The 113,836-nt window shown below is 41.2% G+C and overlaps 3 protein-coding genes across 11 annotated transcripts; 1 reads left to right on the forward strand and 2 right to left on the reverse strand.

Moving 5' to 3' along the window:
* Window positions 1-1,297: 1,297 nt before the first annotated feature.
* Window positions 1,298-97,845, forward strand: NCOA6 (nuclear receptor coactivator 6). 8 transcript variants are annotated; one of them, XM_032604787.1, is made up of 16 exons: window positions 1,298-1,476; window positions 19,471-19,548; window positions 38,767-38,872; window positions 44,909-45,190; window positions 49,039-49,194; window positions 54,838-54,960; window positions 62,522-62,650; window positions 63,181-64,026; window positions 66,071-66,217; window positions 68,733-69,849; window positions 72,385-72,506; window positions 75,652-78,597; window positions 81,560-81,628; window positions 84,505-84,541; window positions 88,864-89,012; window positions 97,281-97,845. In XM_032604787.1, the coding sequence occupies exons 4-16, from the start codon at window positions 44,956-44,958 to the stop codon at window positions 97,322-97,324; spliced, it is 6,120 nt and encodes a 2,039-aa protein (XP_032460678.1). In that variant the 5' UTR covers window positions 1,298-1,476; window positions 19,471-19,548; window positions 38,767-38,872; window positions 44,909-44,955; the 3' UTR covers window positions 97,325-97,845. The 8 variants fall into 8 exon arrangements, with proteins under 8 accessions (XP_032460678.1, XP_032460679.1, XP_032460677.1 ...); XM_032604788.1 differs by lacking the exon at window positions 19,471-19,548 and adding an exon at window positions 39,042-39,227; XM_032604786.1 differs by lacking the exon at window positions 19,471-19,548.
* LOC116739906 (NADH dehydrogenase [ubiquinone] 1 beta subcomplex subunit 11, mitochondrial-like) lies at window positions 31,749-32,313 on the reverse strand. Its single transcript, XM_032604794.1, has one exon. It carries the CDS (start codon window positions 32,311-32,313, stop codon window positions 31,849-31,851), a length of 465 nt encoding a protein of 154 aa, XP_032460685.1. The 3' UTR covers window positions 31,749-31,848.
* Window positions 97,846-98,994: 1,149 nt separating the features above from the next.
* Window positions 98,995-108,057, reverse strand: TP53INP2 (tumor protein p53 inducible nuclear protein 2). 2 transcript variants are annotated; one of them, XM_032606451.1, is made up of 4 exons: window positions 107,822-108,057; window positions 103,559-103,733; window positions 102,831-103,119; window positions 98,995-102,379 (listed from the first exon to the last, which is right to left on the reverse strand). In XM_032606451.1, exons 2-4 carry the CDS (start codon window positions 103,680-103,682, stop codon window positions 102,130-102,132), a joined length of 663 nt encoding a protein of 220 aa, XP_032462342.1. In that variant the 5' UTR covers window positions 103,683-103,733; window positions 107,822-108,057; the 3' UTR covers window positions 98,995-102,129. The 2 variants fall into 2 exon arrangements, with proteins under 2 accessions (XP_032462342.1, XP_032462343.1); XM_032606452.1 differs by having other exon boundaries at window positions 102,831-102,999; window positions 107,822-108,041.
* Between the last annotated feature and the right edge of the window lie 5,779 nt (window positions 108,058-113,836).

Genomic DNA, 113,836 nt, shown 5'->3' on the forward strand with positions numbered 1-113,836 from the left:
GTGAAGACAGGCAATAACCTAGTGAGTCCTATTGAGGACAAGTAAGAACCTGCCTGGGGAGTCCTCAGGGAAGATGTCCTTGGGGTAGTGATATTTGAGCTGGGATCTGAAGGCTGATAAATTATCTAAGGTGGTGGTGGGGGAAGCATTTCAGGAGGAAGGATCAGCATGTGCAAGGGCCCTGAGAAGGATGGAAGTACAATGTGTGAAGATCAATGTAGTTACAGTCCAGAGAGCAGGGAAGAGGGCCCTGAGATAAGTCTGGAGATGTGGGAAGGGCAACAGTGAGACATCTATTTGGCCTTTAACTTAAGAGCAATGTGAGTCATCAAACAGTTTTAAGTAGGGGAGAGACATGATCAGATTTCTGACTTAGAAACATTATTCTGATAGCAGGGTGGAGAACAGATTGGAGGGGAGCCAGGGAGAATGTGGAAAGGCCTTAGATGGCTACTGCACCAGTCGAAGCACATAGTCTGTACTCAATAAATATTTGTGGAATGAAAGGACTCCTAACTCTTTTTCTTAGATGAGACCAATATGTCTGAGTTGTGTAATCAGCTAACAATCCACCTGCTCATCTAACATGATGCTTGTAATATACCCTTAACTGCCATTTTACAGATGAGAAAGCTGAGGTTGAGGCAAAGAAAATCGCACAACCATCAAGAGTGAAAGCCAAATCTGAATCCAGGCCTGTATGACAGACATCAAGCCCAGTGCTGGGGAGGCCTCTTGATATTTGGGGAAAGGGGAGGGGGGCCACACTCCCCTGTACCCACGAGCTTTCTAAGGTGACAGTGACGGGAAAAAGTAGAGAGGGACTTATAAGCAAATAATAAAGACTAAAGGTTATCTTTATCACCATTAAGGTCGTTAAATACTATGTATCAGGCACTCTGCCAACTGCTTTCCATGCTTTCCCTCATTTCCTCTTTGCAAAGACTATTATTACCTCCATATCTCAGGTGCATAAACCGAGGCTTGGAGAGTTGACTTGCCCAAGGACACTCAGCTAGAGAGCTCCTATAGGACTGTGCAGCGACTCCAAAGTGGGGGCAGCAGCCACTGGCGATATTACAGCTCCAGGAGACAGACAAACCCATTGAATCCCGCCTGCGAGCTCTGCACCCATGCGAACTGGCGCACGATCCGGCCCGCGCGGCCCCGCGCGGCCCCGCGTTCCCGGAGACGTTTGGTCACGTGACCACGGCCCCGCCCCTGTCGGCCCCGCCCTCTCCCGCGCTCCCTCCCTCTCTCCCTCCCTCCCCCTCCCTCCCCGGCCCGGTCCGGCCCATCCCCCTCCCCGCCGGCTCCCTGAGGCCCAGCCGGGTCGGGCTGCGGGCGGCCGGGTGCCGACGGCCGCACAGACGGGCGCACGCGAGGACGGACGGACGGACACACGGAGGGCCGCGGGCACGCACGGCCCGGGCCGGTGCTCCGAGGCCCGCCCGGGAGGGCTGGGGCCGCGCTCAGGTGAGGTGACGGCGACGCGGGCCCGTAAGGGGTGGGCCCGCTGGGCGTCTGCGGTGCCGGCCCGGCTGGCTCAGCGGGAAGGAGGCGCCGCCCGGGCCCGGCGCGGGAAAATGGCGCCGGCGGACCGTGGAGCACGGCCCCTGTTGCGGGCCCGGCCCGGAGCCGCCCCGCCCGCCGCGCTCGTGTCCCCGTCGCCATGTTGGGGAGCGGGCCCGGGGCCTGCGAGCGCGGGCGCTGGGGAGAGCTGTGGGTCCGGCAGGGTTAGGGAGGGTGCGGGACACGGTGTCTGGGTCGCTGAGGGAGTGCTGAGCCAGTCGAGGTCTGCACAGGGTGGCGCTCCAGGTCCGAAGAACTGGCGGGAGCCGGACGTGTGGTCGTGGCCGGGGTCGCGGAGAAGGAGCGTTGGGTCCAAAAGGAACCGGGGTCAGGATCCGTGGGGTTAGGGGTGCAGGACCTGGAGCTGGGTTAGGCCGTGGGACCCCAGGCTGGCAGGGTGCGGAGGGGCGTGGGATTTGAGTTAAGGCTGTAAGGGCTGGGACAGTTTTTTGCGGGGGGTGGTGAAAGGGTTGACTAGAATTGGGGGCCCTTTCGGTACCGAGGCAGGTATCAGATTGGGGTAGTCCGCAGAGTCGCAGGGCAAGTCCGTGTAACTTCCAAGGGACTGAGGACATATATGTCCCCAGGATCCTCCACTCCTTATTGGCGAAAGCAAAAGAAAAAAGTAAGGCTTTGATGAAGAAGAGAAGGGGGATTGAGGTTTGGGTGCAGGAGCTGGCCAGCAAAAGGGATGCAGAGTGGAACTGGTGTGCAAGATGAGAGAGAGCCTCCATCAACTTAGGGAGTTTGTGTCTTTAAAAGGAGGGACCGGGCTATTTGTGGGCGGTGACCCAAGGTGTCTTCCCAGGAAGGGGACAGCCCACTGTTTTTTAAGAGCAGTGTCACCTGGGGAGGTCATCAGAAAGGCATTATCGAAGCTGGTGAGAATGGTAAAGGAGTGAATGTGTAAAAACTACAAAGTCCTTGGATCATGTAACGATTGATTTCAGATCATGTAAGTGATTTTCGCTGAGACACAAAAAGGTAAAGTTGACTTCTCAAGATCTTACCAGTAAATGGCAGAAGTAGTACTGGAATTCAGGCCTGTTGCCTCCTCATTCACCACCACGCCTTAGAGGAATTTGCCAGGTGGCAGAAAAGTGTTAAGAAGTCAAGTATGGCAGCGTATAGCAAAGAAGTATTAAGTAATTTATTTTATTTTTATGGTGAGTTTGTCAGTACAGAAACTGAGGGGGATACAGGAAAACTATAGGTAACCATCTGTTTGATCATTTCTAGTTCACTTCTATTGGTGCAAAGAAGTTATCTTCAGGATCCTTTTGACTTATAACTTTGTAGAGTTTTAAGAGATACTCCTTCTCTTCTAGGTGTTTGCTGTACAGCAAAGGGACACAAAAAGCCTTAAAAAATAACAGTGAATAAGGGTAAAGACCCACGATCTCTGTCATGACCAAACTTTTTTTTTTAATTTATTTATTTATTTATTTTTGGCTGCATTGGGTCTTCGTAGTGCGGGCTTTCTCTAGTTGCAGGGAGTGGGGGCTACTCTTCCTTGCAGTGCGTGGGCTTCTCACTGCGGTGGCTTCTTTTGTTGCAGAGCACTGGCTCTAGGTGCGCGGGCTCAGTAGTTGTGGCTCGTGGGCTCTAGAGCGCAGGCTCAGTAGTTGTAGCACATGGGTTTAGTTGCTCCATGGCATGTGGAATCTTCCCGGACCAGGGCTCAAACCTGTGTCCCCTGCATTGGCAGGCGGATTCTTAACCACTGCACCACCAGAGAAGTCCCTATCATGATCAAACTTTAATTGAAGTTTGATCATGATAGTGAAGAGTTCAAAGTCCCCATGGCTATGAGAGAGTTCTCAGTCATGATATAGTAGTCCCAGGGCTCCCATATAATCAAAAAAGACTTTGAACAAAAAGGTTATGAGGATGTTCATAGCAATAAGATTTTCAATATATGTTCAATACCCTTATACAGCAACACAATTCATTTGTTTTGGGTCTTTCTAATGCAGGAAGGCCTAATCTTGTCTGTACCATGGGCCCCTTTAGCATCTAGCGAAGCTCATGAATCCCTCTCAGAATAATATTTTTAATTGCATAAAACAAAAGACATTGGGTTATAGAGAAACCAATTATGTTGAAATGCAGTTAACACAATATACAAATTGTGATATAGTAATATAGATATACTTCTTTTTTGCGGTTTGTGAGCCTCTCACTGTTGTGGCCTCTCCCGTTGCGGAGCACAGGCTCCGGACGCGCAGGCTCAACGGCCATGGCTCACGGGCCTAGCCGCTCCGTGGCATGTGGGATCTTCCCGGACCGGGGCACGAACCCACGTCCCCTGCATCGGCAGGCGGACTCTCAACCACTGCGCCGCCAGGGAAACCCTAGATATACTTCTTTATCAGCAAATTAAGAAATCAGATCTAGTGGTGGGTCTGATAATTATATCAGATGAACATAAATAATTCTTTAAGACATCTGCAACAACTGTAATATGATATAAAGATACCTGTGATTACTGTGGCTCTAGAGCGCAGGCTCAGTAGTTGTGGCGCACGGGCTTAGTTGCTCCACGGCATGTGGGATCTTCCCGGACCAGGGCTCGAACCCATGTGCCCTGCATTGGCAGGTGGATTCTTAACCACTGTGCTACCAGGGAAGCCCCCCACCAAGTATTTTATATTGGTCAGTGATGCCAAGGTTTACTGTTTTGGGGTCTACTGTGGCAACTGTGGTTAGTGCCAGGTTTTTACAGTTTAGACCTTGCTGGGGCTTGTTTTGTCATTTTTCTATTGGGTTGTCTTTTTCAAAAGATTTCTTTATATTTTCTGATTATTAATCCTTCCTTGGTTATACATATTACAGATACCATTTCCCAATTTGTTGCTAATCTTTTTAAATCTCTAAGCTGTCTTTTGTTAAGAAGAAGTAGAGACACAGATGTAGAGAACAAATGTACGGACACCAAGGAGGGAAAGTGGTGGTGGGATGAATTGGGAGATTGGGATTGACATGTGTACACTAATATGTATAAAATGGATAACTAATAAGAACTTGCTGTATAAGAAAAATAAATAAAATTCAAAAATAAATAAAATGGGGGGAAAAAAACGTTCTGAATTTTAATAAAGTCAAATTTATCTATCTTTTCTGCCCCCAAGATTTTGAAGTTATTCTTTATATTATCTTTTTGAATCTCTACTGTTTTGCCTTTTATGTTAGCTCTCTATCTGGAATTGACTCCTGTGTGTGGTGTGAGGTAGGGTCAGTTCATTTTTTCCTAAGTACAATTAATTTTCCCAGCACCATTTATTGAATGGCACTTATTTTCAAATTGTGAGCTCTTTTTTGGTGAAGTCTATCTAAGGTCCTGTTTCCAGCTCCACTGCTTGCTCATTGTGTACCTTGGACAAGTTGTATAACCTCTTTGTGCCTCAGTTTCCTTATCTTTAAAATAAGAATAATAAGAGTTTTTGTCAGGAGTAAGTTAATTCATGTAATGTGTAGAACAGTGTGGCATCTAGAAAATGTTCAATAATGTTAGCTGTTGTTTAGCATTATTGTTCATTTCAGATTCCTAGGCACAGAGTGGAAGCTCAATATGCTCAACACAGTTGTAGAATTAATTTGGTTTTCAGGTCAAAACAGAATGGCTGACAGATAAGTGTTGCAGGAGATGCTTCCAAGTTGCTGTTTAATTTTAGCTGCTGCCTTAGCCTATCTGCTGGAATGGAACTCCTCCCTGTAGTTCTTTGCAGTCCTCACTACTCTCTTGCTTTGTTCATTTACTTTATCATCCTATAGGCATTTGATTTTCTGGTTCTAACTTTACCAAAGTTTTAAATATTACCTCTCCTAAACCAATAAATGACATACTGAGATATTGTCAGGATGGCCAGAAATTAACAAATGAGTTTGTGAGCAGGTAAAAACTAAAATCTGTTTCTAAGGCTGAATCATTCTTGGTCATAATGAATAAATTGATAATTGAAATTAAAAGATGAGATGAAATCCAAATCATTGAATATTTAGGCATCTACTATGTGCTGGGTACTGTATTAGAAATTACCACATTGGTAATAGAAAAGAAAACTAGTTGACCAGCTTTATGAAATACTACAGAAGAGATCTTTTTACTTGTGATATGGAGCTATTTTCCAAGAGAGCATTTGGATGACAGAGAGGAAATATAGGCATTTATTCACTTGTCAAACATTTATTGAACCCTACCACGTACATTGGGCTAGAACTTTGCAGAATACAAGGATTAATCTACCCAGGATTTCATGTGGGGTGTATATATAATGTGTTATGGAGCTGGGGTATCAGAGGATGGTACCTCAGAGGTGGCCTCTAAGCAGGACTGCCAAAAACGGTTAGGATCTTCATACTTAGAGATGAGACAGTATTTTTCCAGGCTGAATGAAAGCATGAGTGTAGAGATGGGTGTTTAGGAGATAGTAAAGAGTCTAGTTTGGTTGTTGATCAGGACTGTCACAGGGCTGTTGTTGAAGTTGAGGCTGGAAATGGAGATTGAACAACAGCAATAATAATAGCGGTAGCTCTCATTTTTTACATGTGTATTACTTGCCAGATAATGTGCCAGGAATTTCATAAGTGGCATTTCATTTAATCCTCACAACAACCCTGTGAGATAGGCACCAATTTTTATCCCCTTTTTATAGACAAAGAAACTGAGAAATAGAACTAACAATTGACAGAGAATGAATTTGGGTCTAGGCAGTCTAATTCCAAAGCCTGTATTCTTAGTCTCTGCATGCTATATACATGGAAGGCTTTGAATCCTTTTCAGTTCCAGGCTGAGAAGTTTGGAATTGTTTGACTAGGTAATGGGAAGTCATCTAAAGTTCTTGGCCATACGGTGACATAATGAAATCTGTACATTAGGAAAGTAAGCCTGGTCGTGGAGTGTAGGAGCAGCATGGAGAGAAAGGAGAGATGTGGAGCTAGTTTATTCGATCTCCCTCCTCACTAGATTGTTTGTTCCTACGAGCTGGGGCTATATCTCTCTGTCCCTCTCTCCCTTCCTTCAGCTCTGGTGTCTACTTATTGTATTGTCTGACACATTTATTTATTTTTAAAAATTTAATCTTTTTCTACCTTACCGTGTTCTAAAAAGGACTTAAGGTCGCTGCCCAGGAGCTCAGTAAACATTTGCTGAGTTAATTAATAAATGACTAGAAGTATATATAGATGTGTACATAAAGGGAGTACTAAGGCTTTGTTGAAGGTAGTAAATGCAGCCTTATAATTTGGTGATAAGCTATGTTTTATATATAGGCCCTATAAAAGCAAAAGGCCAGAACCACATCTTTTTTAACTTGTGAAGAATTGTATATTCTGTGTCAGAATATTAACAATCAGTTAATATTAACTATGTTAGTTAGAAACCCAAAAACTCAGAAACAGAGAGTAGTATAGAATGGTGGTTGTCAGAGGCTGGGAGATGGGGGAAATGGGGAGATGTTTGTCAAAGGGTATAAACTTTCAGTTATAATATGAGTAAGTTTTGGGGATGTAACGTACAGCATGGTGACTATAGTTAGCAGTACTGTATTATATACTTGAAAGTTGCTAAAAGAATAGATCTTAAATGTTTTCACCATACACCTAAAAATGGTAATTATGTGATGTGATGGATATGTTAACTAACCTTATCGTGATAATCATTTCTCTATATATGTGTATCCATCTCATTGTACACCTTAAACCTACACAATATTGTATGTCAGTTGTATCACAATAAAGCTGGGAGAAAAACCATGTCAGTTTTAATAATATTAATGATCACCAAATTCAAAGGTTATTCATACTTTAAATAGATATTTAGCTTTGTGTTCAGCATTAATCAGCTGCAAATCCCTTCATACGCAAAGAGGCAACAAAAGTTACCAGTAACCAGCTGCTTTACTGACACTGAACCTGTTGAATATTAGTTCCATAGTACCATTTATGTACATTTTCTAAAGATCAGTCAGCAGCAGTCTCTCACAGGAAGAAATACTCGTTGCAAATTTGTGAATCAGATTCCTGTTTTGGATTTTACTTCGGGAAATTATTCATAAGATTAAGTCCCTTGCCATAATTTTAAATGTTATTTGGAAGTAATTCTGTGTCCCTTCTGTAAAATACAGACTTTAAAAATTCAAACATTTGGAGAAATTCAAAGACAGTGGTTAACTACCAAATACCAGTAAAGGTAGGAAGATGTTAGGTAAACCAGCATTTGAGTAAACTTAATAAGACAAGTCAATGGACCTTAAATAGTGGATTTATTAAGTAAACATTCTTTTCCATTGTGGATATTAGCTGTCGGTAGTATGTACATATACATGCATGCACATATCGATGTGAAATATATTGATATAATTAATATAAGTACATTTGAATTTAGAGATGCTTCCTAAAGAAAATGAACCTTCATCTGAGTTCTTTTAGGTTATGTTTAACTCTTCAGTGTATGTGGAGATAACTCATTCAGAAGCATTGCAATCAGAATGAATAACTGTAGAAAAAGTCAGTATATGTTGACTGCCTACCACTGTGGAGGGCTGTATACAGTTGATTAGTTTCTACCTTCCAAGAATCAAATTAATTTGGGGAAGTGAAGTGAACATAAAAAGAGGGGAAAGCGTGTTTTAAATGAAGTAGTACGTGCTGTGGGAGTCCAGGAGAGATCACTTCTACTTGGAGAATCAGGGAAGACGTCTAGAAAAGGTGGTGTATTAGTTTCCTAGGGCTGCCATAACAAACTACCACAAACTGGGTGACTTAAAACAACAAAAATTTATTCTCTCACAGTTCTTGAGGCTGGAACCTGAATTCGAGGTGTCAGCAGGGCCACGTTCCCTCTGAGACTTCCATCAATTCTTTTTAAATTTATTTATTTATTTTTGACTGTGTTGGGTCTTTGTTGCTGTGCGCAGGCTTTCTCTAGTTGCAGGGAGCGGGAGCTACTCTTCGTTGTGGTGTGCGGGCTTCTCTTGTTGCAGAGCACGGGGTCTAGGCGCACAGGCTCAGTAGTTGTGGCTCACGGGCTTAGTTGCTCCGTGGCATGTGGGATCTTCCTGGACCAGGGCTCTAAACCATGTCCCCTGCGTTGGCAGACGGATCCTTACCACTGTACCACCAGGGAAATCACGAGACTTCCATCAATTCTTGACAATTCTTGGTTTGCGACTACATCACTCTAGTCTCTATCTGTGTTGTCACAGGCATTCTACCTGTGTCTCTGTCTCTGTGTGCAAATTTCTCTCTTATAAGGGCACCAGTCACATTGGATTGGGGGTCTACCTCATCTTAACTAATTGCATCTGTACTGATTCTATTTCCAAATCAGGTCACATTCTGTGGTACTGGGAGTTAGTACTTTAAATATCTTTTGGGGAGACAGTTCAACTTAAAACAGGTGACATGATACAGAAGTATTAAATTTAAATTTACTTATTAAATGGAAGAGTAAAATTGCAACGAAATGAGTTAGGGAAAAAAGAACCAGAGGAATAATGGACACAGGAAGACATAAGGAATATTTAGGAAATGAGATAGAGAAGTCTGGTTTGCTGGTATATTGAGGAGTTGTGAGGAGATGAAGCCAGAGTATTGTATTGGGTCCTAGACACCAGATCTAGGATATTTGAATGCTGCTGAGTGGATAGTGTGTGGCAGCAGTATAGCCCTGCAGAATTTTGAAATGGTGGATAACTAATTCAGACTTCGGATAATTAATGCAAGCTTTAGGAAGATTCTATGATCAGATAAACATGGATGAGTAGACACCCTGAAGAAAAACAGATGGTCAGTGATTTAACACACCCGACCTCCCTCATTTGCCTATGCCAGTAACTTTTCACCAAGACGGTCAAGATATTCCTCATATGTAAAAAACAAAAACACCACGACAACAAATGAGAGTTTTACTAGCCTCTTGGTCAGTCATCTGTGGGCATTGAGATACATCTGCTTTTTATGATCTCTATTCTATTCAAAAGCCTCTCTATGGATTTAAACATTGATAATCATGTTGTTCTTCATTTTCTTTCAAACCTTTCTTCAAAATCACCTATTTTCCATCGTATTTTTTACCTCTTGATTTTTCTCTGAACGCTTTTCAGTTTTTCCATCTCTTTTTAAAACATCTGACTAATGGAAAGAATTGAGGAAGATTATGTACTATCCAAGCCAATGATACCTTCTTTTTCTGTGTCCTTTAAATGATAGTTACGTTGACTTTTGTCCACAATAGGACTGTATTCAAATTGTCAATATTCATTCAAATTGTGGTCAGCAGTGCTCAGGTGCTTTTCCTTATTTGTGCCCAGGCATTTCTTCCTGATTCTATATTTGCATTGCTTATATTTTCTCTAAGAGCATGTGTTTTCATGAAATTTCTAAAATTATGTTTAAATATTACAAACACATAACGTCCTAGTCATCATATGCATACAGTCTTTTTATATAGTTTTTTTTTTTTTTTTTTTGCGGTACGCGGGCCTCTCACTGTTGTGGCCTCTCCCATTGCAGAGCACAGGCTCCGGACACGCAGGCCCAGCGGCCATGGCTCATGGGCCCAGCCGCTCCGCAGCACGTGGGATCTTCCCGGACCGGGGCACGAACCCGTGTCCCGTGCATCGGCAGGCGGACTCTCAACCACTGCGCCACCAGGGAAGCCCTCATATAGTTTTTTATAGTCTTCTTTCATTTGGCCTTATATTGATATACTTTTCCACATGTCTATATAGTTAACATTTTTAATAGATAATAAAGTTCAAATACTCTCTGGTTATTTGGCATTTGGATGATTTCCAGTATGTTTTTATTTTTGATTTGCAATTCTAAATTATACTGCTGTAACCTTTTTATAACCGCCCCCCCCCGCAATTTTTTTCTTAGAGTATGTTCCCTAAAATAATTCAGTTAGGTCTAAGGATATCACTTTTTTTTTTTTTTTTTTTTTTTTGTGGTACGTGGGCCTCTCACTGTTGTGGCCTCTCCCGTTGCGGAGCACAGGCTCCGGACGCGCAGGCTCAGCGGCCATGGCTCACGGGCCCAGCCGCTCTGCGGCATGTGGGATCTTCCCGGACCGGGGCACGAACCCGTGTCCCCTGCATCGGCAGGCGGACTCTCAACCACTGCGCCACCAGGGAAGCCCCAGGATATCACTTTTTAGCCATATTGTTATTCTGTAGAACAACTACCAGTTGTTAATATTAGATTTTATAATTTTTTTCTTCTAGTATAATAGTGGTGTGTCACAGTTTTGTGAGAATTTTGATATTTTAAATGTTTTATTATGAAAAATTCCAAACATACCAAAAACACACTACCAGAAATAGTACAATGAACACCCTTATTCAGCATGTTGCCATATGCTTACTTATATACTTATTATGTTAAACCTTTTAAAAATAAAGACATTGGACTTCCCTGGCAGTTCAGTGGTTAGGACTTGGTGCTTCCAACGCCAGGGGTGTGGGTTCGATCCCTGGGTCAGGGAGCTAGGATCCTGCATGGCGTGTGGTGCGGCCTCCAAAAAATTTTTTTAAAAATTAAAAAAAATAAAAATACATAAAATTGGCATCATAGCATTATGCCTTTAAATACTGTAGCATGTATCTCTTACAAATAAGAACATTTTCCTACATTATCACAACACCATTATCATACTGAACAAAATTATCATTAATTCCTTAATGTTTCTAACATTAAGTCTATATTTGTTTCGCCAGTTGTCTCCATAATGACATAACTGCCTGGTTCAAAGTGGAATCAAATTAAGAACTATGCATTGTATCTGTATGTTGCTGTTTTTGTAGTCTTTTTTTTTAAACCTAGAACAATTCTCATTTCTTGTCTGCTTCCTCACCTTTTTTCCCCCCATGGCACTGATTTGTTGAGATCCGAGCAGTTTTCTTGTTGTATGTCCCACATCCTGGATATATCTGATTGTTTTCTTTTTTAAAACTTTATTTATTTATGGCCGTGTTAGGTCTTCGTTGCGGCACGTGGGATCTTTGTTTACATGCGGGCTCTTTTTTTTTTTAATAATTCCAATTTTTTTCTTAATTTTTATTTTATTTATCTTATTTTTGGCTGTGTTGGGTCTTCATTGCTGCATGTGGGCTTTTCTCTAGTTGCAGCGAGGGGGGCCTACTCTTCTTTGTGGTGCGTGGGCTTCTATTGTGGTGGCTTCTCTTGTTGCAGAGCACGGGCTCTAGGCGCATGGGCTTCAGTAGTTGTGGCACGCAGGCTCCATTGTTGTGGCTCACGGGCTCTAGAGCTCAGGCTCAGTAGATGTGGCGCACGGGCTTAGTTGCTCCGCGGCATGTGGGATCTTCCCGGACAAGGGCTCGAACCCATGTCCCCTGCATTGACAGGCGGATTCTTAACCACTGTGCCACCAGGGAAGCCCTACATACGGGCTCTTAATTGAGGCATGCATGTGGGATCTACTTCCCTGACCAGGGATCAAACCCAGGCCCCCTGCATTGGGAGCACGGAGTCTTGACCACTGGACCACCAGGGAAGTCCCTTAACTTGTTCTTTTGTTGTTGTATTTCCCTAAACTGGAAGGTTTAAGACTTGATTAGATTCTAGCTAAACATTTCGGCAAAAATATTTAATAAATACTCTTTACATTGCATCATATCATGAGGTGCATAAATGTCTGGTTGTCCTACTATTGATGATAACTTTGATCATAGGGTTAAGGTTGTGACTGCCAGATCTCTCCATTGTGAAGTTGCATTTTTTTCTTTTGTGACTGTCAATTTTTTAAAAAATTTTTGTCAATGATGAGTATTTTTCAATCTTGTTTGAACCAGTTTTTCATATCATTTGACCCTTTGTTCAGTGTAGATTTGATATTTTCAAGTTTGTACTATATTAAAATTTTATACAGTGTAATAAAGAATGGTGTGTTGTTATAAAAGATAAATTTCAAGTTTCAAAATATAACTAAAATCAAATGTAATTTAACCAAAAAAAATAAACCTTACATATTGCAAATATGTAATAGAGGGCATTTCTTTGACAGAATTTTGTGATGAGTCATGTTTGCTATTTTAAAAATCATTCTAGGGACTTCCCTGGTGGCACAGTGGTTAAGAATCCTCGTGCCAGTGCGGGGGACATGGGTTCGATCCCTGGTCTGGGAAGATCCCACATTGCCACGGAGCAACTAAGCCCATGCGCCACAACTGCTGAGCCTGTGCTCTAGAGCCCGAGAGCCACAACTGCTGAGCCCATGTGCCACAGCTACTGACACCTGCATGCCTAGAGCCCATGCTCCACAACAAGAGAAGCCACCACAATGAGAAGCCCACATGCCTCAACAAAGAGTAGACCCCCCTCGCCACAGCTAGAGAAAGCCCATGTGCAGCAATGAAGACACAATGCATCTAAAAATAAATAAATTACTTACTTAATTCTTTTAAAAAAAAGCATTCTAAGCAGGCAAAAATTGAGAAACATAAAGCTCTTGAATAAAAAATTTCTCTTATTTTTCTTTTTGAAATGGAGATAAATCCTGAATTCATAAGTTGTTTTACAAACCCACCCCAGAAGCACTCAGAATTTATTTTTGTTTCTTGTCCTCTTGAGTGTTTCATTTGGCTGTCTTTTGTATACCAATTTTTTATCAATTTTAAATAGCTATTTTTTTCTGTCATTCCTATTATAGATTTTTTTTTATTCCATTTTCTGCTGCAAATAATGCTCAAATAGGATTTTCCTTTCAAACCACAAAGGCAGTATAGGCTTATTGAAAAAGTTGGGTATCATCTGAGATACACAAAGAGAACGCCAACCATCCCCTCCTCTCCAGTTCATATCCTCCAACATATCCAACTAGCCTAATGTGATTCTTCCATGTTTTTCTCTATGCTCTTAGAAACACAAATATACATACTGATTCATATTCTGTCTTATTTTGTAAGATTTTCATGATGCCATATGCATTATACTACAACTTCTATTTTTTACTTTATAGGGTATCATACGTTTTCTTCCATATCATTAAACAGATATCTAATTCATTTTTTGTGCTGCATAATACTCCATTTATGTAGATTTATCTCAGTGGGCATTCAGGTTGTTTCCAATTTTTTTTCCCATCACAAACAGTAGACATTTTTATACATATATCTTTAAGAAGTGAAGCTTTTACTTCTGTAGGATAAATTCCCAAGTATGGGTTATTTCAATATTATGAACTGCCAGGTTATTTTCCATAAAGGTGGTGGCAGTTCTTATTCCCGCTGGCCCTGGATAACAGGTATCTTTTTAGTTTTTGCCTATCAGCTGGGTGAAAAGTGTTTTCTTATTTTAATGTTCGTTTCCCTGACCATTAATAAATTGCATACATTCATTGTCCAATTTGCATTCCCTATTCTGCAAATCATCATTGCCAGTCCTTTAACTTATTTTTCTCTTGGGTTGTTAATTTTTTACTTTTTAATCAGTTTGGGGATACTTTTGTGTATTTCGGGTATTAACCCCTTTTTTGTCACATTGTGCAAGTATATTATCCCAGCCTTTCGTTTGGCTTTTGACGTTGTGGTTTCTTTGACATATAGACTATTTTAAATATCTAATCATGTCTGTCAGTCTTTTTCTTTATGATTTCTAGGTTCCTGTCTTGCTCACCACCATTCCACTGAAGTTAATAATTCTTCTAAATTTTTTTCTATATTTTTGTTTTGTTTTGTTTTGTTTTGTTTTGTTTTGCGGTACGCGGGCCTCTCACTGTTGCGGCCCCTCCCGTTGCAGAGCACAGGCTCCGGACGCGCAGGGTCAGCGGCCATGGCTCACGGGCCCAGCCGCTCCGCGGCATGGGGGATCTTCCTAGACCCGGGACACGAACCCGTGTCCCCTGCATCGGCAGGTGGACTCTCAAGCACTGTGCCACCAGGGAAGCCCTGTTTTGTTAATTTTTAACCTTAATTTTGTTTTTCTTGTTTTTGCAACTGGGGCAGAAATTTATTTCTTTGTTTTTTAATATAAATGAACCTGTTTATTATGCCATTGAATTTCTTCTCCTGATCAAAAAATTATCTCTTCTTCATTATTTATGTATAAGATTATTTTAAGAAATCTCTCTTGAATTTTGAAAAATGTTTTTCTGGTTGTTCCAAGTCAGTTTGGATGCTCTACCTATGTTTGAAAATAATAGTGTATTCATCTAATAACAGTTCTGTCTGCAGGTTTGCCAAGTGTATTCTGGGTCATCAATAATGATGAAATGGTAGCTACAGGCTAGCTGTAGCTGAAAGCTGATCTAAGGACTCCAGTGTTTGATTTTAAAAGAAAGTGACAATTGTAAGAGCATAAAGCAAAAATAAAAAAAGGCCTGACAAAACTGTGAATGCACCTGACCCTCTGTATCCATGGGTTCCTCATCTGCATATTTAACCAACCAGGGATTGAAAACATTCCCCCCCGAAAATTCCAGAAAGTTCCAAAGAGCAAAACTTGAATTTGTCAAGTTTTTGGAAACTATTTACATTGTATTTACAACTATTTACATATCATTTACATTGTGTTAGGTATTATAGGTAATCTAGAGATGACTTACAGTACATGGGTAGGATGTGCTGTTATATGCAAATACTACAGCATTTTATATAAGGGACTTGAACATCTGCAGATTTTAGTTTTGCAGGGCGGTCCTGGAATCAATACCCCATGGATACCGAGGGATGACTATATTAAAACAGTGGACAAGAAACACTGGCAGACTCTTAGAATGATGGCCTAAGGACTTTTGTAATTTAGAGCCCAGATTTCATGATGTAAGTTTCTTGTTAGAAACTTAATAGAGAAAAAAAAGCCATTGTTCTCTCAAGTTGTCTTCAACACTTTCTTCAGGCAAGGCAACATTCATTATCATTATATAACCTGCTTTTCTAGTGCTTTTAAAATGAAGTATTTCTTTTGTAAAGAAGTGTCATACATAAAATGAAAGACTTCCCTACAACTAAGAAGCTTTGGACAAATTGTTTACTCGGGCCTTAATTTTTTTGTCTGTTCCATGCGGGTATTGAACTGGATGATTACCAAGGGACCTCTAATGGTGCTCAGTCTCATCAAGTTATATTTAGGGAATTTTAAAAAAATTACTTCCTAGATTGTAGCATTTGGTCAGCTTTTCAATGTCATTTGTATATTACAGCATGGGTTAAAAGACTGGAATTCCCTTTTTTTTTTTTTTTTTTTTGCCACTCTGTGCAGCATGCAGGATCTTAGTTCCCCAACCAGGGATCAAACCTGTGACACCTGCATTGGGAGTGCGGAGTCTTAGCCATTGGACTACCAGGGAAGTCCCCCTGCATTGTTTTTTGACTGAAGCTTTATTATGAATGAAAGAACGTGGTGGTTCACAATTAGAACATGACATATAAAGTAGTTTTTCTTTACATTTTACTTTATCCATTTACTGTGGTATCTAACAAGATGGGAAAACTCTCATTGAACCTCTGACTTAATCTGTTAGTTTATATTGTACTCAATTAAAGTTACTAACTACAGTTGACCCTTGAACAACATGGTCTGACTGTGCCAATTCACTTATACGCAGATTTTTTTTTCCCAATAAATACATAGTACAGTACATCCACAGTTGGTTGAATCCATGGATATAAAACCACAGATATGGAGGGCTGGCTGTAAACTTACACTCAAATTTTTGAATGCTCCTGGGGTCAGAGCCCCTAACTCCTACGTTGTTCAAAGCTCAACTGTAGGGCTTCCCTGGTGGCACAGTGGTTGAGAGTCCACCTGCTGATGCAGGGGACACGCGTTCGTGTCCCGGTCTGGGAAGATCCCACATGCAGTGGAGCGGCTGGGCCCTTGAGCCATGGCCACTGGGCCTGCACATCCGGAGCCTGTGCTCCGCATCGGGAGAGGCCACAACAATGAAAGGCCCGCATACCGCAAAAAAAAAAAAAAAGGTCAACTGTATATATCTGTGTTAGCATGAGTAGTTTTAGGGATTTCAAATTTTGCATTTCACAAATTTATTTTTTGTTTCTTATACTAAAATGTCAGGATTGAAATGAAGATTTAATGTTAATATTCCCTAATCTCTTAAATTGTCTATTATCCCTACCAAGAGCAAACCAGGGTTGTTACAGTAGTGAAATGCCAGTCTCCTTGACAGGAATTTTGTTGATCTTTTCAGGGCACTAAATTTCTATGATTTGGCTGGAGGTTTGCATAAATTTTCCGTTGGGAACCCTGGACTTGGGAACAGGAAGCATGTAAGAGTTTTATAAGAATCTTATAAGAGGGTGTAGGGAGGATGGAATTGGATCTTAAATTAAGTTGTGCCATAGCAAATTGTCTTTCACAGTTCACATTTAACTATTTATTAATATACTTTTTAAAATGCCTTATCCTGAAACATTTAAGGTTATGTGGTTAAAAGGCCAACTGAATTTTTTTTTTTTTTTTTTTTTGTGGTATGCGTGCCTCTCATTGTTGTGGCCTCTTCCGTTGCGGAGCACAGGCTCCGGACACGCAGGCTCAGCGGCCATGGCCCACGGGCCCAGCCACTCCGCGGCATGTGGGATCCTCCCGGACTGGGGCACGAACCCGTGTCCCTGCATTGGCAGGTGGACTCTCTACCACTGTGCCACCAGGGAAGCCCCAGCTTAATTTTTAAAATACTATAAGTGTAATATCCAGACCTAGGCATTCATGAAAATATTATTTAAATTATCCTTTCCACAATTTTTTTGTTTCTTACATAGTAACTTCAGGAGCAGGAAACTGTTTAGCAGAGTGCCTGGTACATAGTAGGTGGTTGGTAAACGGAGGTTGAACAAATGCATCCATTGAAAGTATTCAAATTATAGTAGATTAGAAATTAAGAAAAAAGAAATTATGAGGGACTTTTTTTTTAAGGAATTTTATTGATTGATGGATGGATTGATTGATTTTATTTGGTTGTGCCAGGTCTATTTGGTTGTGCCAGGTCTTAGTTGCAGCAGGTGGCCTCCTTAGTTGTGGCATGCGAACTCTTAGTTGCGGCATGCATGTGAGATCTAGTTCCCTGACCAAGGATCGAACCTGGGCCGCCTGCATTGGAGCACACAGTCTTAACCACTGCGCCACCAGGGAAGTCCCTGTGAGGGACTTCTTTTTTTTTTTTATAAATTTATTTATTTTATTTTATTTATTTTTGGCTGCGTTGGGTCTTTGTTGCTATGCGCAGGCTTTCTCTAGTTGTGGTGAGCGGAGGCTACTATTCGTTGCGGTGCACGGGCTTCTCATTGCAGTGGTTTCTCTTGTTGCAGAGCACGGGCTCTAGGCACGCAGGCTTCAGTAGTTGTGGTCCGCGGGCTCAGTAGTAGTGGTGCACGGGCTTAGTTGCTCCGTGGCATGTGGGATCTTCCTGGACCAGGGCTTGAACCCGTGTCCCCTCCATTGGCAGGCGGATTCTTAACCACTGTGCCACCAGGGAAGCCCCCTGTGAGGGACTTCTTTGCACATATATTTTCTATTTAAAAAATAGCTTGTGCTCTGTAAGTCTGAAGTGATTTCAAAATATAAAGTTAAACTCATGCAAAAAAGTCTTATGGTGGTGGTGGTAAAGTATCAAGGGTATTGTTATTAGCCATATTTGAGAGGGAGACATCTTGCACCTAGACAGCAAATCTAGGAGATTTGTATTTGACACAAGCTGAAGAATATGCTTGTGTTTATGAATCAGATGCCAGAGGAATTCTAGGATTCTTATTTTACAAAGCTACTTAAAACATTTGAGTAGAGATATTATTTGTTAATGTGAAAGCATATAGAAAATAATTAAATTCCCTGATAAACAGTCTTTGAGTTTTCTTAAATCTAGAAGGAACCTGTGATTCTCTTTAGCTCTAGTTTAGTGATCCATCCTCTCATTTTATAATTTAGGTGTCTTAGGCGCAGAGAGATTGTGCCCTGCTCCAAATCATACAACTTTATGAGAAGGTCACAACTAGAACTTGGGGCACACTCATCCTGCCATGCTCAGCCTGGCTCTTTTTCCTTTCTGTCAACCTGTGTTTCATTATTATAAATAATGCTAGTCTGTTCTCAAGATTTATTCAGTTAATTTTACTACTAATCATTTGACATTTGTATTGAAGCATAAAAAATGGATACTGCAGTTAGGAAATCATTGGATGAGCATTAGACTTTATTTAATTTCCTTATATGGGTGGTGCAACAGCTGCGATGGTGCACAGTTGTGAACCCAGGACATCTGTGTTTTCCATTTATTTGTTTACTTGTTTGTTTTTTGCAGTAGTCACATGTAATAAAATTTTTTTTCAGAGAATAAGGAGAGTAAATGTTAAATTTAAAAGTTTAATATTATTAGCATATCTACAGTTTTACAACAGAAAGAGTAGGAAAATGACAAGAAGGACTAAGTCTGTAGCTAACGACATATGTGACCTAGGGCAAATCATGTAACTAGGGCAAATCATGTAAAAGAGGTTTACTAACCTCTGTGGGACTGTTTTCTGCTACCTTCTTAATTAGAATTCTTCAGGGGTTCTGCCCAGGACAAATGTATCTGGTTTTTGATGTTTGTTACTTGAAGTATAACACACATAATGCACAGTGCACAAATCATAAGGATAATGAATTATAAAAAGAACATACTTGTATGACCACTGCTGTTGTATTTTGAAAAAGCTTCCTTGGTGATTATGATAAGCTTTCCTTTAAGAGAAATCAGTGGACTTGAGGCTGTAGGTAATCTCATGTCTTTCACAACTCTTTCTAGAGTGAAATTAACAGAAACAGTGATAGAAGGAATTTGGCCAGTCACAAAAATTTGCTTTGAATAGGTTTATTGGGATTATATATTAAGTCTTCTGATGTTTTTCTTCTTCCTCTTTGCCCTTTTTCCTTTCTGTCTAGGTCCTGGATGGAATGGAGAGGGGTCCTACTCAACTTCTGACTATCTTTTCTGAGAGTGGTCAGAGAGTTCTTAAACAGGTCTCTTGATTCTGTAGTACACAAATGCAAGTTCGAGTTACAAAAGACTTGGATTCAGCCTAAACAAAGAATTGAATTAGGAAGTAGACTTTTTTTTAAAAAAGAAGCCATTTTGACCTCAGTGTCTACAGGGTATTTTACTTTGGCAAGCTGCATTTGGCATGTGGATTGGACCCAAAGTGACTGAATTAAATAAGATCTGCTTAATATAAAAGCAGTTGTTATATCTTTATCAGTTATGTTGAATATATATGATATGGCAGAATTCTTTATTGGTTCCATGGAAAGTACCAGGAAAAGATGAAAAGGTGAATATCTCAGTTGTCTATGATTCTGGTGGGTGATGGAGGCATGGATAAATCCAAGCAGGAAAATAATTATATGGCCCTCTTTCTGATGTTCTCAGAATTCATAACATTGGGGTAAAACAAAGCTACCTTCACCTTGCATATCTCTGGTTAAGGGAAGGGCAAGTATATATGGGTTTTGTTTGTTTGTTTTCTTTTGTTTTATCTGTGTCTGCATCACCATGAATGAACTTTATCATTATTCAGACCGATAAAAACTCAAGCTTAGTGATTTCCCAAACTTGTCTTTACATTGGAATCACCTTTGGAGCTTTGCAAAGTACTGATGTCTTTGTTCCCCCTCCCTACCACCACCCCCCACCCTAGATTGTGGGGGTATGGCCTGGGAATTTTTAAAAGATCCCAAGGTGATTCTAAAGTGCCGCCAAGTTTGGGAATCACCGTTTTAGCTAGTTAAAGCAGATCTGGCCACTACGCACCTTGTGAATTTTTTTGCATAAATATTTGGATAAATATATAAATAAGGGATAAATATTTTGTTTTAGAATTCTGTACTTTAAACCTAAATTCTTACTAGAATGAAAGCTCTGTAAAAGCAGGTACCATGTCTATATTTTTTTCACCATTATATCTTTAGCATTTAGAACAATAACTGACATGTGCTATATGCTTAAATATTTGTTGAATGAGTGGATGAACCTATTAGTCTCTAGTGAGCTGAGAGTATGCTTTTACCTAATACTCGAGTGGTCTGAGGTATACAGTGGGGTGGTGGTGGTAGTGAAGAGCCCAGCCTCTATGACTAATTGACTGGGCTCCAGTCACAGCTCTGTCACTTACTAGCTGTAAAACCTTAAACAAGTTACTTCTCTAATACCTCAGTGTCCTCATTTGTACAATGGGGGTAATAGAATCTATTACATGGGGTTTTGGGGGGAACTAATTGAGTTAATAATACAAAGTGCTTAGAACAGGGCCTTGCACATAATAGTGTTCTGTAACTTTTAGCTACTGTAGAATTCAAGACACTCCAGATTCTCAGTAGTTTGAATAATTTAAATATAGAGTGTTGTATGGGGGCTAAGGTAGAACAATGGAATCAGCTGCATTAGACGTAGTTAAAGAAGACTTGACAAAGAAGGTTATTATTATTATTATTATTTTTGGTCAACTTAATCAGGTATAATTTACATACAGTAAACTGCACCATTTAAAAGTGAAACATGTTTCAGTGAATTTTGACAGATGTTCTTATTAGTTTACAGTATTTATTATGAAACACCTGTCACAACCAAGATACAGAAAATTTCCATCTTCCTAAGAAGTTCCTTATATTCCCTGCAGTCTGTCCCTCCTAGCCCCTCCACCTATATATTGCTTTGCATTTTCCAGAACTTTATGTAAATGCATTGATACATTATGTTCTGTTATGAGTCTAGCTTCTTTCACTCAGCAGAATGATTTTTTTTAAATGAAAATGACTAACATTTATTGAGCATTTAATACATGCCAGATATGGCTCTAAATTTCTTTTTTCTTTTTTTTATTATAGCTGGTGTTTATTGAGCTTTTATAGTGGGCCAACATTAGTCTAAATATTTTATTTTATTTTTCAACAGAATGATTTTGATATTTATCCATGTTGTTGCATGTGTCAGTGGTTCATTCCTTTTGAATGAATAGTGTTTTGTTGTATGGGTATACCATGCTTGTTTATCTGTTCACCTGTGATAGACAGTTGAGTTGTTTCCAGTATTTGATGATTGTGAATAAAGCTACTGTAAGCATTTTTGTGCAAATCATTGTATAGATATATTTTCACTTATTCTGGAGTAAATCCCTAACAGTTGTACTGCTAGGTTGTATGGTATATCTAACTTGTTAAGAAACTGCCAAATAATTTAAAAAGAGGTGAATGTTCAGCAGGATTTCCAGGGAGGGTGCATTAGTTATCTATTGTTGCATAACAAATTACCACAGATTTAGCAGCTTAAAACAACACACATTTATTAGGGCACAGTTTCCATGGGTCAGGAATCTGGCTTAGGTGGGCCCTCTGTTTCAGGGTCTCTTACAGGCAGCAGTCAAGGTGTCAGCCAGGACTGGAGTCTCATCTCAGTGATTGACTGAAGACGGATTTCCTCTAAGCTTACTTGGTTGTTGGCAGAATTAACTTTCTCAAGGGATGTTGGATTTAAGTCCTTGGTTTCTCACTGGCTACTGGTTGTCAGTTTCTTGCCTTGTAGCCTCTCCAACATGGCAAGCTGAGAAGGCAGTAGAGTCTCCTAGGGAGATGGAAGTCTCATTCTTTTATAACCTAATCATGGACGTGCTGTCCCATCACTTTTGCTGTATTTTTTTGGTTAGAAGTAAGTCGCTAGGCCATCCCTCAGGGGGAAGAGGGGGCAGGGGAGATTACATGAGGGCATGAATACCAGGAGGCTGGGATAATTGGTGGCCATATTAGAAGTCTGTCTACCACAGAAGACATGGCTTAGTGCCAGGCTGGGACTAAATGGGACATTAAAAAGAGTGGTGGTGGTGAGGGGTAGTTTGTGAAATTTTCTTTACCTTCCCTGTATCAAACTATATCTCTTTCTTCCTTCTGTCTTTCACATCAGCTTCTTTCCCCTTCAAGAGCAGATACATAACACAAAGATCATTCTCACAATGAGATTTTAATCTTGAGTGGGTTTTGTGTGTGTGTGTGTGTGCGTGCCTGTGTGTGTTTAAAGATTCAATTAAGGCCTCTCCCTGTATCATTTAGTGTTTATATACATGTGTATTTTTTAAAAAAACATTTTGTCGTGGAAATTGAGACAGATATGAAAGGAGAATACTATCATGAACCCCCATGTACCTTTCACCCAGCTTCCACAATTTATTTTTTACTAATCTTATATCTAAAATTTACATACAGTAAGATGCACTAATTTTATGTGTACAGTTTTCATTGGAACAGATGTATATATCCCTACAATCAAGATATAGACCATTTTCACTCCAAAGGTACCTCATCCCTGTGCAATCAGTCCCCACCCCAGTCTCAGGCAAGTACCCATCTGATGTCTGTTACTGTAGGTTGGTTTTGCCTGTTCTAGAATATCATAGAAATATTCTTTTGATCACCATGAAGTTTTTGAGATTCATTCATGTTGTTGCATGTATCAGCAGTTCAGAGTTCTTCAGACTTGGCACTGTGGACATTTTGGACAGGATAATTCTTTGTCTTGGAGATTGTCCTGTGCATTGTGGGTTATTTAGCAGTATTCCTGACCATTGTCCACTAGAAGCCATTAGCACTCCCCTCCCCATTTCTAAGAATCAGAAATGTCTCCAGACGTTGCCAAATGTCCAATAGGGGACAAAATCCCCTCCCTACACTGGTTGAGAATCCTTTCAGTAGTTGATCCTGTTTATTATTTGGCAGTATTCTATTGTAGGGATATACTTCAGTTTATCCATTTGCTAACTGATAGACATTTGATTTGTTTCGTTTACTTTCAGTTGAGGCTATTGTAGATAAAGTTGCTATTAATTTTTATAGGCAAGTCTGTGTAGACATGTTTTCATTTATTTGGGGTAAATACCTAAGAGTGAGATTGCTGGGTCTTCTGATAAGAAACTTTATAACTTTAAACTGCCAAATTGTTTGTACCTTTTTACATTCCCACCATATGAGAGTTTCAGTTGCTCTGCATCTTTGTCAACATTTGATATTATCATTCTTTTTAATTTCAGCCATTATAGCAGGTGTAGCTTTAATTTGCATTCTCCTGATGATCAATGATGTTGAACATCTTTTCGTGTGCTTATTGTAATGTATCTGTTCAAATCTTCTGCCCATTTTTTATTGGGTTGTCTTATTATTGAGTTTCCTTTGTCTTTTTCCCAACATGTGTACCAACATTAAGAAAATTGAAATAATGAATCAGTTTTATATACTTCTTATATTTAAAATGTGAACATTTCCCATGATGTTAAGTATTCCTGAAAACATGAATATTAATGGAGAAGCAGTATTTGAGTACATTTAAATTGATTAACCACTTCTGCTGTAGAGCCTTGAGCTAGCTTCCAGTTTTTCACTATTATTAATATTTTGATAAACACCTTCAAATATAAATCTTTAACCACATCTCTCATTATTTATTGAGTTAGATTCCTAGAGGTTAGGATTAGTTATGATGTTAAGGAGAATGAACATGTATAAGCAAAATATGAATGTTAATCTATTTCATTGTAGCTTTGCCACATTTGAGTATTTCATTTTAAAAATATTTGCCATTTGATGTTGGAAGAAAGGCATATTTCATCTGCTTTTATTTGATTACATATGAAATGAAAAAACTTTTCATATATTTATTGATGATTTTTATTTCTAATTTTATAAATTTTCCATTTGGGGGGCCAATTTTTCTGTTGGGATGTTAATGTTTTCCTTAATTTTTAAGAGTACTTTAATGTTAAGTTTATTAACCTTTTGTTATTTACAAATATAATTCCCAACTTGTATTTTGCCTTTTTACTCTTGTGTACTTTGTCCTGCAAAATTTTAAAAATAATAAATTACATGACAAAATCTATATTTTGCTTTAGCTCTTCAGTCAGTCCGTGAAATGATAAATATACTATATATGAATATATAACCAGCCTGTGATTGTAGTTTTATGATTTTATTTTTTATATTTAACTTAAGCTTTTTTTTTTTTTTTTTTGGCCGCACCACGTGGCATGTGGGATCATAGTTCCCGGACCAGGGATCAAATCCACGTCCCCTGCAGTGGAAGCACAGAGTCTTAAGCAGTGGCCTGCCAGAGAAGTCCCTGCATTTAACTTTTTAGTCAGAATTTTTTAGTATACATTGTTGATAAGGTCTGAATGTTTGTGTTCCCCCCAAATTCATATTTCAAAATCATAATGCCCAATATGATGGTATTAGAAGGTGGGCCTCTTGGGAGGTGCTTAGGTCATGAGGGTGGAGCCCTCATGCAGTCATGAATGGGATTAGCGCTCTTATAAGAGAGATCACACAGAGCTCCCTAGCCCCTTCCACCACGTGAGGACACTGCAAGAAGTTGACAGATTGTAACCCAACCACGCTGGCACAGTGATCTTGGACCTCTCAGCTTCCAGAACTATGAGAAGTAAATTTCTGTTGTTTATAAGCCATCCAGTTTATGGAATTTTGTTATAGCAGCTTGGACAGACTAGGACAATTATGAAGTGAGAATTCTTTTTTTTTTTTTTTTTGGTTGCATCGTGGCGGCATGCGGAACTTCCCCAGCCAGGGATCGAACCTGTGCCCCCTGCAGTGGAAGCACGGAGTGTTAACCACTGGATCACCAGGGAAGTCCTGAAGTGAGAACTTATAAAATTTTTTCCAAATACTCAACCAGTTTGTCCCAACTACAAAACAAAGTCATCTCCTGTAAAGAAATATGACACAGCATCCATTAATGAACAATCAGAAGAGAACTAAATAAAAGTCACCTACAGCAACCCACAAAACGGAAGACAATATTAATAAATCATATATCTGAAAAGGAATTTATATCTAAAATTTATCAAGAACTCTTACAATTCAGTAATAAAAAGACAAACATCCTAATTTAAAAATTGGCAAAGGATTTGAATAGATATTTCCCCAAAGAAATTATGCCAGTGGCCAGTAAACATGAAAATATGCTCAACACCTTTAGCCATCAGGGAAATGCAAATCAAAACCACAGTGAGATACAATTTCACACCCACTAGGATGGCAATAATCAGAAGGATAACAAATGTTGGTGAGGATGAGGAGAAATTGGAACCCTTGTATACTGCTGATGGGAATGGAAAATGGTATAACTCTTTGGAAAACAGTCTGGCAATTCCTCTAAAGGTTAAGTATAGAGATAACATATAACCCAGCAATTTCACTTCTAGGTATATATATACACCCAAGAGAAATGAAAACATATCTCCACACCAAAACTTGTACACAAATATTCATAGCAGCATTATTCATAATAGTGAATGGTGGAAACAACCCAAATGTCTATTAACTGATGAATGAATGAATATGGTATTTCCATACAAAGGGATATTATTTGGTAATTTAAAAAATGAAGTACTGTTACTTGCTACAACACCTTGGAGAAATGAAGCTAAGTGAAAGAAGCCAGTCACAAAAGGCCACTTATTTTATGGTTCTTATTGTATGAGGTATCTAGAATAGACCAGTGTTCCTTGACCTAGTCTAAAACTCTATCGTTTAATGGGGAGGGGAGGGGTAACCCATTAAATTAATGACAGAGCATTTTAGCAAAATTGTTCATAGTACTCAAATGAAGATGATGGTGACTGATAATAGTTCATCTTTATTTTGTACCTTACCTTCCTTTTGAATAATCATTTTTTAAAAATAACATTTGGTGCTAATCATTTGTAACAGTTATTTAGACTTAGCCCTATGTTTAACTGATTTCATTTCTTGCTTCCTATTCTCAAGGTCTTTGTTTTTGGTTAATTATTATTAAGATAATATTTTTGTGAAAAATACATGATTGATATACATCTGAAAGTATCATTATATTGATTTCACACTGAATGACAACTTGGTGGGGGAGGGAGCAGGATTATTAGGTCACATTATTTTTTCCACTATTAATTCTTTAATATTTTGCCATTATCTTGTGGTCTTGCAAAGCAAAAATCTGTGGCCAGACCGAATTTTGGTCCTCTATGTATGACTTGTTTTTTCCTTCTTGAGTGATTTGGGGCATTTTCTTTATCCTTGAAATCTGAAAATTTCACTAGAACAAATCCAGTTGTCACTGTCTTTTTAGTAATTTTGCCTGGTCTTTTGTAAGCTCTTTAGAGCTGGAGATGCAGAAGATTCTCTGACTCAGGAAAGCTTACATTTCCTTTTTTAAAAATCCTCAATTATTATTTCTGTCCATTTGTTTCAGGGATAACAAATTATTTGAAGTTTATTTCTCTCTTCTCTCCTTGTCAATCCTCTCATACTTTTCATTACTTTGTCCTTTCCTTCTCCATTCTGGAAGAATTTCTCAAATTTGTTGTCTCCACATTTCTAATTAAGTATTCTGCTCTTTACTTTTTCTAGTTAAGATTTGAATTCTGTTACAGAATATTTGTAGTTTTTACCTTTCTTTTCCCCCTGTCTTATTTCTGCCTGCATCTCAACTAGTTCTTTTCATTTCTGCCTGTGAACTTTGAACTCTTACTTCAGTGTGTTTTATCAAATTTGTTGAGAGTAGTGTAGTTGATTTCTAAAATTTAACCTGTTGCTCCTTATATATTTATTTTCTGAATTACAGATGCAGAGTTTCTCTTCTTTTATGTTACAGAATGTTTTTCTATCTCTACCCTCAATTATTCTTCCTTGAATAAGGAGAGGGGTATACAGGTCTAGTATGTGCCAGATAGGGTAGACAGTTTCCTTCATTGGCTATTTGGTAGCTGTAGGAATTCTCCTATCAGATGTTAAACTAAAGGACTAACTGATGCACATAGTTTCTGAATACTTTCTAGTGTCCAGCAGTCATTTATGTGTTTCCTGCTGGATTGAGTAGGGGAAAGCCCGTCCTCTGACATGGTAATTTGACTTTGGAAAAGAGGGTTTGTTTTTTGATCATTTGAAGCCTAGGCTGCAAATAACTGTGATTTCCAGAATGTAATGCTCCCAGGGCTTTTGCTGTCTCAGCCCTTCCTGCAATTGCTTTCAAATCTCAGGGTGTATATACTACTTTGTATGTTATAGAATCTGAAGTAGAGAAGGAAGGCTGTGGGCATGTAATAGCCCTGACCATACTAAGTGAGTCTCTCACAGTAGGGTGATGTGACTTACCACTGCCATTGCTGCCTCTGGAGAAAGCTGTTTTGGAGCAGGTAGTTGGAGGAGGTTAGTTAAAAATCTGTTACCTTCCTGCTGGCTCTACTCTATCTAAAGCCCCATTCCTGCCTGCTGTTTGGCAGAAAAGTCATCTATGAGTCCAACAGTTCTTTGAGCAGCAGTCTTAGTTTCCAGTGCTGTTGATAACTTTGACTCTTAGTGTTTCCTTAAGTATATCAATGAAAAATTAGGGTGGAGGTGATGATAGAGATGAACCAGGCATTGTTAGGTAGCCTCCATTTTAGCTCCCAGCTTGATATTAACTTTTTGAAAGAAGGAAGATGAGAGAAGAGCGTGGAGAATAGCTACTAATGGAAGAAGGAAGAGTTAAAGATGTTATACCAGTTGAGTTCCAGTTTCTCAGGGAAATATGGTAACATTGAAATCAAAGAGCCAAGGTTTAAAATAGTCTTGGTTAGTCTTTGTTTTAAAGTCTATTTTGTTTGATACAAGTATTGCTACCCCAGCTTTCTTTTTGTTTCCATTTGCAAGGAATACCTTATTTCGTCCCCTCATGTTCAGTCTGTGTGTGTCTTTAGATTGTGAGTCTCGTGTAGGTAGTATGTATACGGGTGTTGTTTTTGTATCTATTCAACCACTCTGTATTTTGAGCATTTAGTCCATTTACATTTAATCATTAATAGTTTGTACTTACCGCCATTTTGTTAATTGTTTTCTGGTTGTTTCTATAGTTCTTTTTAGTTCCTTCTTTATTTTGCTCTCTTCCCTTGTGATTTGATGGCTATCTTTAGTGTTATGTTTGGATTCCTTTCTATTTTGTATGTGTATATTATAGATTTTTGTTTTATGGTTACCATGAGGTTCATACACAGCTATATATGTGCGTGTGCATTATTTTAAGTTTAAACACATTCTAATAACCCTGCACTTTTACTCCCCCCACAACCACGTTTAATGTTTTGGCATCATATTTTACCTCTTTTTGTTTTGTGTATCCCTTAACTACTTATTGTGGATAGAGATGATTTTACTACTATTACCTTTTAACCTTCATACTAGCTTTATAAGTGGTTGATCTATCTTTACTGTTGTTTTCCTTTATAAATGAGGGGGTTTTGTTGTTGTTGTTTTGTTTTTTTGCCACGCCAGGCAGCTTGTGGGATCTTATTAGTTTGCTGACCAGGGATCGAACCCGTGCATTCTGCAGTGGAGGCGTGGAGTCCTAACCACTGGATCGTCAGGGAATTCCCCATAATTTTGATATTTCTAGTTGTGGTCTTTTCTTTTCCTTTTAGAGAAGTCCTTTTAACATTTCTTGTAAAGCCAGTTTACTGGTGCTAAACTTTTAGCCTTTGCTTATCTGCAAAGCTGTTTCTCTCTCCTTCAAATCTGAATGATAGCCTTGCTGGGTAGACTATTCTTGATTGTAGGGTTTTTTTCCTTTCATCACTTTGATTATATTGTGCCACTTGCTTCTGTCCTGTATAGTTTCTGCTGAAAAGTCAGCTCATGGTCCTATGAGGGTTCCTTTGTATGTAACTAGTTGATTTTTCTCTTGCTGCTTTTTTTTCTTTTTTTGGCCATGCAATGTGGCTTGTGAAATCTCAGTTCCCCAACCAGGAACTGAACCCTGGCCACGGCAGTGAAAGAGCCAAATCCTAACCACTAGACGACCAGGGAACTCCCGACTCTTGCTGCTTTTAAGATTCTCTCTTTATCTTTAATTTTTGATGTTTTAATTATAATTTGTCTTGGTGTGGAGCTCTTTGGGTTCATCTTGTTTGGGACTCTCTGTACTTCCTAGATGTGGATGTCTGTGTCCTTTCCCAGGTTAGGGAAGTTTTCAACTATAATTTTTCAAATAAATTCTCTACCCCTTTCTGTCTTCTCCTTCTTGGGCCTCTAAACTGCAAATGTTAATATGCTTTAAGTTTTCCCAGAGGTCTCTCAAGCTAACCTCATTTTTCTAAATTCTTTTTTCTGTTCAGCTTGTATAATTTCCACTACTCTGACTTCCAGTTTGCTCATCCATTCCTCTGTATCATCTAATCTGCTGTTGATTACGACTGGTGTATTTTTTCAGTTATTGTGTCCTTCAGCTCTGTTTGGTTCTTCTTTATATTTTCTGACTCTGTTAAATTTCTCACTTTGTTAATTCATTCTCCCATGTTTGTTGAGTATCTTATGATAATTACCTTGCACTCTTTGTCAGGTAGATTGCATATCTCCACTTGGTTTAGTTCTTCTTCTTTGGTTTTGTCTTGTTCCTTTGTTTGGAACATATTCGTCTATCTCCTTGTTTTGCCTAAACTTCCGTTTATTTCTATGTATTAGGTAGGTCAGTTACATTTCCCAATTTTGGAGACATGGCCTTATGTAGGAGATGTCCTTTGGGGCCCAGCAGCATACTACCCTCTGGTCACTAGAGCTATATACTCTTGGGGTGCCCACTGTGTGGGCTGTGTGGGTCATTCTTTTGTGGTGGGGCCAAGTACTGTGGACATGCTGGTAGGCAGGGCTGGCTCCCAGCCTAGTTGGCTGCCAGGTCCTGCCTCATGGGGTAGCTGCCAACCCACTGGTGGTGGGGCTGGGTCCTGGTGCAACTGGCTACAGGGCCCTAGGGGTCTCTGGGCTGGTGTTGGCCCGCTGGTGGGTGGGGAAGCCCCTGGCACTAATAGGCTAGAGGGAGTACTTCAAAATGGCTCTTGCCAGCACCAGTGTCCTCATGGTAAAACAAGCTCCCCCATATGGCTGCTGCCAATGTCTGTGTCCCCAGGTGGTGCCCCAGTTGATGCCTACTTCTCCAGGAGGCTGTCCAAGATTAGCAAGTGGTTCTGACTCAGGCTTCTTTCAAGTTACTGCCTCTGTGCTTGGAGAGCATGTGAGATTTGGCATGCACCCTTTAAGACCAGAGTCTCTGTTTCCTATAGCTTTCCAGTTCTTCTGTACATAAGCCCTGCTGGCCTTCAAAGCCAGGTATTCTGGGGGCTCATCTTCCCGGTGCAGAATCCCTGGGCTGGGGATCCTGATGTGGTTCTTTAACCCCTCGCTCCTGGGGGAGAACCTATGCAGTTGTGATTATCTTGTCCTTTGTGGGTTGCCTACCTGGGGGTATGGGTTGTTTTTTTGTTGTTGTTTTTTTAATAGCTCTTTATTTATTTATAATTGCTTTATTTATAATTTTATTTATTTATAATTGCTTCACAATACTGTGTTAGTTTCTGTTGTACAACAAAGTGAATCAGCCATATGCATACACATGTCCCCATATCCCCTCCCACTTGAGCCTCCCTCCCATCCTCCCTATCCCACCCCTCTAGGTCATCACAAAGCACCAAACCGATCTCCCTGTGCTATGCTTCTGCTTCCCACCAGCCAACTATTTTACATTTGGTAGTGTATATATGCTGATGCTACTCTCACTTCGCCCCAGCTTTGCCCTCCCACCCCATGTCATCAAGTCCATTCTCTATGTCTATCTCTTTATTCCTGCCCTGCAAGTAGGTTCATCAGTACCATTTTTTTTTAGATTCCATATATATGCGTTAGCATACAATATTTGTTTTTCTGACTTACTTGACTGTATGACAGACTCTAGATCCATCCACATCACTACAAACAACTCAATTTCGTTTCTTTTTATGGCTGAGTAATACTCCATTGTATATATGTGCTACATCTTCTTTATCCATTCATCTGTCAGTGGACATTTAGGTTGCTTCCATGTCCTGTCTATTGTAAATAGTGCTGCAGTGAACATTGGGGTGCATGTCTCTTTTTGAATTATGGTTTTCTCAGGGTATATACCCAGTAGTGGGATTGCAGGGTCATATGGTAGTTCTATTTTTAGTTTTTTAAGGCACCTCCATACTGTTCTCCACAGTGGCTCTATCAATTTACATTCCCACCAACAGTGCAGGAGGGTTCCCTTTTCACCACATCCTTTCCAGCATTTATTCTTTATAGCTTTTTTGATAATGGCCATTCTGTATGGCATGAGGTGAAACCTCATTGTAGTTTTTTTTTTTTTTCACAGTTTCAGTCCCTTTAATTAGGTGCTCTGAAGAGAAGGCAGAATGGCAGACAAGGGGTGGAGAAGGTGGTGCTTCTTAAGCCCCCTTCAGTAACCGGTCAGTCCTCATCCTCTGGCAGCTGGATCTTGCTGGGGTCGAAGCAGTTGGAGTCCATGATGGGGAGGCCATTGGCCTCTCGGTATTTTACAAGCCTCTCAGCTTCCCGGCAGGCCCACTCCTGCATCCTGTAGTCAGGCAGATAAGCCACAAAGGTGCTGCCAAGGACCAAGATGATGGAGAAGCCAAAGAAGAAGACAACCCGCATGTTCCAGAGGTCCACAGCAGGGTCCTTGTCATAACCGTGGGAGTCTGGGTTCTTCTCGTAGAGGTTTTCGTCCTCGGGATCTGGGTCCTCCTGCCAGTGTAAAGTTGGTTCCAGCAGCCGCTTTCCCGCCACAGCGGACGGGGCGATCACAGCCCTGGAGGAGCTGGATTCCCAGCGAACACGGGCAGCCGGGAGCCCTTGCCTCGCCGCCACTGCCAAAAGGCGGCGGCTGCACAAACCTAACATCCCGACCACCATGACAGATCGTTCTGCAGTTTATCGGGGGCAGGGACGGAAATGTGACTGAGCAGCTGCAGCTGGTTCGAGCATGAGAATTGTCGCTCCGCCCCTGCCGCAATAGGTCCCGAGTCGAGATTTTGTTTTCAAAATGGCGAGGCGTCCTCTTTCCCTCCCTCTGTCATGGCCTCACGGAAGACATCTTCTTATCCTCTCGATCAGGCTATGGCCTCATTGTAGTTTTGATTTGCATTTCTTTAATAATTGGTGCTGTTGAGCATCTTTTCTTGTGCCTCTTGGCCATCTGTATGTCTTCCTTGGTGAAATGTCTGTTTAGGTCTTTCGCCCATTTTTTAACTGGATTGTTTGTTTTTTTGATATTGAGCTCCATGAGCTGTTTGTATATTTTGGAGATTAATCCTTTGTTGCTTCATTTGCAAATATTTTCTCCCATTCGGAGGCTTGTCTTTTTGGCTTGTTTATGGTTTCCTTTGCTGTGCAAAAACTTATAAGTTTAATTAGGTCCATTTGTTTATTTTTGTTTTTATTTCCGTTATTCTAGGAGGTAGGTCAAAAAAGATCTTGCTGTGGTTTATGTCAGAGTGTTTTTCCTATGTTTTCCTCTAAAAGTTTTGCAGTGTCTGGTCTTACATTTAAGTCTTTAATCCATTTGGAGTTTATTTTTGTGTATGGTGTTAGGGAGTGTTCTAATTTCATTCTTTCACATGTAGCTGTCCAGTTTTCCCAGCACCACTTATTGAAGAGGCTGTCTTTTCTCCATTGTATATTCTTGCCTTCTTTGTCATAAATTAGGTTCCCATATGTGCGTGGGTTTATCTGTGGGCATTCTATCATGTACTGTTGATCTATATTTCTGTTTTTGTGACAGTACCATACTGTCTTGATTACTGTAGCTTTGTGGTGTAGTTTGAAGTCGGGGAGCCTGATTCCTTCAACTCCGTTTTTCTTTCCCAAGACTGCTTTGGCTATTCGGAGTCTTTTGTGTTTCCATACGAATTGCAATATTTTTTGTTCTAATCCTGTGAAGAATGCCATTGGTAGTTTGATAGGGATTGCATTGAATCTGTAGATTGCTTTGGGTAATATAGTCATTTTCACAATATTGATTCTTCTGATCCAAGAATATGGTATATTTCTCCATCTGTTTATGTCATCTTTGATTTCTTTCATCAGTGTTTTATAGTTTTCTGAGTATAAATTTTTCTCCCCCTTAGGCAGGTTTATTTCTAGGCATTTTATTATTTTGTTGCAGTGGTAAATGGGAATGTTTCCTTAATTTCTCTTTCTGATTTTTTGTTGTTGGTGTATAGAAATGCCAGAGATTTCTGTGTATTAATTTTGTATCCTGCAACCTTACCAGATTCATTGATTAGTTCTAGTAGTTTTCTGGTGGCATCTTTAGGGTTTTCTATGTATAGCATCATGTCATCGGCAAACAGTGACAGCTTTACTTCTTCTTTTCCAACTTGTATTCCTTTTATTTCTTTTTCTTCTCTGACTGCCATGGCTAGGACTTCCAAAACTATGTTGAATAAGAGTGGCGAGAGTGGACATCCTTGTCTTGTTCCTGATCCTAGTGGAAATGCTTTCAGTTTTTCAACATTGAGTATGATGCTTGCTGTGGATTTGTCATATATGGCCTTTATTATGTTGAGGTAGGTTCCCTCTATGCCCCTTTTCTGGAGAGTTTTTATCATAAATGGGTGTTGAATTTTGTCAAAAGCTTTTTCTGCATCTATTGAGATGATCATATGGTTTTATTCCTTAATTTGTTAATGTGGTGTATCACATTGATTGTTTTGCATATATTGAATCCTTGCATCCCTGGGATAAATCCCACTTGATCATGGTGTATGATCCTTTTGATGTGCTATTGAATTCTGTTTGCTAGTATTTTGTTCAATTTTTGCATCTGTGTTCATCAGTGATATTGGTCTATAATTTTCTTTGTGATATTTTTTTCTGGTTTTGGTATCAGGGTGATGGTGGCTTCGTAGAATGAATTTGGGAGTGTTTCTCCCTCTGCAATTTTTTGGAAGAGTTTGCGATGGATGGGTGTTAGCTCTTCTCTAAATGTTTGACAGAATTCACCTGTGAAGCCATCTGGTCCTGGACTTTTGTTTGTTGGAAGATTTTTAATTATGGTTGCAATTTAATTACTTGTGATAGGTCTGTTTATTTTATTTTAAATTTATAATTTTGGTGCATTGTCACCAGAGTTTTTGGCTGTTCTATTGTTACATTTTGATTTATTGAGATTTCCTTTATGGCTTTTTTTTTTTTTTTTTTTTTTTTTTTTTTTTTTGGTTTTTTTTTTTTTTTTTGGGCTGTGTTGGGTCTTCCTTACGGTGCACGGACTTTCTCTAGTTGCAGTGAGCGGGGGCTGCTGTTCGCTGTGGTGTGTGGGCTTCTCATTGTTTTGGCTTCTCTTGTTGCAGAGCACAGGCTCTAGGGGCACGCGGGCTTAGTTGCTTCGTGGAATGTGGGATCCTCCCGGGTCAGGGATTGAACCCATGTCCCCTGCATTGGCAGGCAGATTCTTAACCACTGCGCCACCAGGGAAGCCTCTTTATGGCCTTTCTTAAAGGTTAATTTTTATTAATGTTCCTTTGGAGACTTAAAAACTGGTTTTTTCTTGAATTAAAAAATAGTTAAGAGATGGGTATTTCTCTAATAATTATTTATTAATACCTAGTACATATATCCATCTAAAATTTTGAGATTATAAAATCAATATTTGGCAATAATGTAAAACTATAGCAGTCCAGTTAAAGGCATTGTAGACTGATATTTTCTTATTAAGAGGGAAATTTTTTCTGATGCATGCCAAAATTACGCAGTTTCCATGCATAATTTCTATGCGCACAATAAAGAATACTTTAGAACCTGAACTGAAAATTTAATGAAAAAAATGTATAACTATTTTAGATAAAATAGGAAAAAACTAAAATCTATGGAATATCTTTATGGAGTTTAAATACAAAATTTGAAATTCTGTTAGAAGTAGGTTTTGTATTTAGTGTATGTACAAAATATTTTTATTTTGTCTCCAAGCATTTGCGAACAGTGTGCCATGATGTTAATTCATTTTAATTTGACAGATTTATTTATTTATTTTAGGCTTTTATATATATATATTTTTTTTTTTAATTGAAGTATAGTTGATTTACTATGTTGTGTTAGTTTCACAGCACAGTGATTCATATATATATACACACATATATATTCATTCTGTTTCAGATTCTTTTCCCTTATAGATTATTACAAAATATTGAGTACAGTTCCCTGTCTTTGTAGGTCTTTGTTGGTTATCTATTTTGCAATATATATAGCGGTGTGTATATGTTAATCCCAAACTCCTAATTTATCCCTCCTCTCCTTCCCCCTTTGGTAACCATAAGTTTGTTTTCTATGTCTATGAATCTCTTTCTGTTTTGTAAATAAGTTCATTTGTATCTTTTTTTTTTTTTTTAGATTCCACATGTAAGCAATATCATATGATATTGGTCTTTTCTCTGTCTGGCTTACTTCAGATAATCTCTCGGTCCATCCATGTAGCTGCAGGTGGCATTACTTCATTCTTTTTTATGGCTGAGTGGTATTCCACTGTGTGGGTATATGTGTATGTATGTAAATATACACACACACAGACACACCACATCTTCTTTGTCCATTCATCTGTTGACGCACATTTAGGTTGCTTCCATGTCTTGGCTATTGTAAATAGCGCTGCAGTGAATATTGGGGTGCATGTATCATTTCAAATTACAGTTTTGTCTGGATATATGCCCAGCAGTGGGATTGCAGATAACTCTAGTTTTAAGGAACCCATACTGTTCTCCATAGTGGCTGTACCAATTTACATTCCCACCAACAGTGTAGGAGGGTTCCCTTTTCTCCACACCCTCTCCAGCATTTATTTGTAGACTTTTTGATGATGGCCATACTGACCAGAGTGAGGTGATACTGCATGGTAGTTTTGATTTGCATTTCTCTAATAATAAGTGATGTTGAACATTTTTTCATGTGCTTTTTGGCCATCTGTATGTCTTCTTTGGAGAAATGTCTATTTAGATCTTCTGCCTTTTTTTTTTTTAAGAAAAAGATGTTTAATTTTAGATTGTCTACTTAACAATTCAAACTGAGAAGTTAAACAAAACAATAAAAACAAGATACAAACTCTATAAATATAAGCCTAGATGGTTTTGAAAGGAAATATACCCAATTATCAGTAGTGATCATCTGAGTTTTGGGATTACAGTTGATTTTATTCTTTAAAAATATTCTGTATTTTTAAAGATCTCTATAAAAAATTATATATTCTTTTATAACTAGAAAAAACCCCAATAAATTGTATTTTTTCAAACAATTTCTCATTGAGTAAGCTTTTTAATGTTGACTTCTACCTCAGTAAGTTTTAGGAAAACATGAAAAGACCTTTGGACCTTTGTTCTTTCAGCTCTCCGCTAGGTGTTTTCACAAACTATATCTCATTTAATCCTCACAGCACCCTCATGAGATTGTTACTTCCCATTTTACAGATGAAAAATATGAGGCTCAGAGAGGTTAAGCAATATATCTAAGGCCTTTCAGATAAGCAGTGATTCAGCTGCTCACTGGCTAGCTGGTAATTACAATCCAGATCTATTGAACCTTGAAATTTATACACTGCTGAGTGTCACACTGCATACATTAAAATTTTGAATTTTGAAAGTGAAAATTATCAATCATGTTAATTAAAATAATCATTGCTATACTGAAGTCTATATGATTTGTGAATATTGTTTCCCAATATTCTTTTCACTTTCTTTTCACACACACGCTATATTTTATTTTTACAAGAGATAAACTGACACCAAGCATTGTAAATGGATGACCACAACAAAAGCAACAATGATTGCAATTAGCAAACACAAAACACACTCATACTATGTCATAATATTGACATTCAGTCCAGTAATCCTCCACTGTAACAGCTCGTTTACTTTGCAGTGAAAATTGATTTGTATATTTTTTGTCTCTGAGTCCTTGTGGGATTTTTTTTTATTCAAACAGAAAGTCACAAAAATTATAATCATCCTCATCAGTTCACTCAGTCCCACGTAATTAATTTTTTTCATCTTGATCTTTTGTTAGCACTTTTATGAATTCATCAGTTTTCCGTTAGAGTTCTGAAAATGCTTATTCATTCAGTTCAGCAGTATAGTGAGTTACCAGAAACCTGTACTTGTCAGAGTCTTTTGCATGAATTCCTTGAAGATGAAACCCTTTTTTTTTTTTTTTTTTTTTTTTTTTTGCGATACGCGGGCCTCTCACTGTTGCGGCCTCTCCCGTTGTGGAGCACAGGCTCCGGATGCACAGGCTCAGCAGCCATGGCTCACGGGCCCAGCCGCTCCACGGCATGTGGGATCTTCCCGGACCGGGGCACGAACCCGTGTCCCCTGCATCAGCAGGCGGACTCTCAACCACTGCACCACCAGGGAAGCCCTGAAACCCTTTTATAGGAACATTTTTGCAAAAGCATCACAGTATACCCAGAACTGTCTGTAAATGACAAAGGACTTAAAAATGACCATGGTTAAAGATTTGATGAAAGTTCATAATAATGCAGTTGACAAGGAAAGTTAGTTATTTCTGAGATATACATTTTAAAGTAATAACTAGAATTATGACTTATAACATTATACCGGAACATATAAGATTCTTAGAAATTTCATGTAGTGTCTGAAACATTTATATTAACATATTTCCATACAAATAACCCAAAGAAAGTTTAGTATTAGTTGTTTTTTGTTTGTTTGTTTGTTTTTTTATACTGCAGGTTCTTATTAGTCATCAATTTTATACACATAAATGTATACATGTTAATCCCAATTGCCCAATTCAGATCTTCTGCCTATTTTTTGATTGGGTTGTTTGTTTATTTGTTATTGAGTTGTATGAGTTTTTATATTTTGGAAATTAATCCTTCGTCAGTCACATTGTTTGTAAATACTTTCTCCCATTCTGTATGTTGTCTTTTGTTTACAGTTTCCTTTGCTGTGCAAAAGGTTTTAAGTTTAATTTGGTTCCATTTGTTTATTTTTATTTCCGTTACTCTAGGAGATGAATCTGAAAAGATATTGCTGCGATTTATGTCAAAGAATGTTCTAATTTGACAGATTTAGAAATCAATGTATAGGGAGGGCTCAAAGGCTTAGGGTCCCAGTTTCATGATTCTGGTATATGTCCCTTAGTTTTGCTTCTGTATTCTTTGAATTGCTTGGTGATGAGTGCTTTAAGATCTCAGGAAAAAAAAATATTCTTTGCAGATTTAATGAAAACCCTATTTTAACATTGTCTGAAGATGTCTAAGTTGACTTGATAAATTGTGATATTTGCATTCTGATGCAAGGATGGGTCACCTCTGTAATTTCTGTATAATATTGTACTTTTATTTTTCCTTTTTTTTAGAGTTTTTATTTGGCTGCTACCTTAAAATAGAAGCCCTAAAAATGCCAGCTTGTTTGGACTTAGAAGATGACCTGGATAAATGATAAAAATTAAGAAAGACATTTTGGTGAGTGAAACCTTATGTGAGAGTGAGTATGGCTCAGCTTAATTCCAAGCAGTGGAATGACACTACCAAAGTTACATTGCAAAAATTCTCTAAGTTTGAGTGCCTTCTGTTTCTCTGGGATTAAGACCTTGATCTCTTTTTTTTTTTTTTTTTTTCTTTTCTCTTTCAGGGAGTCCATAGACCTCCCAAGAGGCACATCATAAGACTTAAATGTGTTTTAAATACCTGGTCTTCTCCAGTACTACACCAAACCCAGTGTAGTTTACTGGGGCCTAGTGTTCTATCAGTCAATCTTGTGAGTCATGATTTAATTAGAAATTGAAAACTGATGGCCTGTGGGCCATATGCAGCTGTGGTGAGTTTCATTTGGCCCATAGAGTATTTTCCAGAAATATAAATCAATTTTAAAATTTGGAGATTTTACTAAATATATGGATTTTAGTCTATTCTTAAAATTCAGAATGTTAGTCCTGGGCCTGTATAAACACCTTCTGTCCCTCCAGAAAGGAAGTAATAAAGTGGAACAGAGTAGCAGCTGCTGAGCATAGATGGGTATGCAAGTTTCCTATTGCCCAAACCATTCATACAGTATGTGCAAATGCATTTAATGTTCAGTGTTCTTCTCTTATTTACTTTATGTGCCTGACCCCTGTAGGTATATGAATTTGTGATTTCTGAGGTGCATAATAGCATCTTGTCTTTTTGCTCAAATGGCAGATAATCTGAATAGTCTGTGACAATCTTTTAACCATTATTCACATAGGAATCTGAATATATATAAATATACATATAAAATATATATTTAAATCGGAAAAGACTGGTGTAAGTAATTAAATATATGTGATATATATAAATTTATATATTTATAAATATATATATTCAAATATGTTTATTTTTAAAACATACTGTGATTTGGAAGATGTTCATAGATAAGCTTCTTAGCATTCCTGATGTCTGGCAGAGTTTTACCATGGAGCAGTACTATGTTTCTGGTATGCTTGCTTTTTCCCTTTTTTTTTTTTTTGGCCACACCACATGGCATGTGGGATCTTCCCCCACCAGGGATTGAACCCGTGCCCCCTGCATTGAGAGCATGTAGTCTTAACCACTGGACCTCCAGGGAAGTCCTCTTTTTCCTTTTTTTTTTTTAAAAAACAATTAACTATTATGATCAATTTCAAATATTTATAATTTATAGTACAAATAAAAATATAATGAACACCTGTATACTCATCACCTATAATTAGCCATTATTAACATTTTGTTATATTTGATTAATCTGTTTTTTCCTCATTTTTTTCAAGAGTAAATTGCAGACATCATGACATTTTACCTCAAAATGCTTCCGTATGCATCTCTTGGGACTTCCCTGGCAGTCCAGTTGTTAAGACTCTGTGCTTGCAGGGGGCATGGGTTTGATCCCTGATCAGGGAACTGAGATCCCTCGTGCCATGTGATGTGGCCAAAAAAATTTTTAAATGCTTCAGTATGCATGTCTAAGAGACAGTAAGAATATTGTGGGCTTCCCTGGTGGCGCAGTGGTTGAGAGTCCGCCTGCCGATGCAGGGGACACGGGTTCGTGCCCCGGTCTGGGAAGATCCCACATGCTGCGGAGCAGCTGGGCCCGTGAGCCATGGCTGCTGAGCCTGCGCGTCCGGATCCTGTGCTCTGCAACGGGAGAGGCCACAACAGTGAGAGGCCAGTGTACCGCAAAAAAAAGAACATTGTCCAAAATAACCACAGCACCATTATCACACCTAACAAAATTAGTAATAATTCCCTAATTATCCTAAAAATGTGCTTTGCATCTCTTTTTTTTTCAAACCAAGATCCAATAAAGTACTGTACATTGCATTTGGTATTTTAAAAAAATATTTATTTATTTGGCTGCATTGGGTCTTAGTTGCGGCAGGCAGGCTCTTCGTTATGGCATGGGCTTCTCTCTAGTTGTGGCACGTGGGCTCCAGGGCACGTGGGCTCAGTTGTTGCAGCACACACGTGCTCTCTAGCTATGGTGTGCGGGTTCTAGAGTGCACAGTCTTAGTTGCCCTGCAGCATGTGGAATCTTAGTTCCCTGACCAGGGATCGAACCCGCATCCCCTGCATTGGAAGGTGGATTCTTTGACCACTGAACTACCAGAGAAGTCCCCATTGCACTTGATTTTTAAAGCTCTTAAGTCTCTTTTAATGTAGAACAGTTCTACCCACCCTTTTTTTCCCCTGTGACCACTGACTTATTAAAGAGGCCAAGCCAATTGTGCTGTAGAAATCCTACACTCTAGATTTCTCTAATTATTTCCTCATGGTGTTCTTTAACTTGTTCCTCTGTCTCCTGTTAAAAACTTGTTAGATTCAGGTTAAACATTTTGGCAGGAATATTTCATAGGTAATGCTGTGCACTTAATATTGTACATAATTTCTGGTTGTTTCTCTGTTAATGATGCTGAGGTGGATCATTGCATTCAAGTGGTAGAAGTCAAGTCTTTCCGTTGTGAAGTTACAGTTTTCCCTTTGCCAAGCAGCAGATATCTGGGATGATACTTTGACATCGTGTAACTATCCAGAACTCTGTCAAATTTTCACATAGTGTTTTTTCCTTACTGATGATCCTTGCCTGAATTATTTTATTAGGGATTGCAAAACTGGGGGGTTTTCTAATGACGCCATCTTTTTATATTTAAGTTGGCATTCTTCCATAAAAAAAGCTTTCCTTTATCAACTGGAGCTCTTTGGCTCCTGAAATGATTTCATTTGGAAATCTTTTTCATTCTACCTTGGACAAGTAGAGTAAATAATATGCTTGCTTTTAAAATTTCTCCTAAATATCATATTTGTTTTTAGATTCTTTATAAAAGATCAAAATAGCCCCAATAAGAAGTTAAATCAGTAGGTAATCTGAAAATTATGTGGGTGAGCAAGATAACTGGTGGTTAATTTTAGCAAACACAAAGAAATAGCGCATGCTCATGATAGATGACCATAAATAAGCAAATGAGTCTCTTGAGCTAGTCAGCTATACTCTTGGAGAGAATTTTCACTGAACTACATTTTCACTCAAAGATTACTCCATTATTTTGATAATAAATCCTTAGATTTTAAGTGGGCATTAATCTCAAAGAATATGTTATCTGGAAGAAGTTTCATTTTCTTTTAATTTTTATAAATTTATTTATTTTTGGCTGCATTGGGTCTTCGTTGCTGCACGCGGGCTTTCTCTAGTTGCAGTGAGCAGGGGCTACTCTTCGTTGCAGTGCATGGGCTTCTCATTGCAGTGGCTTCTCTTGTTGCGGAGAACGGGCTCTAGGGTGCGTGGGCTTCAGTAGTTGTGGCTTGCGGGCTCTAGAGCACAAACTCCGTAGTTGTGGCGCACGGGCTTAGTTGCTCCGCACGGGCTTAGTTGCTCTGCGCGGGCTTAGTTGCTCCATGGCATGTGGGATCTTCCCGGACCAGGGCTCGAACCCATGTCCCCTGCATTGGCAGGTGGATTCTTAACCATTGCGCCACCAGGGAAGCCCGGAAGAAGTTTCTTTAAAAAATTTTTTTTGTAGGGAAGGCCAGTCATTTTTTTCATAGACTGACTTTCTATTTCTTGTTTTTTTTTAAGCACCTGTATAATGCCCATAGTACTGTTAAACTGGTAATTCCTAAATTTGAATTAGCTGACTTCTTGTCTACCAGTTGAGGGTTTTCCAAATCTGAATACACAGCCTTCGTGGCATGACCAACAACCTCTTCAGAAGAGCATCAAAGTGCAGGTTTTTTAGTTGGTTTTCTCCTTTCCAGTTAAAGATTCTTTTGGAAAACGTGTCTTAAATTTTAAATTCCCGTCTTGCAGTTGTTTCAACTTTGAAACAGCTGTTAAATAGCTACAGTTTTTCAGGCATTTTCAGCAATCAGACTTCTTTCTGCTGGGCAGCAGGGTTTTTTTGTTTTTGTTTTAGGCCTCACCACGCAGCATGCGGGATCTTAGTTCCCCGACCAGGGATTGAACCTGTGCCCCCTGCAGTGGAAGCGCGGAGCACTAACCACTGTACCGCCAGGGAATTTCCAAGCAGCAGCTTTTAAGCCCTAAAAATCTTTTTTAGTTTTGTTTATTTACCTCTAAAGTTCTTTAATATCTGTAAAATGTAGATGGCAGTTGACTAATGGCAATGGTATTTATAAAGGATTTTCTAAAAGCTGTTTTTTCTTTATTTTTTTTAAAGCTACTTTCCTTTTTTTAAATTGAATTGTATACTTTATTTTTTTATTAATTTATTTATTTTGGCTGTTTTGGGTCTTTGTTGCTGCACGTGGGCTTTCTCTAGTTGCAGCAAGCAGGGGCTACCCTTCGTTGCAGTGCGGGGGCTTCTCACTGTGGTTGCTTCTCTTGTTGCACAGCATGGGCTCTAGGCGCGTGGGCTTCAGTAGTTGTGGCACACAGGCTTAGTTGCTCCACAGCATGTGGGATCTTCCCGGACCAGGGCTCGAACCCGTGTCCCCTGCATTGGCAGGCGGGTTCTTAACCACTGTGCCACCAGGGAAGTCCTGAATGCTGTTCTTTCTTTTTTTTTACATCTTTATTGGAGTATAATTGCTTTACAATGGTGTGTTAGTTTCTGCTTTATAACAAAGTGAATCAGTTATACATATACATATGTTCCCATATCTCTTCCCTCTTGCATGCTATTTTTTCTTAACCATCGAAATTACACTGTTCCTTTGTAACACCAATGGTACTAGAAAAGGTTATAATTGCCAGACTATAAGACACTCTCTGCTCAAATGTAAAAGTTTTTTTTCCATTTTTATTTACAACAGAGGAATTTTCCCCCTTAAAATTGCTTAGGTTTGGTTTTTGAAAAGCCTTTGCTCTTGAAGTTTAGTGATTATTTTAAAAAGAAAAGTTAAACAGTTTTAAAAAGTTGATACTTTTTTTCTATTTATGCAAGTAGTATAACCATATCACAGCATATTTAGCTTTGCATTTTCCTAATGACTCATAGCGTTTTTGGAAAATAGGAAAAGAAAATTTACCAACAATCTTACCAACCTAGCACAGTCACTATTTGCGTTTTAGTGGGTTTATTTTCAGTCCTTTTTTTATTATCCATCTTTTTAAAAAAATAGCTTTAATTATGCTTTATATAGAGAATTTTTTTAAATTAGAAGATAGGTGTGAGGTTCTTATGTTTCTATACCATTCTTGCTTAACACAAATGCTGAAAATTAATGTTCATTCATTCACTTTTGGGTTAAGAATGTGATCATCAATCCCAAAGATAATGGAGGAAATGGCCACATGGTGTGGTCTTTAATATTTGTACTCTTTGGTAGGCAACATAACTGAAAATAGCAGAAAATGTGACTTCCCTAGACCTAAAAGTTAAAAAGTAATTTAGTTCTGTCCTAGACATAGTTCTTTGCCTCTGTAAATATGTGTTAACCACTTATTTTCCTTTTGCAAAAGTATTTTTAAATTTTTGTGTCTTTGTTTTGTTTCTGAATCATTATTTTCAGCTATGCGGCTATTAATAACCCTTTAAAAGTTGTTTTAAATGGTCCTTATGAAAGACTTTAGGATTTTAGGTAGTCCTGCAGATGCTCTTAGTTAGGTCAGGTTGTCCTTTGCTGGTTAAAGCAGAGGGCTTTAGAAACCTTGGCTGCTCTGAAGCTTTTGTTAGGACAGGAGTAAGGGGAGTCTTGGCGTCAACCCCAGTCTTGCTCTATGGGAGTCAACCAAAGGCTAATATGAATTAATTCTCAGAAAATACCTATTTTATTTTCTTGTGATCTTTCGTTCCCTTCTACCCATATTCTAGGCTGACAAATAAAAGGAATTTTATTTAAAACTGGTATGTTTTTATTTCTAGTATCTTTAAGAACTATAATAGAATATCTTAATTAAACTGGTGTATCCGCTCTGTAATTTCTTAATTTTTATAGTACTTCCTTATTATTTGGCAAATAAATTATAGTTTTCATAGAACTATAATTATACATTGTTGACTGTATAATTATGCATTGTAATGCTTTTTGTATCTTCTGTTTTCAAAGGTTTTTTTATTGTCCACTTGGCATATGCTTCTGGAATAATATTCACCATGGTTTTGGATGACCTTCCAAACTTAGAAGACATCTATACTTCCTTGTGTTCATCAACAGTGGAGGACTCAGAGATGGATTTTGACTCTGGACTAGAAGATGATGACTCAAAAAGTGATAGTATTTTGGAGGATTCCACAATCTTTGTGGCCTTCAAAGGAAATATAGATGATAAAGACTTCAAATGGAAATTGGACACAATATTGGAGAACGTGCCCAATTTGTTACACATGGGTAATTTGCTTTATTTTTCCTTCTTGTTACTCTTTTTGAATTGTCATTCTATGGTTATCTCGAGTTTTACAAATACAACTGTGGTTGTAGTAGGTTGAAAGGCTGATTTTAATTGCAGAGTTGGAATTTTAGGATTTTTTTTTAATAGAAATGCTGTTGTATTTTTTTAAGTACATGGAGTAACTGAACATAATAAAGCATTACTTAGCATAGTAATCCTTAAATTATCTGTTCTAATGGATAGGAGTAATTCTATCTAATTTTAGCTCTCTGGTCTTTAGTTTCCTTACCTATAAAATGAAGAAGTAAGACTGGATCTTTGAGGTGACTTAAAACTTACAAAAATCTTTTACTCCATGGTTCTACTTAAAATAAACCTGAAATTTGTTCTTTTAAATTTTAGGTCAGAGGTTAACCGATAGCCTGCTGTATCCATGTGCAGCCATGTGTTATGGTCCACTTTAATTTTGGGTTTTTTTTTTTTTAATGTTTGAATTTCATTGCCACTGCTTTAAAAAATGAGGTATTTTACATTAAAATTCAGATTTTAGGGGCTTCCCTGGTGGCGCAGTGGTTGGGAGTCCGCCTGCCGATGCAGGGGACACGGGTTCATGCCCTGGTCCGGGAGGATCCCGCGTGCCGCAGAGCGGCTGGGCCCTTGGGCCGTGGCTGCTGGGCCTGCGCTTCCGGAGCCTGTGCTCCGCAACGGGAGAGGCCACAGCAGTGAGAGGCCCGCGTACTGCCTAAATAAATAAATAAATAAATTCATATTTTAGATTTGTCTTTAAACAGGAAAGGTCAGATAACATTGAGCTCTCCTATCCCAGGTGGTGCTGAGTAGCAGCTGCCACTGAAGGCAGGCCCTCCCCTCACGACAGTCCCATCTGTCCTCTTCACACATTTAGATAACCTGTAGTGGTCTTGTGGGAAGCTGTGCTTGTCAACTTTGGTTTAGATGTTCTCCATATTTTCTGGGTAGCACAATTATTTAATTCCTTCAGACATAGTACAAAGCCTAGATTTTATCCTTTTATCACAGATCTTGACTTGATTAAGTGCTAACCAACTTTTTTAGCTTTTGGGGTCTTATTCATTAGAATTGATGTCAGGAGGAGAGCTGTCTTTTTTTTCAAGGGTCCTTTTTTTGCTATGTTATATAAGACTCCTCTGTAGTTCTGGATTATTTAACATAGTATTAGAGACTTTTATGGTGAAAGTTGTAATTATCACCATAATCATGTCATAATATATCATATCTTAAGGGCTAGCTGCACCTGAAATTGTTCATTGCTCTTTTTAAAAAAAATATTTATTTATTTATTTGGCTGTGTTGGGTCTTAGTTGCCGCACGTGGGATCTTTGTTGCGGCATGTGGAATCTTTCGTTGTGGCACACGGACTCTTCGTTGCAGCATGTGGGCTTCTCTCTAGTTTTGGCCTTGGGCTCTAGAGCTCGCAGGCTCAGTAGTTGCGGCACTCAGGCTGTCTAGTTGTGGGGCGCAGGCTCCAGATCACACGGGCTCAGTAGTTGCAGTGTGCGGGCTTAGTTGCCCCATGGCATTTGGGATCTTAGTGATCAAACCTGCGTCCCCTGCATTGGAAGGCGGATTCTTAACCACTGGACCACCAGGGAAGTCCTGCTCATTGCTCTTAATTATCCACCTTTTTTTCTTGTTTTTAAATTGCTGAATTAGTTTATTAATGGCTTTTAAATAAATTAGCAAACTCAGACTTATGGTTATCAGTTATAGTCTTGATCCAAAAAGTATTTTAAGTCAGATGTTCTCAAATATGATGGAAGTTAAAATTTTTGATAAAATATAATTGTTATAGTTAAAGATTTTTCTGCAGGCTTATCACAAGTAGATAATGTCATAAGCAAATTTAATGTTTGTCTAGACCACATAAGTATAAGATTGCAGTACTGTTTAGATTGGGAAGAAGCCCTGAAGCATCTATACTCTGTGGTACCAGGATCTCAAGCTCCCTACCTTTTGCTATTTGGATACATAAATATCATGGAAAGAAAAATGACCTGAAAAGCAGATCTGGATTCTTATGCCATGATGCTGCTAGGTAGCCACTGGATTCTGGGCAAATCTCTTAGACTTTCTGGGCTTCAGTTTCCTCACCTATAAAATAGACTTGAACTAAATATTGCATAATCCTTCCTAAATCTCTGTGATTGTATTAACCTTCTGCTCTTAGCAAATGGTCCCTTTTTTCCACATAAGAACAAGTGGACTCCCTGTCTGGATAAATATATAACGTATAATGATTTTGGAGGTGGCAGTGGCTTTAGGCAACATGTAGGCACTTTCCTGTATCCATATATATTTCTTATTTTGAGAATAGATATTCCTGTATGACCATTTTCTCAATACTGGAATGTATAATTGAATGGAGGATATAAGAGATTTAATGTAGCTGAGTTTATAACAAAAGAGAAAATTATTTTGTCTGGGGTTGTTGGGGAAAAAATGTTTTTTTATTATCTAACTGGACCTGGGATTTGCATTCCATCTGTGAAATATAATTACAGACAACATTACCTCCTCAATTAGTTTAACTTTTGCATCTTAATTTTAAAACATGTTCTAAAGTTTGCACTGACTTTTCAGATTTGCTGAAATGTAATGTTTATATCCTAACTGAAATGTAGTTATCAAATTTATGTTGCTTTTCTCCTCAGTTTGGTATGCTTCAGTAGAAATTGTTTAAAGTAGAAAAAGATTAAAAATGAGACACATAAAGAATCAAGATTTAAGCCTTCCTTAAATTGAAGCATTTATAGGATATTGGAAGAAATGTTTACTCCCTCCCTCTATGAATATCTTTCACAGAGAGGCCCAGTGAAAATTTAAATATGAGTATTAAAATTTCAATTGTTTCATTTGAAGAAGTAAAATTGCTTAACATTTTATAAGTGAATCTACTATTTTCCTTTTTAGTGCTCTTTCTTTAAACAAGTTTAGTGAATTGTAGCTACACATTCCCTAATATCTTACAATTGGCCTATCTGCCAGTTAAATTTTTATAAAATTTCACTTGAAATTTGAAACTTAAATATTCTTAGCTTCTCAGTTCACATACATTGAACTGAGTCCAGAAGTAGACCTTATTCTATTAATTTAAACTTACCTCTACCTTCTCTCTTACGTTCCTTACTCCATCGTACTGCTTTCCATTTATTTAGTGCCTATGGTGTGTCAGCTCCTATGCTAGATTTTTGGCATATTATTATCTCATTTAACACAATCTCATGAAGTAGTTTTTTCATGGTTTTAGAGATGAGAAAGGTAAGTTTCAGAAATGTGAAATAACTTGTTCATGGTCACCCAGGTGCTAAGTGGTACAGCTGGGATTAAATTTAAAGTCTGGGCTTCCCTGGTGGTGCAGTGGTTAAGAATCTGCCTGCCAATGCAGGGGACACAGGTTCGAGCCCTGGTCCAGGAAGATCCCACATGCCGCGGAGCAACTAAGCCTGTGTGCCACAACTACTGAGCTTGCACTCTAGAGCCCGCGAGCCACAACTACTGAAGCTCGTGTGCCTAGAGCCCGTGCTCCACAACGAAGAGTAGCCCCCGCTCACTGCAACTAGAGAGAGCCCGCACGCAGCAACGAAGACCCAAAGCAGCCAAAAATTAATCAATAGATAAATAAATAAAACAAATAAATTTATTAAAAAACAAAATAATAATAAAGTCTATCTAATACCAAAGCTTAAACTCTCTCATCTACTCCATACTGGTATTCTACCTTGTTCTTTTACTTTGTTGTTGTTGTTCATTCCATGTCTTCTGATGGCTAAAAGATTACTACTATTATTCTCTTTCTTTCATGACCTAGAATCCAGCAAGCTAAAGGTACAGAAGGTAGAGCCCTGGAACAGCGTGCGTGTGACATTCAACATCCCCCGGGAAGCAGCGGAGCGGCTACGGATCCTGGCTCAGAGCAACAACCAGCAGCTTCGGGATCTGGGAATTCTCTCCGTTCAGATTGAAGGTGCATGTCTGGACCCAGATTATAGGACCAGTAGAATATAGCATGTGCTGCTTTGTCTGTTCCTCTCAAGTTGAATTCAGAATACCAGATAACTCATGTCACCTGTGCTTTACATTGCAGCACCTTAGGATAAAGAGGAATTGAGGCTCTGGTTGGGTCCTGACACTTCAGCATCCACAGCCTCAGACTCCATTTCCTTGGCTGATGTTGGCTGTTATTCTGTCAGACTTTGATTTTACTGGTACCCTAACCAAGGACTGATTTGTCTTTTAAAGAATATCTAATTTCAGTTGCTTCCTTCCACCCAATAAGCCTTATTATTTATTTATCTAACAGAGACTAGGAGGCCCTGAACAATCCTTTTGTAGCAGTATCCATTTTTTAGATGTTTTTGACAGAATGATCTTTTAAAAATGAAAATATGGGGCTTCTCTGGTGGCGCAGTGGTTGAGAGTCCACCTGCCGATGCAGGGGACACGGGTTCGTGCCCCGGTCTGGGAAGATCCCACATGCTGCGGAGCGGCTGGGCCCATGAGCCATGACCGCTGAGCCTGCGCATCTGGAGGCTGTGCTCCGCGACGGGAGAGGCCGCAACAGTGAGAGGCCCGCGTACCATAAATAAATAAATAAATAAATAAACGAAAATGAAAATATGGAGTATACACACACAGCTTAAAACCCTGCTGTGGCTTGCTGTTATTCACAGAATAATGACCAAACTCCTTATCGTGACCTCAGGCTTTGCATGGTCTGACCTCTACCTTTCTCATCTAGCCTTATCTTTTACAACTCTCCTCCTTCTTCCTTGCTATCTATTCTAGCCTCCTCAGCTTTCTTTTAGGTTCCTTGAATATGCATTTCATCTTCCTGCCAGGAGTCCTTTGCATTGATGTCTTCTCTATGTGGATATTGTTCCCTACCATTCATTCCCCTTTCCCTTAGTTATACCTACTCTGCCTTCAAGTATCAGCTTAAATCTTTTTTTTTTCCAGCTTAAATCTTGAGGAGGTGTTTTCTGAACTCCTTGACTAAGTCAGAGTCTTTTTTCTTGTACTTTTACAAAAGTCTGGTTTTTTTCTCCCTCAGATCATTTTCTCACACTTTGATTAAAGCAGTTATTTGATGATTGTTTTGTTCCCCCATGGACTGCAAGCTCCAATAGGGGCAGGGACCATACCTTGTTTCACTCGTTGAATTTTTGCTTGCCTGTACATGTCAAGTTCTTTAATAAACATTGTTGAATGAAAGCAAGGGAAGCACATATATAATAGTAACACTTTGCTTCAGCCCTCAGAATAAATGATAAATAAAATATGGTCTTTGTCATTATAAACTCAAAAGGAGCTCATGACCTTGATGAGGGAGACAAACCTGAGAGATGTAAGTACCAAGTATGGGGAAGCACAAAGGAGATTCTATCTTTTGGTGCCCAATGAACTAAAACCTTCTTTTCCCCTCCTGTGTTGATGTAAACAAGGTGGCAACCAGTGAGTGATTCCAGCCTTCTCTTGCCCTGGTGGGCCAAGCCCTCCTGACCCTGTGCTTGCATAGGACCTAAATGCTCCATTGAACCTCAGTAACCAAAAGGTCAACATATTGTATGTAGGAGTGAGACACATTTTATGCAGTTAAGATTGTAGGTTGCTGTGCCCCAGAAGGGGCGATATCAACAAACAGATTATTTAGAGAGATTATTCAGAGATAGATTGAGAAATGGGGTAAATTCCATAATTTGATAAACAAGGAAACAGTGGCTTAAACAATAACCAGTTTGTTTCGAAAAATGTTGGATTGTCTAAAAGGATTCAGAAAAGTAAAATTAATTCACAGCAATGTATTGGATGTAGGATGAACTTTTTTTTTTTTTTTTTGCGGTACACGGGCCTCTCACTGTTGTGGCCTCTCCTGTTACGGAGCACAGGCTCCAGACACGCAGGCTCAGTGGCCGTGGTTTACGGGGCCAGCCACTCCGCAGCATGTGGGATCTTCCCGGACCAGGGCACGAACCCACATCCCCTGCATCGGCAGGCGGACTCCCAACCACTGCGCCACCAGGGAAGCCCTAGGATGAACTTTTGGGAAGAGTAGAGGTCAAATAACTATTGGTAATAACACTATATAGGCTGTTTATGCTTTATAAGCACATAAGCACATGTATTTTTTATAAGAAACATATAAGCAGTTTCTTAAAAACCCCAAACATTTTATAGTCTCTCTTACCTATTTACCTGAATTAAAAGGGCTTTGTGGTAGTGTTTTCCTCTGGAGAAAGGAAACACCAGTTTCTTCTCTTAATCATACCTACTTCCTACAGATTCTTAGAATGGTAAGGTGTTGATTCCCCTTTATCGTTACAGCCATAAATTAAAATACAAGTACCAGCAAGGAAGCCAAATAGATAACATATGTTACAAGAAATTATGAAATTTACATATGGCAGTGATTATCACATTACAGAAAAGAGTTCTTTAACTTTTAGGGTACACATATGTTCCCAGGTGATCTCCTTTTCTCTTTCCACACTCCCTGGGAATTCAGGCAGGAGTGAAAGTGGTGGCAATAGCTGTTGCTTTTGTGAAACTGGTGATGGGCTGATGCCTTTAAGTTGTAAGAGAAGGTATTGCCACTGTCGTGGTGTCTGCTGCAGGGCTGGAGGGACAGGTTGTTCCTCCCAACAGACTGTTCTCCTTTGAAGAATACTCCCCGTACCCTTTTGAGTTTTGGCCAGGGAGTTGGGGAGATGTCTTTTTTGAGGACATTTTGTGACTCCTCTGTAAATTCATTCTGATTTAAAGCAGGAGTCTGTGTCAAGGGCCAGAGAATAAATTTTTTTGGCTCTGTGGGCCAGAAGATCTCTGTCAAGACAACTCAGCTCTACAGTAGTAGTGCAAAAACAGCCATAGGCAATATGTAAATAAATGAATGTGCTGTGTTCCAATAACACTTATTTAAATAAACAGGCAGCAGGCTAGATTTGGCCCACAAGCCATAGTTTGCCAACCCCCATCAGCAAGTTGGAGAGCCAGTAGTGTTCTCTACGTGTGTTTCCTTGACAACAATTAGCTTACGCTTACGTGCAGGTGACAAATAGGAGAATAACAGTAGTATAGTGTGGAAATTGTGTTTCATTCATATGTGATTTTTTTTACCCCCTGGGCAAGGGGAGTTAGATTAGTAGCAATAGAAGGGTTAATTGTCCACAAGAAAAGCCAAAAAGCCTTTAGATGTGTTGCTACATAGGTGGGAGTCCTTTCAGCTTTATTTCAGGAAAATTAAGAATGAGAAGTTACACTCAGGTACCTTCCCCAGAAGTATACCCTCAGCATTGCATGGCTCTCAGCTTGTGAAGTTTCAGTTTCTCCTGTGCCCACCTTAATGGTGGCTCCACTGGCTTAAAGGTCCACTGCATCTACATTATTTCCCACCTTTAACCAGTCATTTTCATTCTGCTGTTTTGGGGTATGTTGCCTACACCAAGTTTTGTTTTTATTAGCGCTCTGGTTACAAAGCCGCATGGGTTTTGAGTTTGCCTCAACACTGTTTTTCCCATAAAGCCTATTATTTTCAGTGTGAGATTTTTATAGACTGCGAGGTTTTCAAGGAGTGCATTTATCATATAGAAAAATGCCTATGATTCTTTGTAAGGTTAAAATAAGATGACTATTCATCATATAGCCAGTAAATAGCTAATGAGTGCCTACTGTGTACCAGGCACTGTTCAGTGTTTAAAGGATATAATTAATAAGGTGGCCATATAATTTATCATCTAAATTAGGAAATTGAGAGTAAAGGGGGTTACTGTTAATAACTATTAATTAACTGTTAATAACTATAAGTGAATGAATAAGTAACTGTTGATACATGGGATGTGCTCTGAAGAAGTAACAAGATGTTCTGATAAGGGTGACCTCACCTTAGATAAGAAGATTGGAGAAGGCCTTTTGGGGCATGTGACACTTAAGATTACATTGAAAATTGAGAAGTTGGTTTATGTGAAGAGTGCGGAAGAACTGTTCTAGGCAGAGAGAACAACATGTGCAAAGGCCTTGAGGTGAGAAGTGCGTTTGTGTGCCTAAGAAAGTAAAAATAAATGCCACTGAGGCTGAATCCTTGTTATTGAAGGAGAAAGTAGTGTGAGTTGAGGTTAGAGAGATAAGGCAAGGACCACGTCTGGGCTGTCAATAGCAGCCACAAGCCATTTACATGATCTGATGTCCATTTCAAGAACAATACTCTTTCCATCTAGAATGTCTTAGCAAGTTTAGTGTATTAATAGTTCTTTCTCTTTAGTGGAAACCCTCAAGATCTGTATTCTCTTTTCTCTTTTCTTCCTGACTCCCATAGGCAACTTAGAACATCTTGTAGCCCCTGGTGATTGGTCACTTATTGGTAGTATATTTGTTCCCTATTACCAAGCTACCTGCCGGGTTAAAATACTTAATATTTTATCTATTTATCTAGCTGACCTAGATCAGTGACAAGACAGAGGAAACTGCTGTGCCCTCATTGGTTTCCTTCTTTATCATCTTGCTCTGTAAAACATTAAGTTAAGGAACGAGGTGAACGCATCCTTTCAAATTTTCAGCCACAGGCTAGCTATACTTTTATCTTCCCACAAGATGGTGCTGTCTTCCAGAGTAACAGTAGTCAAAGTTTGGGATTAAGCGCAAGGAGGCATCCCAAAACTTGTTTCAGAGACCTTTTTATCAAGTGAGATTTAAATTGCCTCTAACTTTAGAGTCTACTCAATTGGAACACTTTTAGTGACATTACCTACCAGGCTATTGTGAGGTTCAAATGAAATACAATTTTGTAAGCATTAAAAACCCTATACAAAATGTTGGTCTTTATCGTAAGATGTCTCAGAGGTAGATTAGTAGCAACCTGTCTACTCTTCATTGCATGAATTTCTCTGCTGCATATCTATTTATACTACAGTCATTGAAAAGGAAATGATATTTTGCTTACAAATATCACAGTGTCCCCATGCCATCGTATGTTCTTTCTCCATTAAACCTACTCGTATTTCTAATTTCTGATCATAAATTCCCAAAACGTAATCTAGGATTTTGAGACTTTCTGAGAATATTTTCTTCCTACATACACACATTCAAGGTGAATTGGTTGAAAATAAATATTCAGAGTTCCAAGCTCTCTGCTGATGCCATACATCATTAACGATTGTCCATCTGCTGTATTGTGAGAATTGGTTATGTTCTCCCTGTACTTCATGTAAGTGAACCTGCTCGGGTGAGGTTGAAGAAAGACCTGTATAGTATTGAACTCACCCTTTTTGTGGTGGTAAACTTACCGTAATTCTTCAAAAACACATAAAACTGGGCTTCTCTGGTGGCGCAGTTGTTGAGAGTCCGCCTGCCGATGCAGGGGACACGGGTTTGTATCCCGGTCTGGGAAGATCCCACATGCCGCGGAGTGGCTGGGCCCGTGAGCCATGGCCACTGAGCCTCCGCGTCTGGAGCCTGTTGCTCTGCAACGGGAGAGGCCACAACAGTGAGAGGCCCGCGTACTGCAAAAAAAAAAAAACAAAAAAACATAAAACTAAAGCTTTCGCATATCTGTTTTTAAACGAAATTTGCATCTTATTCTGATGATTTCCTTTTTTAACCTACCTATCATTTTCAGGGGAAGGTGCTATCAACCTTGCTTTGGCTCAGAACCGAAGCCAGGATGTGAGAATGAATGGACCCATGGGAGCCGGAAATTCAGTTAGGATAGAGGCGGGATTTCCCATGGCCGGTGGTCCAGGTGAGATCTACTCAATTGTATGACTTTTTACTAGTTTCCTTTTTTGGCTTTATTTGCTAGTGTATGATCATTTGGGTCCTGCAAGATAGGTGGGGGTTCCTGACACATTTCTGTTTATTGGTTCAGGAAAGCAAGACGTGAATCTATACTCTCAGGAGGCTAGAATCACAGAGCATGGAGCATATACAGTCTTTGTGATCTTTTGGGTTTATGCTTAAAGGTAGATGAGCCCTGAACCATGCAGCAAACATTGATTGAGTTTTCACTGTATGACAGGACCTATGCTAAGTGTTGAAAGTAGAACTGAATAAAACATCTTCTACCCTGAGGGTGTTTATAGCATAGTGTAGCTTTCCAACTCCCACCTTTCTCTGTGACTGAGAATCTGTGAGCTGAGAGTTCTTGCATGCTTATGTGTAATCTGCAGAAGTATGTAGAATATTGTGTTTTTCTCTCTTTAGAATTTGAAAGAGTTATAAATTTTTTGCTAACTTTTTAGCAGCCCTGAAATTTCTTAGGGATTGAACTCAATATTCTATGAGTCACAGAATATTAGAATTGAGTTGGCTCTCTCATTTGAAGCTGAGGAACCTGTGGAGTTCACAGAAAGGAAGCAATTTGCCCTGGGTCAAGTAGCAGTGGGCTAATATCACAGCTCTAACTCCCCAGATCAGTGCTATTTTCACAACACTAGTGGCTTTCAAACTTTTTCTGCTGCAGGATCTTTTATTCAAATAAGCCAGAAAAGCAGAGCTGCTATGGTTGAAGGAGAGTAAGTACCTGAAACTATACCCAATAATTCACCTCCCCATCTACCACAGTAGCTCTTGAAGAAATGCAGCAGAATAGAGAAGCTCAATTTATAAAGCCATTTTTCTGAACTGTAGCTGAAGACTTGGCCATATAGAATTGGAACTAGGTTTTTATCCTGGCACTGCCATTTAGCGTTTACCTCAGGCTAGTCAGTGTAACTCTCCAGGCAACAATTTCTTCACCTATAAAATGAGATAGTAGTGCCTATAATCTTTTGAGCTCATGCTTAAAGATGGATGAGCCCTGAGCCATATAGCAGACATTTACTGAGTTCCTGTTATGTGTCAGGGCCTGTGTTGTTGGGCTGTTTTGGAGTACTATATAGTAAATGTAAAATAACCAACCTGGAACCTATAGTAGGGAGTTAAAATATATAGTTCTCCATAGAAGTCTGAGCATTTGGTGTTAAGGCAGCTTGATGAGAGATTATAGGTGACGCTGTTGCCACTACTGAAGAACCAGGACCAGAAGAAGAGTGGGCAGAGTTTAGCCAAGTTGCATATAGTTAGTGAAAGAAAGAGTAGACCTAGGATGAGACTCAGGAAATCTGGGTTCTGGTCTCAATTTCTGGCCAGATGTCTTAATATTTACTAGCCTTAGTTAGCTGTAAACATATTTAATTATGTCCTAGAAACAATGTTATAGATCTCTTCCAGCCTTAAAACATTAGGACTCTTAAAACAATATCAACACACTAGTTGCAAGCTCTCCTAGTATCTGGCAAATAGCAGGCATATTTACTAAGCATCTCTGAAAAGTGAGTGTAAATTTTAGTGATGTGTAGGTAGTTCATTATCAACATAGGAAACTTAGAAGCTTTAGGTTGAAATTAGGTTAGACTGGTATTTAATGAAGGACACTATGATAATATATACAGTATAAAGTTTCAGGAAAAATCAATTAGTAATGATCTGTAGTCACAGTAACATTTTAACCCCTAGGTGTCTTTCTTTACTGCCAAGCATTCTTTAAGAATGTTTTTTTTCTGTTGTCCATTGGGATAATGGATGCAAACAAAATTTAACATTTGGTTAAACAGATAAATTTTTCAAGGGAAAGAGACCTTAACTAGCCTCTAAAACAATAATAAATAACTTTGGAATTGTGTATCTAGAATGTCTTACACTAAATTATTCTTAATGCCATTTTCTTCTCTTAGCATTGGCAACAGAAAGTTGACTGATAAGCAGGAGTCTTTGGTAATGAAAACCAAATTCGTAGCCTATTTTCTTTTCATAGCCTCATAGAATCCCAAGATTAGTGATTATACCATACTAGTCATTTAGTCATGTGTCACTATTGATGTTTTGAACTGATAATTCTTTCCTGTGGGGAGCTGTCCTATGCACTGTAGGATGTTCAGCAGCATCCCTGGCCTCCTATCAGGTGCCAGTAGCACCACCACCTTTTCCCCCCAGGTTTTTCCAACCAAAACTGTCTCCAGACATTTCCAAACACCCCTTGGGGGACGAAATTGCCCCCAGTTGTGAATCATAGCTCTAGTCCAGATTCCCACATAGTGCTGGAATGTATTCTATAGTATCTCTACTAAGCATGTAGGCAGCATGCACTTAAACATTTCTGAGGATAGGAAGCTGATTGTAGACTAAAAAAACCTGTTTCTTCTTATCTCCTAAGAACTTTCTCACTGTCTAATTACCATCTTTGAAAAATGGGGTGGGGTTCCTCAGAAACAAATCCATTTTTTTATTAATTAATTTTTTTATATACAGCAGGTTCTTATTAGTTATCTATTTTTTTATACAGCAGGTTCATATTAGTCATCAGTTTTATACACATCAGTGTATACATGTCAATCCCAATCTCCCAGTTCATCACACCTCCACCCCCACCCCCCTGCCACTTTCCCCCCTTGGTATCCATACGTTTGTTCTCTACATCTGTGTCTCAGTTTCTGCCCTGCAAACCGGTAGAAACAAATCCATTTTTAACAGGTAAACATTTACCTAATTGCCTTCTCCCAACTACAAAACACCTGAAAATGCTGGATGAAATATAACATTTAATGCACAGCTGAGCTTGTAAGACAGTAAGGGAAATCCCCAGGGCATGAACGAAGTCAAAGAAGAAATTTGAATAGCAGTAAACAAATGAGGAGATGCTGCAGGGGCTAAGAAATTTGAGTTTTAATGGCCAAGAGGGATAAAATTTGAAGCCTTGCCTTGGGTCCACATAAAGTAGTTAGAATTAGGAATCCTTCATGAAGCCAGGATTTTCAGTAAAAAGTAGATTAGAAAATTTTCACTCTCTGGCACAAGGAGACAAATGCAAAACTTGTCTCTCTTGGTCTGGGCTCTAGCTGAGGAGTGGGAGAAAGGGTGGTTGTAGAATTGTCTTCTCTATCCTTATGTATGTTGGACATTTAATGTATTATTGAAATGACCCAGGTACAGCTAAGCTAAGTTACTAAGTGGTCCTAAAGTGGTAATAATCGTTGAAACTCTCACCCCAAACCATTGCAGATTTCTCATAAAGCCTACTCCAAATTCATAAAATTTAAATTAGAGTCCCTCCCTCCAGAATTCTAGGTAATAGGAATATCAGTATGTTTAAAATTATGAAAATTCTAAGAAGAGGACAAGGCGCTATCAAAACACAAAGTGAATTTGGGGGAAAAACAGAACTTATAGAAATTTTAAAATTATTGAAGTGAATGACTTATTCAGCAAATTAGACACAGCTGAAGTGGAAGGTGAGTTTGAAGAAATTACCCAGAATACAGCAGACAATAAATTAAGAGATGGAAATATGAAAGAGGTCAAGAGAAGTGAAGGATAAGATGAAAAGTTGAATGTATATCTGAAAAGAGTTCCAGAAGAAGATAAAGAAATTGAGGAGGGACAATAGTGAAAGAGAGAATGGCTGAAATTTTTCCAGAATTGATGAAAGACATGAGTCCTCAGATTCAGAAGTCCAGTAATTCTGAGCCCTACAAATAAAAATAAATTCACATCTAGACACAAAATTGTAAAACTACAGAGCATGAAAAACAAAGAGAATGTTAAAAGCAACTCAGAATCAAAGACCAGTTATTTACAAAGGGAAGATTATCAGACCCACAGCTAATTTCTCAGTGGCAACATTGGAAGCCATGAAACATTAGAGTAATATTTTCAAGGTGATGAGAAAATTATTAACAGCCCAGAATTTTAAACAAAGCTATAGTATCAAGAGTAGTATGAATTAAAGACCTTTTTAAAGAGACTAAGAGAATTTACCATTAACAGACCCTTGCTAATTGAACTGCCCAAGGATGTACTTCAGGAAGAAGAAAATTGAACCTAAGATGGAAGAAATAAGAGCTAAGAAGGAATGGTGAGCTAAATAATTGGTAAACATGGGGTAAATCTAAATAAGCGTTGACTTATTTAGTAATAATGATGATCATATATGGTCTTTTGACATTAAGTCAGATATGTCTGTTGACATTTTTAAAATATCACTAAAATAATAGAATGTATAGCTTCTAAACTAGTAGTGGGGGGGTAGAAAGGAAGGGCATGATGAAAACAATACAATAAAATTCAGGAAAAGTAGGAAAACAGCATAGAAAAAGAAGGGTAAAAAGTAGTGGTATCATAAAATGATAAACCAGAATATACCAGTAATTAACAATAAATGCAAATGGATTATAAGCAGTGATAAAAAGAAAGTGATTAATAGATTGAATAATAATCTCAGATTTAGTTATGTGCTCTTACAGGAATGATATAAAACATAAGGTCTCAGTTCATAGTTAAAAGGATAGAGAAAAACCAGATGAATATTAACCAACAAAAAGGAGTATAACAATATTTTTATCAGATAAAAAGCATTACTGAGGATAAAAAGGACCACTGTATAATATAAAAGGAAGAATTCAGGAAGATAGCTAAACTTTTGTGTTCTTAATAACCTAGCCTCAAAATATGTGAGGCAAAAATGGTCAGAATTCATAGATAGCAAATCCTAGGGGAGATTTTAACACACCTGGGTTAGTAATTGATGGATTGAGCAAAAACTAGTAAGGATAAAGAAAGCTTGAATAATATAATTAGAATAGTTTGATATAATGGATATATTCAGAAACCATACACTAAAAATTCAAGAATTCTTAATCTTTACAAGAGTAACATTTATATAAATTGACCATGTGTTATTCCCACATCAGGTTTCAGTAAATACCAAATATTGGTAACACACAGATCATTTTCTCTGACCACAGTGCAATTAAGTCAAGTCAGTGGCCAAAAACAAAGAAGCAGAAGAAGAAGAAAAAAAAAACTGACCAACTAAAATATCCCATATTTTTAGAAATTTTAAAATATGTTCTAAATACCCAATGATTTTTTAAAAAGCAATCATGATGGGCATTAGAAAATATTTAGAAGGGAATAATGAGAATGGTACATATCAAAACTTGTGAGATGTAGACAGTACAGCATTTGGAAGAAAATTTGAGCCCTCAGATACTTATATTAGAGCAGAACATCAAATGAAAATTAACAGGCCAAATGTCTGACTTAAGAATTGAGAAAAAGAACAGCAAAGTAATAATTTAGGAGGAAGGAAATAATAAAGGTAAGAGCAGAGATAAGTAAAGTATGAATTAAAAAACCCAATGGAACAGAGCAGCAAAACCAAAGGATATTTCTTTGAAAAGACAACTAAAATTGATGATCCTGGTAAGACAAATAAAAAAGAAAGAGGCACAAGCAATGTCAAGAAATAAAAGAAGCATACACTTTAAAGGGTGTATTTTATAGTATGTGAATTATATCTTAATTTTTAAAAATATTTATTTTCCTTATTATTTTTCGCCGTGTCGGGACTTAGTTGCGGCACACGGGATCCTTTTTTTTTTCCATTACAGCGCGCGGTCTGCTCAGGTTTCTCTTTAGTTGTGGCACGCAGGCTTCTCTCTAGTTGTGGCGTGCAGGCTCCAGAGCCTATGGGCTCTGTAGTTTGCCGCACATGGGCTCTCTCTTTGAGGCGTACGAGCTCAGTGGTTGTGGCACGCAGGCTTAGTTGCCCCGCAGCATGTGGAATCTTAGTTCCCCGACCAGGGATCGAACCCACATCCCCTGCATTGGAAGGCAGATTCTTTACCACTGGACCACCAGGGGAATCCCTTAATTTTAAAAAAGAATGGAAAGAAGAGTATTCCATGAATAACTTTATGCTAATAAATTTGAAAGCATTGGCAAAGAAACAGTTTTCTGGAAAATATAATTTAAAACTGACTTAATAAGGCATATCAAATGAAAAATCTATAACTACTTAAGAAATTGAAATAATCTGTCTCCCTATGAATCAATTAATATAACCACAGGCTCAGATGATTTTACAGGTAAGTTTTACTAAATATTTAAAAGACAGATACACATATTATTTCAGAGCATAGAAAAAGAGGAAAGATGCTTTCCAGCTCATTTTGAAGTTGTTTTAATCTTGATACTAAAATTAAAGGACAGGAAGAGAGGATAATTATAGGCTATTTTCACTTACGAGCACAGACGCTAAATCCTAGAAAGTCTAATAGTATCAGAAATTAGAGGGACTTCCCTGGCGATCCAGTGGTTAAGACTTCACCTTCCAGTGCAGGGGGTGTGGGTTCAGTCTCTGGTTGGGGAGCTAAGATCCCACTTGCCTCACGACCAAAAAAACCAAAGCATAAAACAGAAGCAATATTGTAACAAATCCAATAAAGACTTTAAAAGTGGTCCACATCAAAAAAAGTCTTTAGGGACTTCCCTGGTGGTACAGTGGTTAAGAATCTGCCTTCCAGTGCAGGGGACACGGGTTCGACCCCTGGTCCAGGAAGATCCCACATGCCACGGAGCAACTGAGCCTGTGCACCACAACTACTGAAGCCCACGCACTTAGAGGCCATGATCCGCAGCAAGAGAAGCCACTGCACTGAGAAACCTGTGCACCGTAATGGAGAGTAGCCCCCGCTCGCTGTAACTAGAGAAAGCCCGTACACAGCAACAAAGACCCAAATCAGCCAAAGATAAATAAACAAATAAGTAAAATACTTGAAAAAAAATCTTCAAAAAATTTTTAAAAAATAAAAAGAAATTAGAAAGATGTGGAGCAAGAGGAGTTCTCAGACTGCTAGTAAGAGTATAAACTGGCGTAACCGCTTTTGAGTGCAGTTTACCAATATCTAGTAAAATTGAAGGTGCTTATACTTTAAAACCTAGCAATTTTAAGTATATAGTCTAAAGACACTCTTACGTGTCTGTGGAATACAGGAAAAACACATGACACTGCAAAGTTCTAAGGATAAAAAGTTAGTATTCATCAGCAGGAGAATGGATTTATCGGTTCCATAAAATGGGGCACTATTATAGCAGCCAAGATGGATGAATCTCAGAAAATAATATTAAGTGAAAAGGGAAACTGAAGAAGAATACATATAGAATGGTGTCACTTATACAAAGATTAAAAGCATACAAAAAATGTAATGCAGGTTATGTATGTAGGAAAGGTAAACATGCATGGAACTGTTAACCCCAGATATAAGATAAGAAGGAGGGAATGGAATGAGATTGGGAAGGAGGCGGCAGCTTCTGGTGTATCTGCATATATATCTGAAGGAGGCAGGGTAGAATGTGTAGATTTAAATAAGGTAGATGGTGGTATAAAAATTTTCCATACCTTCTTATATTTTTGAAATATTTCATTAAAAACAAACATTGTGCCAATGCCAGTACTCTATTCTAGGGATTTTTTTTTTCTCTAGGATTAATAAGGATGACCAGCCCTGCCACTGTTATGATACCCCAGGGTGGAAATGTGTCATCTTCCATGATGGCACCAGGCCCCAATTCAGAACTGCAGCCCAGGACTCCTCGCCCTGCTTCTCAGTCAGGTATTGACCTCCAATCTTTGAGAATGGAAGAGACTGAACTCCCTGCACAGATCATTACAAAATTCACCTCTCTCTGATGCCAAATTCCTAACTGCGCAGCTTAAATGCTGTCTTCTATGTAAAACCTGCCCTAGTTTCTTAAAGCTGAAAGTCATCATTTCCTTCTCAGAATTTCTCATTATTCTTATTCCTAAAAATCTATTCCTTGGCCTACTTAGTCCTGCCACTCCATGACCGAGAATTCTGTATTTGTTTTGTTTTTTTATAGTTCCTCAGAATGTGCTTTGGAGAATACTCCACATTTTATGTTTGGCTCTTATATCCACTTAGAATCATAAGCTCTTTCTAGACAAGATTCATCTTTCTGTCATCTCGGCAGTTGCTTTGCATTATAGCAAGTGCTCACAAATGTTTCATTGAATGATCCCAGAAGATTTTACTCTATATTTGCAGAATTGCCAAGACTGTGATTGCTGAAAGATCTAGGTTGCAGTAAGTTAATTATTGCTTTGTTGACTGTCTTTAAACAGATGCAATGGATCCACTCCTCTCTGGGCTCCATATACAGCAGCAAAGTCATCCCTCAGGATCTTTAGCTCCCCCGCACCACCCAATGCAGCCCGTCCCTGTGAACAGACAGTTAAACCCAGCTAATTTTCCCCAGCTGCAGCCGCAGCCGCAGCAACAGCCACAGCAGCAGCAGCTGCAGACAAGACCCCCACAGCAACATCAGCAGCAGCAGCCGCAGGGAATTCGACCCCAGTTTACTGCCCCAGCTCAGGTGCCTGTTCCTCCAGGCTGGAACCAGCTGCCTTCGGGAGCCCTTCAGCCTCCTCCAGCCCAGAGTTCTCTGGGCACAATGACTGCAAATCAAGGGTGGAAGAAGGCTCCCTTGCCTGGCCCAATGCAACAGCAACTCCAGGCAAGACCATCCTTAGCCACGGTACAGACACCTTCCCACCCTCCCCCTCCGTATCCCTTTGGCAGCCAGCAAGCTTCACAAGCCCATACAAACTTTCCTCAGATGAGCAACCCAGGCCAGTTCACAGCTCCTCAGATGAAGAGCTTGCAGGGAGGGCCCTCTAGGGTCCCAGCCCCCCTGCAGCAGCCCCACCTCACCAACAAGTCTCCTGCCTCCTCACCCTCCTCCTTCCAGCAGGGATCCCCTGCATCCTCCCCAACGGTTAACCAAACTCAGCAGCAGATGGGACCAAGGCCACCTCAAAATAACCCACTTCCCCAGGGATTTCAGCAGCCCGTCAGCTCTCCGGGTCGGAATCCTATGGTTCAACAGGGAAACGTGCCACCTAACTTCATGGTGATGCAGCAGCAACCACCAAATCAGGGGCCACAGAGTTTACATCCAGGCCTAGGAGGTGAGGAACACTGAAGCCATTTGTGTTGGTAAATTTACTAGAGATAGATCTTAGCAGAACTTCAATTTTTAGAGTTAATGGAGGGAGTGAAATAAGGATGTAATTATTTGGTTTTGTGGATATAGTGGTGACACTTGATATGACTTAGTTAACTTGATACATTATGCAGCATCTTACTGGTTATGTTTAAGCTAGCCCTCTGGATAAAAATGCAGGTAAAATTCAATATAGAGATGTTCATTTTGTTTTTCAAAATATTTTTGCTTGATCTTCTACTAGTAAATTAAAACGTCCAGAAGAAACAGGATTTTATTAACAGCTTAAGCTACTCAGCTGTTGAAAACATTAAGATTATGCAACAGAGCAAAAATGAAAAGATAAGAATAGGGTTTTGTTGGGGAAAAGGCCCTTCTGATTTTCAATTTTGATAATCCTAGTTAGTAAAATAGCATGGTGTTTGTTAAATTTGATTAAAATATAAAGGGGAATAAGTTCAGAAATCATTGACTTTTATAGTTTTATAATGCCAATGCCTGCTCCTTAGAGAGGGAATTCCACCAGTTATACCTAAAGGAGATTTATTTATTTATTTTGTAAGGTGCCTCTTGTATGAAGAAAAAGCAATGGAGCTTAATGTGTGAGAGGTAAAACGATTACAGTAAAACTTATCCATCTCCATGTTTATTATTTATTCTTATTAATCATTGATCTAGTGCACATGAATGTGCTTGGAGCTTTTCAGTAAAGTATAGAGAGTAATACCGTCATCTGATAAACATACCCCCCACCAAAAGACACCCATTGCCTACCCAGAAAAAAACCCTTGCATCTTTAGTGCAACATAGCAAAGGCATGTTCCCATGATTTCTGGTGAAATTAAGTTGCTCATCGGTCTTTTTTCACTCTCTTGTAATTACTTTTACTGACATGCAGGCGGTAATATTTGAATCCTAAGAAGTTTTTAGAAAGTGCAAGAATGTTTCGGCTCCAAACTTCACTGTTCTGGGCATCTAGCCTTGGATCAGTGGAAGCTGGGTAGTCCCTCCTGCAAATGTGATTACAGACTTAATTACAGTGGAAGCATGCAAATGGGGACTTGTCACTGCTAAAGAAAGGACAAATGCATATTTGTCTACAGAGTGTTTTTCAGGACAATGAAAATTTGGCCCTTGAATAAATGGACTAATACAAAAAAATTTTAAGTGAGCTTAGGTCTTAATGCTTTTCATAGAGCAAGTGATGTGCTCACCTAGGTGATCTGGCCACATCCAGGCCTATGTTATAAACTATGAGTGGGTTCTGAGATTCTCCTTATTACAGATTTGTTTTCTGAAATTAAACCTTCCTATAAAAGAAAATATTACTTTAGTAAGATTGCATCAGAGTACGGTTTTTGGTACCATAGCTGTCAGTATTTCAGCAATCCTTTTGAGGGGACGGTGTAATGATAAATTCAATATACCCTCACTTTGACGCTCCTGTGAATTGTTTCTGATCTCTCGTCTCTTCCAAAGAGACAAGCACAATATTGGGGAGAAATTTTCCACAAAGGAAATTATCATCCATTTCCCTCAATGGAAAAAAAAATATCACCTGTGTATACTTAATATCAGGACCCAGGTCTTTGTTTTATAGTAGTTCTTATCAGTTTGTGTGAATATGAGAGAATTTAGCATATTCCTTTGGTACCTGTGTTAAAAAGTATGTAAAGTTTTGGGGTCCGTTGTATTACAGAAAAGTGAGCCCTAAACCTTGCTGTGACGTGGCCTCAGATCACATTTAGGGAGCAGATTGCCATCTTTTCCTTGGCATGTTCTAAGTGTAAATTTTTTAGTATTTCTTTTTCATTTTGACAATGCTCATGTAAGAGATTGTGTTGATTTTTTTAACCATCTTTCCCAACCTTATTAAAGATCCTACCAGTGTGACAGAGAGAGCTAAGCCAGTGGAGACTTCATGCAGCTCATCCTTCCTTATTCATTCCACATCTAAGCAAGAGTATAAATTTGCTAGGTAACTGCCTTACTCGTTGTTTTCTATTAAGGAATGCCTAAACGCCTCCCACCTGGCTTCTCAGCAGGACAGGCCAATCCGAACTTTATGCAAGGTCAGGTGCCTTCGACCACAGCAACTACCCCTGGGAATTCAGGAGCCCCTCAGCTGCAAGCAAATCAAAATGTCCAGCATGCAGGTTTGTTCTCTGTGATTTATTCAGCCAGCATTTATTGAACATTGTGAGGTAGGTAGACAACAAGGATATACAGAGAAATAGAAACCCTGGTCCTTCCCTTTAGTTTTAGACCTATAAATAATTATTCTTTCAGGGCAATAACTGATATATTGAAATTAGGTAAAATGTCTGGAGAATCTAGAACCACCTAAAGAAAGGAGATAAAACTTGAGGTAGAGCTGGGGTCAGCATTTTTTTTTTCCTGAAAAGAACCAGATAGTAAATATTTTAGGCTTTGCAGGTTATATGTTCTCTGTTGCAACTACATACCTTTGCTGTTGTAGTACCAAAGTAGCCATAGACGATACATAAATGAATGACCATGGCAGTGTTCCATCCTGCCTGTCTGCTACTGCAAAACTATATTCCTGAACTCTGAATTCATGTTTATTTACAAACTGGCAATGGGCCTGATTTGGCCCATGGACCATAGTTTGCTGACCGCTCAGTTAGTGAAAGGGCAAAAGGTGTTTCTGGCAAAGGAGATGATAGGTACAAAGGCATGGAGGCACATGGCATTTTGAACAACTGTGGCTTTTAAAATCTCTTTATAGTTCATGTTAACATTGTGTATGCTAAGTGTCTGAATTCTGTGGTGTTTGAAAACCAGGCTTTAATCATTACAGGTTAGGAGGACAAATAGTGTGGAGCAGAATGGCTAAAAAGTATTTGTAAGCAACATTGTATAAGCCCAGACTTCATGTTTCTGGTTGCTTTAAGGTAACACATGACTAACCCTCTTACCCTTTCTCATTCAGGAAATTTGGACTGAGGTAGCACAAATATTTTCTGAACTCCGATCCCCACTTGGAGTTAGTTCAGTTATGTGGTTCCAACATTAATTATAAATCACTAAGGAAGGAGAATAGTTTTAAACTTAAAAAAAAAAAACCAAAACCTCTTGAAAGCTTAGAGAAGGGTAGGGCAAATTGCATGACTTCCCCTATCTGCTAATGCAAAACTATAATTCCTGAGCTATGTGAATTCATGTTTTCTATAGGAAGTTTTAAAACGGTGATAAAATCATTCATAATTCCTCCACATAAGCACAACTATTTTATTGATACATTTTTATATGGTGCCTTCCTCCCACATGCACATATTGTTTTGATTTCTCTGTTTATCCCATATAAGAGAGCTCTACTCTCGTCTGTCGTTTTCTCTTCTCCTACCCTACATTATTTCTCTTGTTAGCTTTTACTTCTTCCTGTGAAAATACTTCGTTATTTTACTCTTGCCAACTAGACTCTAAGGGGTCAGGGATTTGATCTATCTTGTTTATTGATGGTACCTCAGTACCAAAAATGCCTTGTACATATTAGGTACTCAATAGATAATTGTTGATTGGATGAATATACACTGGTATATTAGTGTATATTGTATATACAGTGGTCATGATATTCAGTTTAAGGCCAGTTTAGAAAATCTTCCTTAGGATTCAGGAAAAATCTGGATTGTATTAACAGTGGACAGTTTGTCCCCTGTCTCCTGGCTGGAGCATGGACTGAGCTCATAACTTCATTGTGGCTACCACTTTTTAGTCTCCAAAAATGAAAAAAATGGGGGGGGATAAAATAAGCTAGAAGGTTATTCTGCAAAAAGGGAGAGATAATATAAGCAGTTATAGGAAAGTCCCAAAGACCCAACAATAAGTAAACACTGCAGCAAGCCAAGCAGTGTTCTTTGTCTGAATTAGAAATAATTTAGAAGAATAAAACATGTCCCATGTGGTCCACCAGGGACTGCCACAGGGGAGGGTCACTGAAGTTTTAACATCCTTTGTTGACTGTCCTCTGTCTGCAGCTTCTGAATTGTCTTTTAGTTCCACCAGAGGCTCAGCTTCCAGATCAAGATTAAATAATTTTTACCACATTGGGGCAGAGGAGACCTGTCTTTAAGAAGTATTAGCTGTTCTTTTCTTTACAGTATAACATCCAGATGTCAGTCCAGATATCACATGCATAACCTTTGAAAGTCATTATTAGTTTTCCAAGGAGCATTTTTAAATGTCTTCTCAACTTTGCTGAGGTTTTCTTAAGTGGCAACATCACATTTTTTGTTTCCTGACTCATCTAAAGCAGAGCTTATTTCACTAGCCTACAGTGCTTTTCATAAATTTTCTTCATTTTAAGGTAGCTGCACATCATTTTTAAATAATGAGATGCTGCCTTTCTCTTTGTTTAATCTAAGAGAAAATAAACTTTATTGATCTTCAAAATGTTATCTTTAAGTTACCAAATAGGAGTAAAGAAATGGTTTCTCCTTCTCTATTGTATGGTCACTGAGAATATATGCCACAGTCACATATCCATACTATGGAAAACTCAAAGAAGTATGTTAAGCACAGCACATTTGTTTATGTTGGTCAGTGGATATGGGTGAGTTGTGTTTTTCTAATTAAGGTAATTTGAGAATCTTAATACCAGCAAGATAATAGTATTACTTTCTGAAACTGTGCCTTTTTTTTTTTTTAAAGGTGGTCAAGGAGCTGGTCCTCCTCAAAACCAGATGCAGGTGTCCCACGGGCCACCAAATATGATGCAGCCCAGCCTCATGGGAATTCATGGCAACATGAACAACCAACAGGCTGGTAGTTCTGGGGTTCCTCAGGTGAACCTGGGCAACATGCAAGGCCAGCCCCAGCAGGGCCCACCATCTCAGCTGATGAGCATGCACCAGCAGATCGTGCCCTCCCAGGGCCAGATGGTCCAGCAACAAGGAACCTTGAACCCTCAGAACCCTATGATCCTTTCAAGGGCCCAGCTTATGCCACAGGGTCAGATGATGGTGAATCCTCAGAGCCAAAATCTTGGGCCCTCGCCCCAGAGGATGACCCCACCCAAGCAGATGCTTCCCCAGCAGGGCCCACAAATGATGGCACCACATAACCAGATGATGGGGCCTCAGGGGCAAGTTTTGCTTCAACAGAACCCAATGATAGAGCAGATTATGACCAATCAGATGCAGGGGAATAAGCAACAGTTTAACACTCAGAACCAATCTAATGTCATGTCGGGACCAGCACAGATAATGAGGGGACCAACTCCAAACATGCAAGGAAACATGGTGCAGTTTACGGGACAGATGTCAGGACAGATGCTGCCCCAGCAAGGGCCCGTGAACAACAGTCCATCTCAGGTTATGGGGATTCAGGGGCAGGTCTTGAGGCCACCAGGGCCCAGCCCACATATGGCCCAGCCGCATGGCGATCCTGCTACTACAGCAAATAACGATGTCAGCTTGTCTCAGATGATGCCTGATGTTAGCATGCAACAAAGCAACATGGTCCCCCCCCACGTGCAGGCCATGCAGGGAAACAGTGCCTCGGGAAACCACTTCTCAGGCCATGGGATGCCTTTCAATGCACCTTTCAGTGGAGCACCCAATGGAAATCAGATGTCCTGTGGTCAGAATCCAGGCTTCCCGGTCAATAAGGATGTCACGCTAACAAGCCCATTGTTGGTCAACTTATTGCAGAGTGATATCTCTGCAGGCCATTTTGGGGTAAACAATAAGCAAAATAATACCAACGCAAATAAACCGAAGAAGAAGAAACCCCCTCGGAAGAAGAAAAATAGTCAGCAGGATCTAAAGTAGGTTGTGATGGTTTTGCCTAAAATCTTATTCATTTATTTCTATGTGAACAACTTTTTTTGATGGAAAATTTTAAACACGTATAAAATAAGAATAGTATAATGAAATTATCCCTGCTTCAAATTATCAATTCATAATCCATCTTGCCTTCATCCATGCTCTCCGCATTATCCTCTTGGTTATTTTAAAGCAAGTTCACTTTAAATATTTCTGTATGTACCTCTGAAAGATAAGGACAGGTTTTTGTCTTTGTTTTGTGTTTTTTATGACCACACAATACCATTAGCACACCTGGAAAAACTAATACTTCCTTCATATTCTCACATTTCCAGACAGTGTCCACATTTCCCTTGATTATCTCAAATTAATTTTTTTTTACAGTTTGTTCAAATAAGGAGCCAAACAAGGTTCATACGTTGCAGTCAACTGATATATGTCTCTTAGGTCTGTAGTCTCCGGAGGGTTGTGGCATTCAGAGCCTGAAAGGTAGCCAGTGCTGCCACACTGCAACTCCACAAAGCATGTCAGGTTTATAATGACTGTTGGGGAACCAGAAAGGCTGTATGTGTTTTGGAAATGAAAACCGTTTATGGAGACTCCCTTCTGTCTCTCAAATAGAAATGATTTTTTGTACAGGTGCCTTTCCTTTAAAGGCTCTTTATCATCAGCAGCAGCTTAAAATCTCATGCTAAGATGATTGGACCTTTTAAATCAGTTACCCTTTTGGTAAAGGTGAGTTCTTTTGCAAGATTATAGCAGGAAGGGCAATTAATTTATATTACATTTCCTGAAGCTAAGCATTAATTTAAGTTATATTTTTTGCCTTGATAAAATGTTTCCAAAGGGAATATTGATTAAACTGGATTTTCTGCCTTTAATTATAAAACTGAAATTCAGAGACATTTATTGCCAGAAAATAGTGACTGAGGAGTGTAAAACAGGTTAATTCAAATAAATTGCTAGAACTATAGAAGAGAGTAGGGGAGCTTTAGTTAAGGAAACAGAAATGTTCAAAATAAAACCAACAGCCTTTCTCTCAGCCTTCTCACGATATTTCTTTGGTTGTACTCTAATATTATATCATACTCACTTTTTTCTTGAATCTTATAAATCAAAATTCAATAATTGTATATTAACAACGTATATTTTTCTTGAATTCAGAATTAATAACCCGTTTGGTTATCTGATTTTTCCAATAGCTCTAAGTTAAATTCTTTACTACTATCGACCTGTGTGGGAATAACATTTCTGTGGCAATATTTATTCCTCCCAGTAATCTAGGAGTAAAATTGCAAGGTTCTTCAGTTGCCATTTGTATGGATTTTTGCTGTCTGCGCCAGCACTTAGGGAGATTGCTTACTTGTTGGGGCTACAGATTGTGAAAAGGGCCTTATACAGCATCAAGGCTCCTAGGAAGGGAGACAGTAAGTTAAAAGTAAGAGTGCGTGCTCCCAATTCTACCTCTAGCTTACTATGGAACCTTGGACCTGTTTTCTAACACCGCTGTGGGCCTTTGTTTTTTCATCCATAACATGAGGTAACTGGAACAGGTATCTGAGATATTTTTTTTAGCAATACAGTTCTTTGAAAGTAAAGGATACTGCAGAATCCTTGCCTATAATTTGAAGTGAGAGAGAAGTCATATAAGGAGCATATTGATATAGGCATCTGCATGTGCTCAGGACCTGCTTCAGGTTCTAAATTCCCATGTGCTAGGGCTTTTAAAATGGATTTAAGGTAAATCTTATGAAACTACAGAGAGTACAGTAAGGTAAAATACTGTCTAAAAGTGGGTGACCAATATCAGGGCAAAGGGAAACAAAAGGTAGAAAAGAAAAGTACAGCTAAGAGTAAGATTAAAAACAAAATGAGGGCTGTGAGCACTCTGGTTCTTTGGGAATGTGGGTGTTAGTAGGTAACATTTTTTTCTTCCCCACTAAAAATTCTAAGGTTCACCCAGGTAAAAATGAAAGCATCCCAAAGCCAATGGGGATGTCTGTTAAATACACATTCTGCAACAAAATTAATTAGCTTTGTTCTGGTATTCTCCGGCTTTCTTTGTTCTCTGAATACCACTTTCATTAGCCAATCTACAGCTTCTTGCAAGGTGTTAAGAATTGTTGGAGCCACCACTGCAATATTCACAAAAAAAGAATCTGGATTCCCTGGTTGAATTTGATAGCTACCCTAAAGATAATGTGGTTTCATAGGCACAGTACTTTATAATATTGAGAGCCCAAACTATGATCCCTTAAAACATCTAAGGGATGGATGATTACATGAAAATCATTATATCAGAAATTTGTAGAAAACACGTTGAGTAAATAGCCATGTTATTAAATTAAGTGGATTTTAACATTTAATGAAATTGGCAGATTTTTTATGTCAAATATTGAATACTGTATCAGACTAGAGAGATGTAAATAATGCTAAGAATGATAATGCAAGATTTCTTCAGAAACAGGGGAGGGGTTAAGCTTAGTTTTGTGTATAAACTATACAATTTACTCTCAAATGTGTAATTTATGTTTTAGCACCCCAGATACTCGCCCAGCTGGTCTGGAGGAGGCTGATCAGCAGCCATTGCCTGGAGAACAAGGAATTAACTTGGACAACTCAGGCCCTAAACTGCCAGAATTTTCAAACCGACCACCAGGTGATAAAATGTTAACTAAAGTTTATATGCTTCTCATCATTTATTTACAGCATTATAAGTCTTTTTTTCAAGGAAACAATAGTATTTTATTTTGTGTACTAACTAGGCTACTTTGGTGATTTAATGTGTCTAGTATTTGGAAACTGTGCCTTGATATTAAGTTAAAAAATTTCAAATATAACTTCTGAAGGCATGTGTGTGTATGTATTTGTGTGTATGTGTGTGTTTGTGTGTGTGTGTGTTATTTTGCTCAAATTAGTCTTCATTATTTGAGGTCTTCATAAAATCAGACTAAAATGTCAAGTGCCTCTTTATTCTTGTCAATATTAAGGTTCTAGTTGGCATCAAAATGGATTAAGATTAAATGAAAAGATGTTTTCACTCTAATCCTGCTTGCCTGCCTTTCCTGCAGCCTTTCCTACTGGGGCTTTCTCAAAGCAGAGAACTACCAGGGTTTAAAATAAGATTTTTTAAATACAACTTTTATTATGAATCTTTAAACATAAAAAATATGTAAAGCGTAATAAAAGAGACACTCGTACTTCCTACCCAGGTTAATAATAAATAGGACCAATATCGTTGAAGCCCTCTGTGTTGTATCCTCCTCTGATTATAAAATAATATCATCCTCTAAATGTTGAAAATTATGTTGAAAAGGAAAAAGTCTCCTAAAATTTGTTCATTCCAACCTAGGTATTATAGAACCAAGGTCAGCTGCCACAGTGTCTCTATACCTGGTTGCTCTTGGCCTAAGCAGTGATTTGTAACTTTATTCCCCTGTGACACAGTTGAAGACACACAAGCCTATCACATTTAGGCCACACTTCCACGTGTATACAAAGGATTATGTTTTGTTTCTTCCTTTCTAGTTCCTCCACCTCCTTTTTTGGCATGTAAGTGTAAGTGATGTTACTTTAGGGATAAACTTTAGTCCACCCTTAATTTATGTATTTTAAAAGTGAATCCAAAAAAAAATGGATTCATTATGATGTCAATACTTTGTGTTATTTATTACAAATTGTTTGGGCACACCACACTTCCCATCAGTGAGTTACAGCAGCACAGTTGAGGCTGGGAGGTCACCAGTCTTTGGTGGTGGTCCAGAGGCATTATGAACAGGAAGGTGCCTTCTTCCCTCAGATACATCTGAATTCTTCTGTTAAATCCCAGGGGTTCTCACACACATTATTGCTTCCTTTCTACAGTTTGCAAACTGGAAGCCTGTAGGCTGAATTCAGCCTACGATATGTTTGAATTGTCATGCAGCATCCTGAACCAAACAGAAACCTGAATTTAAATGCCTTTAGCTAGAGCATCAGCTCTGCAGTTTGGCTCTGTCCACAGAACTACTACTGTCTTATACCAGCCCACTTCTCTTCTTCATTACCGGTCTGGCCCCTAAAGGCATATGAATTTTCATCCCTTGATTAATAAACTTGGTTTTTTATTATGTTATATGCACGTGTGTGTGTCCTAGCTTTCCCTCTCCACCATTCTGTCACAACAACCCAATCTATCTTATCATTAATGCCCTTTGGACTGCTGCCTCCAGCTTCTGGAACCTTTACAGTAGCCATGCCCTTAACTGTTACTTTCGAGAGAGGCTGCTGTATTGTCTGTGCTGCTCTCTTTGGTATTTATGCTGTCTGGTGGCCTAATTTTAAAGAAAAAGGCATTTGTATCATAGCCCTGACATCAAGGCTTCTACAGAAATTACAGTTCTTAACATGGGAACCTGAGTTAAACCTATAGAAATGCCATATGTTGTTGGCTTTATAAATGTAAAGAGGTTAGTTGGGCCTAAAACAAAAAAGGATTAAAAAGAAACTTCAAAACTGGATTCTGCACATTGTACTCATTGGTGCCATGTCTGTCATTGGCTAGAAGACATTGATTAGCTGTTAAACACAGGGTGTGACCCTGTGGATCAGCAGCATTTGATAGCTGCTCTGAAAATCTTGAGCCAACACTTCTGACTGCCAGGGCCAGCTGTCCTTATGCCTGTACCTTCGTAAAACTTTCCTAATGTATTTTTCATGCAACAGTGAAATAAATCTAGTTTGTGAAATTGTATGTATCCCAGTTATATGCCCGCTTTTTCCCACTGAACAACCTTTATTCTTGGTTAATGATCTTTTCATCCTTTCTGCTGATTGTGTAAGGTTTTGGTTCTAAAATGCCAAATAAAATCTTCACAAAAGAAAGAATCATTTGAGATGTTGCCTTCTAGAAATCTATAAGGCATTGTCCCTCAGAGTTCTTTTCCTGAAGTTATTTTTTATTCCTGAGGGCTGTGCTTCTTGCTTATTCTTCAATTATGGATTCATAGAAAATATTTCTCCAAATAAAGTTTTACATGTAAGAAAGTAAACAGAAATTAATATTCGTAAAAAGAACTTCAGTGCCCTCATTTTATTTTCAATGTGTGTATCAGCTTCTATTAGCTCCTACTATTTATTGAACTGATTTACATCGGAGGGGCAGTTTAATTCATTGGGTTTCCCAAAGAACTGAGCCTGAAGGATGCAGCATGGTGTGTGAAGCCAATGGATTGGAGTAATTTTAAATCCCTCTTCCTTAAGGAATTGAATCCTAGAATTTTATATCTTACTTCTGTTGAAAGAATAAAAAGGCTATCTTCAATGCTGGCGTTTTCAACAAAACCAAGTCTTAAAAAAATTAATCTGTGCTAACAGAAAAAAAGTGACTCTTAAATGCTTCATTCACAAGTACAATGAAATATTTACTATGCTTGCATGAGACCCCAATGCTGGGCGGTCAACTGTTTGCTGTTGATGGAGTTTTTCTCGTGTCATCTGAATGTTTGGCTGGTATAGACTTGGCCAGTTTCAGTGCATAGCACAGTGTCTATTACAGTCTTAGTGCGGTGATGCCTCATTCAAACCCTGAAGACTGAGGAGCTCCAGGTTCTTGATGCTTTGCTTTTTGCTTCCTTAAGCAGTGTGCCTCTTTGCTTATGTCAAAGAATGAGGGGCTGCCCATACCCGCCCTGGGAACGGGCACGCCTGAGCTGTTTGTGCACAGTCTGTGCAACCTAGATGAGTATTTCTTGGCTATACTCTAAAGGTAGCAAAGCTTTTCTTGCTGAAAATCTAACTTCCCTGATTTTGGGGGCTCGTTTTAGGTTATCCTTCTCAACCAGTTGAACAGAGGCCACTTCAGCAGATGCCTCCTCAGCTCATGCAGCATGTGGCGCCCCCACCCCAGCCACCACAGCAGCAGCCGCCGCCGCAGCCGCCGCCCCCCAGTCAGCCACAGTCTCAGCAGCAGCAGCAGCAAATGATGATGATGCTCATGATGCAGCAGGACCCCAAATCAGTTAGGCTTCCAGTCTCCCAGAGCGTCCATCCCCCAAGGGGCCCCCTGAATCCGGACTCCCAGAGAATGCCCATGCAACAGAGTGGCAGTGTGCCTGTCATGGTCAGTTTGCAAGGACCTGCCTCCGTGCCGCCATCACCTGATAAGCAAAGAATGCCAATGCCTGTGAATACTCCTTTGGGAAGCAATTCAAGGAAAATGGTATACCAGGAGAACCCCCAGAATCCTTCCAGCTCACCACTGGGAGAGATGTCCTCACTCCCTGAAGCAAGTGGCAGTGAAGTACCATCTGTCTCAGGAGGCCCAAATAACATGCCTTCACATTTAGTGGTTTCCCAGAATCAGTTAATGATGACAGGGCCAAAACCTGGACCATCACCCCTTTCAACAACTCAAGGTGCAACTCCCCAGCAGCCTCCTGTAAATTCCCTGCCCAGCTCTCATGGCCACCACTTTCCAAATGTGGCTGCCCCAACCCAAACATCTAGGCCTAAAACACCAAACAGAGCCAGCCCCAGACCCTATTATCCTCAGACACCCAACAACCGCCCTCCCAGCACAGAACCTTCAGAAATCAGTCTATCACCAGAAAGACTCAATGCCTCCATAGCAGGACTCTTCCCCCCACAGATTAATATTCCTTTACCTCCCAGGCCAAATTTAAACAGAGGCTTTGATCAACAGGGCCTAAATCCAACAACTTTGAAGGCCATCGGACAAGCACCTTCAAATCTTACCATGAATAATCCTTCCAATTTTGCTGCCCCACAGACTCACAAATTAGATTCTGTGGTGGTGAATTCTGGAAAGCAGTCTAATTCTGGAGCAACAAAACGGGCAAGTCCAAGCAACAGTCGCAGGTCTAGTCCTGGGTCAAGTAGGAAAACCACCCCAAGTCCAGGGAGACAAAATTCAAAAGCCCCTAAACTTACTCTTGCCTCTCAAACGAATGCAACCTTGTTGCAAAATGTGGAGTTGCCAAGAAACGTATTGGTCAGTCCTACTCCTTTGGCCACCCCCCCTGTACCTGGAAGCTTCCCTAACAGCGGGCTGAATCCTCAGAATCCTACCATGCCTGTGGCTGCAATAGGGGGTGTTCTTGAGGAAAACAAGGAGAGCTTGACTATGCCTCAGGACAGCGACTCCCAGAATTCCCAGGGTAGGAAGGAGCAGGTAAACGTTGAGCTAAAAGCAGTCCCTGCCCAAGAAGTTAAAATTGCCCCTGAAGATCAATCCAAAAAGGATGGGCAACCTTCGGATACTAACAAACTTCCCAGTATCGAAGAGAACAAAAATTTGGTGTCTCCTGCTATGAGGGAAGCACCAACATCGTTAAGTCAACTTCTTGATAACTCTGGAGCTCCTAATGTGACCATTAAACCCCCTGGGCTTACAGATCTGGAAGTAACACCTCCAGTAGTTTCTGGAGAGGACCTGAAAAAAGCATCTGTCATTCCCACACTGCAGGATTCGTCTTCTAAAGAACCCTCTAATTCCCTAAATTTACCTCACAGTAACGAGCCATGTTCAACCCTTGTGCATCCAGAATTGAGTGAGGTCAGTTCTAATGTTGCACCAAGCATCCCTCAAGTAATGTCAAGACCTGTCAGCTCTTCCTCCATTTCCACTCCTTTGCCCCCAAATCAGATAACTGTTTTTGTAACTTCCAATCCCATCACAACTTCAGCTAACACATCAGCAGCTCTGCCAACTCACCTGCAGTCTGCATTAATGTCAACAGTTGTCACAATGCCCAATGTGGGTAGCAAGGTTATGGTTTCTGAGGGACAGTCAGCTGCTCAGTCAAATGCCCGGCCTCAGTTCATTACACCTGTCTTTATCAATTCATCCTCAATAATTCAGGTTATGAAAGGATCACAGCCAAGCACAATTCCTGCAACCCCACTGACAACCAACTCTGGCTTGATGCCTCCCTCTGTTGCAGTCGTTGGCCCTTTACACATACCTCAGAATATAAAATTTTCTTCTGCTCCTGTACTGCCTAATGCCCCCTCCAGTAGTCCTGCTGCAAACATACAGACAGGTCGACCCTTGGTCCTTAACTCACGAGCCACCCCTGTTCAGCTTCCTTCCCCACCTTGTACAACTTCTCCAGTTGTCCCTCCTCATCCCCCTGTCCAGCAAGTAAAAGAACTGAATCCAGAGGAGACTAGTCCTCAGGTGAGCACCTCAGCAGATCAGAGCACTCTGCCCTCTTCACAGTCAACCACAGTGGTTTCTCCCCTTTTGACCAATAGTCCAGGCTCCTCTGTCAACCGGCGAAGCCCAGTCTCATCTAGTAAGGGCAAAGGAAAAGTGGACAAAATCGGCCAGATTTTGCTGACCAAGGCGTGTAAAAAAGTTACAGGCTCTCTTGAGAAAGGGGAAGAACAATATGGTGCAGATGGAGAAACTGAAGGCCAAGGGCTAGAGACCACAGCTCCAGGGCTCATGGGAACAGAGCAGTTATCCACAGAGCTGGACAGTAAAACCCCAACACCCCCAGCACCCACTCTGCTAAAAATGACCTCTAGCCCTGTGGGCCCAGGCTCCGCCTCAGCAGGACCCAGCTTACCTGGCAGTACTCTCCCCACCAATGTACGCTCGATAGTAACCACTCTGGTACCCTCTGAGCTCGTCTCCGCGGCGCCGACCACAAAAAACAATCATATTGGCATAGCATCTGAGCCACTTGCAGGTGGCCTAGTGGAGGAGAAGGTGGGATCTCATCCAGAGCTTCTACCCAGCATAGGTATGTACTTGGGGCCTGGCATCATCTCGTGTCAATTTTTGATGACCTATCCCACAAGAGAAAGCATGACTCCTTTTCTACTTGGAGGAAGAAGAATGGGCTAAATGGCAATAGTGATAGTTTCATTTATTTGAAGTACATTGGGAAATATACTTCCCTTTTAAAATCCCACGTTGTTTACATTCATTAATATGGTTCTCTCTCAGCTCCTGAAATAATCATATACCTTTTATTTACATAAAATTTTTCATTTTACAAAGAAGCATTTTCACCTGTGTTACATCATCTTCATACCAACCATGTCAGGTAGCCCTAACCCCATTCTGCGGGTGAGAAGATTGAAGCTCAGAGTTCAGTATTCATTCAAAGTCTATACTGTGAGCCTCCAGTTTAACCATGTCCCTTAAGGGTAAACAGCAGTTTCTGCAGGTTCTCCTTACTGTGGTAAAGACTTGCTCTCAACTGTTCAGAGCAGGTTTCTTATAGCCCCTTCCTCATTGTACTCTATCCCAGGGACTCTTCCCTTCTGACTGGCTACTCCAGGGGAGAGCTTTCCAGAAAACCAGCTTTCATGGTAATAGACATGGGAGGAGCAAAGTGGTTGAGAGATAGGCTTAGGTTGGTGCCAGCATTTTCCAGCTGTTTGGGCTTAGGCAAGTTACTTGACTACTCCAAACTTTAGTTTCCTCCTTTGTAAAATGGGGACAATAGTAGTTGTAAGAATTCAATGAGATAATGTATATAACATTTTTAGCACGGGGCTAGGATATAGTAATCATTCAATAATAGGTAAAGAATTCTTATTGCCAGTTTCTTTTTGATGCAATCTCTTTGAAAATTAGACCATTCCATTCATGTATTTCTAGTTCAGGTTATTTCCTATGTACTGGTAAGGTGGGCTAATGATGGAAACGTAGATGTCCTTACATCTACCCTCCTTCCCTTGGCATTTCCCCCCGCACCCGCCCCTCCCCACACATACGTAATGTTCCTCCTTCTGTGAGGCTTAAGTGGTACAGAAGCTCTATTTCCCCAGAGTGGAATCACTCAAACACTGCCAAAGCTCAAAGGACCTTTGCTGTATCCTAGGCCAGCCTATAGCACCTGTTTATGCAGCTAAAATGCTTCGAGGGGCAGGAGGAGGGGCAGAAAGAACACAAGCTTCTGGTAGGATCAAGGTTCAAATTCTAGCTCCACTGGTACCAGTTGCAGTTGGATAAATCCCTTAACCTCTTGTAAGCCATGTACTTCACCAGTAAACTGGAGATTGTAATTCCTGCCTCCCAGAATTTATACAAAGATTCACTGAGCGGGCTTAGCGTAAAAGCCAGCACACTGCCTCACACAGAGCCCTGGAAAGGTTAATTCCCCTTCTCTCTGCCTATTCACTTCAAAACTAGAGATACAGGGAGGGATAAAGGCCTTTAAGGAGTTCTTTGCCCTTGGAGGAGACAGAGACTTCATAAGGCTGGGTGCTGTGTATTCCTGGTTCTAGTTCTGTTGATGTAGGTGAGCCCTAAGAATTTTTTAAAAACCTGGTGTAACTTAAATATATTCTCCACTATTAAATGTTTCCATTCTACTTCCTTTCAGGGAACCTTTCCCTCTGATACCAAGAGAATAACGATGAAGTTGTTAGAAAATAACTTTTATCTGGATCCTGTGTAATCCTAGAGAAATATAGGAGCGTTAGGGAGATGAACCAGTAGTTGGAAAAAAAACTTCTCAATTTCAGTTAAGATTATTTCCATTCATTTTCAAGGGGCTTCTGTGCTTTTACCTTGAAAGTGTGAGAAACCAATACTGGAGTAAAAAATAAAAGTTAAGGTACAGTTTTAAGCTTTATTAGATAAGCATCCAAAATAAATTCTTAACACAAATGTATCATTGACTAAGCAGGGAGAGATATCTATAAAAGTCACAATTTCCACATGAGGGTAAAACTTATTGTTGTAGAGTTTATCTAGGATGGTAGACTGAGTGTCAAGATGGGAGGACATAACCTTGAGTGACTGTGGCATATCTATGTCTTCAATCTTTACGGTATGATCCCAGAAGTTCCCATTCTAGAGTACATTGTGTATTCTATTCCATTCCTCTTCAATCGCCTGAGTTCTCTCTGTCCTTCAAAGCCTAATTCTGATGTTTCTCCCTTTAGTGTACCTTCAGATTTCTTAATCTAGAATTGATCTCCCTTGCTTTGGACTCCCATAGTACTTTATACGTTATGAATCTGCTTCATATAACATCACAGTTGACTCCAGAGTACCACTTGTGCATATCTTTAATACTAGACTGAGTCCTGATGGGCAAGAAGAATGGAATTTGGTCTCTAAGGGTGCCTGGCACAGAGCCTTGCCCTTAGTAAGTTCTTGGTAATTGATAGATAAAATAAGTAGATAACATATCAAATTGATTTGATTCATTAAATATGAATTGAATACCTGCTTTATGCCCATCACACTTGTCAGGTGCTATAGAAAAGTACACAATATATGATTCATTTCAGGTCTCAAGGAATGTAGTCTTTAGAGGGTTGAGACAGTTTTTTAAATGCTAAGGTTGAATGGTATAATTGTCCTTCTGAAAGTGGTTTGGGTTGCCTACTAAAGTATGCTTTGGGGTTTTTTAGAGTACTGGGCAGAACTTGACCCCAAGAAGCAAAAATTATGGGTGCTGTTGTCCTCATGGCCATATCCTTCCTTGATCTTGGCACATACAAAAAGGAAAAACAGACCCCCCCTGGCATTAGTCTTTGTTACTGAGGGTTAGTTAATTTTTTAAGCAAGTTTTGGAATGTACTGTACTTTCAAAGTTAACTTCAAGTACTGCTTTCTAAGAATATGTGTATTTTAGCAGTTACTTAGCCCTTGATTCAGTCAATGCTTTCTGCTTTGTTTAGAAAAGAATGTTAAAGCCCTGTTTCTTTTCTTTTTTTTTTTTTTTTTTTTTCTTGCCTTAGCCCCTTCACAGAGTTTAGTCCCAAAGGAAACTCCAGCCACAGCACTGCAGGGGTCTGTTCCCAGACCAGGTAAGGCCCACCTTGGAAAAATTTCTTGAGTAGAATAGGTTACATGTGAAGGAACCACTGCTGTCCTCAATGTGCCAGGAAGTGGCTGAAACTATCTTATCTATTTGCTTCAGAGCAGACTTCGGTTGAGTGGCAGAGCTTATGCAGTACTATTTGAAGTTATCTTTCCCCTGACCAGCTTGCTCTCTGACGCATTCCTCGTGTCAGCCAGGGAACTCAAGAAGGACATCTCAGTGCCCATTGTCTGCCACCAAGCCGTGGGTGGTTTCCATTGCAGAGTTTGCCCTGTTCCATGACCCTGGCACCCATAGCTGGCAGCTGACTGATTGGCATACAGTAACTCACTGGGGTGGGAGGCATTACTGCATTAAGACAGTAATTGCATTATCATGACAGGAGTGGAGGCTTGTTCCGAAAACCTCCGCGGCAGTGAGGTAGCCATTCCTCAGGGAGTCAGAGTCATTTCAGTCATGTCTAGATGGCGTTAAGTTTCTTCCCATGACCAAGATATTGTAAATAGCACTAGGGATGATGTTTCTGGAAGGTGGAGCCCATGGTAATCTGACAAATAAGTACTGTGAAATGCTGGCTCAGCTCTGAATGCATGAGGATCTTGATGGCAGTAACAGCCGTCAAGATTAGACTGCCAAAGCAGATAAAGATTATAGATTTATTACAGTTTAGTCTTACCTGGCTCTTTGTCATTGTAGGTTATTGGGGGATACCCCCCCACAAAAAAAGAAGTGTGACTGCTTTCCACAAGGAGGTTAGAGTCTCGCTGACAATACAGTTCACACACTTGACAAAATTAAAAAAAAAAAAAAGTTTAATTTTGAATCTAAGTCAGTAAAAGTAAGGTAGAAGTTGGGAATTCCCTGGCAGTCCAGTGGTCAGGACTCTGTGCTCTCACTGCCGAGGGCCCAGGTTCAGTCCCTGGTCGGGGAACTAAAATCCCACAAGCTGCACAGTGTGGCCAGAAAAAATTAAAAATAAATAAAATTTAAAATATTTTTTTAAAAAGTAAGGTAAAAGTTGTGATTATTTTAAAACCTGCTTCAGGGTGCCATGTCCTATATGATGGATAGGACTTTCTATTGTACATTCTTTGGGTAAAACCAGGCCTCTGAAAAAATGGATAAGCAAAAAACATTTTAGCCACCCAGATTCGTTTGCTACCAACTACCCACATGATACCTGAGAAGAGTAGAAATGGAACAAATTCTTCAGAGAAGGAATTAGATAGTAAAACTCATTTTTGATGAGAAAAGGAGCAACTAGAAAGGAGAAGGGAATTCCGTCTCCTGCCCAACTCTTTTCTCCAGAAGATGGACTTTACCATATCATATGTCCTCCTTCTCAGAGTAATTTGCTGAAGAATCTTTTCCTTTTAAAAGTTTGGCTCAAATGAATCTCCTTAAAATACTGCCTACGCCAATAATTGCCTTCACCAAAACCCCTTTGATCTCCACTTATATGAATTAGCTGTGATAGTGTTAAAATTGTCAAAAGCATTGAGTTTTGTTTCAAAAGAACAAACTAACCAAAATTTTTTGTAGTAAACCTCTTTTGACTTGAGCCATTTTTATTTTTGAGCACACATTTCCTGAGTTTCTTTGCTCCAGTAGAGCCAACAAGGCAGCAGAGACTCAGTGAGTTGGTATCTATTTCTTGTGGAGGGGGTTCCAGGTTTTATGAGTTAGATATGGGGAGCTAAATAACAAATGAGAAGCATGGATTCTCCTCTGCCAGCATCTTTCATTGAAGGCAGAGTAGGACAGCCTCTACGTGAAGGCTGCATCAACATGAGCATCATAGCAATACCAATAATAGCTAATACTGAGTTATTACTAAGTGCTGCTGTACTAAGTTTTTTATATGTGTTATTTAATCTTTTTAACTTTGAGGTGGGTAAAGTGGTTGTCGCCATTTTTCAGATGAGACATTGAGCACAGAGAGGTCAAGCTGTTTGCCCAAGGTCACATGGCTAATAAGCAGTGAGGTCAAAATAACCCAGTCACTCTGACTCCACTGCCTTCAAGGAGGTTACTGTGTAATAAGTAGGGTAGGTTAGACATGTACACTGTGTTTCAGGTGTTGAATTCCCTGAAACGGGGGACAGGGAAAGCACTGTGGGAGACCAGAGGCAGGAGAGATGACTGCTATCTGATGCATCAGGGATGATCTTTTGGAAAAGATGGAACTACCTAAAGGCATATAATGGAAGAAGATGTTTTCCTGCTGGTGCTAATAAAGAAGTGCCTGGTAAACACATAGGATGCTCATTTAAGCAAAACCCTGCTAGACAAATGACAGAGATTTTCCTTTTTTAGAGGGCATTGCTGAGAGGTTGAGGAAGAGAGGAACATAATGGGGTGTATAGGTGATGTCTCAGAGTAAAGCAGTCTGCTCTCTAAAACTCAGGAATTCCTTTGGAGGAGAATGCATCCTTAATAGATATTTAAGACATACTGGAAGATTACTGTTTAAAAAAAAAATGTCAAGAGGGAAGAGATATTCTAAGAATGAAAACAGTCTCTTCTACATGAGAGGAAGAGGATTATTTTACTAAAATAGTTATAGCTGGATGAAATATGAGCCAGGCAATGTAATTTAGTTACGTTGATCCAAACAGGATTACTTCACAGTATGGAGTAGAAATAAAAATAGACTGAATAAGTATCTTATGCTCCAGACAACTGAGTTGTGTCCATGCCAACTCTGTCTGTTTACTACGTTAGGGTGAGGATCCTGCTGCGCATGGAGACCCGTTAGCCTAAACAAGGCATTCAGAATTCTCATAGACACCTAGCTTCTCCCTGTGGACATATACACCAGAAGCTCCTACATCTCATTTCTGTCCTTTGTATTTTTAACAGAACTCGAGGCAAATGCTGCCGTAGTCTCTGGACAAAGGTAAGATGATCACTTCTGCAGACTTAGCATGAATATGGCGTAAGCCTCTTTGAAAGGTATCATCTTTCTCAGCCTTTAAACCTTTCCTCACCTTGTCGTTTTCCTTCACTCTTTGTACCAGTTTTTTTCCTGCTGAAGTAGGGAGCTGTCATGAGTACCATCCCCTCAGAGGTAACATTTCTTTTAACAAAACTTGGCTAAGTTCCTGCCTTTTGTGGTTGTTTTGAAAATTGGATGACATAACATTTTCAGCACTCAGCATAGTGAGTAAATAGTAAGCATTCAATATATAGGAGCTGTTGGGTCGTATGGTAGTTCTATTTGTAGTTTTTTAAAGAACCTCCATACTGTTCTCCATAGTGGCTGTATCAATTTACATTCCCACCAGCAGTGCAAGAATGTTCCCTTTTCTCCACACCCTCTCCAGCATTTATTGTCTCTAGATTTTTTGATGATGGCCATTCTGACCATTGTGAGATGATACCTCATTGTAGTTTTGATTTGCATTTCTCTAATGATTAATGATGTTGAGCATTCTTTCATGTGTTTGTTGGCAATCTGTATATCTTCTTTGGAGAAATGTCTATTTAGGTCTTCTGCCCATTTTTGGATTGGGTTGTTTGTTTTTTTGTTATTGAGCTGCATGAGCTGCTTGTAAATTTTGGAGATTAATCCTTTGTCAGTCCCACTACTGGGCATATACCCTGAGAAAACCATAATTCAAAAAGAGTCATGTACCAAAATATTCATTGCAGCTCTATTTATAATAGCCAGGAGATGGAAGCAACCTAAGAGTCCATCATTGGATGAATGGATAAAGAAGATGTGGCACATATATACAATGGAATATTACTCAGCCATAAAAAGAAATGAAATTGAGTTATTTGTAGTGAGGTGGATGGACCTAGAGTCTGTCACACAGAGTGAAGTAAGTCAGAAAGAGAAAAACAAATAACCGTATGCTAACACATATATATGGAATCTAAGAAAAAAAAAAAAAACGGTCATGAAGAACCTAGGGGTAAGATGGGAATAAAGACACAGACCTGCTAGAGAATGGACTTGAGGACATGGGGAAGGGGAAGGGGAAGCTGGGACAAAGTGAGAGAGTGGCATGGACATATATACATTACCAAACGTAAGATAGATAGCTAGTGGGAAGCAGCTGCATAGCACAGGGAGATCAGCTCGGTGCTTTGTGACCACCTAGAGGGGTGGGATAGGGAGGGTGGGAGGGAGGGAGATGCAAGAGGGGAGAGATATGGGAACATGTGTATGCATAACTGATTCACTTTGTTATAAAGCAGAAACTAACACACCATTGTAAAGCAATTATACTCCAATAAAGATGTTAAAAAATTTATATATATATATATATATAGGAGCTGTTGCCATCATTGTCATTAATAATAGTCCTTGCAACACCTTCTAAGTATAGCTGTTTGATCCTCAAGAGAAAGAATGGCAGATGGGGTCTGAGCGCAGAACCCATGCTTTTTCTTTTATACTGTGCTACCCCACATAACCTAACAAAATGAAATACAACTGTGGCTTCAACCTCATTAGCCCCATGGAGAGAAGTATTATCGTATTACAAAAGTCATTCCTTTTTTAATGTAGGACTGTACTAGATAACATTTTAAAGAATTTATCATACTTGTACATCAACTTAGGTTGTAGAACCGCTTCACAGTCATTTTCTCATTTAATTATCATATCAACCCTGTGAGGTGGTTATAATAGCCAACATTTATTTGAATGCTGTTCTATGCCATATATTGGGCTAAAAGCTCCCTAGATGTATTATCTCATTTAATTTTCACGGTATCTATTAGGAAAGGAAATTCTGTCTTACAGATGAGGAACCTAAAGCTCAGAGAGGTTAACTAAATTGCCCAAAGCCACAGATTCAGTAAATGGTGAAGCTGAGATTCACACCCAGGCCTTCTGCCTCCAGAGCTCTCACACTTAATGTATTACAGCAGACAAGATGGGGATTTATAGATCAAGAATCTGAAACAGAGAGAAAGTTAAATATCGTGGCCAATAAATGCATAGGTAAGACTTGATCCTTGTTCTTCTGACTCCAAATTCATTGCTATTCCTACTACCTGTCTAGTTTTATTTGGATTGGGCTTACGTTTGAATTCATTTGCATATCTCAAAGTATACACCAACTATGTGGCTAGAGAAAGAAGAGATAATCAGACCAAAAATACCTTGTTGGTGTTTGTTCCCTAAGTTACCTGATCATTGACCATATAAACACCAGGACAGTATTGCTGAGGCTTTTGTTTTGCCAGGAGAAAGAGGAACCTCCATTAGGAATCTTATTCCTCAGAGGCTTTGACCATTTTCTGGGCTCCTAGCCAGAAAGCCATCCTTACCACCTAAAAAGATGTGTAAATCCCCCTGACTTGCAGTTCTACCCCAGCTCCAGTCTCACCTCTCCTTGACATGCCTTGGCTTGTGTGGGACAGTTGTTAGATGTAAAGCTAGGGTAATGAACAGTGTGGCCAAGTTCCCAGGCATAGTGCCACTAACAAAGGGTCCTCTGTCAGGAGTAAACGATGGAGGGGTAGGGATATTTGACAATCAGGCCATGGTTAAGAAGCTTACAATGTATCGGAAGACACAAGACACTAAAAACATGCTGTACAGCCTGATGGGTGCTCTAGAATGCCAGACACAGACTGTGAACCCAAAAGACAAAAGAGACAGCTCCACTTGGGGAGTAAGGTCATGGAAGACTTCCCAGAAGGGGCATCCCTGTGACCAGTTTTTTGTTTTGTTTTTGTTGCATTACTTTTGTTTCCATTCCATGTCTTACAAGTAAATTTAATCAACTCTTTTTTTTTTAATGATTTTAACGTGAGTTTTTTGAACCATGAAAGTAGTAAAAGTTTACTGCGGGTAACTTGAAATTCAGATCAGAGAATTACAAAGAAGAAAATCACCAGTTAGCCAATATTCCTACACCTCAGCAGTATTCACTGTGTATATTTTAGTTGTTCTTCTAGTTCTCTTCACAGAGTATATACAGATAGAAATAGAGTTAAAACACTCCAGTGTTTTATATATATATACTCTAGTGTTTATCTATAGATCTAACACTGTGTGTTAGATATATAGTATTATATACACATATATATACACATATATATATCTCACACCCATTCATTCATATGTGGTTACATATATACTTAATATGTATTATAATGAAAATGAGAGTATACTATTCATAATGTTGGTAGCTGTTTTTTTCCCCCACAATAATATATTATGAACAGTTTTTATCATTAAATAACCTTCTGCAGCATGATTTTTTTCATGACTCCATTTGGATGTGCTGTGGTTTAGTTAACTAATGTACTATCACTGTTAAGCATTTAGCACTTCTATCTTCATTAATATAAATAAAATGCTTTGGCATCCTTGTGTGTAATTAGCTCTGTAAAAAGATTTGTTTCCTTAGGCACCTAAAAATGGAATTGCTGAGCCAGAGGATTACACCAGGGTGTCTCAGCCTCAGCGTTATTGACTGTTTGGATGAGATAATTCTGTGTGGGGTGTGGGGCAGGGAGCCGTTTTATGCATTATAGGATGTTTAGTGTCATCCCTGGCCTCTACCCAAAAGGTGCCAGTAGCATATCCTCCCAGTCATGACAATCAAAAATGTCTCCAGACATTGCTGAATGTTCCTAGGAGGCAAAATTGCCCCCTACTGAGAATCATTGGGTTGCACAATTTATACTCCATTAGGAGTTTTTGTCCCTGTACCCTCAATAATACTGGATATTACCATTTTTTAATCTTCACATACTAAAAAAAGGGGATTGAGGTAGGAGCAATCAGTAGTATACCCAGCAGTGTATTGTGAGTATATTCTCGTGTATATTCTATAATGTGACTTGTAATATGCCATTATCTAACTCTACTAGGCGCATAGTAAATGCCAGTGTATGTTGTTAATTTCCTAGATTTTTAGGTACTATTAATTTTTGAAGGGAAATATTCTTATCTTAGGAAAATGGGTGAGGAAGTTTGATGATTTTTGTTCCAAGTTCTTAATGTGTTTTACCACAATCTCACCAGCATTATACTTAAATATTTTATTTTTACTAATGTAACAAGCTGGACTCACTTTTAAATTGTCAGTAATATTAGAGCATAATTGTGCTTATTGTCCCAGAGTGGAACATTGTCTCTCCAGAATGATTATGTAGTTCTTAGTCTCCTGCCTTGTGAATGAAACTGTTATCTTTATTTTTTGTGTGACTTGATTCCCTCACCTCCTTGGACTTTGTGCTTCTCTCTGTCAGCAGTGAGCCCAAAGAGATACCTGAGAAGTCCAAAACTCCAAGCCGAAGAAACTCCCGAACTGAAGAGCCAGCTGTGGCTTCTGAAAGTGTGGAAAATGGACATCGTAAGCGATCCTCTCGGCCTGCTTCAGCCTCCAGCTCTACTAAAGGTTAGCTGTGGGCTGCAGAGGCTATTTCTGAGTCAAATAGAAGAATAGGGTTCTTATCACAGCAGCAGAGGACTTTGCCCTTCGTCTTTGCTTCTTTTCCTCAAATTTTCAAGTTACTTTTACGTCTACTGCTTGTTTGGTCCTTCCTTTATTTGTTAGTTCATTTAACTATGTGTTTTCTCCGTGTGTGTGTGTGTGTGTGTGTGTGTGTGTGTGTGTGTGTACTTGTGTACAACAGCAGCAAGATCATAACAGGGCAGATTGATTCATGATCACCACTTCAGACAGGTCCTCAGTATGGCCCCACCATCTTTCTGTGTTTTTGTGGTCAACTCTTTTTCCTACTCTCTACTCTTTTTAAACCTCTGGCTCCTATTTTATGTCCTCTTTTTCAGCAGAGACTCTCACCTCTTCAAAGAGAAAACAGAACTCCCTCAACTCTCACTACCAGGACATAAATCTACCAGTGTCCTCTTTTGCTCATACTATAATAGAGCAACTGTCGCTCCTTAAGTCCAAGGCCAATTCCTTCACTTGTGCCTTTGATCCCATCTTCTCTGACCTTACAGAGAATCTTACACAACCAGTTTTCTCTTCTCTATTGACTGCTGTCTCTTTTTTGGATGAACTCTGCCCTTGGCTTCTCTGACCCAGAACTCTCAATAGTTTTCTGTCTACTTCTCTGGCTGTTCCTTCTCAGACTCTGTACACGTTACATTAGATATTGGTCTACTCAGACTTTAATCCTGAGTCACCTTTTCTCTTCAACTTCTATTTTTTCCCTAACTAATCTCATTCATGCCTCCCTTCTTTAGTTATAACCTTTCACAGATGACTCATAAACTTGTTTTCTAGTGCAGACCTATAGATCTAACACTATGTATTAGATATATAGTATATATAGAGAGATCTTAGACAACTCCACGTTCATCCTTAACAGGACTGCAAACTCAACATGTCTAAAAACAGACCTTTGATTTTTCACCCCTGATGTCAGGTCCTTTGCCGTTGTTCCCGTACTACCATCTATCTGTCCATTAGGCATGTCCTCCTTGACACCTCTCTCCTTCACCTTCACATCCATCACAAAAAGCTGCTGGTTTTATCTCAGATGATTCAAATTCATCCATGTTTCCCCATCTTCATTGCTACCTTGGCTTAAAACCCTTCAATGGTTTACCATTATAATTAGGATTAAAGTCTAAAAGCGTCAACATAGACCACAAGGTCCTATCTGGTTTGGCCCCTGTCAACTTCTTCCAGCCTCATTTGACTTCCCTTAGCAACATCCTCTCATCACATACCATCCTCTCATCACAAGCCTGGGTATATGTGACACCTACTGTAGGGAGTATTCATCTATCTTCCCTCTCTTCTCCTCATTAACTTCCCACTCTTCCTACTTATCTTAGCTCAGTTGTCACTGCTATGAGGAATCATAGCACCATGTTCTTCTCCTTCATAACACCACAGTTGTAAATTTAGGTCTATTTATGTGGTAGGTAATTAATATACATACTCTGTTAGGGCAGGAGATGTCTGGTTTTGCTCACCACTGTATCCCTGGTGCCTACTGTGACGCCTAATACAAAAGGAGTACAATCAGTATTTATTAAATTAATAACTATCTATCAACTATTTATTTAAGTACTTACTACATGCTAGGCTCTAGGTATATAATAGTGAAAAAACATATGGAGTCTCTGTCTTCCTCACATCGATTATATGCTAGCCAGAAAGACTTTAATATTATATGCATTTATGATAGCAAAGTTATATGGTACTATAGGGGCATATATTGGGTTGGCCAAAAAGTTTGTTCAGTTATGTCCGTAAGATGGCTCTAGTAGCATTTAGTTGTCTTTAACTTCATTCGAAACAATTTTGTTAGATTTTATTTTGACAGCTGTCATATCAGCGTGCATTTAAAAAAAAAACTTACCAAGGGCTTCCCTGGTGGCGCAGTGGTGGAGAGTCCACCTGCGGATGCAGGGGACACGGGTTTGTGCCCCAGTCTGGGAAGATCCCACATGCCGCGGAGCGGCTGGGCCCATGAGCCATGGCCGCTGAGCCTGCGCATCCAGAGCCTGTGCTCTGCAATGGGAGAGGCCACAACAGTGAGAGGCCCGCGTACCGCAAAAAAAAAAAAAAAAAAAAAAAAACTTACCAAAATTGGTGAATTTTTGTGTAGCCATTTTAATATTGAAGATGGAAGAAAAAAAGCAACATTTTCGTTATATTATGCTTTATTATTTCAAGAAAGGTAAAAACAACTGAAACGCAAAAAAATGATTCATGCAGTGTATGGAGAAGGTACTGTGACTGATCAAACGTGTCAAAAGTGGTTTGCAAAGTTTCATGCTGAAGATTTCTCGATGGACAATGCTCCATGGTCAGGTAGAGCAGTTGAAGTTGATAGCAATCAAATTGAGACGTTAATTGAGAACAATCAACGTTATACTTCGCAGGAGATAGCCAACATACTCAAAATATCCAAATCACGTGTTGAAAATCATTTGCAGCAAGTTGATTATGTTCATCATTCTGATTTTTGTGTTCCACATTAAGTTGACCAAAAAAAACCCTTCTTGACCATATTTCCACATGCAATTCTCTACTGATCTACTGATTTGTTTTTCAAAACAAATTGTGATGGACAATGAAAAGTGGATACTGTTCAATAATGTGGAATGGAAGAGACTGTGGGGCAAGCGAAATGAACCACCACCGACCACACCAGAGGCCGGTCTTCATCCAAAGAAGGTGATGTTGTGTATGGTGGGGTTGGAAAGGAGTCCTCTATTAAGAGCTCCTTCCGGAAAACCAAACGATTAATTCCAACAAGTACTGCTCCCAGTTAGACCAACTGAAAGCAGCACTTAATGAAAAGCATCCGGAATTAGTCAACAGAAAACGCATAGTCGGGCTTCCCTGGTGGCACAGCGGTTGAGAGTCCGCCTGCCGATGCAGGGGACACGGGTTCATGCCCCGGTCCGGGAAGATCCCACATGCCGCAGAGCGGCTGGGCCCATGAGCCATGGCCACTGAGCCTGCGCGTCCGGAGCCTGTGCTCCGCAATGGGAGAGCCCACAACAGTGAGAGGCCCGCGTACCGCAAAAAAAAAAAATTCTCTTAATGTAAAAAAATTTCAATTCCCTGGAATACTGTAAAAGGCACCTAGAACAACAGTTCTTTGCTCAAAAAGATAAAAAGTTTTGAGAAGATGGAATTATGAAGTTGCCTGAAAAATGGCAGAAGTTAGTGGAACAAAACGGTGAATATGTTGTTCAATAAAGTTCTTTGTGAAAATGAAAAATGTGTCTTTTATTTTTACTTAAAGACCGAAGGAACTTTTTGGCCAACCCAAAAGCCGGGACGCTTTGTTCCCCTGTCAAGTCAGTGAAGGCTTTCTGGAGAAAATGATGTTTAAGCTGAGACCTGAAGAATGAGGAAGCATTATCCAGGCAAAAGGTATAGCATGTGCAAAGGCCCAGATCTGAGGGGGAGGGTATCATTCTTTCAGGAAATGCGCTAAGCTTGAGTAGCTTAGGTTAGGCAAGAGCTGGCATCCTGACCAAGTGCCTGATATCAGCAGGGCTGCTACGAAACAGTCATGTACCATTAGGATACCAGCCTGAAGACCAGGGCAGGGTGTGGTGCACCAACACCAGACACTGACCTGAGAACTCAGCTGTTGTTGATAGGTCACATTTCTGGGTAGGAATTTCATAATGCCTCACAAGAGCTCCTGGGAGGAGGCTACAGGTCTGCAGATCACGCACAGGTAAAGAAGAGATGTAGAAGTCACCTTACCTCAGCCTGCCAGAGAGGGGAGAAGATGGGAAGGGCCTTCTTTCCTCTCCAGACATACCATGTACACCACAGCCAGGGTCCTCTTTAGGTATCCCCACTTTGGATGTAGAAGTGGAACCAACAACTTTCTTCTCCCTCCCTGGGAATCATCTAAGCAAAAACCTGTTTGGAAGGAAGCATAAAATAGAAGATTCCTGGAGTTCTATGAGAAAACCTACTTCCCCTCAATTCTATGTATTCTTTTTCCTAAAGGATCAGGGTCTTCTAGGCTTTAGAATATGGTATGTAGTTATCTTTAAAGCAGGGGGAAAAGTGCTGACCTTTAGAGATGTCATACACCAGCTTTTGGGGAATCTGACTTGAGCCCAGAGCCTCAGGATACTAAAGGTGTCATTTACAGTGCACCAGAAAGAATTAATCTAGCAGCTGGGACAGTTAAGAGATGCCCAAATTAGAGCCACTCTGTAGATAACTGCCAGCCAAGAAAAGATGGAAAGCTGGAACCTGTTTCAGAAGGGGGGTGGGGTGTATAGGCCGTACACTTAAACTGGACATTGTCCCAAGGTGATGGTAGTCATGTTGGAATGCCTGCCCCATCCATGCTTTGAGACTTAGCAGCTGGCTTAGAAGAGGCCATAATGACTCTCAGGCTTTGTGATATTACATGGAGGGATTCTGGGTAAGTGTCTCCTAGAGGATGTCAGGGTTCTGGCCAGACCCCAGAAATCACAGTCATATCTAGATCTCCACATCAGCCTCAAGCCCTCAGTCTATCAGTCTTTAACTGTTCTAGGGTAAGTTACTTTTAAAATCAGAAATGAATGCTGTAGCTCTTGATTTTTAAGTGTTAGAGCTCTTGGATCCAAATTAAAGAATTAATGTGCATATTATTTGGCCTTCTATGTTGTATCCAAAAATGAACCAAAGTCATAAAATAATTTCCTGTGATTGTATTTGAACCCATACCCAGGGAGTGTCATAAAATATCAAGCTGGCTTCTAAAACATATGTGTCTCAGGACTTCCCTGGTGGTGCAGTGGTTAAGAATCTGTCTGCCAATGCAGGGCACATGGGTTTGATCCCTGGTCCGGGAAGATCCCACATACTACAGAGCAACTAAGCCCATGCACCACAACTACTGAGCCTGTGCTCTAGAGCCTGCGAGCCACAACTACTGAAGCCCACGTGCCCTAGAGTCCATGCGCCGCAACTGCTGAGCCCGCGTGTCGCAACTACTGAGCCCACGCGCCGCAACTACTGAAACCTGCGTGCCTAGAGCCCGTGCTCTACAACAAGAGAAGCCACCGCAATGAGAAACCCATGCACTGCAACAAAGAGTAGCCCCCGCTCACCACAACTAGAGAAAACCCGCTTGCAGCAACGAAGACCCAGTGCAGCCAATAAATAAATGAATAAATAGATAAATAAATGTATGTGTCTCGAACTTGTAGACATATATAGTGTTGGGTACCTGAAACATCTTCCTGCAGCATCAGTACTTAAAGTTTTGAAGGGAAAAGAGGGTTTTGCCTTTTCGTACTCATAAGATTTTGGTCATGTATGCACAAACAAAATCAGAAACAGTCTGCGTTTTTCATGAGAAAGCTGAGAAATAATATGAGCAGTTTAAAATGAGAAGTATTGGTACTTTTTGTATTGTTGAGAACCAGTAACATTAATCATTCTCCTGCTCTGAGAACGGAGTTTGCTTATATCATGCTAGCCAAGGCCTACTAGACTACCAGATTGGAGCAGGTGGGATGGATGATTTCTGGGCAAGTCCAGGGAGCCCCACTTGGTTGATAGGTCACTCTCTAATCTGTTGTTTTGTTTTTGGTTGGTTTGGTTCTCCCCACTGACCCCCACTGCCCTGCCACTTTTAATTACAGACACAAAAATTGGCTCCCACAAATCAGTGAACTTCTTTTTAAAATTGCACTTGATCAGATATGTTGTTTATAAATAAGCAAATGAGTACTGCTTCCTGATATGACGAGTTCCCTGTTAACACAGAAATGATTTTTCTAGTTTCCCTTGATATTCTTTAGTCTTCTGTTTATAGTAGTTTTTTTTATAGTAGTTTTATGTTATATTTTCAACTGGGAGAAAGGATCAGTAGTTAAAAACATGAAGTTCAATGTACAAGTTTGAAACCTGGGAAAATATGCTAATAAGAGGGAGGTTCAGAGCAACCTGTAATCAGCAGCAGCTGTGGGTGTCCCTGGGGTGCCCTAAGATGCCTCTGACAGCAAAGTGGGGTGATAGCTCTGTCCTATCCACAGCTAGTGACTTGAGAAGCAACAACCTAAAAAAAAACACAGAGTATACAGATATACTTAAAACGTAAGTGTTATAGAATAAGCATAATTAGATACATCTTATGGGAGAAATCCCTAAACAGTAACTACCTGAAACTGCACTCTTGTAGCATCATTTAGAAACCAGCCATACAGATTTTGAAAGGAAATTTCCAGAATTTTTTTACAATTAAGTAGAAATCTTGGCTAGAAGGAGAACAGTAAAAAGCGTAATGAAGTGAGCAAGGTCAAGGTCAATTTATAAAAATCCTTAGAAGGTAAAGCTCCACGCTACACCACCACTGCCACCGCTCACCATAGTATCTAAAAGGCTTTTTTTTTTTTTTCCCAGTTTCTAGCACAGATCACTTGTTTACTCATGGCCTTACTCATTGATTCATCCTCAGAAGCAGAGGCAGCCTGCCAGATGATTGGGTGCTTTAGAGCAGTGACAGATGGGAACAAGCAAGGAAGGAATGGAGGGGGGAGCCTGAGGTTGTTTATTCCCCCACTCCTAACCACTTTTCCCAGCCACACATGTGTTTCTCAGACACACCACTTGATCGTTCATATCACAACAAAGGAGAAGCTCCCAAAGTTGACCTAATTAACAGACATTTTTCTAAGGATGAACACTCAGTCAAGACAAAACCCTGTATGTTTTTACTGCAAATGACAAATGTGCTACAGTGAAAATGAAGCTTGAGAGTTGGACATAAAGGGTTGATTATGGGGAGTTGTGCGCTATGTGAGACTCCGTTTATTTACATGGAATTAAAATAACACCATTGTCAACATCCTGTCAGATTTACTGTCCTCTGATTAGCAAAAGACTAATGAGTAAATCAGAGAAACTGATTCTACCACCTGGCACAAGCATCATAATCTCCCAGTAAGAGGTATATATTGAAATTTCCACCTACAGAAGCCTAAAAACACTGTACAGGCCACCTCTTGGAAAGTCATCTAGGTTTCACTTCTTAGCAGTTACTTAGCTAACAGAGTGATAAAATTTTTGCTTTTTGCTCTACATTTTGAGTCTGGGTTCTTAAAATATGATACAATACAAAAGAGAGAAGAAAAATTACTTAGAATACTGAACCTAACATGCAGCATCAGAGAGTTCAGCCTAGTTTCTAGAAATGGATAAGTTGGATTCATCTTACACATTAATGTGTTAAATAGAAAACTTTTTTTTGTCCTTGATGGGAAGTAATTCTAAAACTTTTTTTTCGTTTTAAATCCAAAATATCTATTATGGAGCAGCATGAAGAATGAGGGTGGATTTTTAAGATCAGTATGAGATTTTAAAGAAATGTTTACAGTTGGAGAGCTTCAGGCTATTCATTGTACTTTGCTGTAGAAGACTTCTGTGTTGAAAAAGTTTTTGAGAGAGTTTATATTTTGAGTTTAAGGCATGAATAATACAAGAGGAATTAAAAGAATTAAAACACACTCCTTCCCTTTTATGTCACTGTTACCCTGTCACTGATATAAACCACTCAGTTCCCACCTCTTCCATGAAGCCTTCAGGCTCACCTGGGCTCAGAGCAGGCTGTGGCTTGCTCTAAATTGCTTCCATGCCTTCCATACATACACAGGTATATCCACAGCCTTGATAATACCTGGCTAGGCCATGGTAGATACTTGCTGACCAACGGTCATAGTCATGTTATTTAGAGACTTTGACTATGGCATGGCAAAAAGAGTTCCTCACTGCAAAACAATGGCTTGGCTCCAGAGGCTGTTTTTTTTTTTGTGGCACAATTCACTTGCTTGCTTGTAACATCACTTATTGATTTCTCACCAAAAGCACTGTCAGTCTATCCATCATTTCATTGGGTGATGGAAACAGGTGATGGAGATTGTGGGGTTAATTGCCCAGCTAAAGCAGCTCTCCCCATCCTGGCACCTTTTTCATGTATGTTTGCTTCACCTTCCACTACCTGTATAACATTTCCCCAATCGCCAGGCCCTAGTTTACAGGGCCGAGAAGTCTGAGACCCTCTTCACACTGAGTTCCCCTTTTGAGGACCTTAGACTGATTCAGAGTCCAGTAGGGCTCCACTTAGGTCAGCCCTGGTTCCTGTGAACTGTCTAAAAGGCACTGCTATAAAGAAATGCCTCAGCTGAATATGTCCTTCCTTTCTCCCCACAGACATAACCAGTGCAGTGCAATCCAAGCGAAGAAAATCCAAGTAAACAAGCTGAATGACGACTTGATATTTGTAAATGTGTGTGAATTTTACAAAAAGCGATTTTGAGCTGTGACTTTTTAAAATCCATTTCTGTACAGTTAGTTATTTTAATAATGTGGTCCTTTTCCTGGTCCCTGCAACCTGTTTCATAAAGTGCAATGGGGAAAGCAGAGTTGTTGAACCCTTTTGGTGTTGCAAGATGAAGTTCAAGGTTTCTAAAATGTTGCCATGTATTGAGAGGAGCTAATGTGATTATGTTAATAGTTTTCACATTTCCTAAGCAGCCTAGAGTACAGGGTGAGCATTTTTAGATCTTCTAATGATGTATTGTGCTGTGGAAGTACTGTGTGTGAATAGCAGTAGTGGGGCAAAAGGAATCTTCTCATTTGGAAATGTTGTAAATAATTTTATTATATAGTGTTTTGGATGTATTTGTTGTAGAAATGGACCAGTGAATAAAGAGAATCTAAGGGTTTGTACAATGTGAAATACTGAATGTGTTAAATAAATGTCTTTGTCCTAGAACATAAACGTATGTTATTGGTAAGGGATTATTGGGTAAGCAAGCTCTTTCTTTGGACTATAAATGAATAGGAACAGCCTTCTTTGTGAATTAGAATCCCATCATGTCCTCATTACACTTGAGTTGCCCACCTGGCAAGTTGTGGAAAATGTACATACTTATTCACTCAACTCATTTTCTTGGCTTTGAGGAAACTAGCTCTTTTCAGCACTATACCAGGCACTTTGATATTGATCAGATTTCTTTTGGTTGCAAAATGACAGAATCAACTTAGGATCAAAGGTCACCCAGGATTTTCTGGAGACAGGAAGCCATCAGCAAACCAGATGGCACTCTTCTCTACCTCATTCATCTGCTTCTCCATGCACATGATGGATTGCTCCAAAACAACTATGTTTACACCTCCTCCATTCAAGAGATAAGCCCAGACTGACCAGGAGGATTTTTTGTAACAGCATCAAGAATCTAGCCCAGTTTAGGTCAGGTTTCTAACTTCAGTCCATGTCCGTGGTTAAATGGAGCAGCTCCCAAATAAAAGTTGTCATTTTGCATTATGTACTTCAGAGATATCCACTGTGTTCCACTCTATGGCTGCCCTGTTTCTCATCTGCATCAGACCTGGGGTGACTCATCAGTGTGCCTAGGTTTTTCCCTTTCCTAGTTCTGTTCTTACCTTAAAAATTGTGGTCTCAAAAAAAAAAAAAATTTGTGGTCTCCAAACCAGCTGCTTCTGCCCCTACCCTACCCCCAACATTCAGGGGACTTCAGTGCTTGGGGTCCTGTCTTTATCTTGGTCTGGGCCCCAGCCTTCTGCCGTGTCTCCTACAGCTAGACATATACTCCATCCCTTCCCCTTCAGGGGCTCCATAACCCAGTGCCTGAGACCAAAAGGATGAATTGGTGATTCTCATGCTCTTAATTTCCTTTTTTAAATGTGTCTTGCATTATAAGGATTCTCTAAAAGTAGTTATTTCTGAGTCACCCCCCATTGTCTGGCTCTGTTACCAGCAAGCTTATCTACCCTCTTCCTTCCCTGTATGACACATGCACAACCAGAACCAAAGCCAGCCTAACAACACCCTAAGCCAATACTGTGTTTGAGATTGCAAAGTGCTTCTCCTACTTTAGCTGTACTCAGGAAGAAAGCATAATGTGCTTTAAATAGATTTTTATTTGTTTTTCTTTATATTAACTTTTTCTCCCATAGAGGAATAACATTACAGTCTAACAATCAGAATCCTGTTACACACATACACAGGTATGCCACGTGACCAGGCTGAGGCGGCTGTGTCCTTGTGTCTGTCAACATGTCATAACATGGTCAACCAGAGTCTCCTCTGTTCAGCCAGTCTCAACACAAAATACCCAAGAGGGACGCACTCATCTTATTGGTTCCATTTGGAACTAGGCAGCAGGGCAAGAGGGAAGATATAAGGGGCCATGTTATGTCTGCCTTCAGTCCCCTCACATAAAGCCACATGGATCTGAGGAGTCATCCAAGAGCTCTGGTGGGGTCCTCGACGCACCTAACATTATGGGTCAGAGCAAACTCAAGGTTCCAGGTGGGGGCCGGGGAGCAAGCATACTCCAAAACAGCAGCAAACTGCATTCATACACAGATGGGACCCTGATGGGGCCAGACTGCAAAGGCTGGAAATGACACCCAGTTTGAAGAGAGATGTATTGGAGAATCACTGGAAGTTGTCCTTTGATGTAATTGGGACTCACTCTAGAAATAGGGGTCCCTCTCACATACTCAGTTTTGGCAAAGCGCTGGTAGTCTTGACATTAAGTAATGCAGTCTGGAACAAACTTCTACAGGGTCTCTGAAACATCAGTAAAGACAGACTCTCTAACCTCCTCCTGTCTAAGGTTGCATAGGACTTTGTGAATTCTGGTTCCCTCATGTATTCAAGTTCTGTGGTTTAAAAAAAAATCCTGAAGCATGCTCAAGGTGAAAGGCACATACACAGTCAATACAGTATGACGAGTTCTGCTGCTTCAGGAGTCAGACTAGCAGGAGACCAAACTAGTGTTGGCTCTTAGAAATCTATACACAATTAAAATGTTGTCACACTCAAATGCTACAGAATCTATAGGAAAGTACAAAAACATGAGCCTTGCAACCAGCCAGGTGATGATGTTGGAGGGTTCTAGAACTACAGGAGCCTCCAGAAATACGGGTAAGGTAGGGGCCTTTTGAAATTTGAGCCAAATGCCCTATAACTCACTTTTCCCCCACAGAAGGATCGTGAGCACTGCCCAGAACTGAGCCTAGGCTCCAGCTGGCAGCAAAGGAGTAGGCAAGAAGAGTTGGAGGGAGTTTCAGCTCTTGGAAGTGCTGAAGACCCTAAGCTGGCTGTGAAGTAACCAAGGCGTAGCTGGAAGAATAAAAGGGACTAGGTCGTAACTGAAGGAGAACCTTGGAGAGAGGAGCAAAGTTGTCAACTACTAGGGCCCTAGTGGACCAGCATGGGGACTTTGATCTGCTCTTACTGTAAATTTGGCTTATTCCCTTGGATAGGAGACCCCAACAGGGCTTTCTCTGTCCCTATCCCAGCATCCATGGGGCTACCCCCTCCCTTATCCATACACCCCACTGGAGACCTAGGGTTATAGGGCCAGGGAGGGCAGCTGCCTTTGCCCACATGGGGTTGCAGAGTTTTCTGTAAGCCTCAGCTTGGCTGTGAGGCCTAGAAACCTAGAATTGAAGGGAAAGACCTGTGTTAGTATGTAATAGGAAATCTTAAAGGTTTCAAGGAAGAAAGAGCACACACTAGAAAAGGACAGAAAGAGGAAAGGGGAAGCAACTCGGGGCATCCCAAGAGGCTGTTGCTGGTGTCTGAGCCCAAAAAAGTCAATCCCACCGTGAGAAGGGGAAAGCTGGCTGCCCCTGTCCCCTTTGTCTCACCCAGATATTCAGGTTCCCTCTTCCAGGTACTTACTGGAGGAGAAGGGAAGGGGAACCATAGGGTACCCATTTCCCCCCAGCAGCCTAGAAAGGAAGGGAGCCCTGGGAAAGAAAATGAAGAGAGGCTCCCGTAAGGGCCCTGAATCTGGACAGGGACTATTTGGGGATTGTGGCAGTGGGGCTCCTGGCCTCCTACTCAGGAGTGTTTATTAGCCATCCTGGCAGAGTATGAAATACAAGGCCAGAGGCAAGATGAAGGCTAGCTGCCATTCCTTGGTTGGCTTCACCCCACAGCTTGTCCTCCCCAGCATCATCATTCTGCATTCTTATCCTGGGGTGTGTCCTTCTCCTGCCTAGAATCCCTCTGGCCTGCATCTCTCCTAAGCTAGTTCTAGCACCTTGGGGCATGTGAACAGATGTCTAGGATGGCAGGGCCTTGCCCAGCCTTTACTGCTGGGTTGATGTGGGTAGGGCAGCAAGGTACTAACTAAGCCTTTCAGATACAGGAACCGGCAGAGGGGTTGATTTCAGGAAGAGATTTGGGAGGTGGCATTGTAGAAAAGTGATGTGGGCTCCAGCTTGAGAGCAGGGCTTGGCCTCTCTGAATAAGCGCCGTGCCAGCCCCCATTGTGCCCTGCTCCCTACAGCATCTTAACCTGTCTGACCTGTCTACATTTTCAATAGGTTTCCTCTTTTCCTCGACTCCCTCCACCTTCTCCCTCTAACTCACATCTCACAGACCTTTCCCACATACCTTACCTTTCCATACCTAGGCAACTCCAAGGAGCCCAGCCCCCAGAGGAGAGGGAAGGGGAAGACTAAAGGCAGAACCCTTTAGTCTCAGTGGGAGAATTACTGGGAATGAGTAATAAGGGAGCAGGAGTGAATGCAGTGCCAAACATTAGATAGACTGAGGCTTGTAAAGTGGGAGCTGAAGGTAGGGAATGAGCCAGATATGAAACTGGAAGAAGACACTCTCAGAAAGAGGAGTGGGCCAGAAGTAGAGGACCGGAGGGCAGGGATGGAGAATGTCAGGGCAAAGATCAGGATGGGAACCGACGGAGTGTCGGCGGTAGGGGAGATGGAGGATTAGATGCCAGAAGGGGCCAGAAGGTGGGAGGGTGAAGGGAGAGGGGGAGGTTCAGAGGCGGATTAGAGGAGCAGAGATAGGGAAATAGAAGTAGGAGAGAGAGAGAGAGAGAGAGAGAGAGAGTGAGGCTATCACCCCCACCTCACACACTTAAGAAAAAGGGAGGTTGTGGTGTCCAGCCCGAAGTGGGCTGCAGGCGCCCCTCAAGCAGCACACTGGCTGCGGCGGAGGGGCTGGATAAGTGTCGGGAGTCAGCGAGGGGTTTGCGGCACGGCCGGCGGAAGCTCAGTAGTTGAACTGGCGCTGGCACGGCTGGTAGACAAAGCTGCCCTGGTGCTTGGGCCGGCGCGGACGGCTCTCGCGGGCGCGGTTCTGCCGTTGCACCACCTTGGCGCTCAGAGCGTGGCGCTCGGCCCGCTGCCGGGCCCGCTGCAGGCGCCGCGCCTGGCCCGCCTTCTCCAGCAGTGTGGCCCGCGCCGGCAGAGGGGCGGCGTGGTGCAGGGCCCGGGGTTCACGGCGAGCAGGCGCCAACTCCCTGAGGGGACAGAGCGAGGCAGTCAGGGCTAGACAAGTCGTGGGGGACGGAGGAGAGCGCTGGCACTTCCCACCCTGTCCCCGCACCCTCGCACGATTTGGTCTCTGCTCCTGGGGGGCGCACAATGCCCTTCTTGTGGGTACCAACCATTCCTCCAAGCCAACCTGGAGATGCCTACCGTCTCAGCTATCCCAAGCCTCGAAGCTCTGTCTCTCTCAAGCCCCGCCCTAGCCACGAGGCCACGCCTCTCCCTATCTCAAAGCCCCGCCCCTTTACCTTCAGGCCTAGCTTCATCCGGCCCATGGGCCCCGCCCTTTGCCTCGAAGACCCGCCTCTAAAGGCCCAGCCCCGGCACTGCCAGGGGGTCTCCTGGGCTCGCTCCTGCAGCGGGAACCCTAACCTCCAAGACAAGCTTCTCTAGGCCTCCAGGCTCCGCCCCCGGCCGGCTCACCCGTCGCTAAGGTCTCCGTCTGGCAGGGCGGCGTCAGGGTGCGGGGAAGGAGGTCCAGGCTCCAGCACTATGGTGCTGCCGGTCACGTAAACGGACATGCTGGGGTGCTCGATGAGGAGGTCCTCCAGGGGGCTGCTCTGGAGGCGGGCAGGCCCGAGCCCAGGCCCTTCTGCAGTAAAACAGGCCGGAGGGGTAACAAACCAGCTCTCATCCATCAAGGAGGGTGCGGGCGGAGGGCGGCCCGCAGGGGCCGGGGCGGCCCCGGGGCTGGGTGGAGCTGTGAAGCTGTCTACGTGGCGCGGGAGGGGGAGCCATGCGGAGGAGGGGGCGCAGCAGGGAGGGAGACACACACACGCGCGCACACACACACACACACACACACACACACACACCGGACACAATGGGGCAGGGAGAGAAAGGGCATCGTTAGTCCGACACGCAGCCCCGCCCACCATACCCAATGGGCATCCACAGTCTCGACCTGCTGCCCTAGGGCGCGTGAGGTTTGGACTCCAACACTGTTCCGCCAGGACATGGCCCCAGCTTGCATGAGATGGGGCCCTGTTACCCTTCACCTCTAATATTACTGCCTCAACCCCAATTTGCCCAGTAGGCCCAGGGGAACTCCCCAACCCCTTAGCAGCTCCCTGCTCAACTGCTCGGCCACTTGCCCTAATGACGACTTCACAGGCCCAGGAGTCAGTCCTGGCACCAGACTCAGGCCTCACCCGCCAGGTCAATAATGAGCCAGCCATCCACTTCATCCTCCTCGGAGACGAAGGCTCGAGGGCAGTCGGGGTCCTCGGGGGCCGCCGGGGAGCTGAAGAAGAGGCTGGTGAGGCGCTGGAGCATGATGGGGGAGTGAAGAGGCCTCAGGGGGCTGCCCTATGGCAGTGCAGAAACCTGGGAGGTAGAGAGGAGTCAGAGGCACCACAGACTGGTCTCCCCATTGTGGCTGGGGATACCTCCCCCAGCCCCCAGAACAGTGATAAGGGAACAACAAGGATGTGTGGGAAAGCTTTCTCGTGTGTGTCTGTGTGTGTGTGTGTATTTGTGTGTGTTTGTGTTCCCTTTCTGGTAAGTCAGCCTGCCTTCAATCTTTTGTTTTCTGTATGACCTTAGAAGTTATTTAACTTACCTGTGCTTTAGTTTTCTCATCTGTCAAATGGCAAGGATAATAATATCCTCCTCTCAGCCCTTATAGGAATTAAATGAGCTAATAACAGTATCCTCTCTGGGCTCTCATAAGAATTAAATGAGCTAAATACAAAGTGCTCAGAACAGCACCTGGGCACAGAGTTAAGCATTCAATAAACTAAGCAACTAGTTTATTATTAATAATTATTAATATTGTTGCATGCTCTAGGAGTGATATATATGACCAGACTCTGTCAGGGAAGTTTCCCCAGAGGATTGGACATCCAACCTGGACCTTGAAGGGTAAAAATAGTTCTCCAAGCAAGGAAGAAATCGCCCAGTATTGTGATTATTTATCATCACCATCATCATCGTCATCATCAACATCATATAGCTAACATTCATGTGCCAAGTACTATACTAAGCACTTTACCTATATTACCTCATGTAACCCCCATGATTACTCTAGGAAGTGGGTATAATTATTATCCCTTTTTTTTTTTTTTTTGTGGTACACGGGCCTCTCACCGTTGTGGCCTCTCCCGTTGCGGAGCACAGGCTCTGGACGCGCGCAGGCTCAGCGGCCATGGCTCACGGGCCCAGCCGCTCTGCGGCATGTGGGATCTTCCCAGACCAGGGCACAAACCCATGTCCCCTGCATCAGCGGGCGGACTCTCAACCACTGCGCCACCAGGGAAGCCCCTATCCCTTTTTTATAGGTGAAGAAACTGAGGCTCAGAGATGTAAGATAATTGGCCCAAAATCTCAAAGCTAGTAAGACACAGAGGATTTTAACCCATGCAGATTCCAGATCACTATACTCCATTGCCTTTGCTGGGTATCTGTCTGGATTAGGCATTTTTAACTTAGTGGCCTGGGGCCATGGTCCATGTGTATTTTTCTGAAAAGAAGGACCTTGGTTTTCATTATGATTTCCTAAACAGCGGTCCTTGACCCCAGAGATTAAGAACCACTACTTGAGTCTGTGTGGCTTGAAAAGTGCTCCCTAGCAGAAATCCCACAGAACAGCTACCATCCTCACCCTGTGATCGCATAGGCCTCAATTGTGTCTGTCAGATGAAGATCCTATTCCCACAGGCCCTCCCCCCTCTTACTCGCTATTCCCAAACTCCTGCTTAAGGGCAGCATCCCTGGCTAGGAGGAAGAAGATCAGGTTGCCTGGCCCCAGGGAGACAGCAGGTCAGTGGGAGGTGATGATGGAGGGAGGGAGCTATCAGACCCCAGGAGCCCTTAAGTATGAGGACTGAGGGTTTGACCAGGACTCAAGCCCTCAATCAGTCCTTCCCTCAGTGAAGATGAGGAAGGAGACCACCTGCTCCAGGAATGTAAACACCAAGCCTACCTCAGGACTAGACCTGGGCTAGGGACTGCTGGCCAGGCCCCCTGGATGTCCCTGGAGCTTGACTCTCCACATGTCCCCGAAGATAGCCAACAGCTAGTTTTGCTACTCAGCCACTTGTCACCTTCCTCTAAGGATGTTTCCACACTTTCTATAAAACTCCCTGGGGGCATGTCCACACTTCCATTCCTTGGAGGCATTCTACTCTTATTGCTAACCCACCTGGGGTATTTCTTATGGTTGTTGCTACCTCTCCCGATCCCTGGGTATATTTTCACACTTGCCACAGAATCACCTAAACTCTATGCCCTGAGAGTACTTATACATTTTGCAGATCCACGGTGGGCTCCAGGAGAAAGTGCTGCCTGGGTGTTGGCCTCCCTGGTGGTAGATCTTCCGGGATTATGAAAGGTTGGGCCACTCTCAACTAGTGCCTGCCCAGCACAAGCCACATATCCCAGCCCATCTGTAGCCACAGGGAGTTAGTGACTCAGTTACCAAAAATCCAGAGAGTTTGGCCCCTCCTGAAGGAAGGGAAGACTGGGGCCTTGTTGAGGCACACCCTCTTTCCAAGGACCTACTGCTTCACTGAGAAAATGAAAAGGAAGTTAATAGGTGTTTCAGGAGACATGATATTCACCCAGCCCATTTTGCAAGCTGAGGATCAGAGGACATAAATCTACCCAAAGACACATGGCTAGATGGTGGCGGAGCAGGCCTAGCCCCAGGTCACTGAGCATTCAGTCCAGAGTGAACACAGTCAGGAAGCCCTCAGTAAACAACCCCCCAAAATATAATGATGCAGGGGACACGGGGAAGTCAGACAGGAGTCAGACTTTGATCAAGTCACTGCCTCTCTCAGCTATAAAAGGGTCTGAGGTTCCTGGCACCAAGATTCATCCTGCATTTTCCAGAGCACCCACTGTGTACCAGAGTCTACAAATTACAAACAGATTGAGGTAAGGGAGGCTTAGGGTGGGGGAAGCTCCCTGCCTGAGGTCACAGAGAAAGTCAGTGACAGAGCCAGAACTGACAACCTCACCAGCCAGCCAGTGCCTGCCTCCTCTCATGACCACTAAGGGAGGCTCCCAGGATTTTTCTTTCCCAGCCCTGACAGTTCCTGGTTCTTACATTCCCAGCTCTGCTCCAGGGAGAACCGTTCCCATTAATAACTATAGCAGCTGTGCCTAGAATAACACTGGAGCCCCAAGCCACCTCTACCCAACCCAGGCCATCCTTGAGCAAAGTCTGGGCTGGGATGGGACTGCTGGTCCAGCCCATAGGCCCATCTATTTGGAAAGTCAGAGGCTCTCCTTCTCCCGCTCCTTCTCTGGTCCCTCTCTGTGAGCAGAGAGGGGCAGCACAAGCCTTGTAGTCCCTAGCACTAGGCCAGGTCAGTCCTCTCTAGCTGACAACTCTGGGGCTGGGAGGTGAAGAAGAGCCAAACAGAGGGAACTCTCACCTCCACTCCATCCCAACATCGGAGACACCCTGAGGCAGGCATTGAGTCACATTTCTGTGGTCAGAACAGCTAGGAGGCAGTGATTTTATTGGGCTTGGCAACTCCAAAGAACAGAGTGAGTGTCAGGGCCTCAAAAGGGGACCCAATCTCCAGAGACCTCCTGGGAAATGATCCAGGAGTGAGGAAACCTGGGAGCTCTATCAAATTTAAATGGTGCTTAGCCCAAGGTAGAGTCTTCAGTGGAAGGAGGATGTGTAACTTGTTACTTGTAATGAGCTCCTACTAGCTATGTGCCCATGGCTAATGCATCTGCTACTCACTAGGTAGGCATGACTCTAACTGGTTGCATGACTTCGAGTAAGCCATTTCCCCTCTCAGCGCCTCAGTTTCCCTTCCATGAACTGGGGTCTAAGACCCCTCGTTTGGGGGCTGGGAATGACGTCAGCTAAGGCGCTTCTCACATGTCAGGGATTCGGAGAAAGTTATGATGTTAGTCCCAGGGATGCAGAACCTGGAGCCAGAGGGAGGGGGTTGTATCACCATCTGGCGCTGCCCCAATGACCTGGAGCCGAAGCTTCAGGGGCCCCTGAACTCCTGACAACCCCCTCCCCCCAACCTAGACCCAGTAGCGCCTTCGGAACCTCTCTCAAGTCGCAAGAAGAAAGTAGGGGATCAGAGGCTTGACCCCAGCTCCTGGATTAGCCCAGGAAACTGGAGGACGCTCTGGTCCCGCTGCCTTTCAGCGTCACTGACCCATAGGCCCAGCCCCGACCCAGCGCCCAACGGGTCACCGGAGGACAAGCGACCTGAGCAGAGAGGCGGGGAGGGGGGCGGTGCCGGCCTTGGTGACGTCTCAATGTCATATGCAAATCGGGAGACGTCATGGTCTACCGGGCTTGCGGCAGCCAATCCGGAGACGGGAATGCAGCCCCGGAGGCCGCCGGCGGAGACAGACAAAGACCCGGGAGCTGGGGGCGCGGGGCGTGTCCCCAGGCTCCGGGACCCCCGTGGCCAAAGCGGGTCGGAACTCACCTGGGGACTGGGGCGGTGCGGCAGGCGGAGGTGGCGCTGAGGTAGTTGTGAGGCGGGGCGTCCCGGGGTCGGCGGCTGATCACAGGCGCGGCCGCATCGCGGGGGCTGGGCGGGAAGGCGGCTGGGGTACGTGTCGGACGCTCAGGGCTGCTGCGCTCGCCCGCGAGGCTTTGAGTCTGTGCAGCCGCCGCTGCTGTGCTCACGGCACAAATTGGAACGTTCAAACAGCTGATTGTGATGTCACAAAGGGGCCCGCCCGCCTCGCGTCACCGACCGGCGGAGCGGCGGCCAATCCCATGTTGCGGATCCCCCCTCCCCGCCTCCTCCACGGTTCGCTGGCTAGTGGCTCCTTCCCCGGGATCCCGACTCCGATCCTAGGGGCGGCGGCCCGGAGAAGCGACTGCAGGAAGCTTGGACCCCCTACCCCTGGACGACCCACGGACCTCTCAAAGAGGAGGGTTCCCACTCCTTTCTACGAGATCCCCATCTTCCTGCACTCCCTTCGCCTATCTCAGCGCCCTCACCTCTCGCACTGCCCCTCTTGTCCTTTCACCTGCATCCTATATCCACGTCCCTCAATCTTTACCCTTTTCTCAACTCCACACCAAGTTCGTGCACCTCCCTCCTCCTCACCACCCTTCTCCCTGCTCTCCCTTTTCTGTCTCACCTTCTCAGCGTATGCGTTCGCTGCTTTCCCACCCCATTTTTCCTCAGCTGGGCAGGCTTGAGAGTTGGGGGACATCCCTTTTCTCTGGTTCCAGGGGATCACCCGGCAGTATAGAAGAGTTGGTTAGGCTGACAGGAAATTTTGCGGAGTAGGACTTGGAGAGGAATTGCTCTGGGCTGAATAACCATTGAGTGCTCAGCACTGGAACGTTTACACACCTTATTAACCCATTTTGCTGCAGGGGCTGGACAGAAAAGTGACAGGGCAGGGACTGGTTATTAGCCCGGATTTACACACACAGAAACAGACAAATCTCACTAACTGTTAGTATGTAGATTCATATTCAATAATACACTCAACAGAAACTATTGCCGCTGCCAGACCAGTAGCTGACATTTATTGAACACTTACTGAGTGCCAGGCACTGTGCTATACTGCTTTATATGTGTTTTGATCTTCACAACAGTCCCAAAAGGTGGGTGTTATCCTCCTTTTCCAGTTGAGGAAACAGCCTCAGAGAGCCTAAGTGACTTCCCAAGGTCACACAGCTAGAGTAAATGGCAGAGCCAGGATTTGAACCCATAGTTCCTGGCTCCAACTCTCTCCACTCTCTACATGCACCAGATTATCAAAACCCCAGAGTGCTTCAGCCTCCACCAGGAGACCTGGGCACAGCCCTGATTTCCCCCAAACTTGCTGTGTGACCTCAAGCAAGTCATGTTACCTCTTTGGGCCTCAATTTCCTTATCTGTCAAATCTAACATACCCAGTTACCTTTTTTTTTTTTTTTGGCTGCTGCGCTCTGGCTTTCTCTAAATGCAGCGAGCAAGGGCTACTCTTCGTTGCGGTGTGAGGGCTTCTCATTGTGGTGGTTTCTCTTGTTGCATAGCATGGGCTCTAGGCACATGGGCTTCAGTAGCTGCGGCATACGGGCTCAGTAGTTGTGGCGCACGGGCTTAGTTGCTCCGCAGCATGTGGGATATTCCCGGACCAGGGATCGAACTTGTGTCCCCTGCATTGGCAGGCGGATTCTTAACCACTGAGCCACCAGGGAAGTCCCAATTTTCCTTTTAGATATTCTTTCAAACTCTCCATCCTCAGGTTTATTCCAATCCCATATTCTAGGCCCCCAGCATTCCCAGTGGCCTGGGAAATGCCTGAAAGACTACAAATACACATCCTCAGAGTCTCCAGAGGTTCTGGGTCCTTTCTTAGTAGAGCAGGGATGGTGGGGATGGGTCTGTGAGCTGTCCATCTGGTCCATCAGGAGGCAGGGGGTGAGCTAGGCCAGAGCTTCTGCTCTGGTGATAAAATCCCAGCCAAATATCAAACCCTAGAAGGACTCCTCTGTCCTAGCAACTAGGAGAAGGATCCTGGAAATAATACCCAGAGGCTTGACCGGGGTGTAGGGGATGTAGAGCAGTGTTTTGGCCCTTGGAGGGTTGTCCCCAAAGCATCCTCATTCTTTGCAACCCTGAGTCTCTGCCCATCACATCTGCTTCCTGCTAACCTCATACCCTCTCTCGACCTCTCGCTGACTTAAAGTAAATAATCCCTAACATGCCTCTCTTGTCACACCACTTGCCTGCTCTAAAACCTTCTGTGGCTCCCACAGTACCATGCTCCTTAATACAGCATTTGTGGCCTTCCATGATCCAGCCCCAGTTCTCTCCAGCTTTATTCCCCTTCTTCACTTACACACACCTTGTGCTAAGGTCAAACTCCTCATTGTCTCTTCAACTCTCTCCCACAACCACACTTTGGCTCAAGCTCTTTCCTGGAATGCCCTCTTCAGACCTTTCTGAATTCAGAGCTTTCCTGTCTTCAAGATTCCACTCACCCTGTCTTCCTCTAGGTAGCCTTTCCTGTCCTCACCCATGGTCCAGAGCTACCTTGATGGACAGTACAGTTATTTATTTGTTCAATAAACAGTAAGTCATGGTGACTAATTGTGTGTATGTGTTTTCCCAGGTAGATGGTGGGCATCCCAAATGCAGGATCTCAGTCCATATACTCCCATCACTCAGCCTGTGCTAGGCCTGGCATAGAGTAGACTCTAATCAAAGGCTCAACGATTAAAAGCTGGGGACTTCCCTGGTGGTGCAGGGGTTGAGAATCCCCTGCCAATGCAGGGGATATGGGTTCAAGCCCTGGTCCGGGAAGATCCCACATGCTGCGGAGTAACTAAGCCCGTGCCCCACAACTACTAAGCCCATGTGCCACAACTACTGTGGCCTAGAGCCGGTGCTCTGCAACAAGAGAAGCCACTGCAATGAGAAGCCCGTGCACCGCAATGAACAGTAGCCCCAGCTCGCCGTAACTAGAGAAAAGCCCACGTGCAGCAATGATGACCCAACACAGCCAAAAAACAGAAAAAAAAAGGTTGATAGATACTGCCAAATAGCCTCTAGGATGTACAGATTTATACTGCTTGTAGATTCGTTTGTTTTTTTCTACATAAATATGTCATATGATAGGACTTCCCTGGTGGTGCAGTGGTTGAGAGCCTGCCTGCCAATGCAGGGGACACGGGTTCAAGCCCTGGTCCGGGAGGATCCCACATGCCGCGGAGCAACTAAGCCCATGCGCCACAACTACTGAGGCTGCACTCTGGAACCTGCAGCCACAACTGCTGAGTCCACGTGCCACAACTATGGAAGCCTGTGCGCCTAGGGCCCGTGCCCCGCAACAAGAGAAGCCACAGCAATGAGAAGCCTGCAACAAGGAGCAGCCCCCGCTCGCCGCAACTAGAGAAAGCCCGCGCACAGCAGTGAAGACCCAATGCAGCCAAAACTAAATTACTTAATTAATGTTTTCTTCTTTCTTTCTTTTTTTTTTTTTTTTTTGCGGTACGCGGGCCTCTCACTGTTGTGGCCTCTCCCGTTGCGGAGCAGAGGCTCCGGACGTGCAGGCTCAGCGGCCATGGCTCACGGGCCCAGCCGCTCCGCGGCATGTGGGGTCTTCCCTGACCGGGACATGAACCTGTGTCCCCTGCATCGGCAGGCAGACTCTCAACCACTGTGCCACCAGGGAAGCCCCTAATTAATTTTTTTAAAATGTCATATGATATACTCTGTCCTACAGACTCACATATTTCACTCAGTAATACGACACAGGAGTTCTACCTATGTCAATATACACAGATCTTCCTCATTACAAACAAAACCTAAAACCATCTTACAGTTTCCGATTGTATGGCAGAAGAAAGCTTATTTAGTTTAACACATATTGATGGACATTTGAGTGGCTTTCAATTTTTTGCTGCCACAAACAATGTAACAGTGACTCCTCTTCTATGAATAGAATAGAATCAAAGAAGTGAATTGCAAGATTGATAGGTATACATACTTAACATTTCAATAGATGCCATCAAATTGCTCTCCCACAATGTTGTACCAATTTAACTTCCACTAACGGTGCATGAGAACCTTAGGTTTTCATCTTGAACTGGCCCCTGTGCTTTCTCCTGGATCAAAGCTCCAAGTCCCAGTTATCACTGGGATCATCCAGACCCTGAGCCCTACTCTGCAGAATCCTGAGTGGATAAGCCAAGTGTTGGGAGGAATGAACACAGAAAAGGGGCAGGCTGTCCCCCACTTGCCAGATAGTCACCCAGGGGACATGACTCTCTCCAAAGGAAAGGCTACATTGGGAGTGGGAGAAATTGAGCTCTCCTTCAATACGAGTGTCTGAGAGGAGGTTTGGTATCAACAAATGCACTGAACTTCTACTCTGGGTGGGGAGGGTCTTAAGCTGGGTGTCTTGACGTAGAGATGAGTCAGACCCTGTCTCTGCCCTCTCAGAGCTTGATGCTCACGGAGAAAATAGACAAGTAAACAGACAGTGACAGTTCTGTCTACTAAGTATTGAGCTGGACTTCCTTTTCTGACAATATCTGGAACTTCCTGCTACGTAACACATGGAAATGCTGGAAATAAAAACAGTAAACATCCTTTTATTTTTTTTAATTTTTTAATTTTTTTATAAATTTATTTATTTTTTGGCTACGTTGGGTCTTTGTTGCTCCAGGCGGGCCTTCTCTAGTTGTGGCAAGTGGGAGCTACTCTTTGTGTGGTGTGTGGGCTTCTCATTGTGGTGGCTTCCCTTGTTGTGGAGCATGGGCTTCAGTAGTTGCAGCACACAGGCTCAATAGTTGTGGCTTGTGGGCTCAGTAGTTGTGGCGCACGGGCTTAGTTGCTCCGTGGCATGTGGGATCTTCCTGGACCAGGGCTCGAAACCATGTCCCCTGCGTTGGCAGGCAGATTCTTTTTTTTTGTTTTTGTTTTTGTTTTTTTGCGGTACGCGGGCCTCTCACTGTTGTGGCCTCTCCCGTTGCGGAGCACAGGCTCTGGACGCGCAGGCTCAGTGGCCATGGCTCACGGGCCCAGCCACTCCGCGGCATGTGGGATCTTCCCGGACCGGGGCACAAACCCGTGTCCCCTGCATTGGCAGGCGGACTCTCAACCACTGCACCACCAGGGAAGCCTGGCAGGTGGATTCTTAACCACTGTGCCACTAGGGAAGTCCCAAACATACTTTTAAATACATTTAACATTTAATGGACCTGCAACCATTTGGATTTTAACAGACATTTGGGGAGATGAAGGCTTGGGCTTGCATGAAGTTAGGGATTGGAACTGAGACCCTTGATATATCTAGGACACTTGAAGGGCTATACCCACAGTGAAAGTACAGACTAGGGGAAAACAAAAAAACAAACATCTGAGTACTAGCAAAGAAGACAAAAAGGATCTATGTCCATCCTGACCTGGTCTTAGGGTAGGGGAAAGAAACTATCTTCTGAGAATTTGAAACTGCATGCCTGTCCTTGATGAGTATGGGGTGATGAGTGTGGGGTTCATATTTACATCACCTGCATGTCTAGGAATCTCCAAGGCTGAGAAATTAACATCAAAGGAGACCTACTCCAAAAGTACCTCTCAGATGCCTAGCAGAAACTAATACAAATCCTCTTTGGATCTCCTCCGTGGACCCCCTCCTCTTTCCCCAGCCATTGCAGGTTACACAGAATTCCTGTATATAAAGCCCTTCTAAACAGCTGATAATCCACAAGGAAAAAACTGATGAAATACACGAGGAAACAATCCACCATGAATAAAATTCAGTAGACACAATGAAGAGAAGAATCAGACTCCCAAGAACTTCAGGTAACAGAATTATCAGATAGTGATCATTAGAGTGCAGGTTAGAGGCAGCTGCTAAGTGTTTTGGAAGCATATAGAAAGAACTGACTCCTTGATGAAATCAAAGTCTTCCTAAGAATGAGCCTTGAAGGATAAGTGGGACTTTGCTAAGTGAGGACAGATGCTGTTGAGTAGCTGGTGGGG

This window comes from Phocoena sinus, chromosome 15, assembly GCF_008692025.1.
Source record: "Phocoena sinus isolate mPhoSin1 chromosome 15, mPhoSin1.pri, whole genome shotgun sequence".
In the NCBI taxonomy this organism is placed as follows: Eukaryota; Metazoa; Chordata; class Mammalia; order Artiodactyla; family Phocoenidae; genus Phocoena; species Phocoena sinus.

Coding starts and splice junctions, on each gene's coding strand:
- LOC116739906 (XM_032604794.1), bottom strand. CDS start 32,313: ATGGTGGTCGGGATGTTAGGTTTGTGCAGCCGCCGCCTTTTGGCAGTG.
- TP53INP2 (XM_032606451.1), bottom strand. CDS start 103,682: ATGCTCCAGCGCCTCACCAGCCTCTTCTTCAGCTCCCCGGCGGCCCCC. Junction 103,120..103,558: donor GCTCATTATTGACCTGGCGG/GTGAGGCCTGAG, acceptor CGCGCCACGTAG/ACAGCTTCACAGCTCCACCC. Junction 102,380..102,830: donor GACGGAGACCTTAGCGACGG/GTGAGCCGGCCG, acceptor CTGTCCCCTCAG/GGAGTTGGCGCCTGCTCGCC.
- NCOA6 (XM_032604787.1), top strand. CDS start 44,956: ATGGTTTTGGATGACCTTCCAAACTTAGAAGACATCTATACTTCCTTG. Junction 69,850..72,384: donor AATAGTCAGCAGGATCTAAA/GTAGGTTGTGAT, acceptor TTTATGTTTTAG/CACCCCAGATACTCGCCCAG. Junction 72,507..75,651: donor ATTTTCAAACCGACCACCAG/GTGATAAAATGT, acceptor GGCTCGTTTTAG/GTTATCCTTCTCAACCAGTT.